This window comes from Clarias gariepinus, chromosome 16, assembly GCF_024256425.1.
Source record: "Clarias gariepinus isolate MV-2021 ecotype Netherlands chromosome 16, CGAR_prim_01v2, whole genome shotgun sequence".
Lineage (NCBI taxonomy): Eukaryota > Metazoa > Chordata > Actinopteri > Siluriformes > Clariidae > Clarias > Clarias gariepinus.
The window spans coordinates 12,817,545-12,961,723 of NC_071115.1; the positions used below are offsets into that span (position 1 = coordinate 12,817,545).

The 144,179-nt window shown below is 36.6% G+C and overlaps 4 protein-coding genes across 8 annotated transcripts in view; 1 reads left to right on the forward strand and 3 right to left on the reverse strand.

Annotated features, from left to right (window-relative positions):
- The window catches only part of prr15la (proline rich 15 like a), a 5,711-nt gene extending 1,979 nt beyond the window's left edge, over positions 1–3,732 (reverse strand). Inside the window, exon 1 of the mRNA XM_053514957.1 lies at positions 3,491–3,732. The gene's annotated coding sequence lies outside the window, so the exon portion shown is untranslated. The remainder of the gene's footprint in view (positions 1–3,490) is intronic.
- Positions 3,733–48,916: 45,184 nt separating this feature from the next.
- Positions 48,917–58,229, reverse strand: copz2 (COPI coat complex subunit zeta 2). Of its 3 annotated transcripts, XM_053515020.1 has the most exons (10): positions 58,148–58,229; positions 56,760–56,828; positions 56,264–56,348; positions 55,000–55,091; positions 54,723–54,778; positions 53,411–53,488; positions 53,087–53,138; positions 50,703–50,741; positions 50,462–50,494; positions 48,917–49,856 (listed from the first exon to the last, which is right to left on the reverse strand). In XM_053515020.1, exons 1-10 carry the CDS (start codon positions 58,163–58,165, stop codon positions 49,809–49,811), a joined length of 570 nt encoding a protein of 189 aa, XP_053370995.1. In that variant the 5' UTR covers positions 58,166–58,229; the 3' UTR covers positions 48,917–49,808. The 3 variants fall into 3 exon arrangements, with proteins under 3 accessions (XP_053370995.1, XP_053370997.1, XP_053370996.1); XM_053515022.1 differs by lacking the exon at positions 50,462–50,494; XM_053515021.1 differs by lacking the exons at positions 48,917–49,856; positions 50,462–50,494; positions 50,703–50,741 and adding an exon at positions 52,255–52,693.
- Positions 58,230–61,054: 2,825 nt separating this feature from the next.
- Positions 61,055–71,093, forward strand: nfe2l1a (nfe2 like bZIP transcription factor 1a). 3 transcript variants are annotated; one of them, XM_053514264.1, is made up of 6 exons: positions 61,055–61,243; positions 62,497–63,112; positions 65,961–66,146; positions 67,097–67,186; positions 67,312–67,467; positions 68,120–71,093. In XM_053514264.1, the coding sequence occupies exons 2-6, from the start codon at positions 62,594–62,596 to the stop codon at positions 69,425–69,427; spliced, it is 2,259 nt and encodes a 752-aa protein (XP_053370239.1). In that variant the 5' UTR covers positions 61,055–61,243; positions 62,497–62,593; the 3' UTR covers positions 69,428–71,093. The 3 variants fall into 3 exon arrangements, with proteins under 3 accessions (XP_053370239.1, XP_053370241.1, XP_053370240.1); XM_053514266.1 differs by having other exon boundaries at positions 67,405–67,467; XM_053514265.1 differs by having other exon boundaries at positions 61,056–61,243; positions 67,324–67,467.
- Positions 71,094–72,095: 1,002 nt separating this feature from the next.
- On the reverse strand, positions 72,096–86,671 carry cbx1a (chromobox homolog 1a (HP1 beta homolog Drosophila)). The gene is made up of 6 exons (XM_053514267.1): positions 86,508–86,671; positions 80,925–81,028; positions 75,267–75,441; positions 74,218–74,395; positions 73,964–74,055; positions 72,096–72,625 (listed from the first exon to the last, which is right to left on the reverse strand). Exons 2-6 carry the CDS (start codon positions 80,971–80,973, stop codon positions 72,481–72,483), a joined length of 639 nt encoding a protein of 212 aa, XP_053370242.1. The 5' UTR covers positions 80,974–81,028; positions 86,508–86,671; the 3' UTR covers positions 72,096–72,480.
- Positions 86,672–144,179: the final 57,508 nt, after the last annotated feature.

Consider the following 144,179-nt stretch of genomic DNA (forward strand, 5'->3'; position numbering starts at 1 on the left):
GTCGCTATAAGGAAACCGGGATGTCTTGCAAGGCTGTCATGTGTAAACCGAGATCTCAGAGGCTGACACTGATGTGGTTGAAGTTGCTGTTGAATTTTTCATTGCAATTCAACCGGTGCCATATGGCAGAGCTATGCTATCAGTAGATCTCCAGTTACAGGACTCGAATTTCATAGTTACATGGTAAAGCCAGACGACATACTAGCAGAGTGCTAAATGGATTGATGCGAGATAGGTTGTTGGGAGTATGGGTGCTTGATGACTTGTATTGTAACCTGTACCGTAAAGTGTGCTACTGTTCTATGATATGTACCACTGTAGCCTAGCACTTTAACCTGAGCATAGTGCCGTCGTTTTCTATATATTTGATTGTACACTAATTTCTGTCATGTCTGACCCTTAATAATGTTACCAAAATGATAAAACAGAGACTCAATCCTTCTCATTCTCATGTATCTGTAGCAAAGCTGGGAACGATAAGCAGACAGAAACTAAATCAGTCCCGATGGGTTACTGAATATTGCTGAATACTGGGTGTATGTGTGATCTATTCTCTAACTCATCCTGTCCTTTGTAGTGGTTTCTTCTGCTTGCTTATTATGTGAATAGGTTTCCGAGAGCAGGGGCCAGGCTGGGTCAGTGGTTAATCGTGTTACTAGCGAAGAGAGCCTGTTGCCAGGGAGTTTGTTAGGGCTATAATAAAAGAACATAAAAAAGCAAACACACCTTGTCTCTCGCACACATACACACAGAGATAAAGCTGCAGTATTGTACCTGTGTCTGTTCAAAGAAAAGGAGTGGACTTGCTATGGTTGGTTGCGCAGCAACAGAGTGGTGATTTCCATACTGTATGCTAATGTCCATGGTCTCTCTGGAGGATTGGACTTTTGGCCTTTCAGGTTTGGGAACAGACAGAAACCAAAGGTGGATCTCTTTTAACTCAGGAGCAAGTTGTTTTAGCTTTTATATTCTGATGGTTTTTTTTTTCATGTTGTCTGTGTTATTATCTTAGAAAAAAAATCGTGAGAGTTTTTGCTGAGATTGTTTTCCCAGAGGGAATGAAGTGTCCATGTGAATTTGTTTACACATACAGTGTGTCTGTGAATCCTGGGTACTGGTGAATCAGTGGTGTTTATTATCCATTTCATAAGGTTGCATCATTCATATTTCACTTAGACATTTCAACATTTCCATACATTTTCATGATTGTTATCAGGTTTTTAGTTATTACTTCTTTCTTTTACATTAGCATGATTGGTTTAGTCAAAATATCCCTGAATTCTTCATTTTCTTTTAGATTATTTTTCCAGTTCTTAAATTATTCATTTTAGACAGTCCATCATGTCATAGTAGCCCAGTTTATTAAGGCTGCATAGTTTCCTGTGGACGATGCTGATTTCAATAATAAAATATATATATGGATTTTTATATAACAAGTTGACATTAGTGAATATGAATATGACATTATAATGACATGACACTATCAATATTGAATATGCTATAGTTATGGGATGACATAGACGTTGTATCCTGGTAAAAAAAACAACAACAACTAACAAACAAGATAATGTGATCCAAAAGGAAGGTATAAATAGGCTTTATCATAGATACTGTGATTTCCAAATTAAATGATATAATCCTGGCCTGAAATACCATAATGTGGAATATATTAGTTTACTGATTATTTAGACCAACGATAGAAAAACTACTGAAAATGTTGTATTGTAATTTTTCTAACAAGGCTCAAGGTTTTGAGAAATTAAGGAACAAAGCCTACATAATGTACATTAGATGATACAGTATACAGAAAACTCCCCATACACTACACCTGACTTGTTCCTAATCAAACCTCGAGGGTATGTTTTCCCGGTAAAATAAATGCTGACCTTGGATCAAATAGGGCCTTTAATACAAAATTAATGCAGGCATAAAGCCATGCCAGATCAGCAGTTCAGTTGTGCTGGTACAATATGTGCAGCACAAAAATAAAAAGTGAGGTTTTGGTGTCTGTAATACAATAATGTCTATGTTGCATGGACAGGTGTAAAGATTACTGTTGCCTAATTCGGATTAAGAACTTGGAACGTGACAGTGAAACATGGGGAAATTGTGATTTCATTCAATTGTTCTGATAAAAGATTACGATAAGAGACAATTGCTTCCGTGCTCCAGTTTCGATGGCTTTATTCCTTCTTATCACGCTTTCTGATCTAGCTAATCATGCAAATCCAATAAGAAACATGGCTGCTCAGCCATCCTTCTCTACTCTATAAACTTTACAGCATGTGCACCAAATGTAATGTATAACTACAATGTCTCTGTATTTCTAACATGTGGGCTGTCATAAAAACTTGTCTTTGGTAATATAAAAAGTTCCTACAGGATGATAAAGTGCTTCTGTACAATAGTACAAGCCTTCCTTTCACTTCTGCCTGAGATTTAAAATGATATGAGAGCTGGGTTCATGTTAGCCGGAAAGACATTAGTAGATTTAAAAATCCTCAACAAAAAGAACAAATCTAAATCTAGGTTCACTAAAGATGTTAAAGCTTTAGAAAAAAAAGGCACTAAGGCTATAAACATGTAGGCTTTGTTCTGTTCTCCACTGCACTTCTTATCTCTGGAGAGATATACTGTACCTACTCTAAATATTTACTAATTGTGGGGCAGGAGAAAGAGATTGTGCCGAATTGAACTGAAAAGCTAGTGTTTAAAGGAGATCAAAAGGAGTCATCTTGACGAGTATAATGGCACAGAGGAGATTTACCTCTTATTTGAATATGAATCTCTGGCTAGGTTTTGGATGTGTATCAAACTCCAGGTTAAAACACGGGTTTAGAGTTTTTTTTCCTGCAAAGAATCAGTGAACAGTTGTGTAATTTGATTCAAATCTAGAATTATCTTCATGACAGAGTTGAAGCAATTTACTTAGAATGTGGTTCATAACAAAGCAGATAATACATTATTAAGCTGAACATTTTAAAATAATATATATTTCCAAATAAGTATATCTAGCTTTGGATTTTATTCCCCATCCAAATCCACTGGGCAGTGTGTTGACAGGCCTGAACTGTTTGAGCTGTCATTTTTCACACACGCTGATCTGTTTTCATTATGTCATTCATTAACACTAATGAATGATGTCATTCTAATTAACTTTGAAAAGAAGTTCTGCTTGGTCATTATTTCGAGACTTATATTTTGTGGACCTGGAACAAGTATTTCATGAGGGATGGCTTCCAGTATTCTGTGCTGGTCAGTTCAAGTTAAAGACTTACTCTAGGTGGTTAATATGTGACTGAGGTGTCTTTTTGAGCAAAGGTCGTCACAGGACGTCATTATATATTAGGCCTATAAATCAAGGTAATTTAGTTTTAACTGAAAGAATATCAAGAATATAATATAGCAAATACAAAAAGGACAGTGGAGTGAGTAATAATCTTGGGCTGTATGGGCTTCATGATGGATGCTTGCAGAAAGTTTCTCTCACCTGTGGGAGTAAAAAGTGCGTCACAGAGGCTGTAGTTGCTGTCTTTCCTCCAGAGGTTACTGGCCTTTGGTTTAGTCCTCTCGATGCTGTTTACAGTCCAAACTACCGAGTAAGATCATTGCCCTGTATTGATAACCTGAAACCCTTTTTTCCTCACCTTTTTCTGTCCCTCTGTCTCCCTTATTCTTTATCAGGCTTCGTGTATACTTTTCGCTCTGACAACCAGGTGCAGCTTAACTAACAGGTGCATACTCCTCCCACTGTACCGTGCACACGCACACACACACACACACACACACACAATCATAGACATAAACAGGCCCCTCCTCCTCCTCGTGCTTGAGTAAATAAGGTCATAATAACAACAAATGAAGACAGAACAACACAAAAACGAAATGAGTCACAACTGTGCCAGTACACTGAGCATGTCAGTCCACTTGCACAAGGAGGTTTAATTTAATCAATTTAATTTATACCATATAAACTGGTGCAGGTTTGTGTTCAACAGTCCACATACTTATCCACATTGAATTAACATAGAACTATAATCACTAAATCAGTTCCATCTGTCCTTACGACCGCACTGATTATATTTCCCAAATCCAATAAGTCACCATATTTGATCAATCCTGTTGTTGGCTTTTATACGAAGAACTTAGGACTCTCCAGCAGAGGGCAGTCTCTAATTCACACACCACCTGCTCAACACACAGAAAGATACAGCTTTCAGTGCTGGCACACATCTCTGGCATGAGTGCATATGGGGCAAAGTTGGTCAGTGACCAGTGACCCGGTTAGTACCTGTGGTCAAAGTGAACTCATTAAGCATTGGGTCTTTTTTGTTGTAGTCAGCTTTGGCCAACAGACCCTCGAGCTCACACAGCGCCCATATGCAAACTGCTGCGTGATTAATTTTAATGCTAAGCAGTAGTCTGAGACATCACTTTTAAAAGAAAGCTCTAATACTGTAAGCAAAAAAAAGAACTCAAGTAAAAGTAAGGGAGGACCTCTAAAGAACTATTTAAGGGAGTACGTTAGTATCTTGATACCAAATCAGATCAGTTTAACAATTCAGAAAAAGCTGTGATTTGTAATGATAGCAGAACTATTCATTGCTGATAGACAAAGGCAAAAATGCTTCAATCTGCTACCTATGAAATTTGGCTAAATATTATCCTCATCACAAGTTTGGGCTGCAAAATGTTTTGCTTTTAAAACAAATTTATTTTAAAGATTTCATTCCGTTATTCAAAAGAACAGTACTATTTAGCCTGTAATTGTATGCCACAGCAGATAAAAAAAACATTGATTTATAAATTATGCACAGTAAAAAGCAATATCTTTACATCTTTGTACAGGTTCACAGTGGTCTGCAGCCTATTCCCGGAGACTTGGGGCATGAGGCTGAATACATCCTTGACAGGATGCCAATCTTTCAAAGGGCACACATACACATGTTACAATGAATCTTATTCTTTTAATTATTCAACAAGCAAAAAAACTTTGTTTGGGATAATAAAGCTTACTGATCTGAGCTTTTCTAATCTGGTCTTAACAGATCTTATCTATTTGACTTTTTATAGGATTATTATTATTATTATTATTATTATTATTATTATTATTATTATTATTATTATTTAATTAAGGATTTAGCCCGATGAAATTAAGTAGTCAGATCATGGCTAATGTGCAAATTTACAAATAAAAAATGCAGTTAAAATACTGTATATTTAACAGAATGTGCTTTTTTTTAAATATAGTACATTACTTTTCATCTCTGATGCTTAAGCATGGTTTCACACTTTTAAAACAATTCATAACAATTCACATTTTGTTTGTACCTCTCCCTAACCCTTTTAAAATAGCAGTTACATAAAATAAAACAAAACTTTACCACTTTGCCATTGTTAGTTTGTACATTTCTTATTCTAAGATCAGAATAAATGCTGAGGATTGGAAGCTGGGTGGTAATATGGTAGTAATTCAGTGCTGTGCTACTTCAAATCCCAAAGAAGCCGCAAAGCCACATTTGGCAATGAATCCACTAGACACTTGAATCAAATTCTGGATTACTTGGAAATTACTTTGAATATGCCAAATGAATAAGTGCAATGACAAACTAAGTCTAAAACGTTTCATCATCTCTCTGGCTGATTTGCACGGCCAGCCACAGCCTGAAGGCAGCTTGGCCACTAAGGGCTGGCAATCGGCTTCTGGCCAGGAAAAGAATAAGGTGGGGAAATGTGGTCTATAAAAGGCAACTTTTTTATCTGCTCAGACATCTGCCTTTTCCAAGTTGTTAATCTTGTTTTGGTATATTACTCCATTTGGAAATGAAATGAGAAATGATGTAGCTTTTCAGCACCATTAGCACTGAAAAGATCAGTACAGGCATTGTCAGTGTGTGTATGCCACCTTGTGGCCACACCGAGCTGTACACCATAGAGAAGTTCCTCTTCTATAAGGTGAAAGATGAGCGGATCTTGGCATGATGTTCTCTTTAGCCACAAGGTGGCATTTTTGTATACTAACAGAAAGTTAAATTCTTGGAGGTAAAAATGTAAGATACTGAATGTATATGATTTAAAAGGGAAGGAGATTGTGCCAGATTTTAATTTCTTCTTCTTCTTCTTTCTCTAAACTCATGTTTTCTCTACACAGTTCTTCTCACAAACTTACAAATGTCTCTCTCTCTCTCTCTCTCTCTCTCTCTCTCTCTCTCTCTCACACACACACACACACACACACACACAATCTCAGTAGGTACTTGGTATTGAACATGGCAGAGGAGGGACTGACAGTGGTGGTGTCCATCAATCACCACTTCTCCTTGTCAAACACTCACCTCTCCCCCATCACCTCTCTTTTCTCCATCTCCTTCAAAAATGGAAAAGAATAGGATCTTGCATGCATGTCCTTCACCATGATATCATATAGCCAAACCAAAGAAAGTGGAGACCTACCATTTTCCACTCCGTGAGGCTCTGCTTCAAACCTCTCACCACTTATGTTTGCTCGGGTCAATTTGTCAAACTGAAACCCAATACATCTCTTTTCAGGCCTTTGGCCAAGGTGGACAGAATTCTCTCTGCTTCAATTCATAGCACTGAGAATACACTGACAGGGAGAATAAACAAGATAGGCGATTAATGTACAAGTAATATTTAGTTTAATTATTAATATTAATATGATGATTAGTTGTCCTCTTTTGTGTGACTTAAAATACTATGTCTGGGATTAAGAATCTTCATAAAATTGTCTAGTATTTTGCTTTGAGCAGCCGAAAGAAAGTTTTATTTTGCTTTCCTTACTAAGCAGGCTCTGGAAATAAAATAGCAAACTTGTCAACAAGTTTAAAACAAATTTTCCCTAAGATACAGTAAGAAAGAAGCCATAAAGTGTTTTTAATGGTAAAACAAGGACCTTAAATATAATTTTAATGCAATAATTCTAGTAAGTGCATAGTGTAGTAAAAGCAGGAATATTATTTTCTTTACCAATTACATCAGTCAATAAGGTTATGTTATCTTATGTGTATGCAATATATAAGTGTTTCCTGGTGTTAGCTGGCTACTTTAATTCACATTTATTTATAGTGTATATTTTTCATTTAAATGCTAGTCTATTAATAGATATTTAATGCAAAATTTTGTCTGTTTTATCTTAGCTAAGTTAGTTGCCTGTGAAAGCCTATACCAAGAGCTCATTATTATTAGCTCTATATTTTTAACCAATTATTTTATTAGCCTTTGGCTCTTACTTTTTTCTTTTTGGTAAAATATTTTGGAAAGGTTCCTAACCTATCTTCAATTGTATGTTCAGATTTTTAGTAGTACGTAGAAAGGTTGTATTGTGCATTTAAAAGCTTTATATAAACTGATTAAGGTCTGTGATTTATTTGACAATTTATTAGGTCCACAGTGCTTACAGTATTATTATTATTATTATTATTATTATTATTATTATTATTATTATTATCTTTAACTGTTTTGGAGTTGAAGTTTGAAGTCATTGAAGTTTACTTATTCAATTCAATTTAATTGAATTCAAAAACCTCAAATATTTTATTAACAATAAAAGCTGAACAATAAACATAACATTAAATTACAAAAAATAAATTTAAATTGGCTGTAACTTCCTTCGTTCTAACTAAATGTAAAACACAATATATTGGCTATGCTTCATGAACCCCAGTTTGTGAACACTGCTGTAAATTAAATTAAAAATAAAAGGTAACACTACAGCTACACTGCAGGTGAAAGATTCATACAGTACAGAGGGGCCCAACAAAATGTATACATACTTCAACATGAAAAATATATATACCTCTCTTTTGATTGCCACATGATGCACAAGAGTATTTAGCCAACCCTGTTAATTATTTAATTCAGGTGTTTTAATCAGGCCCCCTGGTTTAGTTCAGCATACCAAGACATTTTGGACAATGCTATGCTTTCAACTTTATGGCAACAGTTTGGGGAAGGCCCAAACAAAAAAAAACTGTGCACAAAGCAAGCACTATAAAGAAATGGTTTGTGGAAGAACTTGACTGGCCCGCACAGAGCCCTGACCCCAACCCTATCAAGGACCTTTGGGATGAACTGGAACGAAGACTGTGGGCCAGGCCTTCCCATCCAACATCACTGCCTAACCTCATAAATACTCTACAGAATGAGTGGGAACGAATTCCCACAGAATCTCTCCAAAATCTTGTGGACAGCCTTCCAAGAAGAGTAAAAGCTGTTATAGCTGCAGTAGGTGACTAACTCCTATTGAAGTATATGTATTTGGATGCAATGTTATTGTACTCTTGGCCAAATACTTTAGTCTATTTAACGTAGCATCAAGGATGGTATGAATACTGACATCGTTAAAGGAAACATAATACTACACATTGCTGCCAAAATTCAATTTGAGTTTAAAAAAACGACGTAGATAACAACTTGTTGAAGTGTGCATACATTTTTGGGCCCCTCTGTATTTTTAGGTACGAACGATAAGAGTACCACTGTGTTAAAGAAAGGTACGGTTTGTTTTAGTGAGTAGAATAGTAGATTATATAGTATGTAGTAGCTTATGTAGTGTGGGTGTAAAAGCTTAAGCAGAAATGACCAAAGGGACAGCGAGTACGCTAATTAGAGCTACAGCTTTGCCTGGTTATTTATTGTCCTGAAGTTTGGGGTTGTTTAGAGGAACTTGCTAAATCTCTCGGACCGCACCTCAGGCTCATTTCACTAGATCTGCTGCCTCGAAAAGGGTTAAAACCGAGCGGCAGCCATCACTTTAATCATAATCAACGCGCCTAAAGAGGAGTAATGGACGGCGCGCGCTCTGCTCCGCCCCAGATTAGAGCCTAATTTGCATAACGCCTTTCTTCACGCGCTTCTCCCCGGACTCAGGCAGGCGTGGCCTGCGGGCCGCCGTGACTAATGGCCGCTCGCGCTGCGCTCAGTCCGCGCGCCACACGGCCCGGCGCGAGAGGCACTGATTGATGGCCTGATGGGGGAAATAGTGCAGAACTTTTTTTTTTTTTAAATAGGAGTGCAAGAGGTGTTTAAAAACCTGCGTAATGGAGAAATATGAAGCCGTAAAGGAACGGCGGAGGAGGAGAGGGCAAGCAAGAGACAAGCGCGCGCGCGTGTGTGTGTGTCACATTTATATACCTCATTTTTATAAAGTTTTGTCCTTTTAGGGACATTTAGCTGCCCTTACAAGGATAAAAACTTAAGATGTTACTATTCTTTTTTAAATATTGTATTTTTTTTTTTTTTTTTTTTTACTTAGATTAAGTTCAGGGTTAGATTTAGGTGTAAGCTGAGCATTAATTTGACTCTAAATGATACCTTTTTCCCCTGAGGTGTTAAGCTGTAACATTAGTAACTTTTATATTGTAGATGTAATATGTAATATAAAGTTACCAATGTTACAGCCTAACATCTCAGGGGAAAAAGGTACCATTTAGAGTCAAATTAGTGCTCAGCTTACACCTAAATCTAACCCTGAACTTAACCTTTATTATTCTTTAAAAAAGAATAATAAAATCTTAAGTTTTCATCCTAGTGAGGGTATATATATATATATATATATATATATATATATATATATATATATATGTGTGTGTGTGAAAGGGAGAAAGTAGGCACTGGGGAGTGGATTTGGAGTTAACTACTCTCCTACCTTCTGCATGAGATGCCACGCTTCCTTCTCAACTGAAGCTGCACTTTCACACCAATCCATCAAGCTTCATCATTCTCATTGTCATCATCATTATCATTGTCATTTGTTTTACCACAGGCAACTGTAGGTTTTAATGTTCATAGATGAATCCACCGGAGCTATTTGGCATTCCGAGCAGATCGGTACAGCCTTCCACATTATTCGAGAAATGAACGTCTAGCTTTACAGTGTGACTTAATCAGTCCTCAGGGGTTCATACGACAAGACAGGGTTGTGTTGCTGAATGAGCCGCAGTCCGTATGGGCCTGCGTATTTGCCCCTGCAGTTGCAAGCTGTGATCCTTTCTGTAAGACTTGGTCAGCAATGCTGATATATTCATCACTGAAATATGCACACCAATTTAATTCAGAGTAGAACCAGACAGACGAGCATAGAAAAGAAGGATGCCAATATGTACTCAGTCAAATTCTGGTTAATGTGATTTCTGTATCCATTTTTATGAGACTTTAATTTTCATGCTCATATAAAGTCTATTTCAAGCAATTTGAAAGCAATTTAAGGGCAAAATAATCGACTGAGCAAAAAATTCACCATTACCGCACAGCTTTTATAATATCATTGACATTTAACATAAACATACCCTGTATACTGCGGTCACTCCCACATGCACGTGTCTGCACCCCCGCTTCCTTCGCCCACATCCACTTATGCCGCAAGCACGGTGTCCATGTACTGTATGTCCCTCGAGTGCACTTGAGTGTGTTTGTATGCAGATGAGTGTGTAATAAGGCGGAATAATGAATTCATTACATGCTATCTGACACCATTACCATAATAATGCCAAACACATACATCAGCGTGCCTTCGGCTGCACACCCCACTTCGCTTAGCTGGACACATGAATCATGTGACACACCAGACCAGAACAAAACTGAGAGAGAACTAGGCATACCTCATCTTACACTTTCGGGTGTAATGGAGAGAGGTCTGTGTAAGGCACTTTATTTCAGTACATTGTCACTGATCTTTATGTGAATATTGAATATCTTTGTATTTATATGTACAACATTTGGCAGATGTAGTTTTCTATAATGACAAACAAAAGTAATAACTACATATAATGAGTACAATCAGCAACAAAAATGGTACAAGGGCTTTATTTAAGAGCTTAGTGAAGAGGCAGGTGTTCCTGTTGTTTGATTATTAGTACGATTACAAACCCTTTGAAAGAAAAATATCATCTATTGATGAACCACAATTGGATAACAACAGTGTGGACCACACACCTCCAAAAAGAGAGCCATACTGCACAAGCCTCAGCAGGAACATTCATACATGAGATGGATAGGAGACATTAGGAAGAGGAATGGTGTAGATATTTCGTTGCCCCTCATCTTTCGACAGTGCTGTTTAATAACTTGGTCACAGACTGACAGGGTTAACATCCTATCTGCGGTAGGCCTATCTCATGTAAGTGGCCAAGATCTATTACAGCTATGAAAACACAGTATCACTCATTTATATTAAAACCCGATGTCATCGGCTGCTGAACAATGCGTAGGCTAATGCCTAATCGCCTTGCCATATTGGTAGGACGTACACTTGCAAGGGAAGAAAGAAAGAAATGATGCAAATGCACTACATTTTGAATACAATCATTTCAATTTAGACAGCTAAGAGATAATCTAAGAGTGCAATTGCTTGTTTAGGATTCACAAAGTGCTTCAGGGTAAGAAATTTGGATTAATAAAGTGAAATAAATGAGAATGACGAATGATGTTTGTCTGCATTCTGTGTATGTGTCATGCAAATGTTTTTAGAACCGTCTAGGAGAATTGATTTCCTTTAAAAAGACCATAGATAGACTAGACTAATTTGGGGATGTGATGGATGTCAGAAATGATGTTTGTAATGTAACCACACACCACAAATGATTCTTTGGTGGCTAACAGTAGAAGGCTCGTCTTATATAACATTTGACACTTCTAGGCTCTTCACAGGTTATATTTAACTTTTAGCATTAAGGTTATGTGTTTTACTTTTTCATGAGTGTTTGTCATAACATTATGCATATTTTTTCCCAGGTAATCACATATTGCTCAGATAATCACATCTAAAAAATATATGTGAAATGTATGTGGGTTTTTTGAATGTCAGTAGAAGTGGGGTTTATAGTGACTGAAGATCTGAAATCTCTTGGCAGTGGCTGGGAACTCAAGTCAAGTGATACACTAACAGCTGTCTTCATTAATATGACTAATTAAAATGCAACATCCCTTATGGCTTGGTTACGAGATGTGATTGAATATGACAGTGATCAAGTTGTCAACAAAAGATTTCTTTTCTTTTTTTTCCAGTCATGCACCTATACACACCATCACACAGACGTCTGGTCTGTATTCTGTCACACACATACAGACTCACCTCATGGAAACGACTTCAGCCCAACTTACATCCTGTCTCCAATCATCCTGCAAGGAGTCATGTTTCTGCTTCCAGTTACCAGAACCCTGCCAATCACTGATGTTTAAATCCAACTGTGAGTTTGTGTGGGTGTGAGTGTGTGTGTTTTTTAAGGAAGTGAAAGACATAGCACACATGGCCTGCTGACCTGGGACTTCCATTTATTACAAACGTGAAGTCAAATTGACCGTCATAAAGGCTGTGTGAAAGTACGGGCCAGAGACCAGCCAACTACTGACACTGCACAGAGTAGAAAGTGTGTGTGTGTGATTCATAGAGGACAAATAAACTCCTGACAGATCGAGTTGGTCAGCCAGAACAGGAACCTGGGCTTTCCTCAATCATGAGCATGCACTTTTTTATTTGTCTGTTTCTGGTCAAACTACGAGCCAAAAAACATCCTATTAATCATTATTATGATGTATTTTAACTATTGCTTGAGCTTATATTGTCATGCTTAATAATATTTAAAGAGTTACAACAAAGCAGTATTACTTTGTTCATACTGTTTGCCTAGACTCTTTTAGTGTATGGTTTAACAACCACTTGACTAGCCTTTCTCCAAGTCCCTCCCACTTGATCACCATAGCTAAATCCAACCAGCTTTCAAGCCCAACACATTATCTGTGGTTATTTTTTAACAACATTTTTTTTATATAATTGTATTTGTAGCATCATAATTTCTCAGCAGTTTCCTTATGGGAAAAGGATAAAGGTTTTGGTTATGCGCAATCATAAGTCTCAACTTTGTGCTGGAGGACCCCCTGCCCTGCACATGTTAGTGTCTTCTTATATCCAAGCACACCTGATTTAACTAATGTGCAGATTTCTATAACGAAGTGAGTGTGATAGAGCAGGGAAAGCACTAAAATATGCAGGACAGAGGCGCCTCTCGTAGCAGTGTTAAGAATTGTTGATATACTGTACAGTGTGTTCTAAAAGTATTTTTAGCAAAATACCTTTCATTATTTTTACATTCAGTTTATATTACGATTTATTTATGATATTACAAAGTATTTATGGTGGGTGGTTTAAATTATGGATATTTTCAGGTTCCTGGTTGATTAAACTCCATTTCAATACTGAGCCTATTACTGTATCATGTCAGGTTGAAGATATAGCCAGTGTGAGTTTGTTTATTAGGAGGGCCTCAAAAAAAAAAACACATGCAGTATATTTTATTTTTAGAATATTTAAATGAGAATTCCCTGACATAGTAAGAAGGATGAAAACCTCAGCCTCATTTTGACACCAGGATTTTCCTGCTCCCCCAGTGTGGGTTTTAGTGAGAAAATGCATTTATTTCAATCACAACTGGAGTAACCAGCTTGCTTAGTGTTCATTAAAGTACTTTAAAACAATGTTTAGGATTAAAACTTTCTTAATTTACTCAATGGATTTGGAAAATAAGGAATTAATCCACCAATTGCAATTTTTTTTTTCAGATATCCTTTAGGAATGCGTTTGACAAAAGTAGAGCACAAAGGAATAGAACACATGCTATGTATATGGAATTATACTGTAGGTTAATGCCTGCTATGTATGAACACTTTGGGGCAATGTGTAGATTATGCAGGGAAGGTTAATATGTAAGAAATAAAACATGTTGGGACAATGATCCATTCCATCCTGGATAGAAAAAAGTCATGTTACTGCAAAATGGCAAAAAAAAAAAAAAAAAATTTGTGTCCAGAAGTCTTTCTCCAGTCTCCTTTTATATATATCTTCTTACAGAAAACTTCATCATTCATATCAATCATACATAAAATTCAGTTTTTTTCTCCTTTTGTTTTGTATTGTAGAGATTCACCATACAACAAACAGTCCACCATAATAAGTTGATACTATACATAAATGATAAATTATTAAAATAAGCATGTTAATATCAACCCTGTCTTTTAAATTGTAGTTGATTGTACAATTGACTACTGTTATAAAAGAAATGACTAAATCTGATTCAAGAATTCAATATGTGTGAGATACATAATTATATCTATTTAAAGATAACATTAAACTAGCGGTCTTGTTATATGTTTTCTGTGTCAGCTAGTGAATAATTCTTAGCCTCACTGTTCTTAGTTTCCCAGTAGTCATTTCAGTAACTTATTTCAGCATTTACATGCTTCTCAATTTTTCAGTGGGATAGAAAGACTGAAGCCACACATGCTGGCTAGGTCATTTCATAAATGTCTTCGAAGAACCGTCAGTTTTGTATTTTATGTCCCACTTTCAGCGCTGAAATCTCTCTTCCTGTGTCATGTCTACCCTCCTGTATTAAACTGGAGTTAATTTATTAAAAATATAAAATGCCACACATGAGGTAGAAGCAAAAAAGTTGCACTCATACCTAGTTTTAAATTCAAAGCTAAGTTTGGTTAGCTGCTGTTTAGTAGTGAGTTAACAGCAGAATGCACCACTAACATATACTTTACCTAGCCGTTAGCCACAAAGTTAGTAATGAATAAAAGTGACATTGCCTTTTTTTAAGACTAGAGTCATCTATTTCCTTAATTATCATCAATGTATTCAAATCACAGCAACCCTAAATACAGGATTGAGCAGTAATGACGATGAGTGAGTGAGTAAATGAGTGAGTGAGAGTATTCAAATCAGTCATTTTACTGCAGTGTAACTTCAGAAATGACAGCAAGTTAGTTCTCTTTGCTTTCCCTTCATTTTTCTGGGGCACAAAAATGATAATGTTTTATAAAGTTACAACTACAAGAAACTAATACAATGGATTTTTCACGCAACATCTAAAACAAGGCAGAAATGAAAACCCCAGGCATGACTTAACATTTATTCTGAGTCTTTAGTGGATAATAGCTTTTAGCCTGGGGAGAAAGTTCATACTGGCATCCTTCATCACGGGCACTTTTCTAGAAGAATTTAAATACAAGGGGAAAAAAGAAATTTAAAAACTCACGTTCGCTTGCTTTTCTGTTAACAAAGTGTACACCACAGAAAAGGCAGCTATTTGTTTACTGCGATAACCACCTCTATAGCATGCTAGTTATAAGCAAAACTAAACTGCCATCTAAAAATGCTTGGTGTAAAACCAGTTGATATTATCTTTTAACCAATTAATACTGCAGTGAATTGAGTTATATGAAGGCACAGCTCAAAAGGTCTCCCATCTTATACATAAACGTAGTTAACATAGACCTGTTTAATACGGAAATCTTTTTGTAGGATTTTGATAGGCATGCAGGAATTTTTAACAAAACTTAATCTTATAGAAACTACTTAGATAGTTACCAAAAAGTCACTAAAGTTTAGATATTTGGGGGCCAAACCAAGGTGGACCCAAAACAAAAAATATAGACCAGTCATACTAGGAATTTGCAAAGTTTGTAAAGTGCGTTCCTAGATAATAAAATCTCTTTCTTGTGCCATACAGTAATTAGTAATAGACGTTTCAAATAAATATGCTTTCACATGCTATTCACTTGCTATTTTCAGCTCAGTAGCTTGCTCCTGGCATGCTTTTTATGTATTTCACTTATCAGCACATGACTTTAATATAATACCACTGCAAAACATTTCCTTCTGAAACACAGAGATAAAACACAATTTTACTCAACACACATAAGCAGAAAATACCATTAGATAGTAATAAATACAGAGGGTGTCTTATCACATATTTTACTCATTTAACTCATGTTGCTTTTTAATGATGGTAACAGCCTACATGCAATACAAACGCCCACGCAAGCAGACACAAAAACACGCATAGAGCCACTGCCAGATGTCTTTTCCAGTCTCTTGTCGCCAGCAGGACTTTCTGTACAAACAGCAGGGGTCACTCAGCAGCCCCCTGAAAGGTCAGAGGTCAGGTTCCCAGCATAGGGTAGCCATGGAGACAGCATCTGGAGAGTGGCAGCTAGGGTGGAATTCTCTTGCCCTTTCAATCTGTCCACCATTTCCCTGACCCACACACATATACAGACTAATCTGTTAATTTTTACACATAATTTTTGAGTGTTTTAACATTTTATGCTTTTTAAATGACTAGGATAGGCAGAAGAGTATGCATTAGTGTATGTAAAACATACAAGCACAAATATATGCACACAGAATAAATATATATATATATATATAATTTTATATATAATGTTTATAATGTTAGTTTTAAATAATGTCCATTAAATTAAGTTTTTTTATTTAACATTCATAATGCATGTATAAAAATGAGCATATATAATTGTGGTGACTATATTTCTGGGCCATTGTCATTCTTTTGGTTTTTATTTAGACACACACACACACACACACACACACACACAGATTTAGTCCCTTAGGCCCCGGCAGCGGAAGAACACAGAATAAACCCACGTCTGCCATCCTTCCTTCAGCAGTCTAGCGGAAAACGTTCCTGCTCACCGAAAACCAGGCTTGTGTAACAGAGCAGCTTTATGCTTTTTTGCTGAGCAGTGTCCATTTCGCCATGCCTGGAAGGGGACGTTGCGGCATGGTCAAAGGTCGGGGCTGCCAAGAGTTTGGGCCACAAAGCTGGAACAGCTTTCTGGGTGGCCTTTCCCTCGAAGACTATTACTGTCTAATGTTAAAAGACACAATTACAATCTATCACATTCATTAGAATTAGCAGCTAATGTAATTATATGCTATATTTGTATGATAAAATACATGCATTCACAAGCACAGCATGGACTGGGAATTGAATAGAAGGGGCATGAGTTTATTCCATCAGCTGGGACTAAAGAAGAATTTTGTTGTAAAGATATTTACAATGTTTGAACAATACTCTGTCAAGAAACATATGGTAAGCATTGCCTTCATATAACACATAAAAAGTATTTAGTGTATATACATCCTAGCCAAGCGATTTACCATTTGCATTTTTATTTAGTCAAATGGTGTTTTGCCATAGCTGGTGAAATATCATTAAATAATAATAATAATAAATCTGGAATATATTGAATCTTGAAGCATGCAAATAACAATTAATCTAAAAAGATTCTCATTGCACTCACATTTAGAGAGGTCTATGTTTAGGGTTGTGTCATTTGTACAGTTATTGGTTTTCTTTTATTAAGTTTTAAATTTATATCATTGCAAAAGGATTTTTTTTACAGTGCACATTATAAAACTTTATGAAAGACATAAATTTGTTGGTCTAAGAAGATCACTGTTGATGAAGAAATAAAGAAGTTGAGCAAAGCAAACATATCTGTAAATCCATGTCCATAAAAGAAAGATCATTCTAACCACTGACATAAATGGTTCATAAGACAAGCACAGTGCAATGTTGAGATTTAATACATTTTATTATTAATAAATACATCATTTTAACCTATTTATTATTATGTGCCATGCGAGTATAGCTTATAACTGAAAAAGAAAAAAAAATCACTGTTGAATTCCTTATATTCAACAGAAGAATTAAAACAGACAGACCATGCAAGTTTGTCATTCAGTTGAAACTTCAACATTTAATTCAACTAAAACAACATTCTTTGATAGATTTCATTCTTCAAAGAAGTATTAATTGATCTCTCAGGCTTCACTGCAATGGTGCATAGAACACACAATATTTGATGTTGACGACTGTCTAAACCTTTGTGTTCTACATTCTCCACAATCGATCATTTTTCTCTGTGATGACTAATGGATCTGTTTGAGCTTTGTGTAAAAATAAAGTCAGGATTGTTCAGATTTTGAGTGGTGATAGATTTTGTATTGTGTTCAGCAGGCAGCAAGGTATCAGTGATGATTGTGCGTGTGTGTATGTGTGTATGTTGTATCAGGTGTCAGGTAGGGTGAGGGGAGCAGACAGCGATATGTGGGCCCTTTGAAGATACTCTTGTAAATTCAGAAGGGCGTTTGACAGTGATGTAAATGACAGCTCTGGGTATGGATGTGTGTGCATGCATGTGTGCGTGCATTTGTGAGTAAGCAAGTTGTTACTGCCGTAACCTTAGAGTTAGACAAACACCACTTTTGCCCCTGTGTTATCAGACAGCAAGGTAACTTTTTTACACAGGTGCAGCTTTTTCTCTGTAATCTTTAGTTTCTATTATGTGCGTAATGCCTGACAGTGTTTCAGCTATGTCAAAATATTCTGTTGTCAGAGTAATCTTCCAAACACACACACAAACACACACGCCTTCTTTTTCCCTAGTCACACAGATCAGCCTTTCCAGCTCAGACAATAGTCAGACACTCTTGCATTCCAACAGCCAATTTCCATAGACATCTTCAGCATGCCTTTCAGCTCTTCATCTCTGCCGTCAATCACGTCGCTGAATTATGACCTTTCTGAGTTGCCGTTGGCCCGCCGGCTGCATATCGCAAGCCCGCTCAATTCGTTCATTGTAAGCTTTCTCTGTATCTGCGTGTGAATGATCTGTGTTAGAAAGGAGCTCCTTTTCTCTTTGCTGGTCTGAAGCGCCTGACCTCATCTCTATAAAACATCGACTACACACCCTCTGAGTGACACACGCAAGCAGGCTCTCACACACATCCATGTGTGCCCATGCGTATAAAAAAAAAATATATGAATATGAAAATCCTCTTGTCTGCAACCCATTACTCGCCAAGAAATTGAAATATGAGGTACAGTTCAAAGGTCTTTGTGTTTACCAGCTGACTCTGTGATGGACGCATGACGTTTAATTAGAAGTGGACAACAATAGGACAGCGCTTTTAGTACACTAATGATGACTCTGCTGTGTGTGCCAGCTAGTACTCTAATGTATCAGCCTATAATATGAATTTAATGTCGCTTTTATGGTTGAAATCAACTTTGCATCCATTGAGATTACTTACAGAACCTCAGTTAGCAGGTACATTCTAGTCTAATTTACCATACAAGTTCAGAAAAGATGAGTATTTGGGCACAGTTCCCAGTACTGGATAAAGATCAGAAAACCTGTTTACTCCAGATTTACTTAATCCAATTCTAAGAGCCATTTTAAAATTCCAAAGATTTAAACAAAACACACATCATCGTTAGAAATTTATGAAATGTAACGTTTCAGTTCTAAAAGCTGATTGGCTGGGCTGTTCAAAGCCTTTTTAAATTCTTCACTCACCTACAACTCTATCACAAGTTAATTCTGTATAAATGTCCCAGGTTTTAAACTAATGAAATAATTACATTATGTTCTGTCGACACTCTTATCTTTAGCTTGGTTGCTTAGCAACCACAGCTTACTGCTAACAGATTACATCTTACAGTGAATAAATTGTTTACGGTAAATATTTTAAATAATATATTGGGTTACTTATTGACGAGTGGATTTTTTTTGTAAAAAAGAAATAAGTCACTCAAGGATGGTGTGGGGATTTTAGACTCTCCATTGCATGTTATTTCTACAAACACCCTTGCCATGACAAAAATCAGTGTAACTCTCTTGGGGGAAAGTTATCCTTTCAAAAAGGGAACAAATCAGGGTTATAAATTGTCAAATGTAAACATGATCATGTACGGATACCAATAAACATATCTGGAGTTTTTATAAATGCAAAAGATTTGTTTATCATTATCTTATGCTACAGATTTAGTGGATAGATATTTTGCAGTGAAATGCGTATTTCTTTGATACATGTCCTGGTGATTTAGACTTTACTGTTACCAAGCTGGGCATCTGCATCATCAGCATTGCAAGCATGTTGCTATGACTACTATCAAAATGCCGATTTGATGGCTTATGTAAACAAGAGCTGAATCAGAAAAAAAAAAATCCACCAAGGCCAAAAGTGATAAAGCTATAGGAGAGCTGAAATCCTGAAAATCAGTGTTTTATTTTTAAGCAAACCACTGGGTTGTGTAGTTGCTCAGTGTGTCATAGGATGTGAAAACAATGTGCAAGCATGTCTCTGTAAGTGTGTGAGTGCGTATGAGTGTGAGCGTGCGTGCAATTTGCATTGAGAAGGCAAAGATGGTCCCAGCAGTCCATAGTACTTGCCAGGAAAATATATATCATTATGGAACTGTTTGATATGCATACTGACATGCTCAGGCTCCCCATGCTCTCTCTCACACACACATACACACACATACACACATACAAACGCAGAAGCACCTGACACTCCATCATGATGTCGTCCCTGCGCCTCCCGGGGGGCTGCAGGCGCGAGTCGGCGTCAGAAACACATTACAGAGGAGAGATTGAGGAGCCAGAGGCCATTATCTCTCCTCTACAGCACAGCGCAGCTCTTCTCCTGCAGAGAGAGAGAGAGAGAGAGAGAATACATTTGTGTGCATGTGCATGTTTTTGTGTGTACACATGCAAGTTGGTTAGACAATTTATTCCTTTACTTGCTCACCCAGAAAGAAGAAGTGTTAAGAGTAAGCACAAGAACTCACATGATAATAAAGGCAACATCCTGACATGGAAAAGTCTAAAAGTCAAAGTTGTTCTGTCTATTCTATATTAAAGCTTCTGTTTTTTTTTTTCTTTTTTTTTTAAACAATCATCCCTTACATTTCTTAGAAACTACATAGATTGCTTAAGTGAATACATCTCTGACGAATGAATGTTTTGCCAAAAAGTATTGATGCCTGTTCTTTAAAGAAAATATATATTGATTTTTTTTTTTTTTTTTAAGAATAATGTTTTTCTAACCAAATTTAAGCTTTGTGTATTGATGTTTTCACTGATAGGCCATTGATGTTTTTTAAACTCATTAGAAGCTGTAAGTATGCATTTCTATGGATTTTACTCACATAAAGGTTTCCTTAGTTATTCATAATCAATCGCTTAAGGAAGCTGCGGAAACTTTCCGGTGTCTAATGCTAGTGACTGTAAAGTCAAAGCATATGCAAGTAGAGTTTTGTTTCTTTGTGGGCCAAATATTGAAGAAAACACTGATTTTCTGCTTTAGAAAAGCAAAAAGAAAAAGAAATATCCTAAAAATGAATTAGTATGTGTTTTTTTTATGAAAATGTTCTTTCTCACAGTCTAAAATATACTCCAGTAGCTGAACTAAATTGCAAATAAGCATGAAGTGTATTGATATTGCATAAAAAACTGAATGATGACCCATTGATTATGCAGCTTTTGCAATTATGTCATTTTATTGCACTGTGTAAAATGATTATACTGTAATGACAAACCTAGCCATGGTGTAAAGCTGAGAATAAATTTCTACAAGGAAATTGAAAACTCCTGTAAATTCTAGCTTTGCTTATTAGACTGTCATATTATCATGGAGTATAAATTCCAGCTCTGTTTCATGTTCCTGCTGAAGGGCTGCGTAATATCATTTGTGTGTGTGTGTGTGTGTGTGTGTGTGTGTGTGTGTGTGTGTGTGTGTGTAAGTGGGCCCACGCGCGCATGTGGGTGTCATGCATGCGTGTTTTTAGCCATTGCAGTGACCAGTGCAGACCCAGGCAAGGGTCACAGATCTGCCAGGCAAGACAGATGTCCCCCATGATTTCATTTCATCTGGAAATGAACTGCATAATACTTCTCTGAGATGGAAAAAATTGGCACCAAAAAAGAAAGAAAGAGAGCAAAAGAAAAGGCAACAGACCAGGAGAGAAAGGGCCTTTTTAAGCCATATAAACGCTTCTGTCTCAGCTGTGACACATACTATGACAAATTAGGATTAAGTAAGGCCTCCCATGCTCCCAGCAGCGAGCGATCATTAGACAAAGCTGGAAGTTGTCTTCTCTTCATCCAGCTCCAGGATTAAGGCGATCGTAATGAATCGCCCTCGACTGGCTGATTAAGGTTTGTTTGGAAACACGCAGGGTGGTGACGAGAAGAGGAAGTACGGCTTATTTACACAATACCATTAGAAGTGTTTGGGATGGATTGATATGGAAGAACCTGGAAAGTGGAGCAGATTTGTGGTCTAAGTGTACAGTGCATTGAAAGAATGATAAAACTTTGGAAAGCAGTGAATTAACATATATTTCTTGAGCTGTCTCATACTGTTAAGCTGTAATGACGATCTACTTAGTACTCGTAAGCTGCTAACATTTAACACACGTAAACATGTCCATGTTTTAAATAAATTGGATTTTATATTTGGGATATTAGAGTAGAAATCACATAAAACATAAAAAATAAAAAATAAAACTCAGAGGGACTAAACCAATCATTTAAATGTTTCTTGATTTGACTAATACTAACACTCACCACCTTTATGTCACACACAATAAAATCTGGAAATGACAACTGTGACAACTGCTACGAAGTATTAACTGCTCGCCTATGAAGTTTGTCACGCTTGACTTCCCCCCGCCTCAACGAGCTCTCAGACTTTTGATTGGTCACTTGATAAAAGTCATTCATCACAAGTGGACATAAACCAACAGCAACGCTTATGACAGCTGCCATGTTCCCTTTCTGCGTTAGAATCGCACAGTGACAGAGTTTGTTGGTTAAAGTGTTACTGACAAACGTTTAATCAAGCCAAATGCAACATCTACAGCCAGAAGGGACCTTCGTAATGAGGAATAATGAAACTAGCCTTCTGGAGGTTTGGAAACGCATTCCTCCACTCAACATTTACCCTAGCCTGTGATGAATGCAGCAACATAACATGGATCGCTGCGAGTTTCCGAGTCATGATATGATATGGATTTACTTCAATCACCTGTGTGTAAAAGATGTTGTTCATTTCTTATCCCATGTTTTTCATTTGCAATCTTATGCATTCTGACTATTTTGAATGAAGGTTTTCACAAAAGTTGGACTGTAAGAGCCGTAAAGAAAGTTGCACGATTCTGCATGTTTCTTCCTTCAGCTGTTTATTGCATCAGGTGCACTTACTTGGTAATAAATTATTAATAACAAATCTAGGACAAGTTTTATTTTTGAAACCATCCTTTTTAATTCACTGCTTTTCTTTCTTTTTTATTATGTTATTTATTTATTTTTCTCAGGACAGAAAATATAACTGTGTGCCTCCATGAACCCCTAGGCCCTGCCTTCAGTAACTTCAGCAGCGGGCAAGAGCTACACCACAGACTGCTAGAAAGATGGAGATTTATAGAGCAGAAGAGATTAAGAGAAAAGGTTGCAGCTGGACTGTCCTATACATGCAAAAGATTTTGGATAGCAGGAGAGGGTTTTTTGGGAATATGTGCATGTGGGGTGGTGGTGGTGGTGGTGGTGGCGGCGGGGGGTATGGTTGTAAAGCAGTGTTTGCCCTTAGGGGTATGTGGCAGGGCAGGGTAGAGAGGAGGGGGGTCTTGACCCTCATCAATCTCACTCAAAGCCACAGTAGAGGGGCCCAGCCCTTAGGCACAGACAAACCCCAGCTCCATAGACACAAGGGCAAGGAAGAGACCCTGCTATTATACACAGCAGGAGGATGACACACACACACACATGCTGACAGTGAAGTCCTGACAGTGAGGATGGGGAGAGGGAGAGAGAGAGAGAGAGAGAACGAGGAAAATAAGTGGAAGTGACGAGTAAGCTTGTGTGCATGGAAGAAAGATTTGAGATGATCAGAGATGATCGAAGATGATTTTCTAGAAGTGAAAAAGTTCTCAGACTCTGTCAAACATGAGTGTAAGTCCTTATTAGTATCATTTCATGTACTTACACTAGATATAAAAAAAATCACACACCGGGGTTTGATGTCTCAAGGCAGGAATAATCTATCTTCAATATGACATGGCACTTGTCAAGTTTATTTACTAAATGTATAGTAACACTGATGGAAGCGTCAGTGTCATAGTAGAGTGTGTGAGGAGAGAGAGAGAGAGAGAGAGATGTTGTGACTAAGAATGCACAGACATGATGAAGAGTATAATTACATAGTTTTAATTGAAAAAATGTTGCATTTTAATCCAGGGCAGTTTTCATCACAAGCAACCCCCCCACCCCCACCCCCCAACCAAACACACACACACACACATTTTTCCTTGTGTACCACTCACAGTCAGATTAAAGGAAACGCTGTGGTCAACCAAATTGCTATTCAATATTTAATATGCAACGTAAGGAATAAATGAACATCAAACTAGTATGCAATCATACCGCCATCAACGTAACATAAATTAAAACCCATGCATTGCAGTAGTGAGTGAAAAGCGGAGGAAGAGGAAGGCTGCTTAACACGTTAAGCATTTCACTTATTAGAGTGCAAATAAAGTCAATTATTTCTATTGACTGCAGTGACTGATATATACATGAAAGATGCACAGAGAGAGGGAGAAAGAGAAAAAAAATGGAGTGAGAGAGGGGATGGCACAGGACAAGGACCAAAATGCAAAAATCAATTTGCCGACTAAAACAGATGACCCTAAAGGCTGGATGGGGCCGGTAATGGCGGGGGGCCCTCCCACGGTAAATTCAATTTGCCCAACCCCACCAACTCAATTTACGCTTCTATTTGGAGGCAGGAGAGAGGAGCGGCGCCACGGGATCAAACATCCCCACGGCCCCTGCGGCTCTTCTACATATGTTCCTCTTCCCAAACCTAATCAGACTGCTTTCAGCTGGAGCAAGGTTGCTCTCTTGCTACCTTTTTCTCTCCCTTCCTCTACCCCTCTCTTTACCACTCTCTCTACATCTTTCTACCTCTCTGTCTATCTCATTCTCTCTCTCTTTCTAAACAATTGAAATACCTAAGAATTAAAAAAAACACTTAAAAAAAGCCTGAACTGAAAAACAGAAGCAGTCAAAGTCAAAAATATATATCAAGTATATTTTTTTCATATATATATATATATATATATATATATATATATATATATATATATATATATACTGTATATGTATGTATATTACATACATTCAAACAGTTTAGCTTGTTTACTTGGCATCCTACTTTAATAAAAATCATGTTGCTAAAATGTACCCACCCTTTTTTTTTATATGTTAATATTTTTTTCAAGCACAATCACAAGCTAAAGGATATTTTTAAGTAATTTAATATATGTCCAGTTTCACATTAATATTTACTTATTTATCTTAGATCATATTATTCAGTAGATTTTATGAATTTTTCAGGAACTACATTGAAACTACCAGCTACGGTATGTAACTACAAAAATAAAGAATGTAATTTTGGACCTAATGAAAGCTCCTGGGAGTTTGAGGAGTTAATAACACCCATCCAAAAATGAATAATTCAGATGTAATGACTATTCTGATAAATTACTCAAGCGAATATTAATGATTAGCAAGTATCCCCTTTTAATGATGTGCTCTTGTTTCTAAAAGCAGTTAACAGCAAGTCAAAAAAAACATCATGTGTTTATGATTCGTGATGTATGCGGTCACACAGGAATAATTATTCTGCTGTGAAACATTATGCACCCAGACACACCAGTGATTGTCAATCAGTGTAACATTTTATCACTATGGCCACATAAATTTACCTAAAAATGCAGGAAAGGAATACAAATGGCTAAAGATTTGTTTTGTTGGTTGGTAAAAAATAAGTCACATTTATTTTTGCTTTAATGCAGAGTCAAAATAACTGTCTGATTTCACTTGATTATATATATATATATATATATATATATATATATAAACAAGTGAAGTCAGACAGCCTACATTTGAATCTCCACCTCTTTTGCTCATTCTGTCTCTCTATTTTTTGTCACGTGGTCTCTCTCTCTCTCTCTTTCTCTCTCTCTCTCTCTCTCCTCACTGATTGGATAGGAATGTGCTTTTCTCTATTCTTATTGGATCTCTCTCTCCCACTCTCTCTCCCTTTCTCCTTCCCTCCCATGATGCTTGAGCTCGGTGAGCAGGAGCCAGAAGTCCGTCCAATCATTGTCTGAGCTATCAATCAAAGCTGACGGGCCCAAGCGACATGAAAAGAACCCTCAGTGGCAGCCATTAACTGAGCGCCCCCTCCCCTCCCTCCCTCTCTCTCTCTCTCCTGCTTGCACTCTCTCTCAGCCCCCCACGCTTTGTTTTCCTTTCAGCGGACAAAAACAGACTGACAAGATGGAGGGCTGGACATTAATCAAACCCCCATGGAACCACCTCTTCATCCAAGATAATAAATAAATTCAACTCCTCTCATTGGACAGATGCTCCTGGTGGTTGGACCCCTCTCTCTCTCTCTCTCTCTCTATTTCTTGCTTTCTCTCTGTCTAATTTTAAGGGTCCTCATCTGCTCTCGAACAGGGTAATTCCCTACAGATCAGAGGAGGGCAGGTGTTCTGCTTGCCAGCCGAGACCAGGCACCCCCTTTCCTCTCCAGGGGCCTGGTGTTGCCCTGACAACTGGCCAACCTGTGCCCCTTCTCTCTCCCTCTGACTCTTTCTTGCTTTCCCTATTCTATGCTCTTTTCACCATTGAATAGGGTTTACTGCTTTCCATGATTGCCAGTGGTCAACCCATGCCTCTGCATGTCTGGTTTATCCATATCCTTGACAAACCTCTCTCTCTCTCTCTCTCTCTCTCTCTCTCTCTCTGTCTCTACTTCCCTGTCTGCCTATCGTTCACTCTCTCTAAGGTTACTCTATCTTGTCTGTCGCAGACGTTTTCCTGGCTGTGATTTTCCCCAAATCAGAATATGTATGAGGACAAATACATTTGTGAGTGTGCATTAGGCAGGCAGTTACCTGTCTACATCATACTGATACACACATTACTCAAAATCACAGCTTGCCCCCATAACAGAATGTATCACAAAAAAATCACACAGGTAATGAAGCACAAACTCAAGGCAGGAAAAAGTCCGAATGCATGAAGACAAATGAAAGTAATCAAATGGCTTATCTTTTTTGTCCCATTAAAGCGATCACAATGCATTCTGCTGTTTGGGCTATCCAGAGCCAACATTAGCATTGCCTTTTATTCTTCACAGTGAAGAATTTACGCTAACCGCAGGATGAGCATGCGTGACACTCTAGAGATACTAAGGCGTTTTGGCTTTTGAAATTCCTCTTTGACTAAAATGGACATAGTCATTTACTAGCTCAGATCAGTTCTGCCAGAGAGGATCCCTTTCCACATAATATTTGCTGACAGGAAGAGAAAGAAAAATGGAAAGTTAACGTGGCACACGGAGGCGTACGAGTGTGCCACAACGGGTACCACGGCACCCTGCCTTGCAGGGCTTTGTGGGATATGTCCTTCACAGGAGCAGCTACTCAAATGATGTATTACAGCTCAGTGGGAATCGTATGGTGCTACAGGAGGAGGTGCTACACCAGCATTCTGCAAACGTTTAATTTCTACTTTCCTGCATCATGTTCTTGACCAGGTTCATTTGGAGCCCTGCTGTGGGCCCACTCGTGTTTGTGTTGGCTCCATTAACGAAGCATGAGGGGCTCAAAGGAAGTCTGTGAAGCCTTCTACCACCAAACAGCGTAAAGGTTTTAAAACTATATCATGACGATCTGGCATTTGTCCCCAAAACATTTCAGAACAGTATTGAAATCTCCCCTTTGCAAGATGATATGAGAATCTGACACATCCAATCCACAAACACCAGACAGTAGATAAGAAAGAACACAATAAGGATGTCCAAAAATTGTAGCTACAAAAGCAGGGCATTGATTTCCTGTTAGCAGATCTCCTGCATGAAAATGGGGGAGGGGTCTCAAAGATGGCTGGATCATTGGAGATATGGTCCCTGTACCAAACCGCTGTTTTTTTCAAGCTCTGATCTGTTGTATCATTGACACATAAATGGATTAGGTTCATGTATCACTGATAATGGCCCATCCCATTGCTCGTATGTCAGTGAGCCAGTGTGTGTGTGTGATAAGCCCTATTGATTATGTACCATATGCAGTTCCCACGCCGTCCTTTGTCCCCAGTCCTCCACTGTTTCTTCCTCCCTTATTTTAGTAGGGGGAGGGGAGAGGTGGCACAGCTGGCTGTTGGAAAGATGAGTTACTCACAAAGCAGCTTGCAGTAGATCAGGGCCTGAATGCTTCCCTTATATGTACAGGGTATACAAGGGAACCTGAGATTTTCATGTCAATAGCTATTAACAAAGTAGGTAAAACTAAATCAGTAAATTGTGATTCTATTATTTATAATAATTTTGAAAATAAATATTGAGTATATAATGAAAATGTATTATAATTTATTTAATTATTATTATTTAATTTAAATGTAATTTATGCAAAACTAAAAAGTCACTACTAAAAAAAACACTTTCTATTCCATAATTCAATAATTTCATTTACAGTGTATTCATGTTGTTTGTAATTCTATATGCAAATCTATACAAATCAAGAAGCCCAACAACATTTCTAAAGGTAGAGGTAGTAACACTACCTATACCTATGCTACATTGCATGCAACTGACACAGATTTTTACATTTGTTTGAGGTTTTTATATTTGATTGTTCAATTTCTAATAAAAAGGTTAATGAAAGATTTATACAATATAATAACCAAACAAAAGACTAAAGTGTTTTCATGTCCTTGTCAAGAATATAAAAATGATACTTAATAACTCTAAATTTTGAAGCCAGCTCCAAAGATTTACATTAAGATTCATTTATCCATACTGTTATAGTTAACTATACTGATATAAACAGTCTTGGTTAATAGTAATAAGCAGTAAGGTTAATAAAACATTGAACACTTGCTTTGATTGACATGAATACAAATGGCTTATAAACCTACAGTAACTAAAAATAAGTCCACCATGAAAACTAACCTGTGTTTAGTTAATTATCATACTTTAGGTTTCTACTGTAATTTTAATATATTATACTTTATTACAACTTAAATAAATATTGGCTAGTGCATGTTTATTATTTAACCAATATTTAAGCAAATATAAATTAACAAAAAAGTATTATTTACTTAATCATTTTAAGCTTATTTTATTTATAGTACATTGCTGTTACTGTTCATATTTTGTTAAAGACCAGTGGTAATTAATCTTCTGATTTTATATATGTGTTATTGATGTTAAACTTCATAATTAATAACATTGACTGATGGAATAAGTAGTTTTTGAATGGAACGCTAATTTCTTAATTACATATTAATTGACACATTACTTAATTTCAGCAAATCTTTGTCATGGATGTAATAAATAGCAGTAAATATTAGTTAATGTTAAAAAACTAATTATCATTTAAGAAATGTGTTAATTACTGTGGTAATGTTGATTACTGTTTATTAATGCTCATGGTTTGTTAAAATTAATTAATGACAATTCGTAACCATGTATTGGGGGTAGCTTAGTCTAAAGTGTTATCGAGACAGCTGCTCAAGACAGCTGCTAAAATTTCAGTCTGCACAACTTCAAAAACATTCAAAAGAATTTTAGGAATCCAACATGTGTGTAAGAAGCTTTATAATTACATTTTCCTTGGTCTGTCAAATAATACCTAATTACTTAATTTGATACAACGGTGATGTTTACTTTGTGCTGGAGAGTGAAAGTCCAGACAGCCTGTCACGAAAACAGTAACAAGACTGAGTGGCCAGTTTCTGTGTTGTGGTCTCTGTATTATAACACAACCTCAGCTCTACTGTAATTAAACAAGGTGTGTGTGTGGGGGGGGGTGTTTTATATTATAGATTTTTTTTACATTACACTGTGGAGAAATGTGTTAAGAAGTTGCATTTTATCTTGATCCCTTAGGATTTATTAGATTTTTTTTTCTAAAATATAGAACACAGTACATTCTATAAAACTTTTCAAATCTAAAGTGTGTGCTGCTAATTGAATTGAATTAAATTTTATTGACATTTTACAGTACCTTCTAGCATAACAAAAAGCATTTCTCACAGTTCTCATCAGTGCAGTAAACATTAAAAACACAGCAAAGTAAAAACCATGTTTTTCTATGGTTATGTCCATACAATGATCAAATGTAGTCTTGAACTTGCCATCTTTATACCTGATAACAAAATACACATGAAATAAACTGCAATCAAATTCCCTATTTATTACTATCCAATGAATAAATACATAAAAATATGATAAAAGTTTAAATATACCAGTAGCACATGTCATGTCCTGTCTGACCAGTAATAAGATTCTTTTAATTTATGTTGCAGCCAAATCTCTTCTCTACCCCATTAGTGCTTAGTGTTGTTTATTGTTAATGCTGTACAGGACAAGGCAATACACAGATTGATTCACTTTTGACAAATTGTATATGGTGGCAAATGATAAAATGTGCAACTTTTTTTATTACTAAATGTTGCACATTTTATTTATTTCTAACACACTAAAGAAATCTAAGTTGTTGTTTTTTTACATTGCAAATTACATACACAGAAATCCATAATTGATATGATATATAATATATGTATATTATAAACTACAAAGTTTCTCCATACTGATCAATACCAAAAGAATTTCATTTGTGCGCAACCTAAAAGTTATATTCTACAGGAAGAAGATATGGATAAATACAGCAATAGCTGTATAACAGTAAAGCTCCTGCGCTCTCAAGGAAATTATACTTAATTGTCCCTTTTATTGTAGCTTTAGTGGTAGCCTCAAGGGACACCTTTTCTTCATAAAAAAAAATCTATGTTTCATACCTTTAAGATTTTTAAGGTATAATAATCAGTCTTTAGAAGAAACAAACATTACACTTTATGTAGGAAATAAAAAGTAAAATACACAGTATATTAGGTACAAAAGGTGTATGTTTGAGGATATCACACCAGTTATTTTTCCAATTCTGGAGAAATGGAGAAACTGGATTGATTCATTCTTGAATCACTGTCTGATATCAATTTTATACCACCTTATTTGCCCATTGATTTCAATGTTTGCCAGCCAATACCTGTGCACTGCTGTGTCAGAATTCTCTGTGAGAGTTGATTTTCTCCTTCCGGCAGACTATCTGTCTATGTGCTCAACATCCTGGTGATAACATTTACCCTTGAGCAGTTTTGAAGATTTTCTAACCTGTAATAACAGGATTACTGAGATGGCAATACAGCACAACAACACACAAGCACTCTATATACAGATAAGAACACAAGGCTGCAATGTCCCAGTTTTATATGGTGGCAATCTCATGAACGGAACAGTTTATTGATTTCAGTCTCTAAAACAGATTGTAGGTGTGATAGCCTGAGACATTCAGAGACATTCTTTGATTTTTTTGTTTTTTTGTTTTTTTGCCACAAATGGTTATCAACTTCAAATATATACACCATGTGGACAGATACTAAAAATGTATATATAACAGCATTTATATCAAAAGTTAAAATCATGCGAGTTGAGATAAATTTTATTGTGAATATTGATTGATTGTAGGACCAAGAGTTAATGAATTATTCTTAAATCTGAATCCTATCATGCTAATAATGGTGTTTTGAATTAAGTCAAATTAAAGCGTATTCAAACTCTGAAGATTTACGCCAAACCATTTTAGTGAACGTGGTGGAAAAAAAACAAGGTAAAACATCTTTGATGAAGAGAACTTAAGTTATTTTACCACTGATGTATCTGCATTCAAATAATTCAGGCTGTTGTTATTACAGTGAGAGAAACCAGATTCTGGTTATCAATGTCAGAGGATCAGTATCACCCAGTACACTGCAAGGCAGTTGGCATCATTAACCAGATAACATGAACTTGGAGTTTTTCCCTTGGGTGGCCACCACACAGGCTAATTAGCCAAATGGCTAATGTTTACATCCGCTCTGAGAGTTAGCTATGACATATTAACTGCAGCTGCTTTAAATTTGCGTTCTCAGTCTCTGTCCTTGTTCATGTTTTTTCTACTAACAAGGTAGCACGTATATATTATACAAACACTGACAAGAAATCTTTAAGTGCCTTCCAGGAGGTGTAAGTAATTGTATAAATATACATCATTTCTTTGTTTAATGGTGTCCACTGGTCTGAGACACCAAATTATTTGTTTTATTAATTAGAAGGAAATCAAACATTCTGAAAAGGTTCAAATTTATGAAAATTCTAGGAATAACAAAAGTGATAGATATTCATGTTAAATTCAGGAATTTGTACTATTTAAGTCACTATAAATGTAAGCAGTTTTGTAATACGGACTATGTCAAACTCTTCTGCACAAATGGACAGATTTTTCTTGAGTCTTATCCATTACACTGGTACATGTTTTGTATTTTGTTGATGACCTGATGGATTTGATCTGAATTCTGGAGCCCAGGGCATCTTTATGGGTTGTCAAATTCAAAATTCTAATTCAAATGTTATTTGTCACATGCACAGGTATACACAGTATAATATGCAGTAAATGCAAAGCAAAATTTAGAAATTAAGAACTTATACTAAACTACATATACTAAATACTTTCAAAATTTAATGAAAAAAAATGTAAGATTATACTTTTTACTCAAGTTACTTCTAATATAATTTGCAAAGATTTTTTGTTAGAAAGCAATATTTTATTGACACAAAAAAAAATAACTTTGGATCATATTCTAAAATGTGTCAATTCATGACATAATTTTTTAATGATTTCCTTAATTGACAAAAAAAAATATGTTACACATAAAACTTTTTTTTATAAGAAAAACTTAATATTTTAGAACTTTAATAAATTGCCATTTTTTGACACAAACCTTTGCTTTGGTACAAAATAAGTTTTTTTGTGTTAATAATTTTGTGATGACATAGTAAAATTGTCTGTTAACCCCTTATTCTAACTGTCAGCTAATTAATGCATACATTTATCTAATTTTATGAAGCCTTTCCTATTATTCTACTTAAATTGATAAACATCTATAGTAATTTCTTATTATTGTGGTTTGTGAGTAACAAGAGTGGTCAAAAATATTGAAACAAAAGTAAAATCCAAAAGTTTTGAGGACATTTATTATTTTTTTAAATAATGTCAAGCAAGAGAAAAAAGAATAATGTATTATCTTATGTAAAAAAAAATGCTATACAACAATGAGCATTTAATATGAAGTCGTTTATTCTAAAAAAAAAAAAAAAAAAACGGCTGTGTCCGGCTGGGCATAGAGTCAAAAAAAGGTTTGCAGTACTCTAGTGTCAGTTGCTCAATCCATGCCTACTTGATTGCTTCTTATGAATCATGTAAATAAATTTGCCGCCAAGGTTTGCAATTTACTTGAAAATTCTCTAAAATTTCAAAAAGGAAAAGTCCTGCCTCATATTTGTTTCATCCATTAACTAAACCAGCTGATTCCAAATAGCACAACTCTTCAGTTGGCTAGAACTAATTAGTGAAATCACCTGTTTTGTGCACAGGGAAAATTATGATACTATTATAATATGTTGTCTAAATATTTTTGAAAATACAGGACATATGTTGTCTTAATATTTTTTTAAATGTCACATTAATTTATCTTTAAGAAACTACATTTATTTTCTTGCAGCCAACTCACTCCCTGAATAGCTTTTTTATTTTGTTTGTGTGAGCACAGATGCTGAAGGAAGGTTGAACAAAAGTTGACCCTCTCTAGTTCCAGGTGACCCAAGGGGAATACTAAATGTGTCCGGAAACACCTGAGGTTCTGGAAGTGGAGACTGAGCAGAGATTCCTGGGGGAAATCCGGAGGGATTAAGGGTCGGGATGGGGTGTGTGTCAGGGAGTGAGGTGGGGGTGGTTGAGTTGAGTTGCAGGGGAGCTGAGCACTCATTAACACATCCTATGTTCACAAAACTAGAAGTCAAAGGCTAATAAAGTGTTTGCCTGCCTTCTAGTAGATCTTTGGATAGAGGAACAGATGCTGTACAGCCTGAAGGTATACTGACCATTGTGTTTAATACTCATTTTCTTGTCATATGCAAGCCCGGAGTTCAATTTAATTTTATGTGTACAGACAAATGATGTGAAGTTTTTCACATGGTTATTTGAAGAATAATGGACAAAGTTGAAGAATATGATCATGAATGGAAAAGCATTTCAACTTGTTTTGACCTAAAATAATGAAGACATAAAAAATAAACAAATCATGAGACAAAAATCTGATCTCCAAAAAAATAACCACACACATGCCCTAAATGCGAAAACAAATAAAAGCTTGTATAACAAAAGAAAATGGAAAAATAGAAACACATGCAGGACATATGCAAGGGAATGAAAAACAACATATTTAGTGTCTAAAACCACATGTACATTTCACATGTAAAGTTCAGGTGACTTACTTTTGCTTTCCTGAAGCAGAAACACTTGTGCTCTATAGGTTAAAACAATATTGCAAAGTGTAACTAGATCGTGAGGTTGTAGACATGTTAAAACATGAACACTTATAATAATGAAAGAATGATAATGATTTTTTCCTCCTACAGTCCAAAGATATGCAGCTTAGTCTAATTAACGTTCTCAAATTGCCCGTAGTGTGTGAGTGTGTGTATGTATGTGCCCTGCGATAGATTGGCATCCTGTTCAGGGTGTACCCTGCCTCGTGCCCTAAGCCTTCTGGGATAGGCTCCAGGTGCCCACGACCCTGAATACAGGATAAAGCGGTATAGAAGATGAGTGAGAGTGAGTGATAATGATTTTAATAGCATCCTTTTCTGCTTTCTCTTCACAACTCTTAAAGACATCATTGAACTGTTTCCCCTCCTATATAGTAATAATGGTCCATATACAACCAACAGTCTGAGCTTATGTGCATGTCTGTATATCAATGGCTAGAAAAAAAAGAGAAATAACTACAGTGTAAGAAAATTAGACACAGTGTTTATCTGAACTTGTAGCTGTTGAATGTTTTAATTTGACTGGTCAGAAGATTAATTAGCTATAATAGCAGCTCTGACTGTAGTACTGGCTGTAAGGCAAAACACGGGTTTATATTAATGCACTTTTTTCTGATATTTTCTGATAGTTTGACTCTATATAATCCTTAGTCTATATATGATATGGTCATGCTTTCTGCTAAAAAAAAATTTTTTACATTTATGGAAGGGCTCTTTAGCGTCAGCACTATGAAACTGTCATAGGTAAAGTTATCTCATTAAGCTTTGTGTCATGAAAGAAACTGGATACTATTGGCACTTTATGGTTTCACTGTTTAGAACTTCTTTGCTATTTAGTTTTAATAACTTCACTTAAAAATATTGACTGAATGTTTACTGAATGCTAGAATGCACCTGATAACTGGTTTTGTAGTCATTCTACAACAGTAACTTTAACTATAAATGTCTAAAAATCAATATCATGTCATTCTACCATGAATAAATCATTGATTTGTGACCAAATGCTGTGGTATAAGAGGAATTTGTGCCGTTCAATCAGCTTACCCCACTCTTGATTACTTTCCTATAACTGCACACCCTGTAGTGTTTAATTTGTTGCATAGTGCACACTAGTAGTACACGCAACCATTATGTTTAGAGGAACTGGACCATGTTCACTTAAAACATAAAAATTAAGACATGGCTTTGTTTCTCGCTTGTTGCTGTCTTTCTTTCTTCCTGCCATGTTTAAGTGTTGATAAAACCACCAAAAAAAGAGCTCATACATTGGCACTAAGGGATTTTTGATTGACCAGATGGGGTTGTCAGGGATGGCCTCTGACCCAATCCCATCAGCAAGAGGGACAGCTTAAATCATTTAGGGGACAAAGAGAAGAGCCAGTCACCCAGGCGACGATGATTCCTAGGGACCAAGCAAGAGAAGGAATTTTACATCACACACACACACACACACACACACACACACATAATCAGTTTGTCATTGGTATTTTGTGCTTAAAGAACCAGTGGTCATTTGCTCTATGAAGGTATAGCCAATTTCAATTTGTTCCATAAAAAAGGGTGTGCAAGAATATAATGTATTAACAGAATTTTATTTGAAAGAGCTGTGTTGTGTTGTGTGTGTGTGTGTGTGTGTGTGTGTGTGTGTGTGTGTGTGTGTGTGTGTGTGTGTCTTTTTCTCTGCACACACATCTCCACAGCTCTACACCGCTGATGGACAGCTTGAAGGCATACTCAGCAGTGTGTGACTCAGTAAGACTCCCTGCCATGCCAATGCCTTCTTTTATTGCCAAAGCTTTATTCCCAGCCTGACTTCATGAATATGCAAAAGCTGCAGTTACAAAGCTTTTCCAAAATCCTTGGCATGGAAAGAGCAAAGGCCGACATTTCAGTAGTAGACAATGCAGGCCATTCCGTGTCCAGGGCACCGGTTTGGACATGATGCACCATAGGCAAGGCATGTGTATGGTGAAATAACCAGTTAGTTAAATGTTACTTCATTTAAACTTTGTAAGAATAAATTTCAAAGTGATTGTATTTCAAACATATTTGAATTGTTGTATCTTAAAGCAGTGATTTAAAGATCCGATTTCATGTGGTTAAAGTTATTTAAAGGGACACAACAATCCCCTACAGGGACAAAACAAGGAAAATATTTGAGTCCCTCATGCTGAATCATCCCAGCATGAAACAAATGAACACTGATGAAGAATCAACTTAACACTGCAGGTGTTATTTTAACACTGAAATGTGTTTATTTATGTAGTTTTATTTTTGCTGAAGTACCAGGTCATCATCATCCATTCACTGAAATAAAAAGTATATGAAAAACTCCTCCAAATCTTGTATTGTGGTCTATAGTATATCACATTCTGGAACTTTCCTTAGCAATCTGCATGTCCTCACCAAGAGAAGTGCTCTGCTCAGCATCAGCCATTTTGGCCTTTAAGGGATTACAGTGATGTCATTGGCAAGGTCTCACCCCTATTGGCAGTCATCCTGCTGCAGGTCACCGTTAAGTTTGAGCAGCATGGCTTTTGCATGTGCAATAATTCAGAGTTTGACTTTGATGATAATAGCACTAATAACGGTTTGACAGTGACAGATGGGTGAAGGCGGTTCGGAGGCCTGTGAAGTGACCCTGAGCCCAATCACAGCACTTCCAGGTTAAATGTGACCCCAGGCTGCATCAAATGGGGTCCTTTGCAGAGCTGCAAAAGGTGCTGAATGGAGAATGGAGAGAGAGAGAGATGAAAGAGAGAAGGAGAGCTGTGAAAAACAGGTTGAAATACATTTTATAACTATGTATATTTTAAATATGTATAAATTACCTTCACGAAAAGTCACATGGATCTCAACATCTTCTCGCTCTTAAAAGTGGACTTGTGATGCAACAGAAATACCATGATCATCATAAACCCTAACTGTTGCATTTTACACACTGCCTCCATGGCCACACTGCGGTCTCCTGATCAACCCAGACGCCTTCCTCGCCAGTGGTGGGAATGCACGGCCAGGCCATGTGTTAGACATTAAATGCAATCAGCGAGTGCGTTTTTCGTGAGTGCACCAAGAGATTGAGAGAAAAGCAGATCCAGGCTGATGAATAGCAGAGCCCTTCTCATGCCTGTCTGCTTACAAGGAGCCTGGGTAATCAAACTGCGGCCTGTTTTCTTTATTTATGCCACACGTCAACGTGGGAGATTTATCGTTATTGTGCAATGACTCTTGATTAGCAGGAGTATGTGGTCAACAAGCTGCAAAAATGTCCACTGGTGTTTCTCATGCAAGATTGAGTTTTTTTTTTTTTGGGTTGTGATGAGCAGTGTCACTGAAAAAAAATGCATGGGTGAAATTGTTTTGAAAAAAGAGAGGTGACAGGGACAAAGTGTCCTCTGCAAAAAAGAAAATGGCAAATTTTGCATTGTCTGATGATTACCAATGAGGCATCTTCTAATCCAGCTCATAGACAGCTGACATCTGCTTACTATGCTGGAAATATAAAGGAAACCATAAAGAATCCAGACTGAGGAAAACATACCAAGAGCTTCAATTATGCCAGTGCCGTGATTTAGATCTCCCTATTAAAAATACATCTCAATAAATCAAATAAACACCCTGCAGGAAGTTTGCTAACACACAATTCTGTGTCCTGTGCTGACCAAGGCAAGAATAATCAGCACCATGATCTTCTATTTCTTCAATTGAATTTAAGAATAAACTATTGTCTGCCATTCTTGCAGTCTCCACATTGATCCTCCTCTAGCATCCTTAATCACCACCAAAGCCCAGCTAGAGATGTGCTAACACTTCTGACACTACCTGTCAGATCCACTGGGGTAAGAATTAATTGAATCATGGGGGGAAAGTTTGGACAGTGAGCAGTGCAAATGGGCTGAATAGCGAGACCTGGGGCACCCCTGCAAGTCATAACTCAGAGCTTAAGAGCGGGAGCCTGCTCGAGGAAGCACCGTCTGCCCATTGATTTACTATCATCCCAGGTCTCAACCCCTCCATATGATTATGTGCCTTATTAAGTGATTTGCTGAGCATGACAGATTTACTTTATTAGATACTTTCCCTGGCTGCTTTAGCTGCTTTTGCACTTGAGGACATTTCTTTGAATTGGCTCTTGGTTCTGAGTTAATGGCATTCAAATTGTTATTAATTTTATCTTGCCAGAAGGATGTCCGTATTACACAATTTGAAAAAGATCCAAATAATAAGAATCATTTTTGTCCTTTAAAATACTTACTGCTAGGACAAACACTTTTTACTTTAAATGAATAATCTTATAAGTTATCCACTTTATACCTATATTAGATTTAGACAGCTAGGTAAATATTTGTAAAACAGGTCATGTACTGTAATATAGATTTTATAGAGAAATTAAGTGCAAGCTGCTAGTGACATAGGTTTTAGAGGAAAAGACAACATTAAAATCAATATAGCTTCAAACAACATTAAGCTCAGAGACTATCATAGCTTAACTTATGCTATAGGATAAATTTAGTGAATTTTTTTTATTCCTTTCACACTAGGGATTTGGGCACAGATGTGAGTACACTTCTGAACCATTCTCTGCCTTCATTCTCTGAACTGCACAGCCATAGATGGTAAAGTATAAATGCAGGCCAGAGGGTCTTTTTCTTCTTTGTGTTTCTTCTTATGCCAAAAAAGTCACCACCTGGATTTAACTAAGCAAATAGTTAAGAGCTTTCCATTGGATAATTACTGCAGTGATTAATATGGTTCAGCTGGCAACAAGTCATTTAATCCTAACTGATGCAGTGAGTAGCTTCTGACTTCTTTAACAACCATGTCTAAAGACATATCCTGTGGTCATGGTAAAAATGTTACACCATTTCAGAAAGGTCAAATTATTTTTCTGAATCAAGCAAATGAAAGTAAAAGAGATTGCTGAAGCTACTAAAAATGAACTGTAAAATGCATTATTAAAACCTGAAAGGGTAGTCCTGAACCATCATCTTCAAAAATAAAAGGTAATCTAAAAAACATCCTGACTGATCACTTAAATATTTTGTGAAATCAAATCATAAACAACAACAGTAGAACTCACAGATGTGTTTAACAATGAATGCAAGAGCTTTTTCATATGCACAATGCAAAGAAAACACAAGGAATTGGGACTAAACAGCTGTGTAGCCTTAAGAAAACCACTTATCAGTTAGGCTAATTGGAAAAAATAAAGAATGGACTGTGGGGTATTGGAAAAGTCCATAAAGAATTGACTGTGGGGTATTGGAAAAGGGTCATGTGGTCTGATGAATCCAGATTTACTCTGTTCTAGAGTGATGAGTGCATCACGGTCAGAAGAGAGGCAAATGAAGTGATGCATATATCAAGCCTAGTTCCTACTGTACAAGCCTATGGGGCAGTGTAATGATATGGGGTTGCATCTGATTATCAGGACTAGTTTTAGCAATGTTATGTGCCCAATAAAATGAGGTCAGCTGACTACTTAAATAAATGACAGGGTTTTCCGATCAATAGATTTCCTTTTCCACAATGGCATGGGCATATTCCAAGATGAGGATGCCAGGATTCATTGGGCTTATATTGTTTGTGAGAATGAGACTTATTTTCACACATGGATTGGCGACCACAGAGTCCAGACATTAAACTCACAGAGAATCTCTGGGATGTGCTGGAGAAGCCTTCATTCAGCAGTCTGAATCTCCTATTATTAACATAACATGGAAAGAAATTAATGTGACTCTGGATGGAAATAAATGTTTTGACATTGCATAAGCTTAAACTCAGGACAAAATGTGGTCCAATGAAATAATAGTGTGTAATTTATTCAATTTTTTTGGCCAGGTAGTGTACATTACAGGACTGTGAAATGATTTTTTTCACAGATCTCTGGTTGTTAGAGCATTTTGGTCATAGAACAGGATCAGCCATAATACAGCACCCCTGGAACAGCATTAAGGGCCTTGCTCAGGGGCCCAACAATAGCAGCTTGGTAGAGCTAGGGCTTAAAACACCAAGTGTCTTATAGTATATAGCTCTAGCTATAGTATATTTACATAAAAGCCTGCCAGTGAGGAGGTGTGGGTGTAATCATACTCAGGAAAAGTAGAAAAGCAATCATGTGAAAACTAACATGCCTCTAGAAAGTAAACCAGTGATTGTATCTGTTTTTGCTTTTCACAACAACATAGTGACTCAAAAAAGAAACAGAAATACATTTTTAAAAGTGATTAGTTGTTAAGTATTCACTCCCTTAGTGTAAACTGTCCTTTAGTCCAGTCACTACAGATTTGACTTGTCTTGGATGTGTCTTTATGAGCTTTGCACGTTTTGATTTTGGTATTTTCCTTTACTTTGAAATGGCAGATTTCTCTAACTGTCGAATTAGGTAAATTTGATGGAAAATATTGGTGGACGGCAATTTTCAGGTCATGCCACCGATTTTCTATTGGAATCAAGCCTGGGCCTTTACTCAGCCATTCCATAACACAAACCTTCTTTAAAAAAAAAACAAAAAAAAAACATTCCCTTGCACTTTTGTCCTGCTCTTCAGCTAATTTTCCTGTTGGAACAAATATTTTTCCTGTAAATGTAGACGTCTGGCTGACTAAAAAAACGTTTCTCCCCAATTTTTTGCTTACACTTGGATCCATTTTGTTGCTTGAATTGCAACAGGTCTTTCACTTCCTTTTGCAAAAAGATAACCCTGGCATGATGGTATCCCAGCATGCCTGAGCTCAGGAACGGTATTACCTATCTGGTTTGAGCTAGACAAAATTATTTGTCTTTAGACCAAAGGGCTCAACTTCAGACCACAATATGTTGTTCCTCATAACAACTTTACCTCAATGCTTCACAGCAGTTCTTTGGTCTACATGACAGCATGACGAATCTAATTTGCTATTTTAGCTGTGAGACCTCCCAAAGTTAGTGATTGTCAGTCCTTGTCTTAATTTAGATTGCTAAAAAAGGGTGTGTGTGTGTTGGGGGGGGGGGGTTTGAATGAATTCTGATCAGTTAATCTTTTTTTGAGACTATATATGTTTTTAAGTCATTCTGAGAATATTAAAATAGGTAATTTAATTTTATTTTAGTATAAAATCACTTCTGCTTCAAATGACCCTTCTGCTAACCCTAACCCTATTCCACTATAATAAAACACTATAATACTGATTTAAAGGCATAGTGTGGTCCTCAGTGGTGTTTTTTTTTTTTTATGATATTAAGGAATATTGTATGGATACGTTGTCAACATTTGGAACTTCTCAGTTTGAATACTGTGTGTGTGTGTGTGTGTGTTTGGCTCACAGTTTAAGATAGCCATCTGAGATTAGACTCAGTCCTGATACAGATATTTCCCAAACACTTTTCACTAGAGAGGGTCACTCCACAGCCTATTCATTGAATGCTTACTCACCAGGCGCTGACTGCATAGGCCAACAACAGAGGCAGCCAGTGGCCCTGAATGCCCTTAATGCTGACTAGACTCTAACAGCCAATGAATGGAGCTGTCACTACTGTCAGTCTCACTTTTTGTGGCACAATCGCCCTATCACACCCACGCATGCCATCCTGTCTGGCTCAATTACAGCCCAAAAGGGACAAGTCCAGGCACAAGCTCCACCTCTTGTGTGACAACGCTGAAACAACCAATCAAGTCATTCACCACCCAGAGAGCGAGAGAGAGAGAGAGAGAGAGAATGGAGAATTTGCATATAGAAGAATCACAAGCTTTAGATATAGGGTTTGTAAATTTTAATATTTATTCAAGGTAAAGTTTAAAAGTTGATATGGGTTTGGATATTAACTTTAAATCATTATAAAAATAAAAGTAGGCTCGTGTTTTCAAATTGTAGTTCTGGAATCACTTTCACCAAACACATCTGACTCCATGAACTCCATAAACATTTCTGCTAGAGTAGAGAAAATATTTGAATGCTTAGTCCAAGATCAGGATTGCAAATACGCATATACCTGAGCTAAAATACAATCCTGTATATATTTGTAATCTGGGATGTGACTCTTGAACGTGTGATTTTTTTTTTTTTTTTTTTTTACTCCATACTAATACTCGCTCGCCCTCTGCTGGTCGATTTAAACTCTGCACACAGCTCCCTGTGTAGCACTCCTAGTGTTCTTCCTTTGCATTAAGTTGTTAGTTAACTACCACATCAAAGCAATATTTTAAACTAATTTCCTGACAAGACATAATATAAACTATAAATTATATATATATTAATTGAATCCTGCAATAAATAAAATAAATATATTGTTATCTGTTTATTTAAAATTTACCTAACTTTCATCTTTGATTTTTGTTGTTGTTTTGTGGTCAATTTTTAATGATAATACAAATAGCAACAGAACAATTAACTGTTAGTAATAACAGTTATAGTAGTAGTTATAGTAGTAGTAATAGTAGTTGTAATAGTAGTTTTAGTAGTAATAGTAGTAGTAGTAGCATCAGTGGTAGCAGTAGTAGTAGTTTTGTAGCAGTAGTAGTAGACTAAAAGTAATAGTGTTGTTAGTGATATTGTTTTTAGGATTAGTAAAGTAGTAGCATTATTATTATTATTATTATTATTATTATTATTATTATTATTATTATGCTACTACTACCACTACTATCGTTTCTATTACTACTTCTCCTTTACATAATAATGATAATAATAATATTAATATTAATAATAAAAATTTATATTTATTATTATTATTATTATTATTATTATTACTACTACTACTACTACTACTACTACTTATAAGTAGTACACGTATCTAATTTTCTCCTCATCTCCACGTATCTAAACTTCTCCTCATTTACTTTCAAAGAACAACGTGCAATATAAAACTGTGACGTTAAATGTGCAATTAAACCTTCAAGAAAAGTGAAACTTTAACATTTGTAATAGTGCAATTGTTTCCATATTTGGGGATCATGTTAAAAATATAAAATAGTACTTTATAATGTTATATACTATCTATTTAATTATTTCAATCACCGACTCCAAAAATCCAATGCACCTATACTGTCGGTATGTGTACAAATTGCAAATAAAATTATTTAAATCTTGAATATTAAATCTAGTAGTAATAGACCTGGTCTCTAGCAGAAAATTGTTCAACAACAGCAACAGAAATAATAATAATATTATTAAATAATAACAATAATATCATGCAAAAACGACAAATTAACTTCATCGTTATGCAGTTCGGTTTATATTGCCGTAGGCTATTTATCCTACTTATGGTAAATATAAAATATATTTAAATTTATTTTTGTTATGTTATGTTGCGTGTTGTTTTGTGTTTTGAGTGTATCGCTCCATTGCCAAAACAACTGGCTGGAGTCTTTCAACTCATATTTTCAAAGGCTCAAATCAGGCTCAGGTCAGACCAGACTAGTCTAGATTTTATAGGTCTCTTGCGAGTTTAAAAAAAAACACAATTTCGGGCTGGAATCATTTATTTTCCCCAAACGACTTCAACTCTGCTCGCCTCTGATTACTTTCCTGTTCTCGGTATATTATGTAAAACCTCGGCACTCCACCTTCACATTATTTTCAGGGCCCTGTCGCCATGTTTACTCTTCGCGAGGATAAATCGTCCTCTTTTTCCCTCGTTCCTTCTCTTCCACCTCCCTCCTTAACTGTGCTGAGCCCGCGGCCTACACTTGCGCTCGGGCTTATTTGTTTAGGATGGCTGTTCCATTTATTTCCCGCTCTGTGTTTGGGCAGATGGAGGCTCGAGCAGTGCCAAGCGCGCCCGCCTGTTTATTTGAAATGACCGTGTGGCACGCGAGGCTGGCGGAGAAGGCCTCGCGCGCCATTTGCTTCTCGGGGCTTGTGCGCGAGCCGCGAAGCTGCCAGTCGCCCTTTGCTTTTGACAAGAACCAGGCAAGAAAATGGCGCTGGCGTGGACAGAGCGCTTCTCTGTGAGCGCATAAACTCCATACGGAAAGCGCCTGGCTTAACGGATGGAATAATTTAATGAAGCAACGAGCTCATACATATAACTAAATGCTCATTTCTAACTCCGGCTGCATCTACAAAATTTTGTGTCATAAGTATGAACCATGTTCATTAAAATCTCTCGAATTATGTCATTAATCATCTATCTCTCTCTCTCGCTCTCTCTCTCTCTCATATATATATATATATATATATATATATATATATATATATAAAGAGAGTGAGAGAGAGAGAGTCTTTCTACTATATTTTAAAGATGAGCTCGACTCAAATAGCCTAAATATCTCTTTGGTCAAACAAGGTTCAATAATTCACATTCAATAGTGTTTTTTTTTTTTTTTTTTTATCAGTCCATTAATTTTCATAATTACAAAAACACCATTACATAACCTTGGGTCTAGATTTTATTATTGCTACAAATTTGTATCTTTGTATCTTCTGTAAATTTGTAACTCTTACTTTCTTCTAAGCCCAAAATACTCGAGAAGTCCTTTGTGTGAAAGACCTGGATGATTGACAGCACACATTACATTAGCCACACCCCGGAAAATTTAGCCATGCCCATCTTACTGACACGTCATTTCTTAAAAACCAATCGTTAAGCGACCCATCCATCAATGTCTTCTTATTCACCAATCAGAGTGAGCCTATTAAACAGTTCCCAGCCAATCATACGCTCCCTGTCCTCGTCACTCCGTATATATGTACAGACGCCTGCATTCTGTCTGATCGTCTTTATACGGATTTATAGGCTGTAATTGGGATTAAAGGAAGCAAGAGTAATTGACAACTATTGGTACTTTGGAAGCAAAAGTAATTGACAACTATTGGTACTTTGGGATTCGTGCTATTTACTGAGTTGTTTATAAATTGTCAGAAATTACACACACTGTTTGCACAGAATACACATGACAACAAAAATGCACCCACATTTTTTTATTGTTGATAGTGACGATATTCGTCACAAATCCTATAATTTCCTCCTTTAGAAGTATAAATTTATTTATCACACAAAGCACACACGCACGCACGCACGCACACACACAAGCATACACACAAGCGCACGTCAACGACGTACAATACATTGAAAAATGAGGACTAGTTCAAAAGGTCTTGCCATTCACCAGCTGACTCTGTGACACAACATGACATCGTTTTATTCTTGTGATGCCATATGGAAAAGAGACAACACAGCGACTGCTGTTTAAAGTGTAATTCGTTATATAACATCTATGAAGTGTATATAGAGGCAGGGGAGGCTCAGAGGTTAAGCTTCTGTGTTATTAGCCCGTAAGCTGTAAGCAGTTCCACAGTGTCCCTGTGTAACCCTTAACCCCAACTATTCATGCTATGGTCTTTTATTTGTTTACAAATCGTATTAGACATAAAAAAAACACTTACAAATTAATAAATGTACCCTTTGAGTAATGATACTATCAAGGGTACATATTTCGTGCGTTTATTGTGTATCTTTATACATTTAAAAAATAATTTAAGCACCATAACTAAAATTTAAATACCACTTTTAAAGTTTTTATCTACATACTACTACATACTACATATTTTTAAGATGTTCTTTTTATGGTAAGACTTTAGTGACATGATGCAGAAACACTGTCTAATTCCTTAGTTTCTGGGAGAGTAGGATCTGTGGTACTGACGTTTGATTGACAGCTGTCATATATGGCGCGCTTTTCGAGGTGCTTCACTTCACAATCAAACATCTCATTAATGCAACTGTATGCTGTATGTGCATCTGTATATTTATGCCAAAGATTTCAAATTCCCCAAAACAGTTTATTTCAACTTAGGCTTTACTCTGTCAACATTAGGTAACTTTAGATGGATAATTTAGACTTGCAGCTAAGAACTGCTGTAGTCATAAATCAAACAAACTAAAATAATTATGTCCCAAACATCCTTTTAACACACTTAGTACTGCACTATCTGACTTTATAGTATATTAAATAATTTAATAATCCCAGTATTGGCTTGAAGAGAATTATGATCATCAGTTTTTAACCATTTCTGTTTATAAAAGCACTAACTCCGGTTTTCTCGCACAGTCCCAAAATATGCTGGTTAGGCTAATTGACATTCCCAAATTGCCCCTAGTGTGTGAATGAGTGTGTGCATGTGTGTGCCCTGCCAGGGTGTACCCTGCCTCATGCACTAAGCCTCCGGGGATAGGCTCTAGGTCCCCACGACCATGAATACAGGATAAAGCGGTATAAAAAATGAGTAAGTGAGTTATATTTATGTTGTCGGATTTATTTTTTTTAAAAAAACCATCACAACACAAAGATAGTATAAAACTAAAATTAACAGATAGAATGTAAAATTTAACAGATTGGCCTTTACAGATATAAACACTGGGTTGCTTCAAGCAGGGTTCCATTTTTTATGCTTTTTCCTGGAGGATGTACGGTAAAACTGATTTAAGGTATATTGGACCTTAACGGTCACAGTATCATGGAGAGAGATATGTGCTTACGGAGTGTTTTTTGACCATATTGTGGCCTTACCATGAACTACTTAACTGCCTGAATTAGATTCTGACCCGCATGTTAGTCGCTGTACATGAAAACCCTTTTAATATAATCGCGGAAGAATGAAACTGAAGGTCATGTAGCGAAGGCTGCCTTTGCAGCTGTGCATCTGCGATAAAGTGACGCTTTGTTGGGTTTCTTTTGAACATGGGCAAAGGTCCGATATCTTTTAACACTCCTGGCTTTTATAGCGTCTTTCCTGAGGATATTGGGACACGTGTGTGTGTGTGTGTGTGTGTGAGTATCTGCTCTGTTTGTTAGACACGCAAGGAAATGGAGTGGAAGTACGGTCATGATTGGTGACCGAGTAAAGTGTTTTTATCTTTTTGAGACATCATTAAACGACACCAATAACCATATATTGTAAAATAACATAAAAAAAGAAATCAACGTGGTACGAAATTGCAGGATCATCAGCCAGGTCAGGTAAGTTAGTTTTTGGCCACTAGATGGGGCCATTCCTTAGATCAGAAAACGCACACACGCGCGCGCACGTACGCTGAAAATTATCGTTTATAGTCAAGAATAGGAGTGAATAGCCTAACACCTTTAATAATAATAATAATCATAATAATAATAATATATTTTATATAAAGAAAACGTTATCAAAGAACACCAAAAAGCACACACTGATTGTTGCCAAGTAGTCAGGGATGTGGTAAAGGGGAATAAGTGAGGATGATTCCAAGAGCCCCTGAGTAACGGGCGGCCCCTAAACATCCCATGGCAGTTGAAAAGTGTTGGCATGGTCAAGGTTGGGGCCTAGTATATTAGGCTTTCATAGGATGCCCTTGCTAGTACTTGTAATAATATTATTATTATTAATAATAATAATAATAATAATAAATAAATAAATAAATAAATAAATAAATACTACTACTACTACTACTAATAATAATAATAATAATAATAATGCAGGTAAGATGACACTAAGCATTGAACTAAATCGTGATTAACCGCAAAATAAAAATCAGTATTAAATGTTAGCGGAAGAATCACAATGGCTCACATTCAGCTCAACCTGCTCTGTTAAAAAGTGTTTTAGATTTCTTTTTATTCATTCATTCATTACTTCACTCGATCTCCTGGAGGTACAGCATACCAATCCATTACTGTAGAAGGAAACCGGAGTACCTGGAGGAAACCCAAGCACAAATACCACTCACAGACCCGCGGCAGGAATCGAACCATGGCCTGGTAGGTATTATAATAGCCTATTTAACTCAAAATTAAATTTAATAAACAAAAATATAGTTCTTAACTGTTCTAATGTAGAGATAACATATCTAGCCTATTTATACGTAAAACTTACGTAATGGTAGTATAATTCTTAAAGTAGCATGTGAGAATTTAGCATCTCGTTATTTTATCTTACGCATGTGAGAGGTTTATTATCCACACACTCACCCAATCATACAAGAAAGGCATTTTGAAAACCGTCATGTCTTTGGATTTTTGGGAGACATGGAGGACTCTCCGCGCGCGCGCGCGCACACACACACACACACACACAGCCAACCCAAGATGTGCGAAGCGACAGCTCAATTCTTATCTCACTTATACTAAATCACTTATTTAAATACATAAATGACATAAATTAATGGATAAATGAATGAATGTTTTTTGCCGGTAGTAATGGAGAAAACGTGGCTCAGGAATCGTTAACACCTAAAAACGTAAACACGTTTTACATCTTTGTTTTTGTAATTGTTAATAAAAAAATTAAAATAGACATTGTAGTTGCAACTTGATAATGAAAGTATTAATATCTATAACGTAACTTGTATAATACATTCAGCACATTTTAAGAAGTTTCTTCACAACATGTTAGTTAGTTGAATAATGTTCAGTGTTTTTTTTGCTAACGAAATCTTAAAAGTTTAGTATTCATTAAACTTTAGTATTAATTTGATAAGTTAAAAATCGAGCAGTAAGAGTCGGTTGTGTTTTAACTCGCATTTTGACGTTGAGGCATGGGCGGGATTGGATGAAGCCAATCAGATTTGCTTAAAATCTGCATTGGTCCAAAAATATGGGCGGCGCGCCAACGGCTGTCACATGAGCTTTATGCATCCAATGACGGCGGGAGACACGCCTCCTGCCTTGTTAATATTAATATATACAGCGTAGCCAGGCAGGCCTATAGGTAATTGGTCAGTTCCTTCCCGTCTCTCCTCCCACCAATGCGAGTCATGCTCTAGCCAAGAAAAAGAGGCGGGACGACAGAGTGACTTAACAAAATAAGATTTATTAACATCAAGACACTATATCGAGATAAAGTTAAATGTTACTTAAATACAACATCGCTCATTACCTCATGTATACCAAAATAAAAACAACTAAGGATTACTCAAGTCATAACAAAATTTAGGATAACTCTTTTACACCCAATATGCTGTCTATTTAAAATTTTTCGTTAGAAACAACTTATAGTTCAAACAGGGCATGAATAAAAAGTTCTTATATTTCCTCAGTAACATACAAGTTTATTTTTACGCTTATTCTTTGGCTTCTTAATTTGTTTTGGTAAAATAGTATTATAACAGTAAAAGACCTGATAAAAGGCTTAATGTAACAACATTTACAGAACAAAGCAAAGTAACAAAGCTACGATTTGAAGTGGCTCAAATCGAAATTATAAATCAGATGTTATCAGACAACCAATTAATACGATGATATTTGTAGCGCATCAGTATGGTTTTGCTGCTACAAGTTTAAATTAACAAATACGCCGAATGCCTTTTGCTACAATTGGTGTCGCATATTTACCCTTCAAATAATAAATACAACTTTGAATCAGAAACATAAGTTTTGATTACTCCTTTTTTTCTAGCATCTTGTAAAAACGCTGAAAATTGTCAGTGCAAATAAAGTTTAAACTTATCTCCATATTAGTAAATACAAGGAACTTATTCAATAACGGCAATCAAACTATCAAACTAAGTATGGAGGATTACCCTTATAGTTATATGCACAGTATAACCTGTTTAATAAAGCATTCAAGTCTGAATGGCTTAATAATAAAACAACTGAAATTCCAACCAGTATCATAATTAATTAGCTGTAATAGATTTCATAAAAATAAAGCTGGCTACAATATAAATCTGCTCAGTGTGAAAATTATTTTAGTATTGACCACTTGATCTGTTCCTTTGCAGTCTGTAACACCTGAAAAAAATAATAAAACTACAGTTATTACTTTATGATTACATATAATGCACGTGTTATTATGTGATGACGGTTAGTATGTGATAAAGTAAAAAATTATATATAATGCAATGAAAAACGCCGGTACAAATGAAATAATCCTGCACGTGGCAAGTGAACAAATAATATGGCAATGGGCAATGTTTTGGCCAGCAGAGGGCGCAAGGACAACGCTATTAAAAACAACATTAATCCTCGAGTACAGTGCTCGACTACAACACCGTGGAACCGTGGAATTGAACCGTGGGATTTTCTACACATCAGATAGGTATAAGCTGACTATTAATTAAATATTAAAGCATTCTACAGGATTTTGTTTTTGTGCTGGGACCTTAAAATCTGATCTCAATGTTCAAATATTGGCAAAGTAGATAATTTTATCAAACACGTTTTGCTAGAAAACTTACTAACTCCATATGTCTGTGTGGAGTTATGTATTTATATCTCACTAAAAACTTATTCTCTATTAAAAACGTGAAAAACAGAAACAACTTCTTCCAAGCCATTCTTTGGGCATGAACATGTGTGTATGGTGCGACGATATGTTTTGGCATGAATGCACTTACATTAGTGGTGATAGCCAGTTTCTCAGTGATATGCTGCACGAATCATAGTTTTATAGCAAGGTTAGTAAAGGAAGGTTAACTTAGAAGAAAAGTATAAAGCTAAAGTATTAATGAAATTTTTTAGTTGTTAACTGAAAAGTGTAAGGAAAGCAGCTCAATAAAGCCATGTGTGGGTTAGGATGTTTTTGAAGACTGCCATAACACTTAAGACTAAAAGCCTGTATCTGTGCATTTGCCTCACCTGTGCCACACTGTGTTCTGATAGAGTGTTGTCATCAGTCTGAAAAAGAAGCGAAGACTGAGATACTGAGAGAGAAACTAGACCACAACATACATAAGCAACGTGCAAGTCAATAAATAAATAAAAAATCCCCGATTTGACATGGTTTGACTTTTTTTTTTTTTACTTTACGCTGGAGTAAAAGCTACATACTTTCAAAAGAAACCGTGCTTCAAACTTTAACCATTTCTATAGCCTGCGATTTGTGGTGCAATACTCTCTCAATATGCTAGGGGGCGCCAGCAAGGTGCCAAAGGCACTCAATTACAAGGTTTAACAGCATACAGTATACTCTCAAGTGTAATGTGTAGCAAGCTTTTTCCATATATATTATTGTAAAACAGGTTTTTACTTTGCCCAACTGTAGATTAATGTATGTGTAAACAGGCTTAGCTATGATATTTACTAAATCAGGTCAGGTGTTTAATATTAAATGCACTTTTGACTTATTTAGTCAAAAATAAAAAATTGTATTTTTGAAGATATTCTCAAAATAAAATAGGTTAATCGGGAAAAACAACCTCTGTTGTTTTAAATTCTGTAAGAAATTATTGGTCTTCTGTCACTCTTACATAAGAGTTAACATTGTTACAACAACATTTAATATAAGAAAATAAATTACTGATTTCAAACCTAAGGCATAAAATGAGATGTTGCTGCTGTTAGCCCTTAAAAACAAAAGCGCAAGAGTTTCCTCAATCTCTTTAGGTAGACATGAAGTAACGCATAAATCCTCCTTGCACCACAACCAGCAACTTTGAACAGAATTGTAGGTAATAGAAAACATTACATAAACTGAGAAATTTGAAGTCACCAGTGACTGTTACATGGTAACAGATATTATACAGATTAATATACAAGTTGTTTTGGGTGGTTTTTTTTATTTATTTTTTTTATAAAAAATGTCTAAATTAAGGATTAAATTAGACATTTAATCTATGGATTAATAATCCTTGATCTAATAAAGATGGTCTAATAATCCTGTAAAAACATATGGAAAAGTATAAGAAAGTTGAAAAGTAAATAAGATTACTTCAAGTTTTAAAAAAAAAAAGAGAAAAAAAACTTGAAAATGCACACATATGATCAAAGTAGTAAGTTATCCAACAGATGATCCGAGTAAAGGATCTTCATGTAGTTATTAAAATAAGTTGAAATAAAGATAAATACCATACAGACCAACAGTGATTATTGAGAATTATTAGGGAATCTGAGGCAATAACATGTAAGTGATTTGACTGGGTCAGGGTAAGTTTGCAAAATGTTACATGCTGGGGTGTAACAATACATCATACCATGATGCACTGTGGATGATGTGGATCAGGGAAATGGCCAATATTGTCATTCTATTAATTATGGATAAAAGGTAGTTGCACTGTTTGAACACCAGAGGTCCCAATCTGCACAACCCAATGAGAGAGAGAGAGAGAGAGAAAAGAAGAGAGAGAGAGAGAGAGAGAGAGAGAGAGAGACTTTCTTGGCAAAGCCTAAGAGATTACCCTTTACTAAGAAGTCATCTGAGCTATTGGGAAAACCAACATACACTATGTGTTATTATGTTTTAAAAAAAGAGCTCTCCAGTACTTTTAAACCACATTACCCCCTCACTAAAGTTTTATATAGACAAAACAAAGAACAAAATCAAATCTAATCATGAGTGGAATGTATTGTTACACCCTTACTACATATTAGGCCCTTAAACACTTCTGAGAAAAGCTGCTTCTGCTTCAGAAAGAGAACACACTTATCCACTCCATGCAGTTACCTGCCTATATCTGCTCTCCTCCCCCTCTCGTTTTCTCCATTCCTCTCTCTTTACTGTGAGAAGGAGGTAGAGAGGAAGAGCGTCTTTTCTGCTCGAGTTATAAAGGCTGGCTCTTCTGTGCCTGGCCCTCCATGTTACCCGTGATGTACTCAAACAGGACAAAGCCAAAGGCTTGCTCTGATGCACACTGACAAGGTAGAGGAGTTTTTGTATCACCAAATGAAACAGTGTGTGAGTGTTAGTGTTTGTGTACATGTGTATATATACACCATATGGATTACAACACTATTTATTCTAATTTTTATGTATTAATAATACAATGAGATAATCAATGCATAGAGGGCATGTGTAACATTTGAACAAATAACCACTAAACCCTATTCCCGGCTAGACCTCCCCAGGACCAACAAGTCCCCTCCAAAAATCAAACAAAAAAACAGATTGACCAAATAGAAGCAGACCACACAAGCTTGCTAAGATTTGTCCACCCTGGCCATTAGGTAACATAGAGCCTGCAGTGGCCATGTTGACTTTTGAGTGCTAAATGTGTTTGCTTTCCTCACTGTGTCAGTGCTCTTACCCTGTAGTTAACCTTCTCGACTACCTGCTGCGGATCGCTCTCCAGGATCACCCTGTCAACCAGGAGCAGCAAGGAATCAGAGGCCATGTACAGAATGACGAAATGACAGAATTACTATCTTTTAGTTAATGTATGCCATGATTACTCTACAGCTACATATTGCAATAGTAATATGACCCTTAATACAACAAATGTGTTTAATATCCCACGGTATTTAAGCTTTATTAATTTTTTTATTGCACCAATGCTAATTGTATGTAAACAATGAAATAAATGAATAGTCTGCCATCTATGCCATCTGCTTTCATGCACCAAAATCCTCACCCTCCATCAATGATCTCATCCACCACCAGAAAGGCTCCATCCAGATTAGCCAGCAGAGATCTTTTCTCCACATTTTTCCTAAACAAAAGGGGAGTTACTTATTTTAGACATTTTTAGATCCTCTGTTGATTTTTTTTACTGAATTAATTTAAGTAAATAATATTGGTATATAATAATACAATCTATTATGATTCTAGTTAAGGCTTCATTATTTTTTTAGCTCTTTTTTTCAGGTTATCATTAAAATATACTATATCTGAATATCCTGTCAATAAACTACAAGGGGCGTTCAAGTAAAACCAAATTCCTCATGAATGAAGGTATAAACCTGACATTTACAGAAGACTTCAAGCATGGTCCGGTAATGAGACTCAAAACTGCAGTAAAACTTCTGACTGCAAACATTTTGAACAAGACCATACGTCTGTAAATGATGATCCCGGCTAAATTGGCTCGGAGACGACTGCAGTCGTCCCTGTAAACAATTAACGTGTGGAACACCTGATCCCTAAAAATTAATGAATAACTTGCTACTAACTTGTGGAAGAGACGCATCTGTCTATGTAATCATTAATGAACACCACTTGTATATTACAAGAACTCACCTGGGAGGTCACTGCCACATCCCCATACAGTCCTGACCTCCCTTCAAGCAATTTCTATATGTTGGGACAATTAAAGGAGGTTCCTGGGAGGCCCGAGCTTTAGACACGAAGAAGGCAGTGCAATTATGGCTTTGGTGTAACTGAAAAATATGTGTACATTAATGGTGTCTAAGCACAAGTAAAACGCTGGGATAAGTGCATTAGTGTAGGAGGGGATCATATAGAGAAATAAAGGTAGCTTCACTTCCATAACTGTGTTCCCTCATTCTGCGCAATCAAAAGTCCCAGATTGACTTGAACGTCCCTTATAGTAACCTTTTGTTGTTGTTTTTTATTTTTTTGTTTTTATACTATGATCTTGACTTATCTTAAGTATGAACTGAAGGATTCAATTTAGAATGTTGAGTTTTGTAGACATGCATACATTACATTCAAATATTTAGATGGTTTGTGCAAAGCTAAATACTTTTTTTTTTTTCATCTGACAGTATTAGAAAATCATATGGAATGATGTTTATAATGTTCAATCCTGACATTATTTTTCTCCTTGCTCCTCATGGTTTCAGAAATTTCTGACTTCCAGTCTTGTTTGACTTTGTAAATAATGATTAAATTCATATTTTAATTATTATTCAGATTTTTTTTTTAAGTCCAAATTTGGGAGTTTGGGATAATTAAAGTGTATCAAGTGACTAATGTAAACAAACCTCAAGATCTGATTGAGAGACTCAAACAGACAGTTCAACACCGCCATCAACATCAGCTGTGTAAAAAAAGAGCAATATACAGTACATCATAGAGTTTGTCATTTGACTTTTTTTTTTATCTTGATTAAAACTGTAGGCATGGATTAGTTAGATTTGTGACAACTGCTACAGTTATTAAATTAATTAATTAATCAATAAAAAGCAAATGTTTGGACAATGTGTCCAAGGTAGATGGTAACACACACATAAAGTACTGGGGTTATATAGAAAGGCTCACCTCATTCTCCTGTGCACTGCCCACCACATAGAAGAATAGGTCTATGCTGCTCTTGTACACTATAGTCATGCCCTCCAGGAAGGCTATTTCATCTGTAAGGTCACAAGAAGGTAAGAAAAATCTGGCTGTTTTTCAATAACATTTGATAATTCTAAAGGACACACACACACAAAACAGAGAGAGAGAGAGAGAGAGAGAGAGAGAGAGAGAGAGAGAGAGAGAGAGAGAGAGAGAGAAAGAGACCTTGCCTGGGGAATAACATAAAATAAAGGCCTTAAACCTGACAAGCAACAACCAACAGAAGAAAAAGGAGTAGCATACATGTGGGTCATGCATTATAACCATGATATAAGGATCTAAAATAAGGGTGGGAACAGGAAAGTCAGATAGCAGCACAATATCCCAGGTATCAGCACGATATCCCACAGTATCACCCCATGGGCCAGAGGGGAACTTTCTATTGTATGTGTGTTTCATTCATAAGCCAGACAGAAACAGCTGAGAGAGGATGAAATACTGTTGTCCCTGCCCTGTTTTTGAATTGTAATTTAAGATGAAATACAGGTGTGAAGGGGATACTGTGTGGTTTCTAATGACAACGAGACTACATTTATAGATGATGTAGATATTTTGCAACCCATATGAATACATAAATTGTGAAAAATATAAAAAGAAAATAAATCATGTACTTTTGTATTGGTCATGGGGTTAACCACTAAACTAAAAAATGTTAACATTGTTCAGGATTTAACATTGTAAAGATATTTTAATTACTTAGGGTAGGGACAAGCTGAAATGTCAGAATTTAACTGTATAACAGGATATAAGACATCCTTAGTCCATCTGAGCAAAAGCTACCTCCTCTAGAAAGCTAGAAGCAATAATCATTAAAGGAACCCTGGCGATTAAAATGATTCTTCCATGTTACTGCGTCATACCTGAACAAAATGTGACGAAGAAAGTTGACCAATGGGAAAAATGGACAAGAAAATAGTTCCTAAAGTGAAATGTTTGATTTTAAGTGTAAACACAACCTGGAAAAAGCCTGTTATGCTCACTAGAAGTATAAAAGTAAAGGTGTCCTATGCCAGTTTCTTCTCAGGAAATGTCTTTTGACTGTTACAGAGTAAAATTCTAACATTTTCTGCGTCAATATTTACTTACCCCCAATACTGTATACTCCTAAACTGACCTGATGACTTATCCTGTCAATATCATCATTTTTACTCACATGCATTTTCAAATGCAAACAGAAAAAACCTACTGTCCGCCTTATGGGTTTTGTTGAAGACGTTCTTCTCAAAATTTTTCTGCTCCTTCATTGAGGGATACAGCTCTGTGTCATAGTACTGAAAGTACAAAACAGTTAAATGGTAAATTATACTTACCACTTGGACAGCACAAAATAAATCAGTTTAAAATGAAATCAAATAATAATTCTATATATTTTTTTATTCTAACCTATTCTTGTATATAGTAATTACTTTCCCTGGGCGGGGTGTGTTTGGTGTGATCGGGTTTAAGCCTCACTCCTGCCAATCGCTCTAGTTGAGGTGAGGCTCATTAACTTACTATAGGCTAGTTAAGGGTGTGTTCATTGTTTTGTTTTTTTTAAATGTTTTTTTTTCTAGCATCAAAAACAGGACAACATAATAGCTTAGGTACAAACTAAAATTAAGAATGTTTTCATACCATTATGTAACATACACAGGTAAAGCTGTGACTAAAGTACAAGAAAATAAATAAAACATGCAGGTCACCTTTGAAAGAAGTCGGTTTCCATCATTATCCAAGATAAAGACGGCCTTGACAGTGTACAGTGAAGGTTCCTGCGTGAAAATGTTTTAATTAAACAATTTTTTAGAGATGTTATATTTTTGGTACTTATTATTTGAAAACACCCCCAAATACAGATAAATACTCTTAAAGAAGAATACTGTAGGTTTAGAACAAGCAGGTGTTGCTTTTCCAAAAGACCACTTCTTTTTTCCCCCTCTTCGTCCATTTTGCAGAATCTCTCCAGACCAAAGTTCTGTTATGCACTGACTGCCACTGATCTAGAGTCGGAGTGTACCACAGAACTTGGGCCTGGAGGACTGACACTGGCGACATGGTGGCTATAGAAAAACTGAGTAGGTCACTTTAACTGGAAGAGTTTCAATCAAGGTCAAGATTAAGTTCATTTCAGGAGTAGCTAAAATCTCAAAAGAGGTAGTTGTGTTAGCTCTGGTCCATCATTTCCATTTTTTTTTATGCTTATTATATATTAGAGGCTGGCAAAGCGTTTGGAACTGTTTGCACTTAAACATTGGCTTGGCTAAAAATGCATATATAAATGTCAGCAAACATAATGACCATTGTAACAGCTGTACAAAAAAAAAAAAAAAAAAAGAATAATAATCATAGTGGTGGTGAATGGAAATTTGCTAAATATTTCAGTGTCAACTAGTGCAAAACAACACACATGAGCAAAGAAAGTCGACTTCATCTCTGGAGAAGGAAAAAAATCCACTCTGAACAAAGAGATCCACCTGTGGAATGAATTAGACTGCTGTGCTGTGTGGTGTTGAGGCGCTCCATAACAGAGGACGTGGCAGCCGCATCCCACCAGGCAGTGCGCAAACACGCACTCACACACACACACACGCACACACAGCGCAACTTCAATGCCACACACTCAACTGCAGCACAACTTTATGCAACTGCCAATCAAGCAAAGTATCCGAAAAAAACACACAACACTGCACCTTGATTATAATACTGATTATATACAACTATACCGTAGTACCATCAATGTTAGAGCTGACACATTTTAGCGCTGCCATATTCGGAGAAGTAACATCTGTTACAATCGCCTGCTGATCCACGCATTTTCGGCACTGCGTGGATTCTCAAAGCACATATTTTTCGACGGATACAAACTACTCATATGACTGGTTATGTCAAACAATAAAGCTACAGGTCCTTAAAATACTCCTGTTAGCACAATAGCTTTTTAAGCACATCAAGAGCATTGCAAGCTGTTGGGACAATCTATGCGAACGTGATCACTTCTGGGGGGGAAAGCTAATCAACAGGTGCGTCCTTTTTACTGCAAATCTACACATAAATATTTCTGAATGAAAAAAGAAAATCTCAGATAGCCTACCAGAGTCCCGGAGTCCATGGTGGTGTTTAGTGTTGACGTGGACAGCTTTGAGCTGTCACTACTGGAGCGCTCGTAAAAAGCCTCTGACTCATACAGGGGGTGGAGTCAATCCGCCCTTGCGCACTGGACTGCTAAATAGTACAGTATGCTCTGATAGATACGGCGTGTTGTGTTGGTTAGTACGGAAGTGCGCGGCGCTTAATAAGTTTAACGGAAGCGAAACTGTTTTCTATTAGCCGCCATTTTGGATCTTTACTCCCATTCTATCGGATTCATGAATCGCTCCGTTCCAGAAACGGAATGGCGGTAGTTGCACGTTAATGTGGCTTTACCTAAGCGAGGCCAGGGATTTAAGGAATCTCATTGCTCAGTTTTTTTGCTGACGCTGTTATCATTTCCGACTTTATCATATTTGACTTTTTATGGTTATCTAAAATATAAACACCGTTGCTAAGTGAATTCTGTGTTTGGCAAATATTGAGTGCTTTACTAAAGACTTCCACACACCAATGTAATGTTACCTCTTGTAATCCAACAAGGGACCTTGGAGGCCAATGGTGACCACTGTATTTATTCCCATTTTTATAGTAAGACCTCCAGCTAACAGTCACACAGGCCATAGCCTAATCTGCATGTCTTTGGACAGTGAAAGGAAACCAGAGTACTCTGAGGAAACACATGTAACACAGAACATGCAAACTCCATGCACACAGACCCAGAGACGGAAATCAAACCCCTGGAGGTACAAGGCGACAGTGCTAACCACTAATTCACCTTACCACCAATGTAATGTTATATTGTATTATTAGTATTATAATATTACAAGGCTGGCCTCCAAACAGTTAAAAGTTTTTAAACCCGCTTTTGTTTTAAAAGGCATACTACTATTGTATGACAATGAGAACACCTGCAACAGGACCACAACTGCCACAGACATGTATTCTGGTCTCACTAAGAAGGGTAGCATGCACACCAGACAAGTCTTTCCTAACAAGAGTAGAGTGATTCCACATCAGCGACAAATGTGCTACACTGACCTGTGCCATTTTGCTGATAAATGCAGGGCGCAGAAACTATTTGTCAGTTCTAAGTTAACAGATTGACTTTTTTTTCCCTGCCTGCCAAAGCTGGACAGGATGCTAGGACAGGGAAGATGATGGCCTCACCACGGGATTCCTTTCCTCCTCAGTCTCTGAATCTAGTGTTCTGATCTGTTCCTCCCTGAAAGGGATGGAGAGATTGAATATCCCCATTAAGGTCATCTGTGCATTTGGCCTCTTGGGATAAATAATGTGATGTAAAATACATTCCTGAATGCATGAGCCTCTAGAACAAACTTTGTATATTCTTAGGTGGAAGATTTCGCCAAATAGCATGCTATTTATGGATTAGTTTTATTGCCTGATTGCCAAAATCCAACCAAGTTTGCATTTATAAGAATGACCTGTGGCAGCTATTTTTTTTCAACCATTCCTACATGTATGATCCCCCTTAGCCCTATTTGTACATTGTAATGTAGAGTACATTAAATCATCTACTTATGATCTTTTGCAAAATGGTGATCTAAATTCAAGGTCTCTACAATAGTCAGGATAGTAGGATAGTGCATATTACTCTTTTTTTATTCTTAATTAATTAGCATTGCACTAATTAATAACATTCTGTACAGGGGGCATTTTATCCTTTGAAGCTTGCCTCTTCAGCACGACTGACCTGTTGCTGCCTTTCCATCACTATACACCTTTTTAGGGATCTGAAATAATAACATTTTGGCATAGGTTCCATAACCTATTCTAGTTAGATCTGTAGCTATGGTAAATTGGGTGTAATTCACATTCACACCCAGTGTTTCTGGGACAGGCTCCAGGTCCACCACAATACTAATCAAGATAAAGTAGTTCCTGAAAGCAGGTACAAAATGTCATGAAAGTTTGTAGCAGACAAATGTAAGATTTATTTATTTATTTATTTTGTAGCCTGTTTTTTTTGTCAAGGTAGTAAAGAATGTAACAGTTATACATTCTACTTACATTCCTCTAGTCTACTTAAATATAAAAACATTATAATTAAAGTAATATAAAAGTTATCAGCATGATGCATTCATTGGGAGGTGGGTGGGGAGGGGGGTCAGAAGAATCACAAGGGTGACCTTGTGGGTGAAGTCAGGATAGTAGGATAGTGCATATTACTCTTTTTATTATTAATTAATTAGCATTGCACTAATTAATAACATTCTGTACAGGGAGAATTTTTATCCTTTGAAGCTTGCCTCTTCAGCATGACTGACTTGTTGCTGCCTTTCCATCACTATACACCTTTTTAGGGATCTGACATAATAACATTTTGGCATAGGTTCCATAACCTATCTGTAACTATGGTAAATTGGGTGTAATTCACATTCACACCCAGTGTTTCTGGGACAGGCTCCAGGTCCACCACAATACTAATCAGGATAAAGAAGTTCCTGGTACAAAATGTCATGAAAGTTTGTAGCAGACAAATGTAAGATTTATTTATTTATTTATTTATTTATTTTGTAGCCTGTTTTTTTTTTGTCAAGGTAGTGCTGTAAAGAATGTAACAGTTATACATTCTACTTACATTCCTCTAGTCTACTTAAATATAAAAACATTATCATTAAAGTAATATAAAAGTTATCAGCATGATTACGTAAATATCTGGTAATGGTAACGTGCTTTTTAGTCACCTGTCACGAGTGTGAATAAGCAGAAAGCATAAGACAAGTCAGCCAGACTAACAGTCTAACAGTCAGTTGCTATTTAATGTTGGTTAAGATATTTTAGTCAGCTGAAAGGGTGCAGTGCTAATCGGACCATTTTTTTTCCTTCTCTAAAATATCCAAACGATGGCTGGTTTGTTTCCGGGTGTGTAGAGCAAATGCAGTGATCGCTTGTCCAACATAGAGAAAAAAAACCCGACCGTGTTGTGGCGTGGAGCTGGGAGGGCTCATTACCGAGCAGCCACTCAGCACATAAATACACACCCCCTGTTAGAGCGCAACACTAAAGCCAGTTCGCCGGTAGGAAGAGGAAAAATCTGCGTTAAGTTCTGAGAGCTGAAACTCCTGTTGTCGAGGTAAGCAGAACAGCTTTATTAATTGTTTGGATTAAGTGTATTGTAGCTAACGCGCCTAATACAAAACTAATACGGATTGAAAAGCTGGAAAGTTTAAGTCAAGTTTAAAAATAGTTGTAATAACACGTTTCGGGGCTAAAAAAACAATGACATTTAAAAGAAACGGAAGAGGTTGACTAACCTACGTAAAGCACTGTTCTAGATAAGTGCGTGAAAAACTAAACGCTTTTTCAGTTGTCTATTTAATAGTAATTTCCAGACATTATTCTTCATTATAAACTCTACATGGACGATCCGTTTCTAGAAACATGTTGCGACTGTTTTTCTCGCCGCAAATATAGCCTGCTGTCACGTTTCTAAGTTACGAAAGGAAAGTTTGGGTTGAGTAACTGGAATGGAACACCAAGCCCAAACTGCCAGCTTTATTTCCCGGGAAGCGTTCAGGTTACGTCACGCGCTGAAACTCAACCGCCGCTGGAGATAAACAAAGAGGAGGTCACCGGGACACGACATCTGTCTTAGTAACTCATCTTCCCTGGCCTTACCCTGTTTCTTTCGTGCCCAAGTTCAAGAACGCTGCACTATGGTTTATCATTTATCAGTTAAATCTTTATGGCAGTTAAACACTGAACACACCATACTGGAAGCATTCCCATAAGGAAACATAATGACCATATATGGAGTTCTATTGCGTCACATTTATCAGGCAAATTCTAATTATATTCTTTCATAAATATCAGTTTGAGATGTTTATTCGAAGTCGTCTTTCTTCTTATATATAAGGAACGTGTACCTATTTATCCCATGGGTTATGTAATATTTTCTAGAATGGTTGACATTAACTAAAAAAGCAATGTACCACCATATTTAAAACCATGCCATATTAGATTCACTAGTGACTTCAAGTATGTGAATGGGTTTGTGTATATAATGCCAAAATGGTCTGGCTTCATATTCAGGGTGTATTACACATGCCCAGTATTCCTGGATCAGGCTCCAGATCCTCTGATGAAGATGTAATTAAGATAAAAGAGACTGTGTTGACAGTAATCTTTATCTGGGCCTATGTACTATATAAATATATGTATTATCCAAATATCAGTATCTTGAAATGTATGTCATGATCGTTTATGATTGTATAGTATGTGCACATAGGGCCATATCTTAGCCTGCAGTGTTGTGGAGGCAGAAAAAGGCACATTTATAATGTTCTCTGTATGTGGTTTAAATAATAATTTTCTCCTTACTTATAGGACTTTGTGAGAAGTGTCAGGTTTACTTATTGGGATCCTGTTCTGCATCCACCATACTGCTGAAAAAGAGCCCATTGCACAGTTTCTTTGAAGGGCCATGCAACCCCTGAAGAAGTATTTTACCGAAGGCCTAATTCAGGTGGCCATTGTGCTCAGTCTAGCTGGGATGCATGTAGATGTGGATCCTTACCTTCCTCCACCATATAACATCAATATCCAAAGCCCAGATCTGACTCAGACTCAGACCAACAACCTCCAGAACTCTCCAGAAGGATATGGTTTCCATATAAAGAGCCCAGATGTGGAGACTTCTGTCCCAGTTTTTAGGATGTTGCATTGGGTGCGCTCTCTGCAGCACCTGCACATTCCAACAGCACAGCTCGAGGCCTGGCAGGTCCATAGTGAGTCTGATAACAGCGGGACTATTCCCAGTCTAACAGGTTCGTGGGATGGTGGTAATGAGCTTGTGGACATGGAAGACTCAGCAAATTTGACTATGAGAATGGGAGGTGGAGGTATGGGAGAATTGGGGAATGATCCAGTTATGGTTGGTGGAAGTTTGGGAGGAGTGCTCACTCTCTCTAGAAGTCAAATGGATAGTGAAGACATTAAGGATGTAAGTATCATTTTGATGGTTACAAAATAATTTATTTTTGTTTTTAAAAGTCTGATAAACAAATTAATTATGATAATTTAAGGTACTTTTTATTTAGATTACAGACTCAAAATTCGCAATACATCTGTTAGTCATTTATGTTTGCACTGTACCTGTACTATATGATTGCTTCTTATTATGACAGTTTGTTCTATATTCCTGCTATGCCTGAATAAACAAAATATATCTTATAATGTGGGCTTAAGGTAACAAAACTGTTTGCTAATTTAATATTATTTTATAAAGTAATTATTTCTTATTGACATGCACTCAGCAACAGTGACATTTAAAAAAAAATATATATATAAAAAACAGTAGATACAACAAGCATGAAGATAAAATGGAGAATTCTAACATGGTCTTGTTTCATTATTATTAATATAAACAGCCATGAACACTGGCTCCTACTAATCTGCTACTGTAAATGACTTATTGAGCAGTACAGAACAAAAACATGAATATTTATTATGGAGTCGTAGGCCGCAGCAGACAGTGGATACAATGCTGGCATGAACTCATCAGTAGAGGTCAAATATCTCCCTGATACACAACAGCTGGATTCAGAAATCAGAAAAGGGTCTGATCTTTAAAGTGATACCAGTCACAAAATAAAATTCAAAAATATTTGGGATTTCTGCTAAGAAATGTAGTAAATGCTGTATTTCATTAGCACATAAGCTATATGTATTTTTAGACATATTTCTTTTAGAGTTTTTTGGTAGTATTATAATGTAATGTTATTATAATTTGCATTACTATTTAATTAAAGTTCTTAGATTAATAAATGTGTGAGACAGACAGTAATGCATGGTGACAGACAGTAACACTGTGTCCAGACTGAAGAGGCTCAAATCACTGCCTGGGTAGCAGCATGCATTTGGCCTTTAGCCCAAATTAATGGCTGTTAGGGACTTCAGATCACGATTTTGCTTTCACTCCCCCCTTGTGCGGAGAGCTGGGGGAATTTTGCCTCATTTGTCATTGCCATCTTTCACTTTCAATGTCAAAGATATCTCAGATACAAGCCTGCATATAATAGCACCCCTGGTGGATGAAGATGCTTACCCTGTAGACTACATACTGGTTACTGTCACATGCTAGGAACTGTAGATCTCATAAAACAACTAGGGTATATTTGAGTGTGGGAGAAAAAGTTCTTATTCGGATGTATAAATCTTGAGTATATTAATTCTTATAAGGAATCCTGTCACTGGCAAATCAGTCCAGGTCACACATGCTTGCCTGTACATGACCTACCATCTATTTGACATATGACATCTATTTTTGGCTTAAGAAACATACTTGTTGACTTAGTACAGAGACAGTTGTTGGTTATGTGACTTTTTTTTCATTGTGAGCAGTTTGTCTTGTCTTATCATCTCGTAATTTTTCCACAGGTATAGTTGTAATTATAAATGTAAACTGTTTCAGATTTTACATTCAGTTGTTTTTTATTGTTTGTAACTGTAGTCATTCCTGACCACTGGAACTGACAAAGACTCAACACTAGCAGAACAGATGAGGAGGCTTAGGTGCCACTCCTCCTCACCATATCTAAAATCCCCCTCGCTGTCAGACTGCAGGCTTTAAAGGGGGATTTTAGGTTTACTAGGCAGGCCAGTTGTGGCTTGTACATTGAAGTGCGGATTCAGTTTGGCATCAGAGCTTATATTTGTTTTCAGCTCAGCTTGTCTGACCCCAGGCTGAGATGTTTTGTAACCTAAGGAGGCATCACTTGCACCAGAGTGTACAATCGCTTTTGCAATGCTTGTTTACCAGCTAATGATTAAGTAACACTGAAGCTTCACTATCCTCTAATTCCCACACCGCACTAACACCAAATACACTGCTAATCATAACAGTGATCCAGTTGAAGCTTGGTCATCTATGCAAGAAATTAATCTACAGTATATGTTTATTTAACATTTTACCAATGTTCTCTCCAGGCCAAGAAAATATCAGTTGTTCTCTTGCTTCTGGTCTCCTAGTTTGTGGATTCACTAGGTCAGGCCATAGTTGGAAAGGGGTTTTCAAAGCTAATTATATTATCTCAATGACTCAGACTTTCACTAGCGTGCTGGCCAGAAGGTTTATTTATAGGAAGTAGCTATGGGTTTATTTATAGGCAGTAGCTACGTTTAAAATATGTTAAAGAACATATGGCTAAGTATATAAAACAAGTGCTTGATTACTAGAATTGCTTGATACCCTGAAATTTGCCAAGAATAAATCATCCACCAGAGAGGAATGGGTTACAAATATGATATGTGACCAGTTCCTATCAATTGGTTAAAACTAGAAAATGTAGCTGGCAACATGTTGAAAAGACAAATAAAATAACATGTCTTATCTTGATCTTAGAGATTTATTCTACATTGTTTTTACAGTGAGGTCTGGAGACTTCCAAACGTATATGAAATATAGCCATGGGCTCCAAAATCCAGTATATGATTTTGCTTAGAGGATTGAAATAGCAAGCCTAATGTGTAAATGGTTGAACTCTTTTCATAAAACAAGTGTGCATCAAAATATGATTCCAAGTTCCTGACAAACAAGCTATAGTATACCTGAAATTTATTGATGGTTTAAAGACAGAAATTATCCATTTGAAATTACTTGATGTTTGAGTTAATGACTATAATTTTATTTCAATATCTTATAATACTGTATATCCACTACAGTTGTTACTAACTATTAATAAATTGATAATATTAATAGCATTATTATTTATTACAATAAGAATATACCAACATAGATATGGCTGTGAATATAGAGCATGAGTGTACAGTGTTGAATCTCATATCCACAGGAAGCAGGTGAATTTCCGTTATGGCAGCAAGAACTCGGCCAGCATATCCACCATGATCAGCTACTTCAAGGACAAAATCAATACTTCGGTCTGCTTAATGAAGACAACGAGGATGACTTCATGAACAGCTGGCCACATGCAAGCCCATTTCATAACCCAGGGACCAGCATACAAGGAAATGTACAGGTATTATTAAAAGCAATTTACATTACAGTAATATGAACAGTAATAAACATTGTGCACATATTTAGTTTTATGAAGATAGGTTTTCTGTTGAATAAAACTAAAAACAGTACATAGTACTAGGAGGAGGTCAGCAGAAGTATTGGCAATGGATGGTGGGTTATGTTTAACATGACAAGAATTGACAATTTTCTTCTAAAGCATGTGTAATAACCTGCAGAATGTGCTTAAAGCATTTTCTTTCTGGTGGAAACTATATGTTATGTTTTATGGGTTAGAGTAAACTTCTGCTGCTGATTTAGTTTCTTCAACTTTATAAATAGGAGGGTTTAAAGAAACAGTAATAGATGCATACATATTTGTTCTGGTTGTATAAGACTACATCCTGAATTCACTACAAAATTGTTATTAAATTTGACTTTTTGTAGTGCTTAAATGTCAGTACTCTAAAATGCTGTTTTTGGCTGTTGCTATAACTTCAGCTTGTAACTTTGGCAGTCAGGACTAATGATCTAGTGTTAACAAGTAGGAAGTCATTTGAAACTCATCAGAGTCAACTGTTATAGACCTTAGAAATGGGCTATTAATAGAGAGAAAACAGTTATTAAAATAAATACATGAAAAAAGCTAGAAGAAAATGCATGATTTGAATACAAAACAGAATAATAGAATTCTAAGGCTTTAAAGAATTTGTATGGTCAGTCTAGTTAAAATTGTAAAATGACTCGTAGTGGATTAAATCATGAATCAATATGCATGCTATTTGAGAAATGATCAGCTGCTAGCATTTTTCTGCTTTGTGTGTACTTTAGTACTAGTAATATTAGTTTTTATAAAAGTCTTTAACATTTGTATGACATATTTGTTTATGCGTTTCAGAATATAGGTACTGGATGCTGTTTTTTTATTTCAAAGAAGCACATAGAAATAACCTGTCTATTATTTTTGACTAGTTCACAGGATTACGGGAGGACAACCCTTTGTCTACTGAGGACTGTCTGCAATTACTGGAGGCTGGTTTCCCCCTCGGAAATAATCAATATGTAAGTTGCCCAGCTGAATTTTGGCACTTATAACTAGTTTAGTAAATAATTACCTGTAGTAAAATCAGTCATGTTCATGCATAACATGTTCAACATTATCAGATGTTTTTTTTTTTTTTTTTAAGTGCATTGATCAGTTGGAAGATCTTGATCCAGTGACAACAAATGAAGACCCTTTGCAACATCATGGGTCTCTTTTCCCCCCTCTGTTTCCTCAGCATGAGCCCACCCTGGACCTAGAGCAGCAATGGCAAGATGTTTTGGCTGTCTTGGGACCACAGGTACAGCACCGTTTCATGTTTATCCATAATCTTTATCAATCATCTAGTTTTTTCTCATTTAGAAAAAATAAATCACATCGAAAATGACAATCACTAGAAAAGTTACTTTTAGGTTAGGTTAGGTTTATTGTCTTTCAACATGTTAAACATGAATGAACAAAATTTGTTTTCCAGAACCAGTATCCAAAATTAAATTATTTGTAAAGCAGTATGACAAATACTCCCTCTGCATGGATTTCTCTAAAAATTAATTTCATTTCATTTTAGTTTTTCTAAAATAAATAAATAAATAAATAATTAAAAAACCCTTACTGGACTGGCGAGGCTAAACTGATCTGTGTGTATGTTTACACGAGAGCATACTGCTCTGTGACGTACTGGCATCCCATCCAGGGTGAAGTGGCTACTAAGGATATTGAATAAAATCTAAAATTAATAAGATATCCTGCTTATTTTTATATCACTTTATAATACTGAATGATGCATTACTTTAGTATTTTCTAAACTTGAGTCAGCATGTGTTAGAACCCTCAAAATGTCAAACACACAACAACCTGTTTTTGAACAGAAACCAAGATATATCAAGAAATATATCAAGAAATCAAATTAAAAATTTTATGCTATACCCGTAACACCGTTGTTCTCTCTGCAGGAAATGAATGCAGATGACTTCTTGGATAATTCTTACTTCAGTAACAGGGGAAGAGCAGGAGAAACAGAAACTTTGGAGCATCCTATAGAGCAAAATCTAAGCCTTAATCAACCTACTTTTGCAAGATCCAGTCAGATCCCCTTTGCAAGCAACCTGGCCATAAGTGAAGAGCGTTACTTTTCAAACCAGAGCGATACTTCTTTAAATGTTTCAAACTCATCTAATGTAGATTTGAACTTTAATGACCCTGACATTGTAGAAGTTCTCCATTCTTCTACACTTGACAGCTCAAACATCAGTATGCCCAGCTTTTTTATGGAGAACCAAAGCCAATTGAGTATTTTCGGACCTCTATTAAGAAAATCCATGTTTGATGGGAATGATCTTTTGGATCTGGCACCAGAGAACAAATCTGGCTCAACAGAAGTTGTCCAAAAAGATGACCAAACAGACTCTGACTCTGGACTCTCGTTAAACTGCAGCCAAAGTCCTGTTTCCCCAAGTAGATCTGAATCCTCATGTTGTTCATCATCCTCCAGCTCATCATCATCATCATCATCATCATCATCCACATCATCATCATCAACATCTTTAGTTCCTGAGGAGGGAGCTGTAGGATACACCCACATCAAAGAGGAGCCAATGGATGAGGAAGGAGCTGTTGGAGGTTTTACCTTAGAACATGACAAAATGTGGTACACAAATTATCTGCAATTACAGTATTTACCCTGGCTTGAGCATATAGGACATGATCACACTTACAACCTGCCCCAATATACCAATGAAAGAAAGCATCTCAATGAGCATGCAGAAGAACCTCAGGAATATAAATTCCAAGACAAGCTACCTACCAGGGATGAGAAGCGAGCAAATGCCATGAAGATTCCATTTTCAACTGACCATATTATTAACATGCCTGTTGAAGAGTTCAACGAGCTTCTTGCCAAGTACCACTTAAGTGAAGCTCAGCTCACACTTATTAGAGACATTCGACGTAGGGGCAAGAACAAAGTCGCTGCACAAAACTGTCGTCGCAGGAAGCTGGACATATTACAGGATTTGGAGAGTAGTGTCGATGGCTTGCGCCGTCACCGTGCAAGACTGCTCAGAGAAAAATCTGATGTTCTGCGATCGGTTAGAGAGATGAAACAACGCCTTAATGACCTCTATCAAGAGGTGAGGAGTAGATTCAGGGAGGTTGAAAGGATTCCCTGCTCAGCCATGGACTTAGCTCTGCAAACGGGCAATGACAACCATGTATCAAAATCCAGACAGAAGTCTGGCAAGAAGCAGAAAGATAAGGAATGAGAGTGAGAACTAATAATTCTTGTTCTGTTTGCGGCTGCAAGCCAGACGATGCAAGATTCGGGTGTAGAGGTCATGACAGAAATTACCCAAGCATTCTTTTTTGCAGCAGAATTGATTTCTGTTGTAATTTAGTGGCTAAAAATACATCCAACTGCTGTTATCTGGCGTGATGGATGGATAAAAGTGTGCAGTTGATCATGAGGAAGCAAAGCATCCAAATTAGGAGACTTGAGTTTTATCAGTAAATCAGTGTTCATAAATTACAACAAACCTCAGATCTCCATGAAAATGGAGAAACTAATTGCAGTGATAACACTGGATTCACCCTTAGTGGGGTCTGAGCACCTCAAGTAGGTCCGTTTTGTTTTGTTTTTCTTACAATAGAGGAAATGATTATCATTATCAAAATTATATTTGTGAGTTGTTAGTTGTTTTAAGTTGTTACAGTTATTTACAGTTCTGTCCCTTTAATTCAGTCAGTTTAACCCAAATCTCATTTAAAAAAGAAAAACATTAGGGTCATAAATATTGACTACCTGTTTTGGCGATAGAAAATTCAGGAATAAACAGCTGTGTTTAGACTAAATAGCTATAGCGTTACTGTACCCATGTGAATACTGAGCATTATATTACACTGGTGCTCTTAAAATCTGGGCAGGGTTTATGAGATGTATATTTCAGTTGAAGCGGTCCATGGTTTGAAGAGACCCCCAATGTTCCTGCATCCCCCAATCCATTATGTGGTTTATAAAAATAGAAGAACTGTTAAAACAAAGTGATACTCTTGAGGTTTGGTAAAAACAAGTAAAACGTCTTGGATCGAAGAATTTATTTATTTATCCTTGCTGTCCCAAAAATTTTATCAAGTTATCTTATACTGTAAATGACACTCCAGGCAAAAGTGATATGGGGAATAAAAAAAATAATGACATTCATTGATTGTAAACACCTTACTGTCAATCAAGTTTCAGGTGTTATTTTAATAGTGTTCTCTGTAATATGATTCAACAAATATATTTTAATAGTTCCTGGTTAGGCACCATGTTTAGTTTCAACTTGTTTTCTACTTTTGATGGTGTACTGTATAAATCAGAGACCTTAACATTGTCTTTGACAGAGTTTTGCATACACTTAATGACGTTTTCCTACTTTTTGTGTGAATTCTCAACGACAAGCCGGGCTTGTTTTGTGTTTTGAATAAAGATTAGACATTAAATGCAGTCAGGCTGCTTAAATTACCAATTTTGTACACTGTGACGGCAAAATATGAAGCTGCAAAATGACATCTTAGACAGCGATCTTAATAAAAAGGATTTATTTAAAAAAAAAAAGAAAGAAAAGAAACAAAGATGGCAAGTGTGTTTTAGACAGATAGTAAACATCTAAAAGAGGGAAAATACAGATGAATTTACAACACGTGACAAGTAACCAAATGAAAGGGCACAGAATGGGGGTATTTTTAAAGGAAAGATAGAAAAAAAAACGAGCACTTCTATAACACTAATATTTAATGTGCCATCTATCTACTCACTAACTGATTGAGAATGTGTAGCCTTTTTTTAAACTTTTTTTTTTTTATGGGATGCAATGACAACTGGTACCATGTATTTTTTTTGATTAGCACATTTATAAAAAGCGAAAATGTACCAACATTAGTCTGATCCACACAAGCCTTAGATATTCATGTAGGTAAATTATTCTGGTTCTATCATCCATTGTATATCGTGTTCCACTGCAGTGAACCACTTCACCACCTGCTTTCTCTTAGAATTTTTTATAAATGTATTAACCATCCCACTACATCCATCTATTCAAAGATAAAATGGACATGTGCAAAATCTAACCACTAAAATAAAAGAGGGGATTATAGGAAAAGTAGCTTACCAAAGCTGAGAGTGTGAATACAGTCAAGGCAGTTTCAATATTGATATACTGAATTAAACATAATAAAATTCCACTGCATCGTGAATTTACAACAGATTTTTAAATATTAAGTTTCATTTATAATTAGTACAATTCCCAGAGCACATCAGATGAAGGAACTAAATGGTACATCCAGAAAAATGTTGCACATCTCCCAATAACACATTTTCCAGCCCAGAATTGTTTAGTAATGCTGCAATCACAAACAGCTTATCTAATTAAATACTATGGAATAAAGGAACATGCCATCATATTGCAATGGGGTTTAAAAGGGAAAAGTGCTACAGCACCACTGACCAAGAAGGGGAAAGTGAAGGGCAACAGTCCTGAAAAAATAGCTCTTTTCAACATCACAAGGTATGAGGCTTTAGTTAAACATATGTGATATTTGTGTTCTTTGAATGACTTCACTGCATTGATTTTATGCTGTACAATATATTTGTTGCACTTACAAAAGCAAGAACAACTCTAAGCGCATTCCAACGCTCATGGAGGAACTTTTATATTAATCAAAGTAGGAAAAAGGTTCATAAGCATTTTCCAAGTATTGAACAGCAACTGACCAGACAGACACACACAAAAAAATAAAATATAAATACTAACAAATGGTGGCCATCAATGTGAAATCAATGTCCTTCAGAGATTCCTGGTAAATATAATAAGGGAGATTATAGGGCAGGGCTATGTGAACACCTGGACTGAGAAAAGGTTTGTCAATCTAAATATTAAAATGAAACTTAAGAAATGAATATTAATAAACTGTAGAAGTTTATTCTTGGTTAAAAATACCAGTGTCTATGCCTTACATCACAATATATACCTGCAAGAGTGTAGGCATCACATAAAAATGTATCTGAGACAAAGAGCGAATTAGGACCAACTTCAGTTTGGTAAATTACATTTCCCATAATCCAATCAGAGAAAAAAAAAAGCCGTATCAAATGGAGAAGTGTTTCTGCAGTTGCTATACAGACTCTTTAATATTTAAATCTCCAGAAAACCCCACCACTGTATGTGTGTTCTAGACAATATCCAAGTGTCCAACATTTATGGCAAAAGTTAAAAAGCTTTAAAAAAAAAAAAAAATCTGCCATTTTGTCAAAACCATGATGCCAGGTTCTGCCTGTTGTTTAGTTTTTGTCATCTTTCTTCTCCTCCTCCTCATTAGGGTACGAATGCCACGTTAGCCGCTCCTCATAGAATGAAATAACTACTTGTGGGCACTTCACATTCGCTTCCTTTGCTGGCACAAGATCTGCCTCATCTGAATTTTTCCTGTAAGCAAGAGACAGGAAAATACCTACATAAGCTTCAATACATAGAAAAAAACTAACAAAAAAAAAAAAGTCATAGAACTGTTATAAAGCAGTGGCATTAATCATTTATAAATTACTGCCATTACTGCCTAAAGTCTGGAATGGACACGACCAAATGCTGAGTTTCCTCAAGAGATGCTTTTCCAGGCCTTTACTGCAGGTGCCTTCAGCTGCTGCTTGTTTGTGGATCTTTCTGCCTTCAGTCATGGTTTCAATAAGTGAAAAACATGCTCTACTGGGTTCAAGAGCAGCTGAATGACTTGTCTAGTGAAAAATATTGCATTTTCTTTGCCTCCGATATCATACTCAGAGCTTTCTAAGGAATATGAAGTGCCATCCTATCAGTTTTGCAGCATTTGGATGAATCTGAGCAGTGGGTATAGATATATACACTTTAAAATTCATCCCGTTACTTGTATTAGAAGTCAGGTCACCGATAAACATTAATAACCTGATTCCATTGGCAGGGATATATTTTTATGCCATAATTCTGCTTCCACCGTTTAACAGATGATGTGGTATGCTTTGTATTATAGGCTGTTCCCTTCTTTCTCCATTCTTTTCTTTTCCCATGATTATGGTACAAGTTAACCTTGGTTTAATTAATCAAAAGAATCTGGCAAAGTTTTCTGCCAAAGTCTTATCTGGCCATGAGCATTAACCAGTGGTTTGCACCTTATTGTGACTTGTCTCTTGACTTTATGACTTGGCTAGATGTTAGTAGAGTTCTTTAGTTGTCTTCCATGGCCTCCCAGGCTGATGCTGAGCTTACTATTTAATTGCTTCTTTTTAAGAATGATCCAAACTATTATACTGATCATTCCCAATGTTTTTGATATCTCTTATGCTTTTGTTTCCCTTTATCCTATTGATTTAGGCTCCCTTCACTTGCAAAGAACACCTCATGCTAAGAGTATAAGTGCTACCAACACAGCTATCAAATGCAAATGTAAAACTCAACCAGGCCATTTATCTGCTTAATTGGTCATTGAGTAATGAGAGAAAAGTCCAAAACTGAAAATGCAACTGGACGTCAGTGTTTATGACTATAATTCCTAAATGGGTAAAGCCACATTTTGGTCAAAACAAGCTTTAACTTTCAGTTAAAGCTGAAAGTCTTGACGTCCAAATCTTAACTTTCAAATTCAACATTAAACATACACACACACACACACTTACTTGTAAATCTTCCCATCCCAAAAACCTGTTTGTAAAAATCTATGCCTGAATAACTTATGTGTTTCACTGATATACATAAGGATAAAGGCTGTTTGAACAGAAAGGTATCCTCACATACCATTTCATGAGGAACATCAACTCTCCGCTGGAATCTGTGGCTCCGATAATGCGCTCAGGATCCAATCCCCGGGCAAAGCCCCGTGGCTTCTCCTGCAACAGGAAATCAACTTTCATATTGTAATTTAAATGTAGGTTTCCAGTTTATTTAATTATAGCCCGAGTTCAAAGCAAATGTACATAATGCAGTTTAAACACATTGGTATACAGTTTTAATTTACACTAATGGCCATGAAGTAAATACATTTTTCTTACTTCATCTTTCCTCTTCTTTGGCCTGTCTTCACTGCCTGTCTCATTATCTGACTCTCCCACTTTTCTTTTGCCACCTGCATCTTTTTTCTCATCTCCAGCCTTCTTCTGTGACTGCAGGTACTCAGCTATCAGGTCTGGACAGTCAAGGTTATCTTCAGGCTCCCATGTGTTGTCCTCACTATTTGGGAAATAAAAAGCATCATTACATTGCTTATTAGTGTAAGCAAGTGATTAACTCAAAGAAAGATTCCATAACAAAAATAAATATGTTAGCATTGAATATTTGTCATGTTGAGGTTTCTGGTAATTTGTTGGCTGGTGGTGTCATTTGCAAGACGAAGGTCTGGCTTACTTTAATTCAGCATATGTGAGATGGCTGCAGCCGGGATCCTGTTTAAGTTGGTGCTGCAGCTACGCATTGACAGTTTTGCTTCAGTTGGTTTACATTAGTGTTTAAAATGACTGGTTAAAAAGCTTAAACGTACAAGATTTCTTTGTTAGCGCTTAAAACAGAACAAAGGCTTTTCAGCAACATTCAGCCTCATTATAAGAAACTTATTATTAAAGGGTATGGGTTAACATATTTTCCAAGATGCAGAATGCAGTCCATGGGTTAACAGAGTCCAAGATGCAGAATGCAGTCCAACACAGCAATATAATGCATATTTGAGTTACGAGGTACTGAGTGACCAGAACCTTAATTAGCCAACTTGTGATCTAAGAAATATCAACATGACTTTCCGTTTTTATTCCCTTTAGCTAGAGATGAAGCAGGGCCTAATTCTTAATGGCAACATTATTTTGACTTCATTTATTATTTATTTACTTAGATTATGGGTGCTGCATTGTTCTTTGTCCTTGTACATAAAAATGTTATCGCGTTGTTGCAACAAAATTACCCTCAGGGGTCGATTAAGTATGACCCTCTTCGTGAGAAAAAAACAGTAACCAAAGTAAAAATTAACCAGAATATTGATCATTTAAATATTTAAGTCTTTCAGAGCACAAATTTTATTTGGTATATGGTCAACTTTTATGCTTTCACTCACTCTGTGAAGCCTTTCCATTTGAGCAGGTATTCGACTCTGCCCTTCACCACCCGTCGGTCCAGAACTTTCTCCACAACATATTCTTCCTCTTCCTCTTCTACCACCTCTTCCACCTTCTTCTTGGTCTGCTTCTTTCCGCCGGTGGTTGCCAGTTTGGCAGCTGTCTGTGCAGGTTCTACATGGCAAAAGAGGAAAAGCAGTTTAGCTTTGTCTTTTCTCTCTTGAATATCCAACCTAGTCTGTATACATATGTACTTCCTTTAAATCAAATTATTACCCAGTGGTATGAAACCAATATACTTTATATACTGGCTGGCCTGCAATCTGATGTGCAATCTGCATAAGGATGTAATAGTCAATTTGGACTCATCAGAACACAAAAATGATTCTCTTATGACATACAGCTGTTTGGTTCCAATCCTGATACGTCACATTGTGTGTGTAAAAACGCTCCGACATTCACTATTAAATATACAGTAGCTATGATTGTACTGTCCAATTATCTTATAATGCAATTTCAAACATTCAAGTGATCTTCGATGTCATTCATGATTTTTTTTTTTCGATGAACCATGCCAAGTTGGCACTATTTTTCCAGGCTTTAATAATGTGTCACACAGGTCTTAACCTAATTTTAATACATCCTTACTGTTGTCTTTGCTTAATGCTAAACAATATTTTGACCCTTTTTCAGAAGGTTAAAAGGGTAAAAGGTAAAGTAGTCTGATCAGTCCTGATAGACAGCTATTCCAGAGCAATGGTCACATCAGAGAAAGATGGAAGGTGCTGAAGCAATGCACCCATCATGCATAGTGCCCACTGTAAAAGACTCTGGAGGCAGTGTTATGATCTGGGGTTGCTTTAGTCTTAAGTCTAGTCTCAGCAACGTTATGTGGCAATAAAAAGTCAGCTGACAACCTGAATGTACTAAATGACAAGGGTATTACATTAATGGAGACTTTCTTCACTGGTGGCACAGGACTCAAATTGTGAAAGACTGTTCTTAGTTCTTAGAGAATGAGAAACCATTTTTACACATGAACTGCCCGCTCCAGTACTGCACACTGAATTAAATCTTAGAGTGCAAATCTTTTGCCAGGCGGTATATATATATATATATATATTTTTTTTTTATTTTATTATTTTTTTTTTTTTATTTAGTCCTGCCCAATTCTTTTTCCCTGATTTTCTCCCCAATCTAGCCATGGCCAATTACTCCCCGTCACTAGGAGGCTCCCACACACATCAAGGCTACTACAACCACTCAGTCGGGAGGACGAAAGCTATCCCGTGTTTCCTCCGAACCACGTGACGCAAGCCGACCGCATCTTTTCGAACTGCTCGCTCACGCACCGTTAGGGGCAGAGTAACACACTCGGAGGAAAGCGCTAGCCGCTCCTTCCGTGTGCGCGAGCTCACAGACGCCCCTGATTGGCTGTAGAGCCGTGACTAATGTGGGAGCACAAGTACCTCTCATCCCTCCCCCCGGGGAGAGCTCGGCCAATCAGCTCTCTCTGTGCCTCCTGCTGTGAGAGGAAAACAGCATCAACGGGGGTTCAAACCAGCGATCTCCGGATGATAGGGCGAACGCTTTACCACTGCGCCACTCAGAGGCCCCAGGCGGTATATTCTACAAGCTTAAAGAACTTTGTAGGCATTTGTCCAAAAACAACATAATTTTGATCAAATTAAACATCTCTTACTACTCTCTGCCCTGCTTTTTAATTTGTATACAGATAGCTGCAGGCCGTCTCATAAAGGCCACATTGTTTTTTTTTTTTTTATTTATTTTTTTTTTCTTCAGGGTCACCAGTTTGGTCATGCACTACCTGAATTTGTTAAATAATGAAATGACAACTGCTTTGATCTAAACGTGACTAAAACAATGGAACTTATCATAGATTCGAGAAAGAGCGATGTCAAATAGATACTTAATGTCATAGTCAGGACATACTGATTGTACAAACTTAGAAATACCTGGCTACAGTGTTTGACTCTCAGATTAGATTTGATACACCGACACTGACTGTATTGTTAAGACATGACATCAGCGAATCCATTTGTTTAAAAAGAACATTTTTCTGGGGATTTCAATCAAACTTATTTTTAACCTTTTCACGTGTTGGTATAATGGGTTGTCCGTGAAAGACGAAAAACTGTTCATGCAATATTGTTAAGGACTTTAAGATTATTGGAATCCAGCAAAGAAAAAAACAAAACAAAAAAAGACACACACACACAACCCTGTGTTCACTTTGTAGGAGGCAAGTGGAAGGCAGAGAGTATATTAATCAACCTGACCATATTTTGTTCAGGGAATTTGTAGTTAGGCCCTCAGGTTGTCACTATTACACACTAGTTGATGTAAATTTTTATCCATCTATATAAATTAATTGCCCTTTTTGAGATTATTAGTGTTCTGAGTTTGAACTGCACCTTCAACTGAATTACAGCAAGCGTCATGCTTATACTAAGCTACATGAGGGTAGTCACATGATTGTGAAAAGGAGGAACTAAAGCATTCAGTACAAAGTCCACATTTAGAACCTTCCAAAAAAATTTGCTGTAAATAACTGTAGGCTTTACAGAGAGCTGCAACATAGACATAGATGTTATATTTAAATTTAGGGGGTTAAGACTGCTGACATATTCTTTTTACAATCTAGGTATATATAATAAATACATATTAATATATAATAAACAATTAATATATAATAAACGTCCAACAGCCTTTCTTTTGTCAAGCCCCATCAGGAACAGATTTCATCAATACCTAGAATACAATCTGACTTGAAACATTGATTCTATTTGTACCATCAATTGTCTAAACCTCATAGCATATTCATTTCTAAACAGGTGAAGGTGGAGGGAGGCCTAGCATAAAACTAGCATTTGACTGACAGTAAAATAAGTGGAAGCAAAAACTGTAATCAGTTTTCCCCAGCCCAAAGCAAAAATCAGACGTGTAAGAAAATAAAAGGGATACTATTTAAGATTTCCCTTTAGATTTTACACAACAAAACACTAAAAAGAATAAAACCCTGATGTAGATTTTAAAATGTTCAAGATCATAGTTAAGATGAATTTTAGGACGTTATTTATTATATTCTAAACCCCCACATGTTTTTGTAAGCTGTTAAAAAAAAGAAAAAAAAAAACATTTAATTGTTAGGCTGTATAAGCAAAGAGATTCTGAGGTTTTAGTATGTGAAACTGTCGGTAAGCATACGCTGATAAAATTGTAAAGTGATGAAGTAACATCATGTTGTTAGTTGCACTTGTCAAGGTGTATGATATATTAGCCAGCAAGTGAACAGTGAGTTCTTGAAGTTGTTGGAAACAAGAAAAATGTTAAAGAGAAAGGATCTGAGTGACTTTGACAACGGCCAAATTGTGATAGCTAGACAAAGGAGTCCAAGCAGGTAAGGAATACTTAATGCATTATGCTGTGGTCCAAGGAAAGACAACAGGTGAACTGGTGCAGGGTCATGAACGCACGTTGTGAAAGATAACCAAAAATTAAAGTAGCCTGCCTGGTTGAGTCTAACAATAGTTTCTGTTAGACACAAAATTGCAAAAAAAAAAAAAAAAAAAGCAAATAAATGAAAAAATTTGTTCATGCTGTTTCTGATAGAGAGGAGTCAAAACACACAGTGGATCACAGCTTATAGTAAATTAAGCTGTGCAGCTGTAGACCAGTCAGAGTAACTATGCTCAACCCTGTCCACTGCCGACAAAGAGCACAGAAGTATTAGAACTGGGCCAAGGAGTAACAGGAAGATGACCTTGTCCGATCCATCTCATTTTCTGTTTTATATCATCTAGATAGATGGGTGCATGTGCCTCAAATTCCTGAGGTACGAGTTGGCACCAGAATGCTCTATGGGAAGTAGTAAAGCCAGCAGGTGTGGTCAATGTTATGGAGGGACTCCTTGGGTCCTGCCCTTTATATTGGATATTACTAGAGGATGTTCCAAATACCTAAACCCTATTGCAAACCAAGGATACCCCTTTAAGGAAACAAAATTTGCTGATGGCAGTGGGATCTTTAGCAAGACAACGCACTCCGCAACACTGAAAATATTTTCAGCAACAGTTTGAGGAACAAGTTCAATGTGTTGACTTGGCTATCAACTTTCACAGAAGAGCATCTGTGGAATGTGATAGATCTTGGTTTTTGACACATATAGCACACCATCAGAGGTCTTGTGTTGAACAAAGCTGTTTTGATAGCAAATGGGGAATCTAAACAATATTAGGTGGGTGTTTTTGTGTTACGACTGATCTGTGTATACATTGTTTAAAATATAAAGCAAAGAAGTGTTGCCACATTTACTTTTTGCATGTGATAATGTTTAAACCCAAACACCTAAGAATCAGATGGATTACCTATTACCAGTAATTCATGTCACCTTTTATTCGTGAGAGATGGTGGGACCAGTCAAATAGTGCTGAAGGATCGGGGAAAATGTGCTGCAGTGGCGGGCTGTGATAAGTGCTTTGAGGTAAGTAGGTGATGGGCCATTTTTGCTTTGTAGGTTAGCATCAGTGATTTGAATTTGATGCAGACAGCTACAGTAAGCCAGTGGATCGGAGAAGTCAGGTGGTGTGGAAAAATTTAGGAGGGTTAAAAAGGTGTGCAGCCACAATCTGGCTCAACTGCAAAGGGTGAATGGCGCACAGAGGCAGACCTGCAATGAGTGAGTTGCAGGAGCCCAGTCTCGAAATATCAAGTGACCTTACAAGCACCTAAGTGGCCTGTGTGGAGAGAAAAGGACGAACTCTTCTAATGTTATAAAGAAAAAAAAAAATCTCTAAGCAGGAGTAAGGTTAGCAATGTAAGAGGCAAAGGACAGCTGATTGACCAGAGTTACACTGACACTGGCCTTGTGTGGCTCATTACTGAATAATTTCCCCCTCTTACCCAGTCACTGACCTTTGTTGAACAACTCGCACAGTTTACCATGAGACAAAGTATAAGGTTTTCTTACTCCAAAAAAAGGCCTTGGCATAAAGGGAGGAGAGCTCTTTAATCTAAGCATTGTTTGATGACGTTGCTCAAGATTTCAACAAAAACAATTGTTTTTTGCAGGCATACCAGCAGCTTCAGACTAATATCTGGGATTAGGTCACAGCTTTTAAAGCAGGTGGTAGCAACATCCTACCCTATTATGTAATAATCTTGTATGCACCCACCTGTTGATGCAAATGCATGCAGTTCAAAATTGTGCCAGGTTAAAGATGATGGGTAAATGTTAATAGGTCTGACTGACACCGTTAGGAAACACTGTGTTTGTTAAGAGAAAGGAGTGCATGTCTAAAAGAGGCTTAATAAATCAAACTATGTTTATAATAATATGCATTGCGAATACAGTCAGTGACAGGTACTGCACCTGTACCTTCATATGAAATGAGACTTGTTTAACATTTTGTGCCCAAAGTGTGGACATGTCAACACTAAACCCTGTTCAGTTTCTCCTTTAATATTAACGATCTAGTGCTAAACCCTGAAACTGCATTTCCACTCTTGTGATTTTACTTTTGACCCAGTGTGCAGAGTAAATGTGCCACGGACATCACCATCACCCATTCCCAAAAAAGACGGCAAAGTGAGACAACACAGTGAAGTGAAGCTTAGCATAATAGAAAGTGCGACACCTGAGGTGACAGGGGCAGCATCACTAGTGTTGTCTGTTGGCTGGCTCATACTCGTCGAGGAAGATTCTGCGGAACCTTCTGGTTCCTTGTCAACGTCAAAAGAGCTGAACAGAGTGAAAGGGCAGATTAGGGGAAGAGGCAGGGGGTCAAGGGAGTCATAAAATCAAGTGACATCAGGGAAAGAATAACAAGGCAGAAAAATATAATTGGTAAGGATATACAACATTATTACTACCAATAAAAACAACAATAATAAAACATTTGCGTAATTGTTTCCTAGCTAAACAATTTTTAAAAAACATGTGGGATAAAATACTTGAGATTCAGTCACACGTGTGTGACAAAATCCAACAGTACTTCAATCAGCAGTTTTTGTTTATTATAAATCAACGTCATCCTAATAGTCATCTTGTGTTAGTATCTGCAATTCTTTAACTTCACATTTTCATATTAGTTACATCTAACTCAGGCAGGTCTTAAACATACATTTGGACAGAAAACAGTGCATCCTGCCTACAGTCACATGCGTTTCTTCTTCAAAAGGTTACGAAAGCAGTGATTTTCACTCAATTAACCAAAGAGGACGATTTCACCTTAGTGGGGCTACATAATTAATTACACAGGTTACTAATGACTGTTTGAGTCTCTACAATTTTTCAGATGTAACAGGCTCGAAATTAAAGTATTTTCTTCAAATGTTACGCCACAACCCACTTTTAACCTGCTGGAAGTTTAAATGTGTGTTTTGGGTAACATATGTGTTTTGACAAATCTCAACATACCTACTATTAGCATTTTTTGCAGCAAGTGCAGTGGGATTAAACACAACTGCGTTTTTTACAAACTTTAGCTAAGACAGCCCACAACAAGGAACAACTCCACTTTTAATTGCACAAGATGAAAGTATCCTGCTTGTGTTACTGTTGATGTGATGCTAATTAATAAATGAGCATTGATTATAGTCGATGATCAGTTGATTTCCTGTGCATTGCACACAATCAACAATGATGATGGCATTCAATTTAAATAATAAAAAATTCCTGAATGTGAACAATGGCAATAAATACGCATGCTTTCAACTTGACTGTGTATGGGTAACCAGAACTTGCCATATGGCCTGAAAACGATCTATATGGCTAACCAGGAAAGAAAATAATTAAATTTGAACTCAATACACCATACCTTTAACAGATACCAGCTTGATTTAGTTCAGCATGCCTGAAGAAGCTACATACAGTGGTGTGAAAAACTATTTGCCCCATTCCTGATTTCTTATTCTTTTGCATGTTTGTCACACAAAATGTTTCTGATCATTAAACACATTTAACTATTAGTCAAAGATAACACAAGTAAACACAAAATGCAGTTTTTAAATGATGGTTTTTATTACTTAGGGAGAAAAAAAATCCAAACCTACATGGCCCTGTGTGAAAAAGTAATTGCCCCCTGAACCTAATAACTGATTGGGCCACCCTTAGCAGCAATAACTGCAATCAAGCGTTTGCGATAACTTGCAACAAGTCTTTTACAGCGCTTTGGAGGAATTTTGGCCCACTCATCTTTGCAGAATTGTTGTAATTCAGCTTTATTTGAGGGTTTTCTAGCATGAACCGCCTTTTTAAGGTCATGCCACAATATCTCAATAAGATTCAGGTCAGGACTTTGACTAGGCCACTCCAAAGTCTTCATTTTGTTTTTCTTCAGCCATTCAAAGGTGGATTTGCCGGTGTGTTTTGGGTCATTGTCCTGCTGCAGCACCCAAGATCGCTTTAGCTTGAGTTGACGAACAGATGGCCGGACATTCTCCTTCAGGATTTTTTGGTAGACAGTAGAATTCATGGTTCCATCTATCACAGCAAGCCTTCCAGGTCCTGAAGCAGCAAAACAACCCCAGACCATCACACTACTACCACCATATTTTACTGTTGGTATGATGTTCTTTTTCTAAAATGCTGTGTTACTTTTACGCCAGATGTAACGGGACACGCACCTTCCAAAAAGTTCAACTTTTGTCTCGTCGGTCCACGAGGTATTTCCCCCAAAGTCTTGGCAATCATTGAGATGTTTTTTAGCAAAATTGAGACGAGCCTTAATGTCCTTTTTGCTTAAAAGTGGTTTGCACCTTGGAAATCTGCCATGCAGGCCGTTTTTTCCCAGTCTCTTTCTTATGGTGGAGTCGTAAACACTGACCTTAATTAAGGCAAGTGAGGCCTGCAGTTCTTTAGATGTTGTCCTGGGGTCTTTTGTGGCCTCTCGGATGAGTTGTCTCTTGGGGTAATTTTGGTCAGCCGGCCACTCCCGGGAAGGTTCACCACTGAACTCAGGTGTGATAAACCACAGTTAAGTTATTTTTTAACAAAGGGGGCAATCACTTTTTCACACAGGGCCATGTAGGTTTGAATTTTTTTTCTCCCTAAATAATACAAAAAAAACATCATTTAAAAACTGCATTTTGTGTTCAATTATGTTATCTTTGACTAATAGTTAACGGTTTTTGATGAGCAGAAACATTTAAGTGTGACAAACATGCAAAAGAATAAGAAATCAGGATAATAGTTTTTCACACCACTGTATGTCTCAAATATACTTTGGAAGGTATTTTTAGCAAGAAATGAAGATTGTGGAATTTGGCTCCTATTACTTACACTGTACTCACGTTCGGGGGGGCATCACAGGAAAATTTATAACGACTAAAAATTATGGTAACATAAACGACTTGTATGCACAACAATTTTGATTGGTTTCTGACTGAGACTCGGGGAAAAAAATACAGAAATCTTTAAAAATAGCATTATACTGTGCAGTTAAACTGATTATTAGTCGATAACCCAAGCGAATAATTGCGTATAGAACAGCTATTGACCATCATCACTAGTAATTAATCCAGACTAACAGCACCATGGACAGTTATTCCATTTGTAACTACAACAATGAAGTTTATTTCTTTTTACCAATTTGCAAAGACTTTATAACAATTCTAAGCTACAACCACAGGTTTTAGATGCAGAGTTAAACTTACTTTGTTAAAAAAAAAAAGGACTTTGTTTTAATAACCATTAGCAATATTAACAAATATTTCGAAAGTATGATATTTTCCCTGGAAATTGCCCAGCTCAGAATTGTTCCCAGGCAGTATTTTTTAAACACATCATTCTTCCAAAATATTAATATCTATTACTGCTGGTTATTAAAACAATATTTTTAAAAGTTCAACTCGCATTTACAAAAAGAGTGAAGATAAATAATCACCTGAATAAACACAACCTGTTTAAATTTAATAAATTGTAAAGGCTCTTTACTTGGTCCCCACTTATTTAAAGCATGTGGGTTTTTTCCAACATAATTCTTCTCTTTATGGCTTAGTCAACCATCAAGGGGAAAATACACTTGCAAAACCCATCTTTAACAACGATCTAAAGGGTTGCATCAAAATTGCAACTAAAGCAAGGGAGCCATGCCCCAAAGATCTATTTTTCCTAGTTTAGGGCAGCTACTGTAGGTAAAAGTAATCATCTGCAGTATTTTCCCAGTGTGTGTCTGACATAAGAACTAAGAACTTTGCTGACCAGGTTTGAAATACATAAACAGAAAACTGTTATCATCTAATCAGATTTAAAGCTCTTCAAGATGAGCGGTTTCACACTTTCACCTGCTGATGTGCACAAAAACGTTTTTTGAAATCCTTGTAATATTTCTGACAATAACAATTGAAAATAATTACAAGCGCAGAGATGCAACCTTGTGCTACATGTCAAAACTGCATATTACTTTACTAAACTGTACGGAGTTCACTATATATACACCTTAAAATGTTAATGCTGCAGACTTCATACATCAGATATGTGCAGAAAGTAAGCTTTTTTTTTATAGCATCATTTTACCCTAAATAATGTGGATTCTTTATCAAAAATAGTCAGTTTTAAGAAATAACGATATTGTAGAGTACTTATATTGAAAATGAAAGTTTTTGAAACTATTTATTTGAAACTATTTATTTGCTCATAGGTCATATAAAACCATGAACATCAAATTCGTTAATTAGCTGTTGACAAAAGTATATCATTACCATTAGCTAAAAGACTGTTGGTTAGTTGAGGGGTAACAAGCCCGTGACAAAAAGTAAGCCAATAAAAGAGTACACCTAGTAAAGAGCCACTTGAAAAATTAAGCTGTATTATAAATTTAAAAAACAATATTGTATTTTGTTGTATTCCTTTTGAAGCCTCCATATCTACATTTTCGCAGCTGTAGTACTATTATTGCTTAATGTTACGTCATTGCTCTAGTTGCACACATACTTGTACAGTGACAATATAAACATTTGATTTTACAGGTTGTGCCAAAAATTAAGACTACTTTTTTTATTGATCAAAAAAATATTTTAATACGTTTTATACTTAATTTATATACATAAGTTTTTCTCCAAATAGATTAATATGCTTTTGACAAAAGAGCATCCTGAAGTGACTGTCAAGCTGTAAACCAGTGTTGATTTCCTCATGTACAGAGACTTTGGTGTCATGTACATTGGATGTATTATTGCATCACTGCAATGATCAAACACACTGCAATAAAACAATGCGATATAAAAAAAAATTAAATAGTAATTTGTGCCTTTAGTTTAGGATTTTTTTTTTTTTTTTGCACGAATGTCTACATGGTTGTGTGGGTCCTCATTTTGCAATCTAGTCACTTAAACTCTCCATCAAATATAAACAGACCCCAAACTGCCAACGTTACTGTTAGCTAGCTAAAGATTACCTTGCATAAATAGCAACAAAACTTTTATTACTCTACTACTAATAATAATTAGAACAAACTGAAGCAGCTGTATTGTGCTGCGTGGCCGTTGCCTGAGCTTTTCTACTAGCAGGAAACCGCGCTTCCGGTGCGCCTGCGCGCGCAAAAAAAAAAAAATAATAATTAAAAAAACACCGAACAGGAAACAGGTAAAAATGTTCGCTGTTGTGTGCAATTTACTAAAATAAAACGTTTTGCTGCAGCGTCAATACTACGCAAAACAGATCATGGCACATATATTTGGCCTGTACAGCAAAACAAGCGTCCCTAGGGTTATCCAAAGTCACCGGGAGAGGAGGCGTTTTTCTTTCTTTCTCCAGGCGGAGTGGGCTGAACCATCTAAGCCGAGCTGGTTTACACTACTCCATATAATGCTACAAGATAGATACGGCTATTGAAATGACAATAAACTAAGACTCATGTACGGCCAAACATTTGAAATAATAACGAACGTCATAATGCCATTGTTGAATTCATCTGCGGAAATGTCCTCACAACCCCACAGAAAATAATAAAGCGGCCCGAGCGAGCAGCTCTGAGAGAAGCGAGAACGCAGCACGCCTCGGTCTCCATGTTGACCTGCAGCCTACAAACACGGACTACAAAACATGCACATAATTCAATTCCAGTTACAACACACTGTTTTACATGACTGCAATTGCAGTTAGTTACCACTTGAAACATGTATATGAAGTCCTTGCAAGCTTATGCTGCAGAAAACATGATTCATTCTAACAGTTAGCTAACGTTAGTTAAATATGGCGACAAAACAACGTGACCTACCTTTGGATGAATAAAATAACGACGCAACACCCCCAAATGAGTGCTAAGATTTGTTTTCCAAAAAGCACCGCGGGCAGTTTAAAATGCTTTTAAGAACGGGGTTTTGACGAAATAGGTTCGTTACTCGGCCAGACAAAAGATTTTGCGACCCGCCAATTCCGACCGACGCTGATGACGTAGGAAGGTGGAATCATGGGAGCTGCAGTTTTGAGACGGATTTAGCTCGCGCTCACTTGCTCTGTCTCATCCAAGTCTGATTTTGGGTAAGTTCGTTTGAGCTTTTTGTTATAAAAAGGTATAAATATATTTTAAGTAATATGCATGGATTCTTTAGTTTAGTTCTTAAGTTTATTATTTCACCATAGCTCACCTTTTAGTGACGCTGGCTGAGAATAACAAAAGAGGAATATTCTTAAATACTTATACATATGCTGTGGTGTAGAGGTTTATACTGTCACCATGCAAAGCCAGGATCGATTCCCACATCTGTTTTTTTTTTTTTTTTATAGTTTCTTCAAAACCCATGCTTCCTATGCTTGGTAGGTTTCCTCTAGGTCCTAAGGTTTCCTTCCACAGTCTGAGAACATGCAGATTAGGCTAATTGGCGAAAATTACCCATAGTGTGTGAATAAGCGTATGAGGGTGTGCACATACGATCAGTTGGCACCACCTTGTGCCCTAGGCCCTCTGGAATAACCGCCAGGCCTCCTGTGACCCTGTAAACAAGATAAAGTGGTATAGATGTATATAGATTATAGAGTAAACAACTTCTGCCTATATAAGAAATTGAAATAAATGATGCAATGTGATGGAATTTAAACTTTGATTCTTCATTTTCCATTTGATATGAATATATTACATAAGCTAATACCCTTGTTATTGTATAATTTATCATGCATAAATTTAACTGACAAATGTAAATGATGTACTGTACTCAAATCCATCTGACTGGGCCTGACATATAATCACAAAAAATGCTCTGATTCAGTGTTTTCCAAAGGGCATGATAAATGCACATTGAGGACATACACAAGAACCCTACATGAAATAGCACACTTTCCCATGAAAAGCAAGTAATGCATTTGGGAAAAGGGCATGATGTCAAAATGTCTTATAACAGTTTTTCAGTGTGATATTCTTTCATTGATGCTTTTTCTGCTTAGAACTATGTTTAATGGACATCACACTGCAACACAGCATTTCAAATTATTACCCATTTGTAGCATATGGAAAATTCTATGCGAGTGGGTAATTACACTGTGAATTTGGACTCACTGTGACCCTGCGTATGGATAAAGTCATTAGTGAATATAACTACATGAACTGTAACCTAGGTTCTTAATAGTTTTTTAATTTGCTTTTTGTGTTGCCCTGTTGCTGCAAAACTTGATGGTGGGAAATATTGCATTAATAAGCAGGTGTACAGATGTTCTATTAAAATGGCCAGTTAGAGCCTGCGAGTTAGCTTGGTAGTCTGCTACCTAACCAATCATAGATGTCGTTTCTTTAATACCTTTACCGTTATATACATGGATCAATAAATAAATACACAGTATAAGAGCATTCTAGAACATGATGTTACTGCATTACAACTAGTGATGGGCCGATCCACGATTTTCCAGTTCCGATTCGATTCCGATACACGACTGTCGATACCGATACAGATTCCGATATAATACATCTTTTTACATTAATATTAGCATTATTTTTGTTGAAATTGTGCTGTTTGTAAGGTTACATCACAGAATAAATAAACTATTAAGCACTTGTTAGAAGAGCAAAAAATATACACAACTACTTTGAATTTAAAGGCATTCCAAAGGAATTTATGTCACACTTCACAAAAAGGTAGCAGCAACAGCTGAAAAATTTTGTAAATATCAAAAACACAACAATCTTGGTTGAAATAAGTTCAAGTATTATATCCATTTTAGCAGCAACAACTGTGTAAAAAATAAAAGTGCAAAACTAATACATTTTAAATAAATATCTTAACTATCAAAAAAGTAAGTTAAAAACAATAAGCCCAGACGCATCTATTTGACAGGTCAAGCAACAGACCAACAACAGCACCAACTGAATAAGGCTTTAAAATAAAACTGCAAAGAAATAAACATCTTTAGAGTAAAAAAAAAGTCAGTAAAAAAAGCCGACGAGCTTCTGCTGCCTGGTGTCTTTTTCCCCGTTTGCTAGCATAAACTCCTGGTACTCTTTCCCGTGAAATCTCTGCAGGTGCTTGATTAAATTAGTTGTATTGTACGACGCAACCGTACTTCCACCCCTCGGCACGCTGGCTTTACACACATTGCAAGTAGCCGTCTTGCTTTTTGGCGTTTCCAAACTAAAGTATCTCCAAACGAGCGACATTTTGTTCACAACAACGGCTAATGTTATTCGCTTGCTCAGATCGAAGTTGCCGCAGGTTTATGGTATGGAATAAGGAGCGGTGCATTGCGTCGAGTTTAAGGTCCAGTGCTAGCTGCGAACTGGAATATATAGATCGGGCCTGTCTGACCGATATCCGATGACGGACTTACGGCTATATCGGACCCGATACCGATATCATATCGGATCGGGCCCATCTCTAATTACAACACACCCGACGAATGATTTCGATAAATATGTTAATTATAGTCCATAACACATTTTCTAAAATGTTTTTATTAATTATTCAGAACAATTATAACATATATGATTATGATGGGTAAATGAACAAAATTATCCACAGTACAAAAAAAAACAGTTAACAGACGTCTTTAAACGGGTCATACAGGCCTACATGCACTTTTTTAAGCTGTTTGGCCTGAACTGTGTGTTAGGAGAGTGTGTACACAACCACTATACGATGATAAATCTTTTCATTTATTACAATAACATGCCCCTTCTGAAATCAGGCCAATCGCAAATGCCTGTCGATGTGACGCCACACCGCAAGAGGCCGCACCTACTATAGTTGATTGACACTAGTGTTTTAGCAAAGACCCGCCCTGAGTAAGAAGAAGCTGTCGGCCAATGTTTTTCGCCGCTGGAGCAAATGTTGCCTAAGCGAGTGTGTTGTACAGTTGTTGGGTGTAATAGCGAACACAGCAGTCGTCATGTACTACCAACATCTGAACCACTGAGAACGCAGTGGCTGAATTTTGTTTTTGAAACTAACGTCCCCGCCGATTTACCTAAATGCGTTCATGTTTGCGCTAATCATTTTTCACTAGACTGCTTTATAAATGCGGGTCTATATATAGCTGGTTTTGCTACGAAGCTGCTCCTGAAAAATGGATCTGTACTAACGCTTTGTGTTCCTGCTTCATCTTCACCAGGCTCATGAGTGTAATTCCTTTTTCTATGAATCTTTGCAGATCGCCTTTTTAATAATCAGGATGAATGCGGAGTGCAAGTTAACTTATACTCTCATAGAACATGGTTATGGCTTCTTCTCTACAGCCGTCTCTATATAATCCCTAATCGCCCATTTATAATAAACAAATCATTAAGGTGATTGTCTAGTTGCAAACTGTGTACGTAGTCGGAAAACTATATTATGCTTACCTTTGTAACGTTAGATGGTTTATAACGATGTCTGTCGAAGATTAAGAAGTCATGTAAACACATCAGTAAACACATCGCGTTTGTATCTCTCTCAGTAAGCTTCTCCGCTTTTGTTGTTGTTGCTCGCGGCAGCGTAACAGCCCGTTAATTCATGCCCATGCAGTGATGAGAAAGACAAATCGAGTCGATGCATGTCCATTCTTTTAACTTTTGCGTTGTCAGGCGATATTACAAACTTCCACGTAGGTTGCGTACTTAAATTAAACCAAAAACTACTTAAGAAAACAGGCTCAGGCTCTATATTCCAGCGTTTTTCAGTTTGGACTGCATTACCCTCAAAGCATTGCCCGCACTGCGTTGTGGGAAATGCTTTGTGGGTAATGCAGTCCAAAGCATTGCCCGCACTGGACTACACTCCCGTGGCTATACCCCACGTGTGTTGTGAAGACACGCCCCACAGAACTGGGGGGTGGGCACAGCAGAGATCATAAGCATTTAAAGCAGCATGTACTGAAACAGGTTGCTGAGAACAGAGCTAGTTTTTACCAGTTAAAAGTAGTGTTTTTTTACACAACCATTGAGAATTTTTAATTAAATATATTACAAACTTTTCATTAGGACCCTAAAGATCATATTAACATTTAATGAAAAATGTGTCTGGATGACCCCTTTAAGGAACAGGGTACAACTTTTAAATTCCTACAGTAGTATCAAGCCACCCCTGAACCAGATGTGTCAGAAGTGTCTTACCTGGGATAAAGAGAAAAAGAACTGGACTGTTGCCAGTGGTTCAAAGCCCTCTTTTCAGATAAAAGAAAAGTTTGCATTCAATTTGGGAATCATGGTCCCGTCTTCTTAATAAAGAGTGGAGAGGCACAGAATCCGAGATTAATGAAGTCACATGTGAAGTTTCCATAGCTGGTGATGATCCGGTTTGCCTTGTAACCTTTAGGTGTGAGTATGTAACCACTGTGTTTTATTCAGCTCAGGGCCAACACAGCCCTCTACCACGGAATTTTAGAGCACTTCATGCTTCCCTCTGCTGGCATATGGATATGCTGATTTCCTTTTCCAGCAGGACCAAAACTACCACTACCTGGATTGCTGACAATGGTATCACTTTCTTTGTTGGCCAACAAACAAGCCTCACCCGAACCCAAATAAAGAGACTATAGGATTTTGTCAAAAGGAAGATGACACCTGGTCCAACAATACAGATGAGCTCATTGCTGCTATCAAAGCAACCTGGTCTTCAATAAAGCATCAGCAGTGCCATAGGTGTAAGATCTGCCATGCTGCTAAAAGAGCCCCAATCAAGTATAAAGTGCATAATAAACATACTTTTTAGAAGTTGGTTCCTTTTTTGATTGATCTTAGAAAATATTGTAATATTGTGAGATACTGTATTTTAGATTTTCACAAGTTTTAATCATTGCACTTAAAACAAAAAGTTTTAAAAAATGTAACTTTATGTGTAATAATTATTTTTTATTTATTGAATTAAATTTAAAACAAAACTTAATGATATTCTTTACACTGTAAAATAAATAACAGGCCGCCTAAATGTAAAAAAGTTTAGTAACAAGTTGCACACCTTTTAAGTTTACTCAATTTTTAGAGAAACTTGCTGGCACATATTTCACATTGCTGTTTAGTTGACACATTGTGTACCCAGTTAAAAATCTTAAGTTGACTCAACTTATAAGCTCAAGTAGTATTGTTTGTGGGCTCAATTAATTATATTTCTCTAGGGTTGAATTAGCCCAACTTTTCATCTACTCAAAAAGGTACAGTAAGTGTAAATGTAAAGTGTAAATGTAACTAGTCAAAGTTAAAACAGTGATCTGCATAAAACAGAATTCATGTTCTATTTTGCTTAAAGTTCAATAAAACACCTGTAGACCACCAGATGCTTATCAGTATTTTACTAAATCTTTTACATTACAACATAATAACCATTTTTAAAAACTAGCAAAGATTTGACTTTTTAAGACTATTTTTCCCAAAGTGTTACACACAAAAAAGAGTCTCTACGGCAACAAGAGTTTTTTCAACATGTGAATCTGAGGGGAGCATGCTGCTACTCCTTAACTGTTAAACACTCCGGGGTTTTCTGGTGTGGAGCAGGACACAGTTGCTGGGCAAAAGTCAGGGCAAAGTGGGGAAAAAGATAGATAAAGGTTATGAATGTTCAGTTCCCTAGCTCCTCTACAGTGTACCTAACGTTAGGCGGAAACACACTGGCCTCATGAATATAACGTTAACTGTCTAAACTACCTGTAGGCTAACTATAACATATTTTATAAAACAATATAAATAATCACTTAATATATTCTCAAAAAAATAATAAAAGAAAAGTCCACAAAATGGACATCTTCACCTCTTTAGTGCAGTTTGATAGTGTCAGTTTGATTCCGTTGGGGGGTTGGGGGACTCACAGAAGGAACATAAAAAATCTTTTGTGGGACCGGAAAATAGACAAAGGTACATTTATAAAACATGCATAACACTAAATTACTTTACTCCCTACAAAATACATACAAGACATTATAGTCTGTGAATTCTGTCAAAAGAGAATTACGGAGATATTTTTGTAAATAATTCTTAGATGTATTTCTTTAAATTTGTTGGAAAAGCTGCAGGGAGGTATCTCCTTTTTTTTATTAGAATGTATATTAAATTATTTTAATATTTTGAGTTGTTTTATGTCATTACCTTTCAAAATACAGACACTTGTACAATCTGCCAAATTAGGCACCCTATTTGGTGCTAAAAAGTGCCTCACCTGGGTGAAAAAGTGTATTTTCAAATAGGATCACATAAAACTATTTTTCATAATACTTCATGTTTCTTGTCCCCAGATTGTCATTTTTGTAAATATGCATACACATTTTATTCTTTTATTTTATATTTTTATCAGATAAAAAGTAACATATGTACTAAATAAAATTTCATGCTCTTTTATGTAGTGTCCGTAACTTTTAAAAATTCAGATCTTTAAATGATCTTAATTGTCATTTAAATAAAACTTGTCCAATTTAAATTGCACATGAAAAGACATAAACATTGCATAATTATAAAATGCAAAATTGTTAAGATGTTGCAACATGAATTTGACATGGTTACAGACACTAAAGATTTTTTTGCATTTTAAGCTTTTACCAAAAAACTATTTAAGCAACAATTTTCTACAAATCTTACATACATTTTTATTATGCATCTGAATAATTAGCATTTTAAATTAGTATTGTTTGAAATTAAACAGTATAACGCTGAAAAATGGCCATTTTTTGGGGTACATATAAAAGCATTTCTTCAAAACGGCTTAAGTTAAAAACCTAAAATTTTTAGGAAAGTAAGATTGGTCATTTCCATGTTGCAAAAACTTCAGAAGTAGCCTCTGTGGCACACACATTTTCTGTACAGTATTAAACAGTATGTTTAACATAGAAAAAAATCATTCAGCACCAATACTGTGTTTGGCTAAATATGATCTGCTTTCATATAGTCCTATTGTACTATTATAATAAATAACAAAAGCTTATAACACCATTTAATAGTACCCCTCCAATTATCTTTTTAGTTTTTGTTTGTTAAACATAAATTTTAGCCCTATACATCATAACTTTTTTTCACCATGCCATTATTTATTAAACAAAAATGAAGGCAAAAAAACTAACAAAAACAATGTTGGCAATACAAGTACGTTCCATGAGTCAATAGCGTGCAGCTATCCACCTTTAGCAGCAATAACTTGGAGTAACCATTTCCTGTATGAAGTCTGTCACCTCATTTTGGTTCATTCTTCTTTACAACATTCCTTCAGTACGTTTTTAGGCTTTCAGTTGGGTTGAGGCCTCTAATTTTACTAGGCCATTCTAAAACCAAGGTTTTTTTTTGTTTTTCAGCCATTCTAATATGGAGTTACTGCTTCAGATCATGGTTATATTTCACTTTTAAGATTGATGTGTCTCAACAATTGCTTCTCTGAGACCATTGATCATGTCTTTCTCTTGGGCATTGCATAAACACACACCTGAATGCTCCAGACCAGCAAACTCGCAAATCTTTTTCTTTTATAGAGGTCTGCACACCTGTTAATTAATCCTGGGCTGATGATTAGCAGCGCCTGGTTGCTACTTATACTCTTAAATCCTGTGGAAGCAGTAAGGGGCTCGTTGTATTGCCAACATGTTTTTTTTTTTTTTTTGCCTTTTTGTTAGATAAAAATGGCATGATAAAGTTAAAAGTTAGATGTTGTTGGTCTGAGGTTTTATTTGCTTAATACTGAGACCTGATATGATCATGTGATAGTGTTTTTACACACACCAAAAAAACAAAACAAATTTATTACAAGAGAGGGGAACAAAATTTTGAACGGTAGAGCAAAATCAAATGCACATAATTTAAAATTGTGTGCACTCTTAAATCAGAAGTTCTATCAGAGTTTTCTTTCTCTGTCTCTGTCTCTCTCTCTCTCTCTCTCTCTCTTGCTTGCGCTCTCCCTGAGACTGGTCCTGATGCAGTGTTATTGCCCATGTGTGTGTCTTTTATTTCATCCCCTGCATACATTATGCTTGTCTTCTCTTTCTCTCTGGAGCTTCATTGCCTTAACACAAACAACATTTCCTTCTTTACTAACTTACCTTGGGTGAAATTTAATATCTACGTCTGATCCTGTGAAACCACCCTGCAACTGAACAGTTTCTATTTTTTTTTTCGAAAACAGGAAAGAGAGTTTTCCTTTTCAAGGCTTGATTTTCGTTTGTCTGTTGTTGATGTGTTGCTCTCATCGTGCTCCTTCATCTCGATTTCCCACTCTGGAGGAGGGCATACTTGCTGAATGTTGCAAAGACTGAGCAATTGTTCCAAGCGAAGAGTAAAGCAACATCTCTTTTACTAATCCTCCGCGACCCACCACACGCTGTCACAAGAGTAAAATCACTTTCTTGGAAGTGTCTACTACACACCCGCGTGCTGTTTGTTGGAATAAAATTGTCCCTTTTTATCATAGCTACCTATAGAGCATGCAGCGTAGAATTCACTGGAAACCTGGAATGAAAGCTTATTGTTGAATTATACCTTGCAGAATTAGAGGTCTGAGGCACACAGCAATGCATTAAATTCTTTTTTTCCAGGTGTTGGTAAGTCAACCTGTTGTGTCTAATGGCAAAGCTTCTTCTGGTGTAAAACATTTTTTTTTCTCAAAAAACTTCTCAGAAAGTGGCATTTGACCGGAAATAGTAACTAACGTGCACATGCGCACATTCTCTCGCGCATCCTGGAAGTAGGAAGGCATCATCTTGTGAAATGACGTCGCAAGCATCTTTTTATTATTATTATTATTATTATTATACAAACAATTTGACATTGAATCACTCAGCATTTAGAACAGGTCATACAAAACAAGGCATAGAACAAGATCACAAAATTATAATATCTATAGGATACGCATATATACAAACAAAACAACCAGCAAATGGGGAAGCAGAAAACAAAACTATTTTTAGTGAAGGGAGAACTTTATTTTCCCATTGAAAAAAAAAAAACCTTTTGACTTGTACTTAGTAACCTAGTAACCTAGTATAAGGATCTATTTAATGATGGAAACTTAAGCATTTTGTACAGTAAGTCGCTCTGGATAAGAGCATCTGGCAAATACTTAAATGTAAATGTAAATTTTCTAGATCTCATGTGAAAACGGAAAAGAGAGGTTCGGTTTTTAGGGTTTTACATTTGTGAATAAAAAAGTATTAAGTAGGTAAATCATAAAATAAACTAAGTATTAAAATTACATGTACAAGAAAGTCAGCTCTATTATCAGACAGCAACATGCTAAATATAATCATTAGCGTCGTAATATTTTAATAATGCTTGTAAACCTTTTTATCTAATATCTCAAATTTCACATTGATAAATGCCAGTGGTCTAAAGGGCTCCCAATATATACAGAATATAAAAATGTATTTTGAACTACATCGACTAATCAATTAAAATCTATTCTTTCTCCTTTATATTTTACAACTCACTCATCATCTACACTGCTTTAGTGGGCCTGAAGTCTCAGGAGACTTAGGGAACGAGGCGAGGTACACCCTGGATAAGGTGCCAATCCATCAGCCACACACATACACACACATACTGTACATACACACTGATATGCTTATTCACACACTACAGACAATGTAGACAATGCCAGGTACTGTAACCTATGGGAGGAAACTGGAGCACCCAGAGAAAATGCGCACAGGCCTGAGGTGGGAATTGAACCCAGACCCTGGAGGTACAAGGCGACAGTGCTAACCACTACATCACCATGCCGCCATCCTATTATATTATATTATATTATATTATATTATATTATATTATATTATATTATATTATATTATATTATATTATATTATATTATATTATATTATATTATATTATATTTTAGTGACATGATGGCTTAGTGGTTAGCACTGTCTTCTTCTTGGCTTTGTTTGCCAAGAAGTGGTCTGTCATTCCAGACTTGCCCGATTAACTTTCAGACACTGATGGCTGTAGCATCATCAGGATTCAAAATGGCATTTTTTAGAGGACATGTGATTGCACCTCTTTTGGATGGATCATTTACCCCTTAAAGGCACATTGTTTGTCTTCTTCACAGATCTTTATTGCAGGTTGAGTGGCAGTAGTGTTATGCTAGGAGAGAAAGGAAGGCTTGATGACTGGTTTAATTAAATGAGTTTGGGGAGTGAGCTTTTCAAACCTCCATTTAATCTCATCCATGTTGTCAGACAGTCATTGATTCTTCTTAGGGGAAGTCTCCTGTAATTAGTTGGGCCTTTCTGCACGTTTACAGATTTGTTGGATGAAAACTTGTTCTGTAGCAATGTTCTATATAGGTTCTATACTTCTATAATTAGGTAAGTTCTATTATTTTATCAATATTAATAATCATAATTATTAGAGATAGAAATGTTCTGTTTCTCTGACTCTTTAAACCCAATATGTCAGTAATTCAGGAAATCCCTCTATATCTTTCTAAATCGTCCTAATTTGTGTACTCCCATATACTGTTCCCTCTGAAAGATCAGGAACAACAATTCTTTGGTTTTTACACTAAGGACATTTGCATTTGGGATCAAAAGATGACTGTCAACACCAATATTTATCTACATTTCCAGACTGATACATGCCAATTACTTTGTTTCTCCTCTGTTTTTGAATTTCTTTATATCTCAGCATGATGTGCTGCTTATTCTTTTGGCGTGCTTCTTTGTCAGACAGGTTCTATTTAAGTGATTACTTGGTCTGACAGAAATCAGGCCTGGGTGTGGCAAGGTAAGATCATTTGCAATGATCTGGTTGGATCCAGCCTCTTTAACAATAGTATCTAGGCATGAAAAAACATATTCAAACTGACATGGGCTATACTTTGATCTTATATTCTGATTAAGATCAAATTAATCAGTGTGTCTTCTAAAAACATACTGGTCTTCTAAAGAAGAGATTAGACAGGTGAAAAATCTGACCAGTTCTATGAAGCAGTTACCATGGCTTACATTTAAATCTAACCCAAAAATAGCACAAAATCTTAAATATTTTTAACCATTTCTTTCACTCACTTACGGTTTATACCGCTTTATTCTGTATACAGGGTTGCGGGGGCCTGGAGCCTATCCCAGGAGACTTAGGCCATGGGGCAGGGTACACCCTGGACTGAGTACCCACTACAGGCAATTTGGGAACACCAGTTAGCCTAATCTGTATGTCTGTGGACAGTGGGAGAAAACCCACTAAGCACAAAGAGAACCTTGCAAACTTCATGCACACAGGCGCAGGAATCGAACCCAGATCATGGAGGTACAAGCCGACAGTGCTAACCACAAAGCCATCGTGCCTTCCCAATACTTTCTTTGTTTTAAATATTTACAAATTTTTCGTCTGTTTATTTGAAATGTAAAATATGCTAGTGAATACATTAATTAATTCTAACCATGTCAATGCTGTGGGGTTCTTGAGCAAGACTTTTAAAGTTCTAATACATTGGCTTGAGGATTTGATTGTGTATGTTGACATACTCTGTTAATGTATTTTCCCTCTGAAACTGAAAGTCCAGTAGTCAGTGTATCAAAGAGCTGGACTGCTTCCCACAGGATCCAATTGCATTTAAATAATGCCTCACCTCCCAAAATGACATGTGTGACCAATGAAGGCCCATACATGCAGCTTGTCTTTGTAGGCAGGACAAATGTGCAATTATGTAAGTTGAATTAAAAACGAACTATTGCTACCTAAATTCTGTTATAAACTATAATCCCTGACTGGAATAATTCCACTATGATTTATAAGACAAAGAAGTTGACATTCACAGGAATTGTGATGTTAAATAAAGTCTACATCTGAATGTCTGATTGTATATATTAAATCATCATTAAATCACTATGCTATGCAGACAGGCTTACAGCTGAACTCAAATGCACTAAACAGGGTATCCGAACTTCAGTCCGAGGGACAAGCATTTTTTTTCCCCCTTTGAAGAATCCAGCTTCTTAGATAAGTCAAACCTTTCATGTGTGGGATTAGGTAGTGGTATGGAAAACTTGAAACCATGTAAAGTAGGCAGATTTCTGAACCTAAGTAAATAGCCTAAGTAATTCATGCTTTATTTATTTCAATTCAAGTTGCTTCTAATAGCAGGCTTCTTGGGTAATGGTTTGATTGCACGAAATGAGGGAAAATGTCTGATATGCATGTACTTTAAAGCTAGGTATAAATTACACTGTAAGGTTCTGCCTGCCTGCATCACCCCCATGCCCTATTACCAAAGAGGAATATCAGTCTTGTGTGAAGATCCATCCATGGCAATTTTTTTTTAGTTCTGCAAGATCATGACACATGACTTTGCTTCTGTATCTTCAATCAGCTGATTAACCTTCAAAGAGAATCAACACTGCCAAAGAATGGAAATAGCTTAAGATAAGAGATGCCAAGCAGCAGTACTACACAAATAGGCAGTGCATTTAGAAGAAGTAGATGTTTTTGGAATGGCCCATTCAAAGTACAGATCTGCATTCTGTTAAAAAACAAACAAACTGTGGAATAACTTGAAGAGGGCCAGGAGATCACCTCAAAGTTTGACATACAGTATTTGAAGCATCTTTGCAAGTGAATGTGGGACAATGTTGCCAAATCAAGATGCACTAAATTGGTTCTCATTCCCCCCCCCCCCCCCCCCCCCAGGTGTCTAGGTGTGTAGACTGTTTATATACTGTATATATACGTTTTGATTTTGATTACTTATACACACTTTGTGAAGTGTGTGTGTATTATGTGGATAAAGGGACAAGCCTATATCTAATCTTGTGCTAGGGTTGCAGTCAGGAGAAAAAAGCGAGATGTTGGCTCTTTTGTTGGTCTTTGTAGTTCTTTTATCAAGAGCTTTTGAAGTGTGAAAGACAAAAAGACTTAATTTTCTTTCTGTGCAGATTCAAGTCTTGGTCTGAGTGGAAGCAAAAGATGCGGTGTAAAAATCTTCAGTTCTAGCTTTTTATTTTAACCAGTAAAAGAATAAAAAGGAGTTAGGCATAAATAAATAAATAAATAAATAAATCAGTAAAACATACCATATGTGTAAAAAACAACTTTCTTACCATCTTTGTAAGCACCTTCCATCACCTTTTTAATGCAGCTAATAAATGCTATGCTACATTGAAACCTAATACTGTACCAAGCCTCACCTTGGAAACCATTTTGAATTTATTTTAAATAAATGATGCATGGGTTAGGACCCACACGCTGAAAATGATCAGATATTCCCTTCCTTGTGGGGACATTTGGTACCCAGCATGATATAAAAGCATGTCACACACACACACACACTCGCAAACACTCACACACACACACAAAAACACACACACACACAGACAGAGAGAGAGAGAGCATAATTTTGCATATTCAACACAAGCAATTAATCAGACTTTGGTATGAAACGAGCAGCTTCTCCTCTCTGACTTTCTGAAAGTTTCTCTCGATATAAAAAATATATATAACCTTATATATAAATGCTTCTACTGGTTGTTGCTTAACTTGCACGAAAAGGTTTAACAATGTTCTTAAAAAGAGGCATAAAAGCTAAATAAATAAATCTATAAAGAACTTCCTAAATCTTTTATAATAAATAATCTCTCAGGTGTTTATTTAAATCCTTCAGTTAAAGCAGTTAAATATGTATAACAGAAGCCTTCTTTGTTTTTATTCTAATCAGTTTTGTGGCAGATCTTGATCATGTCCTGTGAACACTGTGCATGAGAGAGGGAAATACATCTGGACTAGAGTGAAACTCCAAAACTCTAAAACAGAACGTGCTGCACACAGATCTGCAAAAATGTAGGTGTGTGTGTATAAGGGAGTGCAATGTAAATGGCATACATGATTGAAATGCTGATAACCAGGTCAAATTTCAACACATAGATTTGTTAAATAGGTGTGTGTGTGTGTGTGTGTGTGTGTGTGTGTGTGTGTTTAGGTATGCGTGTGCTGGGGTAATGTAGAGGAAAGAGTTCTGATATGGAATGTGTGGAGAGCAAAGAAGGAGTAATAACAAAATTTATCACTGGCACAAGCACCATGATTGAGTTAATTACCCCATTATTCATGTAAGCCAGCAACTCTGAGTGTCGAGGGACATAGTGATACTTCACAGAGGAAGTGACACAGAGAAGAGCTGAGAAAGCTCTCTCCTTCTGGGAGCCCTGCTTTAGCCCCAGTGAAAATTTTCATAATGACCAGTAAGCGATGTTCACTTATCTTTCATTGAATAAATATAGTTTTAAAAGAATAAAACCACCCAATGTGTTTAAAAAACTATATTTTAGAGGATTAAATAACTGAGATGAGGTTTTAAAGTGCTTTGGATGAATAATATTAGATACCTTGGGAACCTGCATGCAAACTGTGTAGTTAGTGATTGATACAATCGATATGAGATAATGACATTGTTTTTGGTTACTCTAGCTTAATGATCTGCTTTATTATAATTAATATGACCAAATCTCAAGCACAGCCCAGTAATCCTGTGCTTAATTTCTGCACTATATGACCAAAAGTATATAAAGACACATGACCATTACCCCTTTAGAAGCCCATTGCGCATCTCATTCCAAAGCTAGTGGCAGTATGGATGTATAGATTTGAAAGCCCTTCAGTCAAATGAGCATTTCTGAGGGTGATGAGGGCCATCAAGTGCGGCTAAGATCCGGGCTCTATGCAGGCAACTCGGGTTCTTCCGTTCCAGACTCACCAAATCATATGTTTATAAAAAGGGACACTTTTCATGCTAGAACATCAAAGGGCCTCCCCCCAAAGTTATAGGCAACACTTGTCTAAAATGTCTTTATATGCTACAACATTAACATTGCCTTTAACTGGAACTAAAATATCTAGTCCGAACCCCGCAAAAAAGCTTCAACCTACTTTATTATGAGCAATATATATTTTGCATGGTAACTTTCTCCAGGGATCCACCAAACAAGTTTCACCCATCAGTCTGCAGGACAATGAAGTGTGATTAATCATTACAGAAAACATGTTTCTACTGCACTAGAGACCAGTGGCAGCATGCTTTGTACCACTCTACCCGAAACTTGCCATTGAGCACTACTCTGTAGTGAATTAAGCAACTATGGATTGATTATTTTTATACGTTACAGTATGTGTTTTTTTATATGCTACGCTATGCTCTAATTTCTACAGTTTCAATGAGGAGCTGTTATTACTCTTTGAGTAATATAAAAATAGTACTTAGCAAATAACTGGGCAGATGTATTGTGTATAGCACAGTACAGAATGGTTTCTAGAAAGTAACTCCTGAATAATGTTGACTTTGAGTAGAGTAAGAGTACACTAAATATTGTTTGAAGAACTCAATCTGATTTACCCTTTAATGCTAGTTGCTATTAATGCTTGAACAATAAAAAATAGTTTATGGCAAGTTGTTTTTGTTTGTCTTTTGGCTGCTCCCATCGAGGGGTTGCCACAGAGGACCATCTCATCCACACAACGACTTGGCAAAGGTTATAAGCATTTTCTGATGCAATCCTCCCATTTGGGGGCAATGGTAGCTCAGAGGGATAAGGCACTGAGTTACCGATTGGAATGTCCAGGTCGCCATTGTTGGGCCCTTAAGCAACGCCCTTAACCCTGTCTGCTCTGGGGCGCTGTATCATGGTTGACCCTGTGCTCTAACCCTAGTTACGCTGGTGTATGCGAAGAATCTTACTGTGCAGTAATGTACATGTAACAAATAAAGGCTTAAATGAACTATCCAGGTAAATTAACTATCCAGGTTTGGGACCAGCACTGCATCCAGTGGCTGGGAATTGAACCCTGGTCTTCCGCATGGCAGATGAGAAACTTACCTCTGAGCCACCAATGCCCTAGGGTTGGAGTTCGATCATGGTGGAAGGTGTCTAAATCTTATATATACCTCTGTGTTTGTGTCTTCTTGGTCTGGATATTGTCCCTTATACCTTATAAAACTAGTTTCTGTTACACCCATAAGACCATCTACACACATTTAAACAGTCACACCCAGGAGCAATTGTGTATAGCCAAAACCAATGTGTGTTTTTGGGAGGGAGGAAACCAGACATTATAGAGCAAACACGCATGGATACAAAGACAACATGGGAGACCCAACACAAACTGTGCTCAGAGCCATAGTGGGGACCCTGGAGCTATGAAGATCTCCTTCTACACCACTAAAGGACCCTGAGCTAATATTCCTTTTAATATATTAAAATAATTTCATAATCGCAACATTTTTGTCAAGAGAATATTTTAAAGTACACAAACACAAACTCTTTTCTGTACTTCCTGAAGCAGAACATTATACTCTGCTGTCCCCTACTGTCAACCAACCACATTACAGCATATAAGTAAAGACTGCTTAAAAAAAACTGTCCAATGGCGCCATCTTTTGGCCAGATATAAAATATGCTCAGAATCCTAAAACCAGTATACATTAACGATTTCTTTCGGCATTTAGATGCCATTATCAGTATGATGATTTTGCAAAAAACAAACAAACAAAAATCTGTCGTTTTTTACATTTATTCATATTTTTTTAATACCAGAAACGATCGCTTTAATAAAGATTAATCATAAACTTTTGTACATATTATACAAATGTTTGGGCCAATTATGAAAACAAAAAGATAACAGAAAACGGACAAGTATTTTTTTTTTTTTTTTTTGTATATTGACTTAAAATTCGCCATGCAGACACGGTGGATAGTCTGTTGATTTATTATCCTATGGGGAGATCGGTATTCCTTAAACCTAATAAATCTCAAGCATGTGGATCCAGGGTGAATAATTTTCTATCATCTCTTGCCTGATGTTCCCGAGAAGCTCAGCGGTGCTCATACTAATAATCTACAGCATGGGGCTGGTGGGGAATGAAAATCAATATATCATCTAAGCAGCCCAAGAGTGGAATCCTTGCTCTGCCTGTGTTTATCTGATGCTCTGTTGACACCATGGACTAGAATTAAACCCTACTGTCCAATATAAGGGTTTATGGATCTTTCCCAACGACTGTTCTGCGGTGTCGCGGTTATTGACCACAAGGTGGCGCTTGGGAGCAAGCGCATTCTGGACGCAACAATGACAGCAACAACAATAATAATACAGAAAGAAAGGAAAATAGTATTTATTTTTACACCACTTTCTCAACGTGCATTATATAGAATCTAAAACGACCACAAATAAACAATGAACAGTAAGGATCAACATATTTAATAATAATAATAATAATATTATTATTATTATAATCAAGCAAAGGTGGATAATAATAATTTTTTAGAATTTTCTCAGAAATTTCTTATTTGCAGAAATTACTCAGAAACAGCATTAGCAACAACAATAAGAAAAAGAACATTTTGTTTTTTTTTCAGGATAAACAGAGTATGACATATATTATATGAAGATATTATTATTAATAATATTATAATATATATCAATATATAACATTTAGCAATGAATTTAGTATTAAATTGTTTATACAACTTTTTCTTTTCCTGAAATGTTTATTACATTTGTTTATCATTGGAACTGTTTATTACTTTTTATTACAAAAACATTTAGGATTTCCAAACATTAATATTCCAGCACAAAACTAAATGTTACAGAAAAATATTCTACAGAAAAGAAAGAAGCATAATATTTAAGTGACTACTTTTTAGACAAAAATAATTAAAATGGAAGCTGTTGGGATTTTGCATTGCATTAAGGATGCAGGTACAACAGAATGCAACAGAAGTCCACAGAAGAACTGGATGATTCTGGAGGATTCTCATTAAACTTTGACACACTTTATGTATAATATGTTTACTAAAGGCATACTTGCTCTATTGCATTTATTTGCATGTACCTAATTCTTTTGCACAGTATTGTACAAATAATAGCTAACAGGGTTTTCATCATCATCATCATCATCATCAACAAGGGTCAAAGAGCTTGAAAAAATATTTTTATTTAAAATTTTTAATTAACAAAGTATTAAAAAAAATACAAAGAAAGGTTATTTGTAAAATATGTTATTGCAACAAATAGTACTTTAATCTACATTAATCTAAAAACAAGTATTGGTGCCCTAAAACCAACATCCCCTTAATAGTAAAAGTGGCCACATAGCTACTGTTTGCATTTTTATTGTTATCTGATTATTGTTTATTTATGTTCATAATGCTCTTGTTAGACTACATTGATCTGAAGGCATTTGTTAATGATCACCTTATCTTTACACCAGTCAGAAGCTTCTAAAGCTTTGCTTTACACAGAAAATTCTTAAGCTTGTCTGTATAGAGTTCACAACATGAAATATTCCACCTGAAGAATGTTTTGTCCCACATATGTCTTGTCTTGTCTCTTCATCTCTCTTTCTCTGTCCTCTGTGTCCTGCTGTGTCAGGTGGTATAATATAGCTATGCTCCATATGTGCAATGCTACTTTAAAGTCTTTCCTCTGCAAGTAAGCAATACTGGTGCTGTACTATTCACATACATCACATCTCACACAGAGAAAGGCTCTGTGTCTTTCCTGTCCTCTCTCTTGACTTAATTTTCATGATCTTTGTGAAAGGTTAAAGAATGAGGTCATGCAGAATTTTAAATGGCAAAGGGAACACAAAAACCCACAAATGTTCTTGCCTTCATCCTCTTATTTTTTTTCCACATCACTCATTTGCCTGACATCTTTGTCTTGCAATGTCTTCATCTTTCCTTTTTCATCCCAAGTGTCTGTCTTCTTTTTCTCACCTGATCCTCCTTACTTTCCCACAGCTTCCTTTTGAATCCACCCACCACCAGCCTTCATCTTTGCTTAATTAAATACTCTCATGGAAGATGTAATCTTGGAATAGGACATCAGATCAGGCTTTGCCCCATCAACGCAGTATAAATGTGATTGTTTTGCCTGACTGATTTCTGATTTTTAATCAGACTCTCTGATTTCATTCGAAACACTGTGGATAGTAGATGAATACAAGATGAGTTTGCTTGCTTTCATCTCAGTTTACAGAATAACATTATGGTTCAGGAGTGATTGTTAGCTGTTCTCCATTGATCTTTTGAGTTCAAGCAAAATCATGAGTGAAGGTTTTTTGTGTCTGTTGCCCCAGGACATGGTAATATTACAAGTTTCGTCGAGACTGTGGTCATGGTCAGGTCAACCCCGTTACTGCCTCAGCGCACGCCCGAGTCAAAGGTGTTTGAGAACAAGAGGACAGAAAAGAAGGAGAAAGCATGGTGGGCAAAAGAAATAATGAAGAAAGGAAGAGCCCAGAAACTGACCTTTGCCCCTTGTCTTCCTTTCCTTTTTCACTTTCTCTCTCCCACCCTATGTTTCTCCACTTGTTCTTTTCTGCTGAGTTACCAGAGACTCTTTGTGTCCGGGCCTGACCTGACCCCCAGGCAGTGCCCTTAGTGACCTCTTTACGGGTCATCTAGAGGACACGGCGGTGGAGGGTTCAGTCTGCGGTCTTGGGTCACCTTGTGGTCAACATCAGGTCACTTAGCAGTCAACATCAGTGGTGTTGGTTTGAGACCCTAAAGGGACAAAATCCTTCTTCTGGTGGGATATCTCTCATCAAAAAGCAGCTTTGTTGTGTGAACTCAGGTGTGCAGGTGCTTCGTAGCTTGATCTTATCTAAAGTTACTGTATTAGGGCAGTGCATTTACTCCCAGTGCCCTTAACTGTAAAAAAAACTGTGACCTCACTACTGGTCTAGTAAGCACATCCTACAAGTGAACTCGGTACATCAGATGTAATCCTTAGACTACTGATCAATTGTAAAAACTGTATCTTTAAAGTTATATATACTTTATGCGTGATACAATTTAATTATACTTATACTCTAATTAGTGCTAATTTTAGTGCTAGCCATTGAGCTGTATATTTTCCCATATCTAGTAGGACTGACCTTGGAATAACCCCTGACCACTTGCAAGTCAACTTAGGGTCATTTTTTGGTCATCCACAGGGAGACACTTAGCACAGACACGGTTTACACATGTTGTAATCAGCATTGTTGGAAATTAAAAAGTCTGCTCTCGGCCATGCCCAGAGGTCAACCCGTAGCTGACGTTAAGACATGCGTTCAATCAGCTGTACACTAAACCCAAGAAATATTGGTTTGCACAGAAACGAACCAATGTGATTGAACCCCATATGCAATCTACCTGCAGCTGTGGGTCATCCACTGGTCACCATCACACAGACTGTTAGAAAGTGTTTTGAAACATTGGTAGGAGTGATGGACTGTCCCAGATTATTACTTCTGACCTCTTATGCAACACTGAATGAGATTGTTGCCATTGTATTACAGGATGTTAATTTTGTGGTATTCGCAAAGCATCCCTGTTTTATGAAAGCATTTGACACAACTAGCCTGCCTCTGAGTAGATTTATGCTTTAATACAAGGCAATTTGTTTTGCATTGTTATGAAATATTTTGACAGTTTTATATTATCATGCCTGTTTGTTATACAATTTGTATAAGATATAAGAATGAGTGCACATTGTTTGGCAAAACCCCTGTGCATTTAATGCCTATAAGAGGAAAGCTAAAAACATAGACATCTGGACTGAAATCTTAAAATATGAACATGCTACACAGGTAGAAACTACCATCCGTGGATTAAGATTTCTATAGTGTTGTTAACAGGTACTATATGTATACCTGAAGTGTTGTTTCTATACCATTTATGAAAACATCTAAATGTTGTCACATGATCATGAATATTAATGTGACCTCAAATTCACCTGAAATTCGGGCAGGTTGTCTGGCGGTCACCAGCGTGGTCCTGCGCTGTTACTCAGCATCTAAAAAAGCCAATTGACTGGGTGATAGTCTGGACATGGCTATTGAAATGTATTTGAAGTGCATTTGACCAGGATCTGACCTACTAGTAGCCAGGGTCACTTGGCGGTCATCTTGAGGGCTAGGTTTTGGTCAGTATAGACTGTGCCCTCTGAGCCGCCGTAGGATGGCAGTGCATCCAGGCCGGCAGGCTGCCTGTCAGGTGAGCTTGCGGCCTCATTTATCCTGCCTCTAATCATTACAAATGGGGGAGAGTGGCGTAAACAGGCATCATTAGGACCACTCGTCACAGGCACTCACGTCCACTTTAAAGCACCATTATAACTCCAAGGGGCCATTCATAATGCACTCTCTCGGGGAATGAGGAAAAGAGAGAGAAACAAAGACAAGGGATGAGAGCGAAAGAGACTGAGAGTAAGAGAGAGAGAGGATGAAGTCATTTTTGATATCTAGTGTGACTCAGGCAGTGCAGTTTGGATAGTAATTACTTGTGTCTATGGTTTGGATACATTATGCATTTTCAGTGTGGTCTAGAATAGAGTAGAAATTTCTGAGTGGACCACACTGACATGTGACAGATCTCCAACATCTTTTGGGCAGTTGCATATTTGATGATGTTTCGTAGAATTGTGAGTGTGTGTGTGTGTGTGCGTGTGTGGAAGGAGGAGGATCTCGTACGCAACGAGTTCATCGGCAGGGCAATGACAGACTCTCCATTCTCAATCACACTGTAGTCCCCTGGGGCGCGCAATGCTGCTGCCTTGTGTGCACGAGCATCAGTGTTTGCGTGGGTGAGAGAAAGAAAGAGACAGAAAGTGTGAGACAGAGAGAGGAAATAAAGGAAAGAAAGGAGGGTATTAAGGAGACAAAAAGGCAAGAACAAAAAGAGAACAAGGTTTAGAAAGAGTAAGTGAGGTGTGGTGCTCTCACAGACACTAAGGAAACATTAAGAACAGATGTATTTTGGAGGACATTTCTTTCTTCTTTGTATTTCACTAAAAAACAAAGTGTGTGCGCTAAATTGACTACTGTTACACAAATGACATCAGAGGCGCGCCATGTGGCATTGCCATGGCAATATCCATAATCAGCAGGCAGCTACACCTCACTGAAACTCCTTATTAGTGCCTAACTAACAACCTCTGCATCTTTCTCCCTCTCTCTATCTCTCTCTCTCTCTTACACTCTCTTTCCACCTGCTCTTCACCCCATCAGTACTGGGGTCATCATGAGGTCAGGAGGAAAAATGAACCACGTTCTCTACGCTGCGTAATGCTGCTCCATGCCTGCTGATGGAATTCTCTCTCTCTCTCTCTCCCTCTCTTTCTCTCTCTCTCTCTCTCTCTCTCTCTCTTTCTCTCTCTCTCTCACTTCCGCTCTCTCTATCCTCCTCTCCCACACTTCATTTCTTTGCCCAATCTCCTGGCTTATCTTGTCTGTACATTCCCTCAGGCCTTCATTTCTCATCCCTCCTTTTGTTCAGAAGCACAGAAGATGGACAGTTGTGATAAAGGACTCTGCAAGTAAAGTACACGGTGGCAATTCTGCCGCTTGATGTTGATGTTGTGATCATTAAGTCAAGCTTTGAATGTTGGTGTCACCACTAAAAAGAATTACACAAGGGGAATCTGACATAGTGGTGTGTATACATATGCTAAGGGTAAGCTGGCTTCTAGTTTGTTGCTGGAACGTCCTATTTGTCTGGATCAAGCTTTATAAATAGCTCCTTTCTATGTGGCTTGCTGGGTATGTTCAGAATTTGGCCAATAATTCCAAAGGAAAAGATGGTTTTAGATGGAATTAATGTACACTTAGCCAGTTTCACAGCCAACAGCTGTACTATCTGAAGAAAGTCTAACGTTTCTGACCTCGCATCGTTACATTTAAGACAAAAACTTTTTTTTTTTCATGAAAAAGTGTTGATATAAGCTTATTATGCTGCTAGTCTATTTGACTCTTACTCGGTTAGTCATTCACTCTTGTGAGTTCAGTAAATGTTGCATAGCACTCGTGCTTAGACTACAAAAATGAGTCAGTCAGCATTACATGGAAAATATCCTAAGGCTTTAATACGTAATTCCATGGTCTCAAGGACTACTCGTGTGAGTCAGGATTATGTTTGTCTCACAAGTAGGAAAATGTTTATTCTTTTTCTTTTAGGTCTTAAGGAAACTTGTTTTTATTGTCCCTAAAACATCTTGTTTTGGTCTTTGATTTTAGACAAAACATATATATATATATATATATATATATATATATATATATATATATATATATATATATATATATATATGGGTGTTGGCTTGGCTGACTAAAATAAGAGTACCATCTTTTGGTCTCTAGATGTCAGTAGATCATAATGGCTTTCCAGCGACAGCTATTTTAGAGGTAGTTTTTTTTTTTACCTCCTTTACTGATAAGTATCATCAGTAAAGGAAACTCACTGACACTATAATTCAGTAAAAGATAAGCCTAATCTTCGTCTGGATGATTGCAGTGTAGAGATTTGTATTGATTCCTATCAATTTCATGTAAAATTAGTGATGTAGTAAGTCATGAATCCTAGTCTCCAAACAAAGGTTGTATAATTGCATACAAATATATACCTGCATATGTGGGGTATTGTTATTATCATGTGGGATAGTAATATAGTATATTATTGCTTTTCATTATATAATTATATTAGGTTGTATAAATTGAAGATTTTCCTTAAATAAAATTTTATCCAAACCTATAGTTGGACTAAATGCAAGACTTTTTTAGTAATTGATTACATTCTGGTTTTGATTTGCAGTGCATATTTTAAAAAAATTAATTGATAAAGCTTTTAATGAACAAAAATGATTACATGTTATTAATGATTCATACATGTTATTTTCCTAGAACAAATGCAAATAGTGTATTGTTGGAGTGTATAATATATAAAACATTTTAAAAACACCACATTTAGACTTTAATCTATCAAAGGTATTGGATGTAGTAGGCATTTTTTTTATATATACAACATATACTTAAGCAAATTTGGTAGTATTTAGCATTATAACAGAAGATAATTTCATTAAGTGCTATAGCAATACTGTCATCTTGTGTATTACTATGTATTTATTGGCCTACAATGTTACTTATTTTCAAAGTAATGCATGCAGGTACTATAGTATTGTCTTTTAAATTATTGCATTGTTAAATATTATCCCAAGATGTTTAAAGGTGAACCCTGCCCTTAACCTTAACCTTAACCTATTTTCACAGGGTTTAGTAATAAATCCTGATAGCTTTCACATGAGTTGCTATGAACAGTATATTAAAATCGTATATGCAACATATGTACTGCAGCTCAACCTAAGTAACCAAAGTATTAAAAACTAGACACTTTATGTACTTTAAAATAAAATGCTATCACTGAAGGCAAAATAGATGCAGAGGAAAGGCAGTCGTGTATGCATATTGTTTCAGCAATACGGTTTGCTTTTGGATTTGTTTGGATACTTTGGAAATGTGGATACTGAAGACTTATGGTTCTCCAAAGATATGCAAACAAACTTCAAGCACTAGGAACAGATGAGTCTTCGGCAGCTCTGCATTGTCTAAATGACCTGTGGTAGGTTCCATGTTCGACAGTAAGCAGGGCTGTTTGTGAGGCCCCTTTCCATCCCAATGCCTGAAGTTCTCCATGATCACTAGTTTATGCCGTGGTTATTCGGTGTGCAGCGACAGTATTGTAATTTATGCGTTCTAAGTAAGCACTGCCCACTCCCAAATGGACAGACTTTGCACATTCTAGGGCTCCCATGAGAGAAATTCAGTGGCAAAGCGTCTCAGGATTCCCAGGTGGACTCGATAATTATATACTGGTTATACCCTCGTATAGTTATGCTCTGTATATGGAAACATAGTAGATTATGGATGTTCATGCAAAAAGACGTTTAAGATGATTCGGTATACTTTACAGTGCTCAGAGGATGACGACTGAATGAAATATAGTGCACCAGTTTGAAAATGGCATTTCCTAATATCAAAAGCTTGGCATAAGGCTGAAGGATGTTATGGCAGAATAGGATGCAGGGACAGGGTTTTAATCTGATAAACTGGCTATCAACCTATATGTGTGTGAACAAGATATGACACGTGACAAGGGGCTAAGAGGAAATTGGGCCTGTTTGTAAGTTTTTGTCAAAACTGTGTCAGTGGTCTCATAGCAAGGCAGTGATTTTAAAAGCCTGGTAATAGCCTGCTGTGAAATATCTCTAAAATTAGAGTGGCTATTTGGGTATGAATGATCTTGATTTCCGAGTAACAGCACAATTTACAATCAAATCACTTCTACTCTTTTTCTTTAATAGAGGACAGAGGGCATTTCTAATGGAAGTTTGCTGTTTTCTTCTGGGAATCATATAACAGCCCTGACTCTGCATAGTAAGGCATGTTCCATCTGCTTTAGGTTCCTGAGAATAAATCAGCTCCTGTAGTGAAACTGCAGGGGATCGAAACAGAATTTGTGACATCTGGAATCAAGACCAGGGGTCCTGATCAACACTTTCTGCACTTTCTCAGCACTTTGTGCATCGCCTTCTGATTATTTAAGGCCTACTGTATGCTTACTGTGCATACTACATATGTCTAATGTGCATACAACATACATTATGACTGTATCTGCCCAAAATCATTAAGCGTGAATATAAATGTGTATATATATATATATATATATATATATATATATATATATATATATATATATATATATATATATTTGTACAGTACACTGCAAGGCAAATAGCTTGTACTGTGTACTTGTACAGAATGTACATAAATGTGCAAATGTGTGTGTTTTGCTCATGTTTGGTATGGACAGCTGGCATTCTTTTGCCCATTCTACTGGATACTATGCCAACCTGACCATCATGGCACCTGCCATCCATGGCAACCAGTCATGCCCGGTAGTCAAGCCACCAGTTGCCTGGACAACCTCGGCCCAAAGCCCACCAAACAAAGGAGGCGATTATGATTGAGTGACACTGAAAAGGGAAACCAAAAAAGAATACAAATAAAAGATCTAGGATTCAAATCTCATCACCTGGCATAAAACATATACATGTTTAAATATAACATTTTGTTCTGATGCAAGAAAAAAAACCTTAACGCTATCATGCTTATTATATTCAGGAAATCCAGAAAGTATCTATGTGTTAAATGTGCCAGCAACAAAAATAATGCATGAGACATAGTATTTCATTGCTTGCTTTAGAATTATTTTCATTATCTTTATGCCAATAAAAAAAAGAATAACAATTCATATGATGTAATTAATTTGTTAATAAGTTTTCTGAGGGTGGTTAATGTTCATCTATATGACTGTCTTCATATGAAATTGTTTAAAGTTGCACAAACTGTTCATGAGAGTTAGTTGTGTTACTATTTCTGTCATTTTTTTCCTCCAATATAATTATTGCACTGCAGCAGGAAGTCTTCCGTACTACATTATCACACGTTAGTAATTTTTCACACGCAAGTAATATTTAACATGCACAATCTGTGTCACGTTACTCATATTTAGCAGTTACACACTAGATACAATTATTGGATTTCTAATACCATTTTACAAATACTGGCAACCTATGCAGTATTTTGTGGTTTAAATTAAATGTAACTGATGTATGTTTTTGCAGTGTAAGTATTGAACTGGAAATGGCTGTGAAACAGAGAAACTCATTCAAAAGCGGCCATCATTTTCTTGCCTGCATGAACACAGCGAGTTCTTCATTAGCAGAGGAAATCATCCCCTCCACCCACCCACTCCCCCATCTCCAAATGTCAGAGAGGATGGAGGTTTGTGTGTATGTGTGTGTGCGCATGTGTATGTATGTATGCGTGTGTAAAGATGCCAGATGGATGGTGGCATGAGACAGTATTTCATGTTTCACTGTGCCACACGCTGTGTGGAGGAGATGTGTGTGCGCGCCTATATGTGTGTGTGCGTGTGTGTCACGAGCGTCTGTGCACAGCGAGAGATTAATTCTGCTAAATTAATTGGGCTGAGATTGAAAATGAGAGAGCGAGCAGGTCGCAGCTGAGTGCGTGAGCCACCCGCCTCGCCCTGCGAGCGCAACACACACATGCTTATTTGCACGACACCCCTGTTTGTTTGCATGTGTGAGTGCATGCATACACACACACACACACACTCATTGTTAGATGGAATGTATATATATGCACAAGCTGCCGCAGTCAGAATTGTATTCAAAGTCTTTCCCGTGCACGCGCAACACATACATGAGCACACATGCACACACACACACACAAACCATGGTGTAAGATGGGACAATGGGCTGCTTTTGAGAAGGAAGCCTGCTATAAATCTCTCCCCATAGAGGAGAATGTAGCCTACACAGGGAGGAGAGAGAACATTGCACCATGGCGAGATGAAAAGAAATAGAAGAAGAACAACATAATATGCACTCAAGTTTTTGCTACATATTTACCATTTTTGTGACCTTATGTATTATTGTTTTTATCATTATAACCCAGATTGTACATCTAGTGCAATGCACAGAAGCTGAAGCCTAGCTGACAGAAAGAAAAGACAAACATATAAAGAAGAGAGACAGACAAAGAGTAAAGGAGATAGAAGCAGCTTCACCAGTCTGACTGCGTGTATCTTTACAGAGCTCTGTTGCGCTTGAATGAGCAACTCAATTATCCCCGTTAATACTGCCTCAGTCTCGAACACCGATCCCATTACGTGAGAACACATCGCCTGAAGGCTACACACACACTGCTGTAGTGACAACAGGACATTGCCTACACACACTGATTCATAATGAAGTGAGAATTTTTATCAAGATGAAAATGAACCATTTTATATTCGAGAATGTTAAATCTGTGCAAAGTGAACACACAAACCCAATAAATGAGCCCCAGTGTTCAGAGGTTCAGATGTCTTAAGACACTGAGAAATGTCAGAAGCATGGGAATAGGCTATACTAAACTATAATAAATAACTCTAAACATAAATATTTATGTCTATTACGAACCCTTTCTAGTACTAAATCCCTCTGTTTAAGAATCATTAATGTTAACGCTAAAAGACAGAAAAACCAAAGAATCTCTAAAGGCTGGATTATAGTTGTGCTTACCTACATGTATGCAAGATGGCTGCCACATGTATCCTGCAGTCATTTGTGGTGCTGCTTGTACACGGCCTCATAAATGAGCCGTGTGGTACAATACAGACAAAAGTAGTGAAAACAGAGTAGACAGTGTGGCTGCTACTGGCAAAACAACTAGTGCTGTGTCTATCACAAATCACATATGGTGCCAGACACTTACTGAAACTTGGTGCATTCGCTGTTTTATCTATTATGTTTAGTGTTTGACTGAAAAAGAAAATCAGTCTTTAACTTAGTCTTTAAACATAACGAAAGGTCTGTTTTCCATAAGGTCAAAGTTTTCTATTTGGGATGCAGCTCATGACAGCAATCATGACAGCAGTATAAAATCTTAACATTGCTGTTCATGAACTCGCTGAACTCTTATGACCCAGTTGGTCAGGGATATTTTGGCTCTCATATGCCATCAAGAGATTTCCATAAAGTAATCAGGTGAGAATATAAACAATAGCCCTCGCATTGCTGTTGCTTCTGCACAGGGATCCAGAAAGTTGCATGTCAACCTGGAAGCCATTTTTCCAGCATGTTTTATACGTATTGTATAACAAGTGGGTGCATGAGGGCATGGTAAGTAGTGTTGTCTCACAGCTCCAGGGCTCCCATTTCACTTCTGAGCTTGGGTTACTGCCTTGCAGCATCAGGCTTCCCATATCAAACCTAAGCTTAGGTTACTGCCTGAGCTCTTCCTGTGCATTTCCTCCATGTTATCCGGTTTCCTCCCACCTTCCGTAAACAAGCTTGTATGGTGTTCCTTGCTGGGCGTATTTTCAGTTCACACCCAGTGTTCCTCAGGTTCTGGATCTGTGGTGTCACTGACCTGATTGAAAAAAAAAAAACCTTTATGAATATGAAACAAACAGTGAATGGGAAACATTTATACATTAAACACAAAGGTAGGTATGAATTATTCCCTCTCATATCCTGTATCTGTTCTCATGTACTAAAATAAGGATAATGTACAGTCCATGTCACTGTCAGTCATGCCTCTCCTCCTTTCAAGTTTGTCCAAATATCCTCATATCCTCATAATTTCTTCTCCATATAGTCCATTCTCTACCTTTAATTGAAATACAGACTCTATGTATGTACAGTATGTTGTAGCCTTCTGGTACAGACTTAAACAGAAACTAACATAAAGCCTGTGTGTGCAGACAGATGTGATTCATCTCTCATCTACAGTCTGACAACACACACACACACACACACACACACACACACACACATATATATATATATATATATATATATATATATATATATATATAAAGAGAGAGAAAGAGAGAGAGAGAGAGAGCAATTAGTGTTAGAGAATAAAAAGACAAAATATAAAGGAAGAATATATGCCATAATTAGGAGAGCATGAGGGCATTTAATGATAACAATGCACATATGGCCCAAACAATATGAGAATAATAGAAGGAAAGTACTGGTAAGTAAGTAAAATGTGGAATTCATTTTAAAGAATTAACAAGAGAAAGACATTAAAACTGGTTTCGATTCATTTAAAATGATGGTTTCGAGTATTTACATTTGTTGTATACATTTGTGGAATAAAAAATGTCAAATTAAATTATGCTTTTACCCATAAACACTTGTTAACTTGAATCTAGTGACAATTTTAATTTCACTGTGCTTTATGTGATATACACAAACATACAGTACTGTGCAACAGTCTTAGGCTGAGCCATCCCTCATTTCTTCATATTAAATTAAATGACATAGATTTAATTAAATAAATGAGAACAAATGTTTTACTGCAACAGGCAACAACGTGCCTAAAGATATTTAAAAATGGGTTGTATATGTAACAACCTCAGCAGCGACCTCTTCCACTATCATCTATTCCAACCACTCAGCATTCAGCATCACCAGTGTACTAACTAACAATATCTATCATCTGCACCTGTTTCTTATTGGTTCATGCCTTAAGTCAGTTTTTTGTTTTTTATTCTTGAACGATTTATAGGTAACTTTTTGATGTAATAAACAAGCCTACATTAAAAAAAAAAGAAGAGAAAGTCTGGCTGGTTTATTTAAGAGGTCAAGACACAGAACCAGATGAGACAAAATCAGGGAAGGAAGTGTTAGGCGTTAGGCTGGCTTTAATAGACTGGGAAGGAGAATGAAAGGATTTTGCACAGTACTGTACACACACACACACACACACACACACACACACACACACACACACACACACACACACACAGTGCTTATTTGAATAGAAAAATAGCAACAACAGTGATAAATAAATAAATAAATAAATAAAAATAAATCATGAGCTGCATCCCAAATAGAAAACTCTTATTTGTTCAGCAGCCATTATGATTCTTAGTCTATGATTATAATAGAGCTTTGGAATCATCAACTCAATAATGTCTCAATTTATTATTTAGTAACTACACTAAAACTAAACAGAAAAGCTAGATGGTTACAAATGTAACAAAAGAAGAACATGAGTCTGGACAGCCCAGTCCTAAAAGTTTAGGGGGGTAAAGATTACACATCAAAGGTTTCATGTTTGTTACTCTTCAAGGTGTAAGTGCTAAACACAAAATTTAGAAAAGTTAAAATAAACCATGGAAATAAAACTGATGAGACAGAGTTTGACTATGATATTCTAATGCTCAGACATAAATACTGCACAGAAAGCGTCTTCAACTGCTTCTTCTTCAACTTACTTAAAAAGAAAATGACGCTTAAATGTCCAGTATTTACTTCAATATCTGTAGTACTGTACATTACACTAGTGGTTAACCTGAATGTGTCCATAGTGTTAGAAAACCTATAGATGCATGACTCGGCAAACCTCGCCTTCAACAAGATTGCATGATATGTTTAAGCACACTGTGGCCTAATGTTTTTTTTTTTTTTTTTTTTGGTCCCATCCAGAGTCTTATGTTCTATTGAATCTAATGAGTGATTCAAAAGTATTGATGAAAAAACTTTATTTTAAGAATATATTCATCTTTGTTCTTGTCAAGGTTGGGGAGAAAACACTGCATTCCTTCAAAATCCGTCCATCAATCAATTAATCAATCAAGTAAACAAGCAAGCAAACAATATTATTATATAATATTTCCATTGCACATGTAACATTTAAAAAGTATTTAAAACTTAAAATATATGTGGGATACCACCCTTTAAAGTGCACAGTCATACTATGGTAATTTAGAATCTTATTATAAACCTACTATTTATCTAATAACTGCTTTGTTGCTTTTCACAATTCTTACACATATTGTAAAATATATTTATATATGAAGTACCCAGTTTGATTTTGCTTGTGTTTGCTACATTAATATTTGTTTGGTTGCTAGCTTGTATTTTACAAAAATTAGGTTTAGAAATTCAACAATCAAAAAGTAATCAATGAATTTGTCTCACCAAACTATTAAGGAATGAGGTAGAAGTCACGTTAACATCCTGATTTTTTTTTTTTTTTTTACAGTATTGTAGTAACATGTATGTCAGGTGTGCTACAGTAGGTATTTGATTTTTGACTTTTGTTTTGGTTAGCGTGCTCGTTAAATTGGATTGTTTTAACATCACTGTACAAAACAAATTGTTTGCAAAATTTTACATTGATTCTGTGGATGAGCTTGTGGATGAAAATGGCGGTGCTCTTCATGGAACTTGTTGGCTCTTAATTTCATTTGCATGTGAATTTGTTTTACTTCTGCCCTGCTTAAAAATGAACCATTATGGTTGGGTATTTTCTGGAGTCTAATCATATTTATTTATTTATTTATTTATTTATTTACTTGTTTGTTTATTTATTTATTTATTTATTTATTTTAAAATAGTTTCCTGTATGGATTAAAGTGTGCAATAAAGGCTTAATATTGCTTCATTTCCATTTTTAGAGAATAAATTATTTTATATGCCCTTGATAACAAAAATGAATAGGCTAGCAAATCTATGTTTACATTAACAAAAACTTATTTATATTTCTGAGATAAATATAAAAGGTCACTATACCATGTACATGCCTTGAATGTTCTTTGCTGCCAATGTTTATAAATATTTGGATTTAAAATGCCTTTTTTCTGAATTCAAATGTGTGTGTGTGTGTGTGTGTGTGTGTGTCTGTCTGTGTACGAGAGAGAGAGAGAGAGAGAGAGAGAGAGCGAGAGAGAGTGAGAGAGAGAGAGAGAGAGAGAATGAAACAGGACATAAAACTCTAAGAGACTAACTACTGTATATGGAAGGAAACCAAAAGATCCCAATTAGGCGGGAGGTGAAGGATAGTTGGTGGTCTGTAGGTGGAAAAACCACAGCAGCAGCAAAACTTCAATGAGATGGCCTTGCATGTTTCCATGTCTGTCGGTCAGAAGTTAATCGATGACTCTGGGTTTGAACAGTATGCTTGCATCTCAGGAGTCCTATTTTATTGGAACAAGGAAACAAAACTGTCTGGTCATTAAAAAAAATTAATTGCTCTATGCCTTATTAGATGCAAAATATAGGTGCTTAAGTTTAACAACAACAGTTAAAAAGAAAATCTGCAATTACACTAATACACCTTGTTCAGTCTTTCACTATTAGCCTTGAAATACACTTACGTTCCCCTGGGTGCAGCTTCCTGGTTGGGTTGTGTCACAAGGCTCCATTCTGGAATTGCACTGTTCTTGTCTTGTCTGTATATTTCCTTATGCCAGGAAAAGGGACACTCTGGTTGAATGGCCCAGACTTTCAAGTCTAAAAGAAAGACATAAAGCAGTAAAGATAGTCCCCAATATTTGGTCCATACAGACCCTCCCAGCCCTCTGTTAATGACTCCAGCAATAAACAGGAAGCTATGGACAGAGTGCACCTCATTGATTCTGCTGCCTCAAGATCCAAAGTGGTTCATCTTAAGAGGAATTTGTTTGAGTGTGCATGTGTAGAATATGGGCAGGATAGACAGTTTATGGCTGCATTATGTGGCTGAGGTTGTAGGAGCCATTCCTAAGTGTGCTTGGAGACAGACAAAGTTAATCAAGACTCTTTGGAATAGAGCTGCTGGCTGCAGAACTTTATATATATGGCAGCCAAAAGGAAGCATAAGCTGTGTGAGTTGCCTGAGTATGTAACTGTAAGATTTGTTTTGTCTAATGATGCTGAATCCTAAAGGGAGTCGTTTTGGTGGTTGCAAGTGCATTAGAGTCTAGGCTAAGAGTCATTCAGGAACCAGTGTTATTTGGAAACTAGCAAAATGTGGAAAAGAAAGTAAGCAGTAGTGTGAAGAGGAAAAGAGAAAACAAAATTGGAAATACATAGACAGGGAGAAAGTTGTGTGTGTGGGGGGGTGCACTATTTTGAAAACCCCAGGAATGCACATACTCTCCACACATGGAGAGTGCTCAAGGTGAGAACCAGAAGTGTAGAGCTCTTGATGCTTCCCTGCACCCTGCCCTCTCTGTCCTTCAAATAACAAACCAACACATTCTCTGAGGATGGTCGAGGCCGTTGGCTGAATGGTCGGTTCACACGCTACAGTGACGAGAACCAAAAACAACATCCGTATCAGATTTATGATCTGGGAATGGCCAGAGCCCCCCGTCATGCAACCACAGGTGAGAGCAGGGAAACAACAGCAGGGATTCAGGGCCAATCTCCACTGAACATGCCCAGTTGCTCAGGAAATATGCATCTGGGAAACAGAAAGCGACCTGGAAGACTGCATGGTAAGTGACCTGATGACGTGAAGGATGACCCCTGGCACAGGCCCCATGTCAGGCATTGAAGACTCGCAGGAGTGGAAAGGAACTGGATGGGAGTAATGTGGAGAAAAGACTAAAATGCCGTTGCACCCTGGAGGTTTCTGCAGATGCTGGTGCGAAATTCTGGCCTGATGTCCTGTCTTTCCATCAGTGATGGGTGGAGTGACTGAAGAAAACAGCAGGGCTTTGTTGGGGGAAATATGAATGTGAAAAAAAGTGTGTACTTCAGACTTAAAGGACCATCTGTACATAATCTTGAAGGGAAGTGCAAGAAAGGAAGACATTTTATCTACAGCTGCTCTTAACTTCCTGTCTGAGGAGTTACCCAGAGTCGTTGTTTCCTCAGGGATATTCACATACAGTACATGCACTAGAACTAAACATACCAAACAACCATCAGCGTACACTTAAATAATATCCTACACCATCCCTGACCAGTGTGACAACCTATATGCACTTGATCGCTTTTATATTAGTAGGCCACTTGCTAAACTGAATCATTAGGCATGAGCATGAGCACATTAGCATCCTATTTTTGTTTAATTGTATAGCCTGTGGTCACTGCTACCCTGCTGGCTAGCTGAGGACAAAGCAGCTTAGCTCAAGCACGGCGAGCTGCTTATCTAGGGTGCCCCCCTCCCTGATAACCCTCATTAATTCGTATCAACTTTTACAATATTGCTTCAATACTTTGCACTTAAGCAGTTTAATCAGTTTAAGACATTTTGTGAAGCAATTATTCTGTCTGTTCAATTCTTTAGTTTTAAATACCTTATCCAATACTATAGCCACAGAATTTGGGAAGAGAAGCTTATATTAAGCCAAAATAGTATGTAGTATAATATGATTTGATTTATACACCTTATTAATTAAAATTTTAATATTAATCGTAAACCACATTTCAACATTTGTTTAAACTCAGGGTTTTCATTTATTGTTTATTTTAGCATGGCATCCTTCTGACAAAAGAAAGTTCCACAGTAGATACAACAGCAAAATAAATCTGAATATACAGTACACTACCAGTCAAAAGTTTGGACACATCTTCTAATTCCATGGTCCTTTATGTAATAATGCTTTATTTACTGAAACATTCAGTGAAGACACATTTAAGCAAAACAAGGATTTTTGTTTGTGCAGAATAATGAAACAGTTTCAAAAGTAAAAACTACCTTTATTTCTCTATATAATTCCCTTTGACACTAATGCACATATCTGAGTGTTTTACTAGTATTGGAACCATCAGTGTAAAGTTTTCTTAGTATTCCGGAGCCATGATCAAACTGCCTGCTTCATGTTTGAAAGGCTGGCCTACCAGGAAATTTTTCGGCTTTTTTTTGTCTCAAACAGGTGGGAATCAATTGGAGTTAGATCAGGACTGCACATGGGATGTGAGAATAATGCCCACCTGAGTTTCTGTAATGTGCAAGTGGTGTTGATGAATTTTTGTTTCTACAGTTCCCCCAGACAGACCTGTCATATTTTAAGTCATGAAATATATAGGGTCACCTGAATATCTGGATCTATTGGCAAAATGATTTGAATAAAGGTAATTTATAGCAAATGCTCAAACTGGTGGCCTCTCATTTGATAGTACTTGTGTATGCACATGAATGTTAAACATTTCCTAAAGTATAGGAACTGACATGGTAAATGCAAAGGTGACTTCCATCTTTAGTGCAGTCTTTGTTCTGGACTGATTCTGACTTCAGATTACTTCACAGGAAAAAAGTTGAGTGTTGTTAAGTCTGGTTCTCTTTGATATTCTAAATAAGGTTTTGAAACCATGTTGGGTTTGAAATAAAATAAAAATAGTAAATTCCAACTAAGACAAAATGCCTATTGATTTAGACTTTCAGGCCAACCTGTATAAACATCCAAGGTAAATTCTGTACTTAAAAATAATGTGTCCCTAAGAGGCATTTCTCACATTCCAAAACTGTTTGTGAGAGCATGCCAAAATGTTCTAGAATTGAAATTCCTGAAGGTTCTTGGCTGCTTGATTCTGTCTTATTGTCATAAGAACCACACATTAGCCACAAACCTTAAGATGTGTTCACAAATAAATTCCAATGTACTTTCAACTCCGCTATTAACTAAACCAAACTCATTTCGAACAGTCAGAAACTGTCTGTGACCATTTATGATTTACCCCCAATGTACCTACCTATGTTTTTACTATAAATTGTCATTTATATAAGGCCCAAGACATTCATTGTCAGACTTATTTAAATTTCCAAATAAACTACATGCACTGACACAAAGTGTTACATTAATACAACTTATTGCACACTTACAATATACATATTCTGAAAAATACATTTATATACATTATACATTTATATACAATATACATTTCTTTTGTAGTACTTCCTATTTGTAAACTTTTCTTTTAATGTATATTTTTTAATGGTTTGAACAACATTACCAAGGTAAATTTCTTGTATGTAAAAACCTACTTGGAATAAACCTGACTCAGATACATGACTTGTAAAAACCTGGTAATATTTTTTTTAAACTTCCTATAATTGGTCAAGACTTCCAATAATTATTTGGTCATGGACCAAATAAAAGACAACATATTTTAATTCATATCCTGACAGCTTAACCTGGATCCCCACCTACTTATTAACATTTAAATATAGATGGTGCAAAATTCATTAATAGCTAACAAAAAATAAGCACTTATTGAACAGTCTACGACCAACCCACAAACAGCTTTATCCTCGCTATTTAAAAGCACTACTTTGTTGGTGGAAAAAAGCATTCTACACCCCATGTAATGCACTACAATTCCATTTTGAAATGAGGCCACCTGAATTAGTTATGTAATACTGTACTGTTTTGGGAATTCATAGACAGAATCTTTTTTTTTAGGAACTGAAGTCACTTGGTGCTAAGAAGTCACCTCATGATATTTCAAATATATGGTTATATAAAAAAAGTGAGACATTATTTAGAAACAAATACTTTTTATAACTTGGCAGCACTTGCTTTTTGCTGGGATTTAAGATTGTAAACTTGGTTTAAATTCCTTGGTGTATTAGTGTAGGGCCTTATTCAGTGATACTTTCTTCTAGCCATGACTGAACCTTGCCCTAAGCACTACTACAGTGTCACCTTACCGAAAACACAAAAGCATGTCAATATTGACACACTTTAAATGTTGCATATCAGAATGGGTGGTGTATTATTTTTGGTGCCACATTTACAATGTCACTTGGGACCTGCCCGAGATAGGCATTAATTGGTTCAAGAACACCTTTGAAAATATCGAACAAGTTTAAAGTGAGAAGATTCACTGTTTAATTTGCAGTGCATTAATGTTGATTGGGGATAATATGTCTATGCATTAGACACTTTCTATTGGCTATAATTAAGATAAACTTAAACTACTGCACTCTACTGCACAGCTGCTTTTAGTGCCATTATTATGGTTCTCCTTAGGTTCGTGTACTTTTACTGTATATTACTAAATTACAGGTTTTTATTAGGATACACAAGTAGTTATGCTACGATCCTGTAATTGCGAGGCAATTATACAGCTGCTTATTTTTTTTAGCTCATTGTATACTTGTATAAGTGTGTTTATTTTTTATTTTTTTACTTTAATTTGTAAATTTTGTATGATTATCCTAAATGGATTTCACGAACACGTTCTTAAAGAAAGGTAATAGATAATTGCTCAAGTTTTACCTTCTCTCAAGTAGGACCTTAATCAATATCACATAGTTATAAGAGCAGTGGCATTCACAGCAGTAATGCCCTTGGTGCTTAATTTGTGAGCAGCCAGGTCGGGAATTGCCATAACTTATAGATTCTGTTCTGTTAATCATAAGTGATGTCATGTTGGCATATCATACAGGGACCTGTATCTGTCACTCACCTAGTTTGTGGCTCTTAGGAATTGTTGTATTGATCTGTCACTAATTAGGCCTGGATTAAGAAGTGCACTAGTGTGAAGCAAACATGAGTGGAGATCTCTATTTCATAGCACTGCATTGATTTCTGCTAATGCTTCACTGAGGCCATTCACCATGCCTGCACATAATGGTGTGACACAAAGAAGGTCTGGAGTTTGGTAGAAATTCCACTTAACTCATGATCTGAACCACTTATGCAGTTCCTTCTATGATGCAAGCAAATCTTACTGACTCTGAATCAGTTGTTAAAGCCAGTGAAGAGCTGAATGAGCAATATTTTTAATCTGTTTCATATTCAGTTTTACACGTAATAAAGGACAATAATAGTGATGATAATAACATAGTATTAATCTTCCATGGTATTAGGGTAGTGCACTAAACTGTATAGCTTGTAAAAAAATGACAGACCCAGAACTAGTATACAAATCTCTCAAGCTTAGACAGTCCCCTACACATTAAATTTTTTTTCACCTTGAGCTTTGTGCTTGAAATGAACTTAATGTGTGTTAAATATTTAAATTTATGGCATATTGCCTTTAATACAAGCCAATGAGAATAAATTTTCATGAGGGGATACATTTTCATTTCATCTCTGCCTGTAGATTAGATTAGCTGTTTCATTTTGTTATTAAACATTAAATTGCCACGTTATATGAAATGCCACTAGAGAGTCTTTCACAGAGGTACTTACTAACAAACAGCTTCTGAAAAAAGTAAATGACAGAGATGGTGGAAGACAGTTTAGTGATATAAAATCATGCTTTGCAAAACTGTAGTTAGTGCATTTCATCACTTCAAGCAGCAGCCCAGCAAAAACTTAGTATCTAGTTTAAAAGCCTGGGATTTTCATGCAATTGACAATATAGATTTATGTTTGTTTAAAAAATGGAACACAGTTGGGCATTCTGTTTTACTTTATAACTTTTCCTAATATCTGCCAATAAATAATCATTTTATACTTATACTGTACTCCAGGTACTCTCTACAATAACTTATACATAACTTATGTTTATGGTCTCAGAGAACCCAGCTATAAAATATAAATTAACACACACACACACACACACACACACACACACACACACACACACACACCTTGGAATATACATCTGAATATAAAAATATGTGGAAGAAAAAAACGGTGCATTTTGAACATTTTTAAGGTTTTTGGGACCCCAAACAACAAGGCAGCAAAGGCAGAGCCAACAGATCACAAGGCCTATAACATCTGTGAAATATGTTATCTCCTACTATCAGTTATATACTGTAAGCAGCATAAGCTCCTATTTTGTCTGTTTTTAATTCTTTTTTATCTTAAACATATTCTTGTGTTGGAAAACAGCTTTACCTTGGACTGATATAAAAGACAGACACTCGAGGCTTCTAAAATGCTAAGTAATACAATTCTTTATTTAAATTTATTACAACTATTTGAATTAACTTTAAAAAAAATTACATAAAGCATAAAAATAACATTACAATGCAGGCTCAGAAGAACAAAGACACGAGAGAGCAGATGCATGTGAGAAAACATTAAGTAAGGCTAACTAGCAGCATCTTAGTGGCTTGCATGATAGCAAACTAAAAAGCTAATAACTGCCTCAATAAATAAAAAGCATGTATAGGGGTCTAATGCAAAAAAAAAAAAAAAGAATTATAGACGAATGTGATACATTTCAATTACAAAAATAAATAAATAAATTAATTAAAAAAAATAAATAATAATAAAAATGTTTGAACTATCAAAATTGACAATTTAACACCATTTTTATTGTAAACATATATAGTAATCCTAGCTTCTGATTTCAGTAATTAGTGCATTGTACTGTAACTACAAATATTTCTGGTCCTTTCACAAAAACGATGACATAATTGTTCATTGTTTCTTAACAGGACACCCATTTCTGTTATATGTGCTAGTCGTGCTCTTATCGAGATATAAAATAAATTGGTCATTAGCCATTTTATCTGTAGATTTCGGCTGTACTCTGTTTGCGAGCTGCTGAGAGATTAGATGGCCATTTCTTTTTTACTCTTGGCACTATGAGGCAGATGGTTCGTTTACAGTTGGTGGGAACAGAGGGACTCTCTAATGCCCATCGTGGGGGAGGCATTGAACCAGCTTCCCTCAGTGAGTGATTTACTGGCTTAGATCTGAATTGCTTAACTCTAAAAGCTGGGAAGGCACTGGCTTTTGCTTTCTTTGTGTCACATTATCCACTGTTGTTTGAAATTTTGTGAGCTGGAGCTGACCTTGAAGAAAGATAGAATTGGGACTGCTATGTGTGAAAAGACGGAGAATGACTGGGCAGCTTGTGCTGACTTGGCTTGGAATGGGTGGAATGCCAAATAACCCAGAAGCTGGCCAAATGCTGAAACTGTGTGTATTGAAAGAACAGACAGAAAGAGAATGTGTTTGTGCATATGTGTGAGTGAGTGTGTGTAGGTTTTGTTGTGGAGGAGTACAGGCTGATTGTTTCAATGAAGCAATTTGATTCAATTTTCCACTCAATAAAATTAGCCATCAGGACTGGGGCCGTTTGGCTGTCCGCACTCACTCATTTCCAGATTCCTCTCCTAATTGAACGAGTTTATGTACTTGTCTCTGGGAAATTGGAAAAATTCATCACCTGGAAAATGTTATATTTTTCTCCCTCCCGGCTGTGCACAGCTTGTCCCCCCTCAACCCCTCTCTCTTTCTTAACTTCATCAGTGATGAGCAGCTATGAAATTAATTTGTTAGTATATAACAGGAGGTGCTCTTCGGAATTGTGTGTGTGTGTGTGTGTGTGTGTGTGTGTGGGTGTGTGTGTGTGTGTGTGCGTGTATGTGTGTGTGTGTGTGTGTGTGTGTGTTAAAAAGCTTTTGGATACTATATTGCAGGTTAATCGCCATCAAAATGGTGGCCTTGACAGTACCATAATCGCAGGGAGCTTTTTTTCCATTTAGAAATGTGTCTGGTAAATTAAAATCCAGTGTTCCTGGTTATTACAATGTTGATGCTATCAGCCATTAACATCCTAACAAAGCATGGATTTTGGTTCATGTTCTGCATGTCTTTGGACTATTTAGAGAAATTCTAAAATTGTGATATTTCTTGTTATGAATTATTTTTCAATATATTTAAGTGAAATTGTACATTTACCATTTTGCCAGTTCCATCACATTGTATGTCTTTATTATTATGAATTATTCGAAAAATTATACAGTAAATCTAGGAAAAGCTGCAAAAGATAGTGGAAACTTTTTTTTGCAGCTATTGTGAAGACCAGCAATAAAGTAAAAAAAAAATGTATATATTCTTTTTTAAATAACTCTATGTAAAATAAATTCCAGTTTACCAGTACTGATATTAAGGTATTATACTATAGATTAATTTTATTTGATGTTTATAACCATCCATTACTCTTCTTTATAACATGTACTGTATTTGGGCATTTATTGTACTACGCATTATTTGTCTTTTGTATTTACTGTAGGTTTTGCACTTGTATTTTGTGCAATTCTGTGTCCCATAGTACTGTATTGCTGTGTTGCAACATGGTCTGGAGGAAACAAAATTGTATTTCAATACATATTTTATACTAAAGATGTTGCTAGTCTGGTTTGAGTATTTCAGAAACTGATGATCGCCTGGGATTTTTGCATACAATAATCTGTCAAGTTTACGTATAATTCTGATGGAAGACAAACAAATGCATAAACAAAATCATCTAGCACATAGTAGTTCTATTACTGGAAACAGATATTTATGAGACAGGTCAGTGGAGAATAGTCAGTCTGATTTGAGTGGACCGGAAGGCTGTGATAACTGAAATGACCAATCTTTTCAATAGTGGTAGAAAGGAAAAAAGTATCTCATGATGTCCAAAACCTCAATCCTAAAATGCCACTGTTATACCTCTTTCCTGTGAAGGGAAATAGTGATGATACAGCATACAAAGAGATCCTATATAATTTCATGTTTCCAGTTTTAAGGTAACAGAAACATGAATTTAATCATCAGATGTCCACATAATTTTGGCCATATCATGTGTAATGTGACAACTGAGAACGTTTATTTTTTATAACATGAGCACAAGCAAATACATGATGTATCATTACTTCGTTTGGGGTGTTGGTTAAATATGCACTTTTAACTTGACAGTTACACATGACAACACATTTTACTTCTACAAGTTACATTTGTATAAACTGCTGTTTTTTTCTTTTCTTATGAAAGTACAATGCAGAACTTTTTCAGATTTTATTTTAGCTTACATAATTATATAAACCCTAAGCAGTATTCATGTAACTCATCAAAAACAACACTGACTTTATAATATTAATATGTATTATAAGGAAATGTCTTCATGGAAAACCAAAATCATTGCTATAAATGTAATTATTTTCACTGTGTATACACGTGTAGTTAATTACTTGAAGGTCAATATAATGTTACAGCTGCCAAGATTTATTTCGTGTATTTACACAACCTAAAACCAAAGTCGATACTTATGAGGTGTGTTCCTGTAAGCCATCTTCTAACTGTGCATTCATCAGAATTTGCATTTTAGCTATAGATTATTTTTAATACCACAGGGAATAGAAATTATATGAAGTAGGACCAATTTGTTCATTTGTTCAGTCGTTTTGAAAAAAGGGCATAAAAGATGGACCATAATGTTGAAACAGTAGATATTAAAGAGATGGTCAAAGATGACAAATGTTGGTTAATAGTGACACTTTTGTCCTGAAAACATGGAAAAAGTAGATTGAAAACTCACTATAGATTGAAAAGAGAGAAAGAATGAGAGAGAGAGAGAGAGAGAGAGATGGAAGAGAAAATGTTGTGTGATGCGCCATCTGTGTGCAGGGTCCCTCTACTGTGCCCCATATGGCCTGGTGTGATGAGCTTATCTCTCTCTCTGTCTCTCTCTCTCTCTCTCTCCTTCTCTCTCCTTCTCTCTATTCCTCTCTCTCTCTCTCACTCTCTCTCTCACCCATACAAACATACACACACAGTAAACTAATTCAGTCAGGCACACATATGCACAGACACGCCTGAAACTCAAAGACCTCATTTCAGAACTCAATGATCCCATCTGTGTTTTGTATATGATAGATATGATGTTGATTTATTGATTCCTGATTACTATAACAGCCTTGAAGTAATTAAATTACAAATCATGATTTGGTGGCCATGGTTTAGGCGATGACAGTTAGACCTTCTTTTGTCATTCCACATTAAAAATTCTGTGCAGTTTGGGGTTAAGAGGATAGCAGTACATCAATTAAAAGAAACTGCAAGGGACTGTGTAAAATTAGATTTGGTCACACACACATACATACGCAGACGCATTGTGGTGGTGGTGACGGACAGGCACCTCGAGGTCTGCCAACATAAAATGAGCGCCATTAGCAACAGGGGCAGCAAAGCCTGTGCCACATTAAGTGATCCAGCCGAGCAGAAACTCCAATGAATATGACTGCCGCTCCTCACGGGAATGCCAAACACAGCAGCTACTAGTAATGACATCACCTGAAAAAGCCATACTAAACTACAAAGGCTAATTCTTATATCCTGGCAAGAAAACACAACAAATTAACAACAATAATATTATAACTAAGCCCCTACCTAGGAAAGATCTTATGTATAGACTATCATTTATGAAAATATAAACTAAGACAGAGCAAACTAAGAGTGTGATTTAATTCAAATGTATCTATGTAAACAGGCTGAGTATGTGAGATCATTAGTTTCAATTGATTCCTAACAATTAATTATTCAGAATTTGTTGTCTGTCTGAACATACCCAGACGGGGAGACGGCGAGACTGAGAGTGAGTGTGAGAATGAAAATGAGAGATGGGCACTGATTGAGCTGGTTTGTGGCTGAGAAGCCCCTTACAGATCAATAGAAGAGAGGAAGAGTCGAGGTTTTTGCTTATTCACTTCCAGTAATAGTGAAGCACATTACTGGAGGCGGCGGCTTCCACTTTATTGTAGTGTATGATAATATAAGCTTTGATGATTTGAGCAAAACTGTACAGTACATGCATTGTCTTTGATCCACTTTCCACTTTTCATTAACAATACAGTCAAGTAGTTACAAAGAACATACACTTTGCCGTTTACTGCATTGGTTGTCATTGCAGCATTTTTTAAAATCTTATTCGGAGTTATGTGATTACCGTCATGATTCCTAATTTATACTATTTTATAAAATATTGTGACTCTATTCAGTGGAAGGAACGAAAAACTGATGAGCTTGTGTTTTGCAATTGGACAGCTAAGGTTTAAAGTCGCGGGGGGCCTGGAGCCTATCCCAGGAGACTTTGGGCATGAGGCGGGCTAAAACGCTGGACAGGGTGCCAATCGCCAATCTATTGCAGGACACACACATATACACAGTCATTCACACATTATGGGCAATTATATTGGGAACGCCAATTAGCCTAATATGCAGGTTTTTGGACTGTGCGAGGAAACCGGAATACGCGGAGGAAACCCATCAATCACGGGGAGAACATGCAAACTCCATACATGCAGAGACGATAATCGAACCTGGCCAGAAATTAAACCTGTTTTGTTTGGTAAGCCACACCTATAAATCATTAAAGCATAAAATATTAAACTTAAAGGAATAAACCAGTAAAAAATTATGAAAATGATGACAGATGATCAGGCTGGTGATTAGTATACTGGTGATGCTGAATGCTGAGTGGTTGGAACAGATGAGAGGGGAAATAAGGTTGCTGCTCTAGTTGTTACATAAACATAAACAACCAGTTTTTTAATTGCATCTTTACATTTTTTTTTTTTTACAAAAAATAAAGAATTAAATTCAATTCAATTAAATGTATTTTAATTTAATATTATATGAAGAAATGAGGGGTGGCTCAAGACCTTTACACAGTACTGTTTATTTGTATAGTGCCCTTAACAAAGTGGTTTCACTTTAAAGAAATATAAATTCTGGATAAAAATTTAAAAACGCAAACTTTTTCAGTTTGTTCCTAAAGAGTAACAAAAGGTCAAAAACTAAATCTCCAGCCTCAAGTCTTTAGCTGATAGATGATGTATTCTGTATATCACCATATTGTGGTTGTTTAAAAATGAACAGATTTTTTTAATTTCTGCATAATTCAAAGATAAAAATATATACTTTGTAATTAAAAAAAACTTAACTGGTGAATCCTTGAAAAAACATACAGTGAAGCAATGCAAATGTAGTAACGTGAGTAAGCACTTATTGATTCTACGCATTGCGGTGTGGATGCAATCTGACTCAGTGTTTCACTGAATTTATGGAGAGAGTTCCCAGAAGGAAGTTGATTCTTAACTTCCACTTTCTGGATTAAGTTCTAAAGTTATTCCTCTCATGGTCTGTGTGCATATCTCCTGGCCTGTTCATCTGATTCGCAGGATACACAGGCGGATGGAAACGCTTAATTATTAATTGGCTTGTTGTGTTTGTGCCAAGAGGCAATAAATAACGCTCTCGTCTAATGAATAATGGGGTTGGTTAGTGGGCCCGGCTCAAGCACGGATCCCCACGGTGAGCCGTTAATGGTTTACAGTGTCTCCAGCGCTTGGAGCGAGCCAGTTTCTGGCCAGCCCATTAACCGAGCACTGGGAAGGCGGTGATTGGACCCTCTCGTAGCCAACATGGCCAAGGCTTGTGGCTCTAGAGGACGTGTGTAGCCTTTGGGGTCAGCTATGAGCCATTGGAGGGGAACAAGAGGGTGTGCGGGTGGCTGCTCAAAAGTTTTATGCCATGGTTAGCAGTTAAGGCTAGTAATGGCAGTTCGTGAAATGCCATAGGGTTTCAAGCTCTGTTAGGCTTGGCCTGATGTCAGAATTTTAAATGAGTTATCAGAAACACTTGTACTTGTTATGAGCACAGGCCATGTCAACCAATAGGTCAAAATTGTTGGGCATTTAAGTAGAAAATGAAGGAAATATTAGTAGACAGATGCTCACGGATACACTTTATATTGTGGTTCTGCCAATGCTTGTTCATTCTCTTTTTCCTAAACCACACATAAACAAGAACAAAACCCCCAAGATTTAGCTCACTCCTAAACGAATATACAACACATACATGAATCATGTATATACACATGTACATCCATATTACATACACACACCCGCCTTTCTTCATGTCACTTGATCTCCTCTAAGAGGCTCTAAGTGGCCATTAGTCAGTCAGAGTTAGAGAGAAACCCATTCTGAGATTAGATTGATTTCTCCCAAAACATCACAGAGATCCAGCAGGAAACCTCACAAATCAACACTGCCTTACCTCCTGCTGAAAGACATTTGCTGTCTGTAGGTATGTGTGGGTGTGCTTGAGAAAATGGCTTTTCTCAAAAAGGCGATTTAAAAGACTTTTTCAGATCTGCTTAAGAGAGAAATTGTTTGAGGGAGTGTGCTCATGAATCAATCAGTGCTACAAATATAGTAATACATGATTATGTATCAGTCATATCTCCTGTGTGTCCGACATTGGACTCTCTCTCTCTCTCTCTCTCTCTTTCTTCCTCTCTCTCTCTCTCTCTCTCTCTCTCTCTCTCTCTCTCAGTTTGTTCTGTTTGTTGATCTGTGTTGGCTCATTGTGGAGAACTGGGAGATAGAAGAATGCAGACAAGTTGTTGAGTAGGAACCTTTTGCCTTCATCAGTATGCACAGCGTGGCCCAATAGACCTGTGGGGGGAAGAGTTAGGGTGTGACATGCATGGCTTCCCTGCTTTAATTTCCCTCTATTTGAGAACATTAGGCCTGACAAAGACAAGGAGGAGGGAGCTGTGACAACAAATAGAGACAGAAAAGGAGAGATAGAAAAGAAGGAGTGTAAGTAAGGATGGAAGTAGATGGGTATGGAGAGAGCAAGAGAGGGAGAGAGAGAGAGAGAGAGAGAGAGAGAGACTAGATAAATAAATGTTGGTTGCACAACTTTGGGCTATTCACCTCAGAAACTCTGAGAATGCAACAGATTTTGAATCCCTCTGTCACTCTTACATCATGACCCATGCAGTTCTCTAAAACTCACAGCTCATTGTTGACCTTTTACAGTTTCAGCACAAATGCTCTCTGTGTTGTCTGATTATGTTGGAATTGGTTACACAGCTCCAAAGTCCAAGATAACTAACAAATGAGGACCTCAGGCTGAGATCAGAGGCCTAACACTCGGTTGTTGCCACACTCTGTGTGTTGGCCCGCCACATGGTTTAGGGCTCGCTGAGTCACAGGCATTCAAAATGTTCCCTTTTTCCCCGTGAGAGCAGTGAAGATGGTCCAACAACTCAGGCTGCAATATGTCCAAGGAGCCAGAACAAGCCTTTGAAGCAGTGAGGAAAAACAAGCAGCTTGTACTGTGCATTCACACCCAACCATACACTCACAGCAAGAAATACAGACCAGGACAAGGAGAGAAAATCAAAGGACATTAGTGTGCTTTTATACTCTCCACACAGGTGAGTAACCAAATGTAGTCCTGAGCAGTGGGCCACTGAAGCAGACCACAGTCTATAGTCTAGTTTTGCATAATGTACACACTGACACACAAACAGACCAGCGTCCTGTCAGAGTGGCTCTAAGTGCATCAGTTTGTTTTGGGGGTGTAAGTCTATCGTTGTGTGCGTGTCTGTGTTTTGAAAAAACTGGTCTGCAGTTATCCTGTTTGAACCAGACCATACTTTTCATCTCAGCTCTCTGATTTACTTAATGTCTTTGGAGGTAATGCACAAATGATTGCATTTTCAAATCACCCCTAGCCCTAAATCTAAAAACACATTTTGACATTACTATGACAAAGTAACATTTCTGAACACCTTGCAAAAAGATTCACTATTTACTTATTAAATATATTTTCCTTTTTATTAACAACTGTAAATATTCCTATTTTATTAGCACTCAGAAAGAGCAAAATAAATGATTGCCATGTGTATTCTGAATGCATGATAATTATTCTGTTTATAATCCAATTTTTTGTTACTACCATGAACTTTTTTTTGACAAATTCACTTGGTGTTATCAAAGTCATTCATACAAACTAGATATTGTTCAAATATTAAAAGATACTTTAAAATACTCTTAATCTTAAAATTTCATAAAACATAATGCACACATGCAAAACCATTCTATAGTACTTTTGGTATTCTGTAAAACTAGCTCGTTAACATGATAGATACATAATTAGCATGACCTCTCACCTATATGATGTCACTGCCTTGCTGGCCTTTATTATAGAATGAGTGACTTCATGAAGCCTTGTAGCCATAAGATGACTGCTTTGAAACTTTCCTTCTGTCCCTCTGAGGAACACGACTCTACCGCTTCTGCTTTCATGGATCTCTTTTATGGCCTCTCTGATCTCAGTTTTCACCCCAGAGCTCCCAGCTTATGTAGTCTGAGGCCGTGTGGATTCCCTCTACAGGTTCGGTGCCTTATAGGGATGAGGTCAAAGTTCAGTTCTTTAGGTTGCAAGCATTAAAAGAAGAGCTTAGGATTAGAACCTATAAAAACTGAGACTTACATGAGTGTACTGTATACAAATATACTATATTCTGCAAGAGTTTTTATTGCAAAAGAGATGACTATAAGCACAGATCGCTTAAGGTAGCATGTTTGAAGTGGATAAACAAACAACTATGCAGACAAACAAATAAAGACACAAGAGAACAATGATGATTACAGTACATGGCGATGATGACCATCACTGCTATTCTTCTTTAATTCAGATTTTCCCTCCATTTAGTTATTAATTTTCACATATTTAAAGTAATTATGTCTACATAGAAACAATCTTCTAATAGATAGAAATAGAAATTTTAAGTTAAAAAAGTAAAAAAATGTTTTATGTATAACAAAATAAAGTGGTCTTATATGTGTTACCTCATAGTGAGAAATATTTAATATATTTTCTTTACTGAAAACTCTTCTCTAGCTAAGATACTGTTTTTTTTGCACTTAAGATCCGCACTTAGACTTATGATGTGTTTATTGCACGTATTAAATATATGATTTATATTTCAATATTTGTATGCGAAAAGATTTGAACCAAAAACATTGATTAAGTTTTTTTTTTATGTATCTGCTTTGATTGTTGAGTCAAAATTTTATGCCACAATATCTTAAAATCAACTTTGTTGTATTTAGTTTTATAAATAATTTTATATACAAAACATAAAATATATAAAAATAATGCATTGTAAAATATCAAATGTTAAAAACCTACAAGTATCAAAAGGGTATGAAATAAGTTATCATTAAAAGAAAGTAACAGGCATGCTGTAAAAACACTGGGTTAAAACATTAAAACATTTTTCCTTTCACCAAATAATAGTTTTTAGGAAGACAATGCCCTGACAAAAGTAACTTTACTATTTTGCTTGGCCTTGTCTTTCCTCACTTTAACCATTTAAAGCTGCTCCTATTAGGACATACAAACTCTACCACCAACAAGGAGAAATGAGGGACTTATACAGGAAATGAATGAAGACTCTCAGAGCTTTTTTGTTAAATCGTTTTGCATTTGTCTTTCAGCATAGCTTCATTGTGTGGCTCAGTGTGTAGCTTGTACTTCAGTTTTAGGCAGGGAGGCAGGGTCCATCGTCGTCTGCGGGAAGTGGACGTCCATCTATTAACACCTCATCCAGCCTTGGCCTCTGCTGCACCTAGTACCGTCTCTTCAGATCACGGGGGAAACCACCAATCATTCGTCATTGCAGTAAAGAGCCCATTATTAGCCATGACTATGCCTGTTGAAACCCCCCTCCCCTAAAAAAAATGCAGTTCCACCTTCCCACTTTTAAAGGCATTCATCCAGCAGGACAAATGGTGGGAGGAAAGAAAGATGAGAGAGGGATAGCGGAAAAGAGATGGTGGCTGAGCACAAATGGGAGGATAAGAGGAAAGATTCAAATGCTAGTGAAATCTTTTGTCATGACACTGTCAGCTCTAAGCTGCTGGTGAGAATGAGTTATGTGGCTTATGATTTAAAAAGTCAAAAGCTTTTTAAATCCCTACTTTTGTAATTGAGATTTTATTTGTATTTGTTACATAGTGCCATTTATACAAATCCAGACTCAATCACTGGTCACTAACCAGTCATTCTATCATAAACCATGGAAAATAGTAATAGATGCTGATAATTGTATGGTAATTGAGGCAAATAAGGATATAAATAGGCCAAGATTCATCACAGCCTCTGACACCCAGAAGTAAAAAAAAAAAAAAAAAAAATCCTCACCAGTAGAACTGACAACAAAGACGGTTGTACAAGGGAGGGGAACTGATTACGTTTCCTCAGCCTGACTGTAGGAGTGATGGTTGAAGGGGGAAACCAATCAAACGAGTCCTGAAAAGAGCCCACCTTCTGGGTGGGTGGAGCATTTACAGTTCTTGAGAAGGAGTAGAACAGGAAACTCGGCAATCGACTGAACTGGGGATGAGGTGGTGGTGGTGGTCTGGGGCATTATAGGGGCTGATAAATGAAAGCAGAGAGAAGAAAAGGGGGTGGTGGTGGGAGTCAAATCAAGGACATGTTCAGGTTTACTTGAACTCTGCTTAGGGTCGAGAGGAGGGCACACTTTGTTGATTCATGTGGTAGATTACAGATGATAAAAGGAGAGAGGAAGGGAGGTGAAGAGATGCAGACAGAAAACAGAAGGTGAACACAATGTGTGAAGGCAGTAAAAAGAACAGAATAAATGAAGATAATACCTATGATTAATAGACATCTTGGCGCTTATGAAGACTCTTAATAGTATCTTTAAAAAATTTATTTTATTTATTTTTTTACAATTTTGCTCTTTTGCATTTACTATTACTTCAGCTTTCACTAGTACAGTTTTAAATTGGTAAACGACATTAATACGGTATATGAGTTCAACAAACTAAATTCACCACACCCTGTTCATCTTCATTCTTTTTCATCCTTTGGCTTAGAGGCAAGTTAAAAGTAATGATGTCTCACATCTTGAAATACCGCTGTGTTCATTAGAAAAGTTTATCGAGTTTATTGAGTGTGTGCAATTTCACCGAGGCCCCTGTGGATATAGTAATCACTGCTGCAGTGCAGACTGACAAGAGGAACACAGCAAATATGACTCCAAACAATAAACTTGCGCTGAATTGAAAACACCAAGTCAGACGAACACAATAAAGAAGCTGTTTAAAATGTTTTGTGCCATGGCACAGGGGGTCAGATTTTTGCATCGCGCTCTGGGTAAATATGTGCCATAACTCACACAGGGTAGCAGCGCTGGTGTTTAAGCGTTCATGTGTATAATTATTTTCGAGTATGTCTCCATTTTCTCTGTTTCGCTTCAAATCAATTTTTATGGCAGCTGAGTTTTATGGCACTCATCAGGGTGGCTTAGAGACGGCCTTCTTCTGCTTCAGGGGAAACACACTGTCGAAATGAGAGTTATAAATATGAACGCTTTTCCTCTGCCTTCTGGCGGGATTTTGTGTGAATTTTATGTGTGTTCTGTGTGCATGGGTACGTGTGTGTGTGTGTGTGTGTGTGTGGGGTTGTGTATTATAGTTAAAGGAAGCTGATGTTTCCTCACACTGACCCTTGACCTGATCTTATCCATCCTTCCTTGGGTGATTTTTTTATCGTTATAGCATCCCGGGCTATAATACTACTTTTGCAAACTGTAAATTTAAAAAAAACTGGCTATAAAACTTCTCTAGGTCAGTTATTCACTCTGATGAAAAAGATTGTGACATATAAATGAATAAGAGAAATAAAGACTTTAAATAATTAAAGTGTACAGATCGTATCCAATATAAGCCTGAGATTATAATTACAAAAGATATTTGCTAAAGAGGAATTTTTCCAGATTTAACAAACAAAAACTAATTAAAGTGATTAAATACTGCCAATTGTGGCAATAAATAGTAATGAAATTAAATGGCACTAAATTATGATTCACATATTATTAAAAATCATTACTTATTTGTTTCAGTTACACCCGGTTATGACACCTTACATTTGACGTGAAATTGAACTTGTCACATTTACTCACCAAAGCACATAGAGTGGAGTGATTAGCTCAGTTTTTTTCTGGGAGTCCTGCCTCTAGTGGCTAACATCTAGAGCAACCCAGAAGCTCCCAACTCTAAATGCACCTTCACCTTGTTCCCTCTTTCTTTTATTAGTATTAATTTCATTTCTTGAAAAATAAATTAATTCATTGTTTTTTAAGTGCCATGTTACATGTTATATAAATAAATGTAAAGATCCCCCGACCCGTGCCTCACACTTTTAATAGATTATGTCTGTTTTCAATGTATGTCTTTTATTAATTATTAATTATTCTATATCAATTATCAATAAACATTAATCAGTATTGATATAGGCCACTTTCGCATTTTCCCTTGTGATGACACACACAGACACACACACACACACACACACACAATATCACAATATATATATATATAAATTATTTATAATAAACAGAGAGCATGGGAGAGAGAGAGAGAAAGAGAGAAAAATGTGTTTGATTTAGCACCCTTGTGATGATTTTCCATTGACATAATTAGTAATGCAGCTAATTAATGCTATGTCTGCAACTGATTCATGTGCTTAATAACCTTGATCTCAGTAACCAAAATGAAACCTTTGGGCTTATTTGGGTTTATATAATTATGTTTATAAAAAGCACATTTTACATATGTAAAATATAACATAAGAACTCTTGTTATTTTCCATTATTGTATTTTTATATACATTTTTAATAAACTTTTTTATTTTTATGTTTTGTTTTTATTATTTGTATTATTTATAAGGCTATAAAAGATTTGTCGCATCAATATAAGTATGACCAAATTTTTAAGTAATTTGCAGATACAGCATATCTGTCCATGTATGTAAACTGTATGTGCAATTAATGTGCAAAACAAACTATGCAACATTAGGTTGAGGTAGTCGATGATGATGATGATGATGATGATGATTATTATTATTATTATTAGTAGTAGTAGTAGAAGTAGTTGTAGTAGTATTAGTATTTGGTTAGTTAGTTATGAGTCCAAAAAATTTTGTTAATCCCAAACTGTCCTCCATTTGGTTTTCCCATTACTGGGCCTCCCATTATCCCTCTTCCAAGTGTCAGAACGGTCTTCATTGGCCGTGATAAGACCAAGCACGAGTGTCAGCCTGATGCATGGCAGGATTAGCACTGTACAAACACACCAGGCTACACTTTAAAGGAGACTGAGAAGAGGGCACAGGCCGGCTCTCTTCAAAGCTGAAGCAACCCATTCTGCATGAAGGGTTTGGAGGAATTAATGAGGGTAAATATTAACACCTGCCCTTGTGTAAATATTAGCCCATGTCTCTTAGGTACAGGCAGCAGGGCAAGCTTTCTGCTGAGCCTTGAAGCCACTCAAGTGGATAAAGGGAGGTGGAATATCCTCCTTCCGTTAAACTGTTCAAAGGAGGAAATGCAGCTCTCCATATATCTCTCCATCCAAATCTTTAATGATATTGCTTAGAATATATAACGATCTGTTTCCACGAGGGCACAAAACAGTCCTACGTTTAGTTTATATGCAAAGCAGATACCCAGAGTCCAGCTGCATTTCCCTCTATTCTGGCAGATGGCAGTGTCACACGCGCGCTTTTCTACTCAGTTAACATTTACATCTCTGAGCCAAATAGTACTCTTCCAAGGTCACGCCATTGTTTATAAAGGTCGAAATATTATTTTAAAAAATGCTTTCAAAAACTAAATTGAATCCCCCCCTTCATTCAGAACAAGTACATTCTGAATTCTGTCTAAGTAGCACCACCTCACGGATTCTTCCATCAGTCTTGTGTGAAACCGTAACACTGATAGCTGACGTTTTACCCTGCCATCTGCTGTACACTTACGGTACTGCAATTTCTTCTTCGATTCATTTTCTTTCTGAATTAAAGAGCATGTCTCCATAAAAATGGTCTCCATGAGTCCATCAAATGTGCAAATGTACAAATGAGGCTGCCACAGCTCACTGTTACAGTGATGACATCCCAAACTCTCTCGGCCCCTTACAGGATTCATAGACTCTTGTAATCTTTTTATGTTGCAGTCCTTTAATGCAAGTTCAAGATGGTGGAAGAATAGCTTATGCACTGTATAATATCTTGTACATCATCTTGTACATCATCTTGTATAAAATAAAATCTTGTAAACTTAACTTAAACACTTTAACCAATGTACAACTTGGGTATTATTATTTTACTTTAGATATTTTTTCATAAACAAAGTGTCTCATCCTGCCACTTAATAAGGTGACTTCAAGACCTGCATACCAAAGCTCATCACCTGAGATTTTAGCTGTCACTAAAGAGCCAAGTCTGTAATTAAGCCTCCATTCAGGAAATACATAAATAACCGACAGATAGAGAACGCACCGAAACCAATTTTCCTCCAAAAGACATAACGATGATTAATAGAGACATTAATTCAGGTGGAGTTTTGTCCCAAAACCTTACTCATCTTTCCTCATAATAATGGATAATTACAATATATGGGTATTGTCAGAGACTGATTGCACATTAAACCTTCCATGCTGAAAATGAAATGGGAAAAAAAAAAGCATGCACTCTTCCTAGATAGGGATTCACCCCGTTCGTTACACATGGTCATCAAGACAGAGGACATCTAAAGAAGATGCAGAGGCAGGACGTGGTCTGATTATTTTCAATTAACAAAGTAACACTAAGCATTAAATATAGGTGTTAGGAGCATTGCAGATGGAAAGATTCTAACCAGGCGCTTTCAGGACTGGCATTTGACAATAGTATGTTTGCAACCTACATTATAAGATACAAGTGCTACTGTCCTTTTCCACCATCTGGAATGTTCATAAAGATAACTTTACTGCTAATGGTTATATAAAGTCCTAAGAGGCATGTTGCTAACTATCTACAATCTTAAAAGAGGCTTAAATATATGGAAACCATTAACATATCTTAAAAGATTTTACAAATTGTACAAATTCTTCTACCTACAGATGATGGCCTAGTGTCCCAAAAGATTTGTGCGGCATAAATCTTCCATATAAAATGAACTTTGCCAGTTTTACAGTAATCATTGTCTTCTCATGATTTGAGTAACTTTACCAATTTGATTTCATTTAATCATGCCAATAAGTCTTTAAAGAAGGTTATATCTAGCAGTGTGGAGTGTTCTTCAGTTTGTCCCACTGAGGGTGCTGTTCTGTGTACAACTACCTGAGAAAATAAGATCTGAGTAAAACCAATTTAGGATGTACAGAAACCCATGAGATACTATTTTAATAGTTTACTGAAAACATTTACAAACTAAATTTATTATGCCCATTAAATTTAATGTTTAACGAATAAACAGCTCACAAAGACAATAATCTTTTCAGAGATTGGATTGCTTCAAGGATGCATTCTGGAAGTTCTCCACAGGATAGCACTGTAGGCTCAATTTTGATACAAATTCTCTCATTCCCAACCCCCACTGCCATGTTTTTCCCAGTTTCCTCCTCTACTCCTACTTCCTTCCTCCTTTGCTTTCATGGCTCCTCCTCTTTTTGTGAATATTCATATAATTGTGTAAACTCCCCAATGCAGGTAATTAGACATTCCAACCATTGCTCTATAACCCCATCACTTTACAGCTTATATATATATATATTTATGTGTGTGTGTGTGTGTGTGTGTGTGTGTATGTATATATATATATATATATATATATATATATATATATATATATATATATATATATATATATATACACACACACACACACATACATTTTTGTTTATATATATATATATATATATATATATATATATATATATATATATATATATATATATATATATATATATACAACACACACCCAAACAAAAATGTGTGTTGTATATATATGTGTGTGTATGTTTGTGTGTGTGTCTGTCCATGTATATAAGCTACTCTAAACAAACCAAAAAGATTTAAAGTATGTATACAGTATATGTGTGTGTGGGTCCAATTACTCGGTGAGTGTGTTAGAGAGTGTAGTGATGAATAACTATTTTTGACTGCTGTTTCCATTGTGTATGATGTAGGCTACCTGGATGCAGCAGCAATCCATGTAAAAATATTTAGTACCTACTTGCAAAGCTTACATAATACTTGTTACAGTTAAGAAACCACTTTGGCATGTGAAAAGTGAACATTCTAATGATAATCCCCATGTCTGTAAAACAGATCAGTAGCTGGGCTTCTGTGTATCTTTGTTTCTGTGTGGGATTTGTTCTAGTATCTTATTGATGTCCACGTCTAGTCATTTAGAACGGTTTATCTGCCTAGCACTCACAGAGCACTCATGAGACACAAGCAATGGAGAACCTGTGCAGATAAGAGTGAGAGGCAGAGAAAGAGCGATTGCTTCCTGTTCCTCTGTCTCTCTTTAGCCTTATGAGCGAGTTTTCCGGACCCCAGAATACATCTTGTTTTGGACTAGAAAGAATTTTCTGCAGAGAATGACCAGCGACAGTGTGATTCATTTTAGGAAAAGGCTTCATTTGAGTCCGGAAGACCTGTTCCTAAATTGAGGGATTGCCATTCCTCTACTCTATTTAAAAGAGCCAGGACTGTAATAAATGTTGCTCTCATTTTTATATCACTTGCTGTAATCGTTTACCTTTTTTTTTTTTGCAGCAGCAGCATTGGAAATATAATGGATAAGCATACCTTTACAGAAAATGTAGGTTTAAAATTAGATGCCCTTTTATGCATTTTATGTTTGCCAAGTGTTTTAGGTATATCAGCAAATCTGATGAAGAGAGACGTTGTTTCAATTCATTTGAAACGATCTTTTAATCAATTATATGACTGGGAAACCAGGTTAAATAAACATTATTTTAACCCAGCTGAATTCACCCATAAAGGTAAGCTAATAAAACACAGTCCAATTTCTATCCAGTACAGATTACAAAATGTAAGCGAATATTAATGATTGCAGTAAGCACTTGATGCTTTGCCAAGTGCACAACACTTATACCACAGCATCCGTCAGCCATGAGTGACATCCAGCTACGTAGTGACAGACTGTCGTTATTTATCTGTGTGTCTGAGCCAGCACCCCGATGTCACATTTCTCATCCGTTAGCAGCTCAACAGCCTCTTAAACTTAATTTGGCTTGATTTGTGTTGTTTGCATGTCAAGCATTTGCATTGATTACAGTGCCACAGGATAGCTCTCATGTACTGATGGTGTTCCTTTACAGTGTGTGTAGGGCAGTTGCCAGGCATATATCTCTGAGTGTGTGTTGCAAGAATAATGGCAGACTGCTTAATTCGCTGCAGATGCATGGACAGGTTCCAAATCTCAGAATACTCTGACAAATCAGGATACTCCTCATTTTGTTCACTTTCATGTTGTGCTGAATTGGTGTAGACAGATAGCAACATGTGCATTTGTTTCTAATGTTTAACCTGTGACCTTAGTTTACCTTATCATTCACCATCTTGAGCGGAAAGTGAGAGAGACATGGCATCACAGAGAATGGCCTGAAAAATTCTTCCCTGACCTTTTCATGGGTATTTAATCAACCTACTAGAGTTCTAAACAGTATTTTCTTTTTTTTTTGTAACAGCTCACATTTAAGAATTTACATGCAAATTAAAAATGAGCAAACAATTACTGATGTCGATAAGTTTATTGAGCTAATAATAATAAAACTGATATCATGGACAAAACTAGCCAGCTATTACCTTCCTAGCTACCATAACAAACAACCACCCAAATTGAATATGTAATATTGTAAAAGATGTCTATTTAAAATAGTGCTACATGAAAAGTACACTTTGCTTTTCCTTTTCTGCAATGTTTCCAACATGAAATAAGCACACAAAGTTTGTTAATTTATTCACGCTTTTCGTGATTATTTTCATTTACATTATAAATGTACATTTATTTGATCATTAAAGGCAAAAAAAACAACAACTAAAAATAAGAAACACCATA

Coding starts and splice junctions, on each gene's coding strand:
- cbx1a (XM_053514267.1), bottom strand. CDS start 80,973: ATGAGCCAGCCAACAGACAACACTAGTGATGCTGCCCCTGTCACCTCA. Junction 75,442..80,924: donor TGCTGCCCCTGTCACCTCAG/GTGTCGCACTTT, acceptor TTTGCCATGTAG/AACCTGCACAGACAGCTGCC. Junction 74,056..74,217: donor CAAAGAAGAGGAAAGATGAA/GTAAGAAAAATG, acceptor TTCCTGTTGCAG/GAGAAGCCACGGGGCTTTGC.
- copz2 (XM_053515020.1), bottom strand. Junction 54,779..54,999: donor GCAGTGCACAGGAGAATGAG/GTGAGCCTTTCT, acceptor TTTTTTACACAG/CTGATGTTGATGGCGGTGTT. Junction 50,742..53,086: donor TCGAGAAGGTTAACTACAGG/GTAAGAGCACTG, acceptor CTTCTTTTTCAG/ACTGATGACAACACTCTATC.
- nfe2l1a (XM_053514264.1), top strand. CDS start 62,594: ATGCAACCCCTGAAGAAGTATTTTACCGAAGGCCTAATTCAGGTGGCC. Junction 66,147..67,096: donor GCATACAAGGAAATGTACAG/GTATTATTAAAA, acceptor ATTTTTGACTAG/TTCACAGGATTACGGGAGGA. Junction 67,468..68,119: donor TGGCTGTCTTGGGACCACAG/GTACAGCACCGT, acceptor TTCTCTCTGCAG/GAAATGAATGCAGATGACTT.